Consider the following 144,179-nt stretch of genomic DNA (forward strand, 5'->3'; position numbering starts at 1 on the left):
CTGAATTGTGTTTTTATAATTCAAAAAGTAAGAATAATACAGAGAATATCCCAGATTTTCACAGAATCAGGACGACTCTGGAGCCATTTAAAAATGCTGGGTGGGACACGATTCCAGGATTCCTGCTCCCATTCCTGGAGGCAGCAATCTTTGCCAGTACATGATGAGGGTATGGGGAGTGAGCCTGAACTCCTGACTTCATCAGCTCCATTGTCAGATAGGCATCTTATAGCTCCCCGTAAATTTAGTGGAGTTGGGCCACCTTCTCCATAGTTGATGATTCATGGCCCCTCAGAGGCATTGTAAATCATAGTTTTACATGGCAAACATCAGTGTGACACTAAAGTAGCACCTAAAATTTCTATAGCAGTCAACACATAGAGACATCTTAGAATGTTCTACACGGCTAAAGTAGGGGCGAAAGAGAGATTGCAGAGAAAGATGTTAAGCATTGTTACTATGTATCTAAGCTTAATTTCAAGCCCAAATTGTTTTTAATTGTTCCTGGATTCAGAACCTTTTGAAAGATTAATTTAAAGGTTTTACCAGTGTCACCCCTGCCCCCCTAGCCATTCCCCATGGCCCCTTATATTCTTCATGCCAGCTCAATGCCAACTCATGCCCCTTCACCCTTTGTGACTATATACATAACCAATAAGCCATATAATAACAATGGCAAATATGGAACTGCTGAGAGAAAGAAATACCAATTTAGAAATGTTCCTATAACCCTATAAAATGTCAATCATACAGACCATTAAAGTTTCAATATCAGAGACTTGCAACACTTCACACCCCTTCATCAATCCCAAATAAACTGAGACACTAACAAAAGAGATCACAGAAAAATTTTATTGTGACTTCTTAAAGGTGTCAATCAAACAAAGTCAACAATTCAATTGTCAGAAAGAATCTCTTGCTAAGCCAATGCTTTTTTTCGTCTGTGCTTACAATCAAGTTTCATTATGAAGGGGAACAATGTGCTTACCTTTCAAAAGGTTCCTAAATCCATATTATGGTTCTGGATGACCGACTGAAAACATTAGTTTTATTCTCTCTCCACAGATGCTGTCAGACTGGCTGAGATTTTCCAGCATTTTCTGATTTGGTTTTCTCAAAGCATCCTAATCTCGATGTCTTCTTCACAACCAGGCATGGGAATTCTCTAACAATCGCTATCCGTGCAATGGAGCCAGCCTGGTCAAGCGTGCATGGTGTGGGCTTGATATCCACACGTTCATCCCACTGCAGTGAAAATTGGAAGTGCCTGGAATAGGAATCCTGGAATTGGGCCTGCTCACCATTTTTAAATAGTTCTAGAATCATTCTGACTCCACAAAGATTCAGGTCCACAGATCCTACAGATCTAGAACACACCACATCAGTAAATTTAACACACCACATGCTTTTCCTGCAAAGGAATAGATTATTAAACTAACATGAGGTAGAAGTAGAATAACCCTGTATGGATACTGAGAGACAAGTGAACTCCTAAAATGTCAGTTGAATAGTAATGGCTAAGAAATAATCTAAGAAATATCTTAGACAATGTGTTCCGTTGTTTGTTTAGATTTTTTTAACATTTGTAACTAAGTGAGGAAGAACGCAGTGTGAGGAAACAATATAAAGCATTCCTGATTAAAGAACTTATTTTAATACAGTTATATGGCTTGGTCTATATTAAGTCATCCTTCACTCTCTTTTCATTAATTCAATAATCAAATGAAGCCATACTGAACTGTTGTCTTATTGAACACATCTAAAGCCAAGTAATACAGTGAAATTGTTTAAAAAAATGATATTGTGCATAAGCAACATACTAACATAGGATCCCTACAGTGTAGATGGACCTGACTCTCCTGAAGGGAACCCAACTAATGCCTATCCCCCCACTCTTTCCACGTAACCCATGGCCAATCCACCTAACCGGAACATCTTTGGACTGTGGGAGGAAACTGGAGCACCCAGAGGAAACCCATGTAGACATGAGGAGAATGTGCAAACTCCACACAGACAGTCACCCAAAGCCGCATAATATAGTTTATACATTTACTGATGTTGCACAAAAAAAGTTTACATGGTCTATATGTTGGTGAAGTACAAAAGATTAAAGTCAAGATTAAGACAATCATTGCTGACTGGTGATGTTTGATTGACAGTGAGAAGACCCTGCAAACTTTGCTATCACAGAGGCCATTTTACATATTGCAACAAAACTGAGTTTTCAGAGCTCTTGAATCAAGAACAATTTCCACTGCATGGTGACGGATATTTTACCGACACCATGGTGTTTGTCCTTACCTGGGTTCTGCATACCACGAGTCACATGGCAAGACAGGTGAGAAACATTTGCTCTCTACATCTTTACCCTTAGATTTACTTTTCATTATTTATATACTTAGATTAATTTTAAGGTTCAGTGTTTCCTTAGAATTAATCTCAATTGTTCCTCATGCAAATTTAAATGAGTGAAAGTCTTTTTAAATCAAATAATAGGAAAAATGTTTTTCTGACAATGAGAGATAAATATTTGTAATAATCTATCTGATAAAATAGTACTAGTTTATAGTTAAAAAGGGTGCAGATTGCTTTAAGAGCTGATCATATGATTTGATGGTGATGTAATTAAGGTGATTGCAGAGGCTGCTGTTTCACTCTCAGGCTGGAATCTTATCAACGTTCACACCAACGGGATTTTTCCCATCCCGCTGCAGTGAACGGAGATTTGGCTGGCCGCCAAATTCTCTGACCTCGCTGCAGCGGGAGAACAGCATGAACGGCCGGTAGGACCACGTCCTCAGTTTTGTATTATCTGCAGTTCAGAGAACAGCTCTTCAATAAACCTTGCTGCTGTTAATTTTCACACGTGCAAATTAAGGCCGAAAACCTCCTGTCTCACCTGCTGCAGGAGTCGTAGCGGGCGAGACAGAAAATTTGGCGGATCATTTAAAGGGAGCTCGGGTGGTAACTTTCGGTTTTGGGGCATGCGTGGCTGGAGAATCCTGCCCTAAGCCTTTTCTTTCTGTGTAAAATGCACAACCCCTAACATAGCTAGGATATTACAAGTACAACAAAAACATGAGAGTTATTCAGAAGAGGGTATAATAAGGATGAGTTTCAGTCAGCCTGATGTTCATTCTTAGATTTATTGCAATATTTTTATTTAAAGAATGGATTTATGAGAATGCAACTTTACAGTATAAACTGTGAAAGTTAGCATGTTGTCACTTTGTTCTCTAAAGAGTTCCTCCTGTGATGAATTGAACTGGCAGCTGGGTTTTAGGGCAGAAATATTTGTTTTCTTTACTTTAACAAGATCTGGCACTTAGTTCAGATCAGGACACTAGAAAATTGAACAAGTATATTAAGATTTAAAAGGAAAGTTTACACAAAATGGAAAAGCAAAATCATTATCAGGTTGGTACTAAATCTGTTGTTCGTTTTTAAAAGAAAGTAGTTGTTTGATGACATAAAGGATTCTGACACTTGAAAATACTCCTTCGTATAATAACAGCTGAAAAACACAATCCTGAACCTGATGATGCAGCAATGACTTTCAGTGAATATTTGAGCACATAAAGAATAATAAAGAGAGCTGCAGTTTGAATATCACGTCTGATGCGCGATATAACTCACGAGGCTAGAGGTACTCGAGGAAATAAAGGTTTTTATTGACTACCACAATAGAGCTACCATATATAATACACGATCCCAGACTAAAGGGTCCCAGGCAGAGCAGTGACCTTTATACCTCTCCCAGGAGGCGGAGCCCGACTGGGATGTACCATAAGAACTATATTACAGGTAGAACAGCCCAACCCTAACCCCAATAGTAACATGTAGAACAGCCCAACCCTAACCCCAACAGTAACATATATACAGACTCATAGTACTGGCCAGACCCTGGCTCAGCACTACCTGGTGGGAACCAACGATGGTTCACCACATTCACCCCTCCTTTGAAAACAAAGGCCGGCGGGGTACAAAAACACAGAACAATTGTTCATCAGTCTATAAGTTCAGACGGTCTGGGGGACCGCACCGTCGTTGTGACCTCCTCAACACCGGCGATGACACCGGTGTAGGCACTCGCGGTGGCGTTCTCCCCAAGGCGGTGTCCAACGGTTCCTCCAATGTCTCACGGGCCGGTAGACCCCGAGGTGGTGACAATCCACTGAACTCGGGCACGCCTTGAAGTGGCGACCATCTCCTGGACTCAGGCAAGCTGTACACGGGAGTAAAAGGGTTAAGTGATGGTCCCGATGCTGCCCGCGCCATGTCAGGAGGGGAAGCAATAGTTGGGGGGTCTCTAACAGGAGGTATGGGAGCGACAGGGGTTTCCAAGCCCCCTGCTGGCGCCAGGTCTCGAATCGAGACCGTGTCCTCTCGCCCATCAGGGTATGCCACATAGGCATACTTAGGGTTGGCATGGAGGAGATGGACCTGTTCAACCAAAGGGTCGGTCTTGCGGGTCCTAACATGTCGCTGCAGGAGGACAGGTCCTGAGTACGTCAACCAAGACGGTAATGAGGTCCCAGAGGAAGACTTCCGAGAGAATGAAAACAGTCTCTCATGGGGAGTAGCGTTGGTTGCCGTACACAGGAGTGAGCGTATGGAGTGGAGCGCATCAGGGAGCACCTCTTGCCAATGGGAGACTGGAAGGCTTTTTGACTTCAACGCCAGTAAGACAGCCTTCCAGACTGTAGCATTCTCACATTCAACCTGTCCGTTACCCCTAGGGTTGTAGCTCATGGTTCTACTAGAGGCAATCCCGTATGAGAGCAGGTATTGCCTCAAATCATCGCTCATGAACGACGAGCCCCTATCGCTGTGGATGTAACAGGGGTAACCGAACAGGGTGAAAAGATCACGAAATGCCTTGATAACTGTGGCAGCGGTCATATCAGAACAGGAAATGATAAAAGGGAATCGTGAGTACTCATCAACCACATTGAGGAAGTACACATTCCGATCTGTCGAGGGAAGGGGGCCCTTAAAATCCACACTCAGTCTTTCGAAGGGACGAGTGGCCTTAACGAGTTGTGCCCTGTCAGGTCGGTAAAAGTGCGGTTTGCATTCCGCGCATACCCGGCAGCTTCTGGTTATGGACCTGACATCCTCCACCGAGTAGGGTAGATTCCGAACTTTTATGAAGTTGTAGAGCCGAGTGACCCCCTGATGGCAGAGGTCATTGTGGAGAGCCTGCAATCGATTCTCCTGCATACTGGCGCATGTTCCACGCGACAGGGCATCCGAGGGCTCGTTGAGTTTCCCTGGACGATACATGATGTCGTAATTATAGGTGGAGAGTTCGATTCTCCACCGCAAGATCTTATCGTTCTTGATCTTGCCCCGTAACGTGTTATTGAACATGAACGCCACGGACCGCTGGTCCGTGAGCAGGGAGAACCGTTTTCCCGCCAAGTAATGGCGCCAATGCCGGACAGCCTCCACAATGGCCTGGGCCTCCTTTTCCACCGCCGAATGTCGAATTTCGGGGCCTTGGTGGGTGCGAGAGAAAAAGGCGACGGGCCTGCCCGCCTGGTTAAATGTGGCGGCCAGGGTGAAATCAGATGCATCACTCTCCACCTGGAAGGGGATGGACCCATCGATAGCGTGCATCTTGGCTTTCGCGATGTCGGCTTTTAGTTTATCAAAGGCCAAATGAGCCTCTGGTGCTGGGGGAAAAGAGGTAGACTTGATGAGCGGACGGGCTTTGTCCGCGTAATTGGGAACCCACTGTGCGTAGTAAGAGAAGAAGCCTAAGCATCTTCTCAGTGCTTTTACGCTAGGGGGCAGGGGAAGTTCGAGGAGGGGACGCATACGGTCTGGATCAGGGCCAATGACCCCGTTTTCCACCACGTATCCGAGGATAGCTAGGTGGCGCGTGCGAAATACACACTTCTCCCTGTTGTAGGTCAGATTCAGGCGAGATGCAGTGCGTAGGAATCTAAGAAGGTTGGTATCGTGGTCCTGCTGGTCATGGCCGCAGATGGTGACGTTATCCAGGTACGGGAAGGTAGCCCGCAGTCCGTTATGGTCCACCATTCGGTCCATAGCACGCTGGAAGACCGAGACCCCAATCGTGACACCAAAAGGAACCCTTAGAAAATGGTACAAGCGACCATCCACCTCAAAAGCCGTGTATTGTCGGTCCTCTGGGCGAATGGGGAGCTGGTGGTAGGCAGGCTTTAGGTCGATGGTGGAGAACACCCGGTACTGTGCAATCTGGTTGACCATGTCAGATATGCACGGGAGGGGATACGCATCCAGCTGTGTGTATCTGTTAATGGTCTGACTATAGTCTATGACCATCCGGGGTTTGTTCCCACTCTTGACCACCACGACCTGCGCTCTCCAAGGACTAGCGCTAGGTTGTATGATCCCTTCCTTGAGGAGCCGCTGAACCTCAGATTGAATGAAGGTCCGATCCGCAGCGCTGTAACGCCTACTCTTAGTCGTGATGGGCTTGCAGCCTGGCACGAGATTCTGGAATAAGGAGGGTGTGGTAATCTTAAGCATCGAGAGGCTACAGGTGGAGTGCGTTGGGCAATTTAGAGGCTGCGAGTCTCCCACTGAAAGCGGAGGGAGTGGCCCACCGTACTGTAGGGTTACACTCTTCAAGTGGACCATGGAATTTAGTCCTAGGAGTATTGGCGCGCAAAGGTGCGGTAACACCAGGAGCTTGAAGCTCTCATAAACCGTGCCCTGCACTGTCAGATTTACCACGCAACTCCCTAGCACGGTGACAGACCGGGACCTTGACGCCATCGAGATTGTCTGCTTGACAGGCTGAATCTGGAGGCCACACCGCTTCACGGTGTCTGGGTGAATGAAGCTCTCCGTGCTCCCGCTGTCAAACAGACAATAAATCGTGCGTTTGTTTACCTGTATGTCCATCATGGACTTGTCGAGTCTGTGAGGCTTTGCCTAGTCCAGGAAGATCGACGCCACCGTTGGTTCGTGGGCGCCACTGCAGGCAGCTGAGATGGATGATGACGACCCCTGCTGGTCATTCGCGGTCGGTGCCGACCAAAATGGCTGCTCCCATAGGTCGCACGTGGGCGATGGCGCCAAAACCAGCGGCCCCTGGTGGTCACGCGTCTCTTGCGACTCCATCATCTGGAATGGCGACGTCCTGGCCTCGCACATGGAAGAAGCCCTTGACGATGCCGACAACGAGGAAACCGGCTCCGGGGAGTCACACGCCGCACTGCTGTTCCTGGATGAAGGTTTGGATCAGCATACCTTCGAATAATGCTCCTTCTTGCCGCAGGTGGAACACAACACCGCTTTAGCGGGACATCGCTGCCGAGGGTGTTTCACTCCCCCACAGAAGTAACACCGCGGGCCGCCTGGAGCTGCTGCCGTCGTCAGGCCCGAGGGTGGGAACGCAATCATGCAGCTTTTCGGTCCCGCTGGATGAAGTGGGGTCTGTGACTGCCCCTGCCACGCTGTCTCCACGTGGTCGTCGGGGTACATCGCCAGACTTTTGGAGGCCGTTTCTAGCGCATCCGCTAGTTCTATGGACTTAGTGAGATCGAGATTACCTTGCTCCAACAGCCGAAGGCGGATATAAGACGAGCCGATTCCCGCCACAAACGCATCTCGAGCGAGGTCGTTCATGTTCTGGTCTGCCGACACTGCTTTGCAGTTACAGCCCCTGGCTAGCTGTAGGAGCTCGCACGCGTACTGTTCCGTCGTTTCGCCGGGCTGCCGCCATCGAGTGGCTAAAAGATATCGAGCATGCATCTCGTTCGGCGGTTTAATGTAGCGCTTCTTAAGAAGCTCGAGGGCCCCTTTGTAGTCGGTGGCCCCACGGATCGCCAAATATACAGCGTCGCTTACCCTTGCGTGGAGGACCCGGAGTCTGTCGGCGTCGGTGGTGACCGCTGCGGAGGCTTCGAGGTAATCCTGAAAACATTTCAACCAGTGGTCGAAGGTGTTCGAGGCGCCCGCCGCACGTGGATCCAGCGTAAGCCGTTCGGGTTTAAGCATTTGCTCCATGCTCTCTGTGTCGTTTTCTTTTTTACTCCACAGACAGCAGCACCACGTCAAATGGGCACCTTTATATCTGAATCAAGACAGGGAGCATTGATGGACAACTTCAACACATTGAGCATCAGCAACCAAATCTGCCATAGCAGCAAGCAACAACTACTTGCTTTCATATCATAGAATCACAGAAACCCTACAGTACAGAAAGAGGCCATTCGGCCCATCGAGTCTGCACCGACCATAATCCCACCCAGACCCTACCCCCATATCCCTACATATTTACCCCCTAATCCCTCTAATCTACACATCCCAGGACACTAAGGGCAATCTTTAGCATGGCCAATCAACCTAACCCGCACATCTTTGGACTGAGGGAGGAAACCGGAGCACCCGGAGGAAACCCACGCAGACACCAGGAGAATGTGCAAACTCCACACAGACAGTGACCCAAGCCGGGAATCGAACCCAGGTCCCTGGAGCTGTGAAGCAGCAGTGCTAACCACTGTGCTACCGTGCCTTTCAGATAAGACTCATCCACAGGTACATCACAGATGAGTAAAAGGAAATCAGTGCCAAGCTGGAAGGTGTAAATTAGGAGGAATGACCAAAAGCCTTAACAAATAAGTAGATCTTGGAAAGATTCTTAAAAACGGAAAGAAGGTGAAGTTGTTAGGTAAGGATTTCCAAGATGTAGAAGCAAGGTGGTCGAATGCCCTGCCACTGTTAATGGAACAAAGGAAAAGTGGAATACACAGATGTCAGAGGAACAAAGGGTTCAGGAAATGGTATAGGGCTTGAGAGAAATGCAGTGTAATGATGTTGGAAGTCCATGCAGGATATTCCAAGTGGAGGATAAACCAATTTCTGCTTTCAAGTCTTTATACACCAACGATGATGTGGAGATGCCGGCATTGGACTGGGGTGGGCACAGTAAGAAGTCTCACAACACCAGGTGAAACTCCAACAGGTTTATTTGGAATCATAAGCTTTCAGAGTGCTGCTCTTTCATCAGGTGAGTGAATTTTGAAAAGGTTGAGAGCAACTCAGACTTCTCTGCTCAAGAGAGAAAAGTGTTATTTGCAGATAACACCCAGAATTTCAATCATTTACTTGTTGTCATACCAGGGTTGTTCTTTAATTATATCTATGACCAGTAGTTGAACTCCTCCTGGACCATACAGTGGCATGTCTGTCATTAGTAGCCAGAGGTCTTTTAGCCATGGTTCCTGGTCCAACAGCACCTTTATACTGACTCCTGTGCCTAACTTGAATCCATGAGGTGGGCATTTGCAGACATGTTAGCATTCCAAAATGTGAATCTGGGATCCTTAATTCCTCCCAAAAAGCATGGCTGGACTTCTTCTTGGTGTGGCTCATCTATCTGATTGACTCATTTAGGATTCTCTGCAAGTCTCCAAGTGTTAGACTTACACACCTTTTCAAAGGGCACCAGGCAGTTGAAAGCACTGCACAGTGAGTATTGGACACTGTCTGCTCTTGTGAGTACACTGGGATCAACTTAATGTGAGGTAGGTCCATTCAAAAGTCCAAAGGGAAGAAACTGTTCTTGAGTCAGTTGGTACGTGACCTCAGACTTTTGACGTAGATGGGAGGCTGCTTTGCGTGATGGATTGAGCTACATTCACAACCTTTTGTGGTATTTTAATACCACAACACTGATATGGTCCAATATCATCTTATGTTTTGCTTGGATTTTGCTTTCTTTGCCTGTGAGTCTCTTTGCATTTGTGTTGCTTTATGAGCTGGACTGTTGGGATTGCTCTGTACCATAGTTAAATTTTGCCCTGCAAAATGGATTAGTTTTGCCGGCGGACCTACAATTGTCTAACAATTTGGATGGCTTTTCCCAAAGTCAGTTTTTGTTTGGATTCCACTGCATCTGAAAGAGTATGATTGGCACTCCCGCTACTATCAAGTCTCTTATGAGCTCTCACTTAAGGCTGCCATAATCACAGTCACCAGCCAATCTATATTACTCATTTTTGACAGAGTCGATAGGTTCCCCAGGGTTCTTGAATCTCTTGTTAAACTTTGCTTGCTCCAAAATGTTACTATTTTTTAGGTTAAAGTAGGTGCCAAAGGACTTCATGACCTTTTGAAAGTTATCAGAAGATTGATTTATTCCTTGTCTGGCAATTATTTGGTCAGCAGTTGAACCGAATGGATATAATAGTGTATTCACTTATCTGGTCTCTGTTTCCTTATTTAAGCCTGATTCTATCATATATCTTAAAAAATCTTCTTCTCCATAATGTCCAATTTCGTACCTGGTCTGGCTGTTCTATCTGCCTTCATTGGTTGGGTGATGTTGATTTCCCATCCAAGGCTGTTTTCAGCACAGGTGAGTACAGTTTTATTTTTGTTTAAGTGATGCTGCAGTAATCATTTCTTTTCTTCCTGCGCTTGTCAGGATTTAGCAGGCTTCTGTCATGGATATCTAGTTTTTTTAAGCTTCATGAATTGTTTCGGTCAGCTAGCTGCTTTCCTAAGCTTGGAGAATTGAATTGGAGCTGATTTTTTTTCGCTCTGAATTCTCTCTATTTTGTTTCCATTTGTGCATTGCCGCCATACGTTATGGTGCTGACTCTGGATCCAGGCTGCAGCATTCTTCAAGCTGCGCTCATTCCAAAAATCGGGGCATTATGCTGAATTTCAAAGTTTGTTCCAGCCTTTATTTTTATTTCCTTCACCTGCTGCCACCATGTTGTAACATTGTGTGTTGTTTCATGAAGATAGATAGATAGATAGATAGATAGATAGATAGATAGATAGATAGATAGATAGATAGATAGATAGATAGATAGATAGATAGATAGATAGATAGATAGATAGATACCCTACAGTGCAGAAAGAGGCCCTTCGGCCCATCGAGTCTGCACCGACCACAATCCCACCCAGACCTTATCCCCATATCCCTACATATTTTACCCACTAATCCCTCTAACCTACACATCTCAGGACTCTAAGGGGCAATTTTAGCATGGCCAATCAACCTAACCCGCACATCTTTGGACTGTGGGAGGAAACCGGAGCACCCGGAGGAAACCCACGCAGATGCGAGGAGAATGTGCAAACTCCACACAGACAGTGACCCAAGCTGGGAATCGAACCCAGGTCCCTGGAGCTGTGAAGCAGCAGTGCTAACCACTGTGCTACCGTGCCTGTCAGTGTCTAAATCCTTGTATTGCTGAGCAATAACCCCTTGCACAGACTCTCCGTTCCCCACACCTCTCACGTACACTCTAACTACCCCCCATCTGTCACACACACTCTCTAAATACTCTCTTCCTCACAATCCTCGCACACATTCTCACTTCCCCACACCTCTCACACACACTCTTGAGTTGATTTGATTTATTATTGTCACATGTACTAGCATGCAGTGAAAAGTATTGTTTCTTGTGCGCTACACAGATGAAGCATACCGTTCATAGAGAAGGAAACAAGACAGTGCAGAACGTAGTGTTACAATCATAGTTAGGGTGTAGAGAAAGATCAACTTAATGTGAGGTAGGTCCATTCAAAAGTCCGAAGGGAAGAAGCTGTTCTTGAGTCAGTTGGTACGTGACCTCAGCCCTTTGACAGAAGAAGGTGGAAGAGAGGATATCCGGGGTACATGAGGTCCGAAAAAAATGGGGTCCGTAATTATGCTGGCTGCTTTGCCAAGGCAGTGGGAAGTGTAGACAGAGTCAATGGATGGGAGGCTGGTTTGCGTGATGGATTGAGCTACATTCACAACCTTTTGTAGTTTCTCGTGGTCTTGGGCAGAACAGGAGACATACCAAGCTGTGATACAACCAGAAAGAATGCTTTCTATGGTGCATCTGTAAAAGTTGATGAGAGTCGTAGCTGACATGCCAAATTTCCTTAGTCTTCTGAGAAAGTAGAGGCATTCGTGGACTTTCTTAACTATAGTGTTGGCGTGGAGGGACGAGTACAGGTTGTTTGTGAGCTGGACACCTAAAAATTTAAAGCTCTCAACCTTTTCTACTTCATCCCCATTGATGTAGACAGGGGCATGTTCTCCACTATGCTTCCTGAAGTCGATGACAATCTCCTTCATTTTGTTGACATTGAGGGAGAGATTATTGTCACCGCACCAGTTCATTCTAACTACCCCATCACTCACACACACTTTCTCTTCACCCCCACTCCTCATAAACACTCTCTCTTTCTCCCACCCCTCGCACACACTATCTCAATCCCCTTATGCTTTGCACGCACTCTTTTCTTCCTACCCCTCGCACACAGTTTCTCTTACTTCACCCCTCATACTCACTCTCTCTAGCCCCCACTGCAACAGTACACCTTATCTAACTGCCCCCCCCACTCTTCACACACACTTTTCCATCATCCACCTCCACCTCACACTTGCTCTCTTTCCCTTCCCATCACCAGTGGTGTCATGGGAAATTTTGAGGTGCAGAAGCTCTAAGAAAATGTGTTGGTCATATAATTTCTCAATCTTCTATTACGTTGTTTTCCTATGCAGTCATCACTTGAGTCCCAAATGTAAGTAAAATTATGCGTCTTAAGTGAAACATATTAGTGTCAGTTGCCATTAAATTTCAAACCATGTATCATTGAATGGTTAGTCTATAGCATAGCTAGAAATTCATTAAACAACAGTTTGATGATGTAATTCAAGCCTATTAAAATATGAATTACAGAACTTGAATTAGATAATATGGCAGAACATGCTCAAGGGCTGAATGGCCTTCTCTTGATCCTATGATTCGACCTAGATATCAGTGAATGGAGCTTGGCACATGTGTGTAATCATTCATGCATCAAGCTCTTTCTAGATCAGCTCTCAAATAACTATTAGTCAGCTAAATTTATGGCTCCCTCTCCCATTTTCTACAGCATTGCTTTTCAACATGTTGAGTAAGGAACAAATTCTTGCCTACACTCTCAACCATGTTTACCCGGTTGTTTATTGATTAAAGTAATACTCTAATTTCTGACTAATTATCATTATTTCATCATATGCATAGCTAATTTTAGGTATCATAGAATCATAGAATCCCTAAATGCTGAAGGAGGCCATTCAGCCCATAGAATCTGCACCGACTCTCTGACAGAGTGTCTTACCCTCCGTGGTCACTTTCTGCCACAAAATATTCCGAAACAATGACATGACTTCATCCCATGATTCAATGATATTGTTGACAGCTTTGAGGATGTTATAGCCATGCCAAAATCCCCTGACTGATGGTGCATTCTCAACATTGATGCTTTGATGAGTTGAGAGAAGGCACGGCTTAAGCAGTACACTTTGCATGTTAATGTTACTTCCTGATCCACAGGCTGTAACAATGAAGTCATGTCAGGTGGCCGGAAAATCATCTTCACACTTTCAGGCATGTCACCGAAGCTGATAGGATGATCTGGGCATTTTCCTAAGAGGAACAATAACTTGAAGGTGATATTTTCTCTGGTGCAATAAAGGGTGGCACAGTGGCACAATGCTTAGCACTGCTGCCTCACAGCGCCAGGGAGCCAGGTTCAATGTCGGCCTCGGGTCACTGTTTGTGTGGAGTTTGTACATTCTCCCTATGTCTGCATGGGTTTCCTCTGGATTCTCCGGTTTTCTCCCACAGTCCAAATATGTGGGGTTAGGTTGATTGGCCATGCTGAGTTGATCCTAGTGTCAGGGGATTAGCAGGGTAAATATGTGGGGTTATGGAAATAGGGCCTGGGTGGGATTGGGGCCGGTGCAGACTTGATGGACTAAACGGCCTCCTTCAGCACTGTAGGGATTCTATAATTCCCTTAAAAGGTGAAGGGGGAAAAGTTTGTGCGGAACCGTTAGAAATGGCGGAGGTGCTTAATGAATACTTTACCTCGGTATTCACGGTTGAAAGGGATCTGGGTGGTTGTACTGCTGGTTTGCGGTGGACAGAAAGGATCGAGCATGTGGACATAAAGAAAGAGGATGTGTTGGAACTATTGAATGGCATCAAGGTTGGTAAGTCGCCGGGACCGGATGGGATGTACCCCAGGTTACTGTGGGAGGTGAGGGAGGAGATTGCGGAGCCTTTGGCGATGATCTTTGCATCGTCGATGGAGACAGGAGAGGTTCCGGAGGATTGGAGGATTGCAGATGTGGTCCCTATATTCAAGAAAGGGAACAGGGACAGCCCGGGAAATTACCGACCGGTGAGTCTAACCTCAGTGGTTGGTAAGTTGATGGAGAGGATCCTGAGAGACAGGATTTATGATCATCTAGAGAAGTTTAGTATGATCAAAAGTAGTCAGCACGGCTTTGTCAAGGGCAGGTCGTGCCTTACGAGCCTGGTTGAGTTCTTTGAAAATGTGACCAAACACATTGACGAAGGAAGAGCGGTGGATGTGGTCTATATGGACTTCAGCAAGGCGTTCGATAAGGTCCCCCATGCAAGACTTCTTGAGAAAGTGAGAGGGCATGGGATCCAAGGGGCTGTTGCCTTGTGGATCCAGAACTGGCTTGCCTGCAGAAGGCAGAGAGTGGCTGTGGAGGGGTCTTTCTCTGCATGGAGGTCAGTGACCAGTGGAGTGCCCCAGGGATCTGTTCTGGGACAGCGCTGCTGCCTCACAGTGCCAGTGACCTGGGTTCAAATCCGGCCTTGGGTGACTGTCTGTTTGGGGTTGGCGCATTTTCACAATGTCTGCGTAGGTTTCCTCCCAAACTCTAAAGATGTGCGGTTAGGTGGATTGGCCATGGTAAATGCACAGGGTTATGGAGCTAGGAGTAGGGGAGGGGCTGGGTAGGATGCTCTTTCGGAGAGTCGGAACAGACTTGATGGGCCAGATGGCCTCTTTATACACTGCAGGGATTCTATAGTTCAATGTTTCCAAAAAGGTCTCATCAATGTTAAAACTTTCAGTGAATAGCCAACTCTTTCAGTGATGCTCTTCAAATATGCAGAAAATTTATCAGCTGCTTCTAGTTGCTTTGCTGAGCATTTTAATGTTGTGCAGGTAGGAATAATTCTTGAAACACTTGAATCATCCATGACTAGTATTAAAACGTTGAAACTTTCCGACTGAGAACTCTCACCTTACTCATTCTGTAAGCCTTCCCTCAGGCTTCTGGTTTTTGCTTGGATAATCATCAAACTAAAAGGCACCTGGGGCTGTTTTGGTCTTTGATTCAGACTGCCAAAAGGCATTTTCACATTCTCCATGATGCTGTTTCTACTCCAACTCACCCTACCAACGCTTAAAGGTGTAACACTCTCTTCACTGTGTTTGATATTGTCAGCGTTCCCACGGATCGTTCTCACTGTCATGGCAGGTAGCCCAAGTGCTGTATCGAAAGCACGTTCTCCAGCCTCAATATTCTTTGAAACTCCAATTTCACTGCGAGGTTGATAGTTTTTCTTGCTTTCTCAGCAGCAACAGACTCATTACCACCTGCTGGGTGTTTCAGACTCATGATTAAAAGTGATTCCAAGGGATTGCAGCACTAAATCGAAACAAAGGACTTGAAAATGGCTCCTCAACTTCAGCAAATGGCTTTCTGACTAACTCTAAAATGGCCTCTCTGCCTCACCTGGGGCATAGATCAGCTAGATAGTCAATATCTTTTCCCAAAGGTAGGGGAGTCTAAAACTAGAGGGCATAGGTTTAAAGTGAGAGGGGAGAGATACAAAAGTCTCCAGAGGGGTAATTATTTCACACAGAGGGTGGTGAGTGTCTGGAACAAGCTGCCAGAGGTAGTAGTAGAGGCAGGTACAATTTTGTCTTTTAAAAAGCATTTAGACAGTTACATGGGTAAAATGGGTATAGAGGGATATGGGCCAAATATGGGCAATTGGGACTAGCTTAGGGGTTTAAAAAAAAGGGCGGCATGGACAAGTTGGGCCGAAGGGCCTGTTTCCATGCTGTAAACCTCTATGACTCTATGGCCTGCCTTAAACTAAAATAAGGGCCAGTCTTGAGCCTCCAACATTAATCAGAGAATTGCAGAGTCTTCTGAAGGTTAAGTACTGCACAGTGCACCACAGCCTGCATTTTTCACCCAGTCAGGCCCTGAGACAAGGAAAGAAATTTTACCTCTGAACAGTAGAAAATGCCCCTCTTTTCATTTAAAATGGCCTTTCTGCCTCACGCAATGTGAAACTCCGCAGCAGGCACATCTGGGCTCCAAAATTAGGATACAAGAACTATTTTTCTTCACAGATCAGCAGCTCAGGCTTCAAACTCCACCCCCCCCCCCTCCCCCACCAAAAAAGAATATACGAACAGAATGTTGCTTCAGAGTTTTTTCAACAATTGTAGTTCCTTCAAGTGTGGACAAATTGTGCTTGCATCAGAATGACACCAATTGGGTCACGGGACCTGAGATCAGATCAACGCAAAACAATGTAATGAGATGCAACGATGTTGGGCAATGACAACGTGCAGAGAAAGCATGCAACTCCGACACCAAAGTGACATAAAAACAAAACTAATGAAGCAGATCAGTAAAACAGGCTCGGAAGACCCCTCAAGTACACAATCATGTGGACTAGGAGCAGAAGTAGGCCTTTCGGCCTGATGAGCCTGCTCTACCATTCAATAGGATCATGGCTGATCTGATTGTGGCCTCAACTCCACGTTCCATTGACCCCCGATAATCTTTGACTCCCTTGTTGTTCAAGAGCGTACCTACCTCTGCCTTAAAAATATTTAATGATCTTGTCCCCACTGCTCTCTGGGAAAATAGTTCCAAAGATCACAAAACTCTAAGAGAAAATAAATTGTTTCATCTCCTTCTTAAATTGAAGAGCCCTTATTTTTAAAAATGTGTCACTAAATGTATCTCTCATAAAAAGGGGAACATTCTTTCAGCATCCACCCTGTCAAGTTCTCTCAGGATCTTACATGTTGCAATCAGACCACCTCCCATTCCTCTAAACTGCCTTGTATACAGGCTCAGCCTGTCCAACCCTTCCTCATAAGACAGCCCCCAGATGGAACCTGCCAGGGGCACACAAGTAAATAGAGCCCCTGAGAGGAGAGGAACATGCCTGGGCATTAGCCTGACACCACTGCCTGGCACAGTGCCACTGGGTGGCCCTTCTGGGGAGCTCCATTGTGGTGGGGGGGGGGGTGTTCCCCTTACACATGGGGCGTTCCCCTTCTGCATGTGCGAGGGTGGTCTCCGCGTATGTGTGGGGATAGAGGAGTGGGGGGCGTGGGGTGGGAGAGTTCTCGCTTTTTTACCAGAGGTCAGGGCACCCTATTTTGGGATTTCTGGTGTTGCTGGGTTTTTTCTGGCCCCGCCCTGCTGGCATGACAGCATGGGACATGCCTGCAAATTTTCCTCTGCACTGGGTGATACACAATGTGGCGAGGAAAGCCAGCTGCACACTGGTTTTCTCACCTCTGTCAGCACTCTGTGCAAAAAACTGAAAATTCTGCTCCAGAATTGGAAGAGATTCCAATCCCTGGAATGGAACCAATGGCAGGGAAGGAATTGAAAATGTCAACATCAAGGGCAATCATCTCCTTACCAAATGCATGGAACATGGGCTTATCACCACAAATACCCTGTTTCACCAAGTGAACAGACATAAGACATTATAGCAACACTAAGGACTGGGATCTAATCGATTACATCATTGTCCATGCCCAGAATTCCAAAGGTGTCCGCACCACCAGAGCAATGACAGAAGCTGATGACAGATCCACTGATCAACGGCTTATTTGTTCAATCATGTCTATCAGACTGGCTTCCAAATGCCAGGTGTAACAGAAGAGATATCCATGAAAGATCAATATTGAAGCTCTGAAGGATCCAATCAAAAGAGATTGATTCCAAAAATGCCTTCGGGAAAAACTTTCAAACTTCAGTCAGTAACAGAAGAAAAGTATCCACAGTGATTGGGGTGTCCTTAAGTCCAATATCATCAATGCCTGGAAAGAGACACTTGGATTTTCTGTCAGGAAAAATCAGGATTAGTTTGATGAAAATAATTCGGTTTACTTAATTAATTAAAAAACTTAATTAAAAAACCTACTTAAAACTGTTTGATCGCAAGCGCAAGACTTTCTGCACCTGGCAAAATGACCCACACTCAAAGTGAAAGAAACTGACTCACCAACAAGCAAAGGTTGAGGTACAAAGGCTTACCCATGACATGAAGAACATATGGTGGGCAGACAAGGCAAAGGAAATTCAATATCTTGCTGACATGAATGACATTTGTGACATCTTCACTGCCACAAAGGCCATTTATGGCCCAATAATTCAAGCACCAGCTCCTCTGAGACCTGGTCCTCAAAGGGCAAAAGACTGGGGAGATCCAATCAAGTAAAGGGAAGCTGTCAAAGTTAGTTGCCAGGAGCATTTTCAATCATGAATCAATTGTTCGCTAGAGTGTTTTCAACACTTGGTTAATGAGGATCTCGGAACATGGAAGAAATGCACCATTCTCATTAATTCCCTGGAGACCATTACCTTGGACCGAAAAATATGGTGTCTATGGGAAGGTTCCCACCATTTTGAGAGCCAATGATGACAAAATGAAGAGGAAAAGTGAAAGTGCCATATAGAACACATCGTGACCTGAACTGATAATACTTGACAATACATCATACATGACAAGATAGAACCAATGTGCCATAAAATCTCCAGATCTTAAATCAGCCTCATTAGCCATCTTCATGTTCATGGAAGACAATCATCCTTGCTTGCAAGGAATTGCCAATTATAATAATAAAAACAACAATGCATCACGATGAAGTGTATCCTCAACTGTCTCCACAAGGCTGTGGGATGGTCATGGTGTCATGAGCAATTGTAATCTGTGACAGATAAATTGATAAAGTCAATGTGAAGTAGGATTATCCCTCTTGTTGGTTCTCTCACTACAATCAGGATTTTCCAGTTCCACCTGCAGCAGGGCTGGAAATTCCCACCGTGGTCAACAGACCTTTGGCTGGTCCATCAACTTTTCCATCCCACCCGTTATGATTCCTGCCATGGGCTGAACTGGAAAATCCCAGCCCACCCGATGTGCAGGTTAGGTGGATTAGTCATGATAAATTGCCCTTAGTGTCCCAAGATGGGTAGGTTAGGGGGATTAGTGGGGTAAATGTGTGGTGTTATGGGAATAGGGTGGGGAGCCTGGTTAAGATGCTCTCCTAGAGAGTCAGTGCAGATTCCATGGGTCGAATGGCCACCCTCTGTACTGTAAGGATTCTATGGGATTCTATGAACAGAGTAGGTCAGAGACTAGGCATCCTGCAGCAAGTAACTCACTTCCTGACTCCTCAAAGCCTATCCACCACCTACAAGGCACAAATCAGGGGTGAGATTGAACACTCTCCACTTGCCTGGATGAGTGCACCTCCAACAACACTCAAGAAGCTAGACACCATCCAGGACAAAGCAGCCCACTTGATTGCCACCGCTTCCACAAATATTCACTCTCTCCACCTTCGACTAACAATAGCAGCAATGTGCACTATCCACAAGATTCACTGCAGAAACTCACCAAGATTCTTTAGAGAGCACCTTCCAAACCTATCACTATATAGAAGGACAAAGATAGCAAACACATGGGAACATCACCATCTGAATGTTTGCCTCCAAGTCACTCACCATCCTAACTTGGAAATATATTGCTGTTCCTTAACTGGAACTCCCTCCCTCCCTAAGGACGGTGGGTGTACCTACACCTCAGCGACCGCAGCGATTCAAGAAGGCAGGTCACCACCATCTACTCAAGAGTGATGGGCAATAAATGTTGGCCTAGCCAGTAATGTTTGCATCCCGTGAATGCTTTTTAAAAAATCAGTAGGAATTTTCTTTGTCTATGTTTGACCTGATGCCATAACACTTCAAGGGGTGAAGATTCAATTTTGATTTGATTTGATTTATTATTGTCACATGAGTTAGTACACAGTGAAATGTACTGTTCTTTGTGCACTATTTAAACAAAGCACACCATATAGAGGGAAGGAAAGGAGAGAGTGCAGAATGTACCTCAATCATAGCTAGAGTTTAGAGAAAGATCAGCTTAATACGAGGTAGGCCCATTAAAAAGTGTAATGGCAGTAGGGAAGAAGCTGTTCTTGAGTCGGTTGGTGCATGACCTCAGACCTTTGTATCTTTTATTGATGGAAGAGGGTGGAAGAGAGTATGTCAAAGGGTGCGTGGGGTCCTTGATTATGCTGGTTGCTTTTCCGAGGCAGCGGGAAGTGTAGACGGAGTCAATGGATGGGAGGCTGGTTTGTGTGATGAACTGAGCTTCGTTCATGATTCTTTATAGTTTTTTGTGGTCTTGAACAGACCAGGAGCGACACCAAGCTGATACATCAGGAAAGGATGCTTTCTATAGTGCATCTGTAAAAGTTGGTGAGAGTTATAGCGAACATGCCAAATTTCCTTAGCCTCCTGAGAAAGTAGAGACTTTGGTGGGCTATCGCAACTATAGTGTCGGCGTGGAGGGACCAGGACAGGTTGTTGATGATCTGGACACCTAGAAACGTGAAGCTCTTGACATTTCCACTTTGTCCCGTAGGAGGACTCCTAGAGCAACTACCTCCCAAATGTACGCCACTGTGAAATGATCTCCAGTGGACCTTTCTTGCTGGTGAGACAGGACATACTCAGAGATGGTGATGGTGGTGTTTGGGTCATGGTCTGCGAAGTTAATTAACTGAGTATGATTCTGTCAGGCGTTTCCTTGACTATTTAGTGGGACAGCTCTCCCATTTTTCTGGCACACACCCCAAGATGTTATTAGGAGGATTTTGCAGGGTTTACAGGGCTGGGTGTGCTTTTTCAGTGATTTGGTCGATGCCAGGTCATCTGTCCAATTTCTCTCCTTTTTGACTTTCCTGCAGCAGCTTGACACAACTGAATGGCTTGGCTGGCCATTTCACAGAGCATTCAAAAGTCAAACACATCAATGAATCTGGGGGTCACATGTGGGCCAGACCAGTTAAAGACAGCAGATTTTTTACCGTGAAGGACATTAGTGAACCAGTTGGGTGGGGATGGTACAGTGTGGAACCCGTTTCTTCAAAGAACTAGCCTGGGCTGCTACTCCAGTGTGACATTATAACTAAGGCACTCCCGCCCCCCATTCCACAGCCACGCCCTCCTGTCCCACCACCCCATCCCCCTCTCCGCCACTCCACACTCCCAACTAAGTATTCCTTCCTACTTAAATCTTTTTTAGATACCAATGGTGGTGAAATTGATTTTAGACGATAGCACAAAATGAGTGACAATGAATTGGCAGCACATTTTACACTTTGCCTTATTTTCTGTTCCATGAAACCAGGATAATTTGTACTTGTAAAATGTTTGTGAAGTAATTTTTATTTTGAGATTTGACATTTGAATGAGGAGCTGGGAGGAATCCAAGAAAATATGTGTTACTATTAGTCATGATTGTAGAGTTTATTCCCAAGCTCTTTGACTGAACAATTGACACATCACGTTGCTCATGCTTTAACTAATAGTGCGAGTCAGGTGGCACATCCAAAGTTAAAAAAACTGAAAGTGAAATGTTTTACGCTTTTTAGGTAATCAGAAATCATGTAAGCTTGATTACATATATCAATAACAGTTCTTAAAGGAATTTACTTGATTTGGCTGATATTGAAATTCAATTAATCTTTAAGCTGTGCTTTCCAGTGTCCCTGACATGCATTTTTCCATTCAGGGTACATTACAATAATGAGTAGAATAATTCAGAGTTTAAGGGGAAAAAAAAATCTCTCGTAGTTTAATTGTTACATGGGGTGATTAATTTTCAGTAGATGATTCCACCATCCTGTCAAGTTAATTATCTTGTGGTAGCTGGGTTCACGACTAGACATTAAAACATTTTTCTTTGCATGTGTCATGGCAAATGGGTTTCTCTGGATCATTATGTTAGTATAACTCTACAGCATTCTAATCTTCTCAACATGAGCACTAGCAGTGTTGGAAAGAGGGTGGCAAAAAGGTAGGGAGAGTGCTGTGACATTGTAGATGATGAGAATGGTGCAGCAGGGCAAACTGAGGTCACTTCTCTCATGGCTTATAGAATGTACCTCAAAATGGTTCTTTTAGTTTTTAATTGGAATGTCTTTTGACTATTTATCCTTTACAGGACTTTTATTCATTCTTCACTGCACTTTCTTCAGTAATCAAAAATGTAAACTGAGACTTCAGTATTATAGAAGGGTTCCATTTGAGTTCCAGAGATGTGCAATGGTATAAGATGACTCTGAGTGTATAACGTAATTTACTTACTCAGCCTGAGTCAAGTTTATTTGTATTCCTTGCACCTTGCCTTGCCATGATTCTTTAGCATCATAATCAAATTGTACATTTTAACTCCTTTGAACTTTTTAGAATTAGGTTTAGTCCTCTGTTATTTCAACCATTTTTTCACACCATAGAAGCCCACGGTGGAACAGTGGTTAGCACTGCTGCCCCAAAGTGCCAGGGACCCAGGTTCGATTCCAGTTTTGGGTCACTGTGCGGAGCCTGCAGGTTCTCCCCATGTCTGCCTGGGTTTCCTTTGGGTGCTCTGGTTTCTTCCCACAGACCGAAAGACGTGCTGATTAGGTGCATTGGCCATGTTAAATTCTCCCACAGTGTATCCGAACAGGCACCAGGGTGTGGCGAAAAGGGGATTTTCACAGTAACTTCATTGCTGTGTTAATGTAAGCCTACTTGTGGCACTAATAAATAAGCTTTAAAAACATAGTTGTATAATTACTGGGGATTCAGTTTGTTTTTTCAATTGTTCTAAAATTTTCCAAATCAATCACATTGACTTTGTTCTTTCATGGGAAAATAATACGAATTGTGCTCAGTGAAAACCCCTTTTACAACTTTCTACAAATGTTTACGTTCACCCATTATTAACATAAAGGCTAAGAAAAATTCAGATTTTTTTCAGAGTTATGAGTGACATTAGAGGTGCGAGGTGATGTCCGAAGTGTGCACATACACTTCTGGTGCATTTTGCGCTGGGCACTATGTTGATAAGGGCGTCAGTATACATGCAGTGGTCAACCTGCTGAAGCTAAAATCCTCCTTTAACCTTGTACAACTGGACATGCGTTCAAGAGCAGGAAGGAATCCCTCATTTCCCCACGCAAGAACTATTTAAAAGGATCAACAACTACTTTAATAAAATCAGGGAATTCTAGAATTGTCACGACACAAAACGGAGACCATTTGATCCATCATGTTGGTTCTCTCCAAGATCAACTCAATGAAGTCTTACATTTCTGCATCTTTTCCCATAACCCTGCAAATTTTTCTTTTCAGATAATTTCTCTGTTCCCTTTTGAAAGGCTCAGTTGAATTTGCCTCCCACCATGCCTTCATTGCTGCATAAAAAGTTCTTCCTCATGTCACCTTCACTTATTTTGTTGTTCACCTTAACCCTGCAATTCCTTGTTCTCAACATTTCTCCCTATCTACTCTGTCAATATAATTTGTTGCCGAATAATTTATCCAGTCTATTACTACAAAGAACAAAGAACAATACAGCACAGGAACAGGCCCTTCGGCCCTCCAAGCCCGCGCCGCTCCCTGGTCCAAACTAGACCATTCTTTTGTATCCCTCCATTCCCACTCCGTTCATATGGCTGTCTAGATAAGTCTTAAACGTTCCCAGTGTGTGCGCCTCCACCACCTTGCCCGGCAGCGCATTCCAGGCCCTCACCACCCTCTGTGTAAAATACGTCCTTCTGATAGCCGTGTTAAACCTCCCCCCCCTCACCTTGAATCTATGACCCCTCGTGAACGTCACCACCGAACTGGGAAAAAGCTTCCCACCGTTCACCCTATCTATGCCTTTCATAATTTTATACACCTCTATTAGGTCACCCCTCATCCTCCGTCTTTCCAGTGAGAACAACCTCAGTTTACCCAATCTCTCCTCATAACTAAGCCCCTCCATACCAGGCAACATCCTGGTAAACCTCCTCTGCACTCTCTCCAAAGCCTCCATGTTCTTCTGGTAGTGTGGTGACCAGAACTGGGCGCAGTATTCCAAATGCGGCCGAACCAACGTTCCATACAACCGCAACATCAGACCCCAACTTTTATACTCTATGCTCCTTCCTATAAAGGCAAGCATGCCATATGTCTTATTCACTACCTTCTCCACCTGTGACGTCACCTTCAAGGATCTGTGGACTTGTACATCCAGGTCCCTCTGCGTATCTACACCCTTTATGGTTCTGCCATTTATCGTATAGCTCCCCCGTACGTTAGTTCTACCAAAATGCATCACTTCGCATTTATCTGGATTGAACTCCATCTGCCATTTCTTTGCCCAAATTTCCAGCCTATCTATATCCTTCTGTAGCCTCTGACAATGTTCCTCACTATCTGCAAGTCCAGCCATTTTCGTGTCGTCCGCAAACTTACTGATCACCCCAGTTACACCCTCTTCCAGATCGTTTATATAAATCACAAACAGCAGAGGTCCCAATACAGAGCCCTGCGGAACACCACTAGTCACAGGCATCCAGCCAGAAAAACACCCTTCCACTACCACCCTCTGTCTTCTGTGACCAAGATGTGGAGATGCCGGCGTTGGACTGGGGTAAACACAGTAAGAAGTTTAACAACACCAGGTTAAAGTCCAACAGGTTTATTTGGTAGCAAAAGCCACACAAGCTTTCGAGGCTCTGAGCCCCTTCTTCAGGTGAGTGGGAATTCTGTTCACAAACTGACTATCATTTGTGAACAGAATTCCCACTCACCTGAAGAAGGGGCTCAGAGCCTCGAAAGCTTGTGTGGCTTTTGCTACCAAATAAACCTGTTGGACTTTAACCTGGTGTTGTTAAACTTCTTTCTGTGACCAAGCCAGTTCTCCATCCATCTAGCCACCTCCCCCTTTATCCCATGAGATCCAACCTTTTGCACCAACCTACCATGAGGGACTTTGTCAAACGCTTTACTAAAGTCCATATAGACGACATACACGGCCCTTCCCTCGTCAACCATTCTAGTCACTTCTTCAAAAAACTCCACCAGGTTAGTGAGGCATGACCTCCCTCTCACAAAACCATGCTGACTATCATTAATGAGTTTATTCCTTTCAAAATGCGCATACATCCTATCTCTAAGAATCCTCTCCAACAACTTCCCGACCACGGACGTCAAGCTCACCGGCCTATAATTTCCCGGGTTATCCTTCCTACCCTTCTTAAATAACGGGACCACATTAGCTATCCTCCAATCCTCCGGGACCTCACCTGTGTCCAGTGACAAGACAAAGATTTGTGTCAGAGGCCCAGCGATTTCATCTCTCGTCTCCCTGAGCAGCCTGGGATAGATTCCATCAGGCCCTGGGGATTTGTCAGTCTTTTATTTGTCAGTGAAAAGGAAGAGGGAAGCTTATGTAGGGATGAGGAAACAAGGTTCAGATGGCTCGATTGAGGGTTACAAGTTAGCAAGGAATGAGCTGAAAAAGGGGCTTAGGAGAGCTAGGGGGGGACATGAGAAGTCCTTGGCAGGTCGGATCAAGGAAAACACCAAGGCTTTTTACTCTTATGTGAGGAATAAAAGAATGACCAGGGTGAGGTTAGGGCCCGTCAAGGGCAGGAGTGGGAACTTGTGTATGGAGTCAGTAGAGATAGGCGAGGTGATGAATGAATACTTTTCTTCAGTGTTCACCAAGGAGAGGGGCTATGTTTTTGAGGAGGAGAAGGTGTTACAGGCTAATAGGCTGGAGGAAATAGATGTTCAGAGGGAGGATGTCCTGGCAGTTTTGAATAAACTGAAGGTCGATAAGTCCCCTGGGCCTGATGAAATATATCCTAGGATTCTTTGGGAGGCAAGGGATGAGATTGCAGAGCCTTTGGCTTTGATCTTTGGGTCCTCGCTGTCCACGGGGATGGTGCCAGAGGACTGGAGAATGGCGAATGTTGTTCCTCTGTTTAAGGAAGGGAATAGAAATGACCCTGGTAATTATTGACCGGTTAGTCTTACTTCGGTGGTTGGTAAATTGATGGAAAAGGTCCTTAGGGATGGGATTTACGACCATTTAGAAAGATGCGGATTAATGCGGGATAGTCAGCACGGATTCGTGAAGGGCAAGTCGTGCCTCACAAATTTGATTGAATTTTTTGAGGAGGTAACTAAGTGTGTTGATGAAGGTAGGGCAGTTGATGTCATATACATAGATTTTAGTAAGGCGTTTGATAAGGTCCCCCATGGTCGGCTTATGATGAAAGTGAGGAGGTGTGGGATAGAGGGAAAGTTGGCCGATTGGATAGGTAACTGGCTATCTGATCGAAGACAGAGGGTGGTGGTGGATGGAAAATTTTCGGATTGGAGGCAGGTTGCTAACGGAGTGCCACAGGGATCAGTGCTTGGTCCTCTGCTCTTTGTGATTTTTATTAATGACTTAGAGGAGGGGGCTGAAGGGTGGATCAGTAAATTTGCTGATGACACCAAGATTGGTGGAGTAGTGGATGAGGTGGAGGGCTGTTGTAGGCTGCAAAGAGACATAGATAGGATGCAAAGCTGGGCTGAAAAATGGCAAATGGAGTTTAACCCTGATAAATGTGAGGTGATTCATTTTGGTAGGACTAATTTAAATGTGGATTACAGGGTCAAAGGTAGGGTTCTGAAGACTGTGGAGGAACAGAGAGATCTTGGGGTCCATATCCACAGATCTCTAAAGGTTGCCACTCAAGTGGATAGAGCTGTGAAGAAGGCCTATAGCGTGTTAGCTTGTATTAACAGGGGGTTGGAGTTTAAGAGCCGTGGGGTTATGCTGCAACTGTACAGGATCTTGGTGAGACCACATTTGGAATATTGTGTGCAGTTCTGGTCACCTCACTATAAGAAGGATGTGGAAGTGCTGGAAAGAGTGCAGAGGAGATTTACCAGGATGCTGCCTGGTTTGGAGGGTAGGTCTTATGAAGAAAGGTTGAGGGAGCTGGGGCTGTTCTCTCTGGAGCAGAGGAGGCTGAGGGGAGACTTAATAGAGGTTTATAAAATGATGAAGGGGATAGATAGAGTGAACGTTCAAAGACTATTTCCTCGGGTGGATGGAGCTATTACAAGGGGGCATAACTATAGGGTTCGTGGTGGGAGATATAGGAAGGATATCAGAGGTAGGTTCTTTACGCAGAGAGTGGTTGGGATGTGGAATGGACTGCCTGCAGTGATAGTGGAGTCAGACACTTTTGGAACATTTAAGCGGTTATTGGATAGGCACATGGAGCACATCAGGATGATAGGGAGTGAGATAGCTTGATCTTTGTTTCAGATAAAGCTCGGCACAACATTGTGGGCCGAAGGGCCTGTTCTGTGCTGTATTGTTTTATGTTCTATGTTTATATTCCCTAAAAAACCTAACACTTCCTCCCTTGTAATGGAGATTTTCTCTAACGGGTCAACACTCCCTTCCGAGACACTCGCAGCCAACACATCCCTCTCCTTTGTGAATACCGACGCAAAGTATTCATTTAGGCTCCCCCTTACTTCTTTGGGCTCTAAGCATAATTCCCCACTTTTGTCCATGAGAGGTCCAATTTTTTCCCTGACAACCCTTTTGTTCCTAACGTATGAATAAAATGCCTTGGGATTCTCCTTAATCCTGTCTGCCAAGGACATTTCGTAACCCCTTTTGGCCCTTCTAATTCCTCGTTTGAGTTCTTTCCTACTTTCTTTGTATTCCTCCAGAGCTCCCTCCGTTTTTAGCTGCCTGGACCTAACGTACCCCACTCTTTTCTTTTGGACCAATCCCTCAATTTCCCTGGTTATCCACGGTTCTCGAATCCTACCCTTCCTATCCTTTTTTACAGGCACATGCCTATCCTGCAGCCCTAACAACGGTTCCTTAAAAGACTCCCACATGCCAGATGTGGATTTACCCTCAAACAGCCTCTCCCAATCAGCTGCCAATTTCTGCCTAATCCCACTAAAGTTAGCCTTCCCCCAATCCAACTCCTTACCCTTGGGACACCACTCATCCTTTTCCATCACTATCCTAAAGCTAACAGAATTGTCGTCACTATTTGCCACATGTTCCCCTACCGAAACTTTGAAGACCTGACCGGGCTCATTCCCCAGTACTCGGTCCAGTATAGCCCCCTCTCTAGTCGGGCTATCTACATATTGTTCCAAAGAACTTTCCTTTACCCATTTTACAAATGCCTCCCCGTTTAGAGTCCCAGCCCTACGCGATTTCCAGTCTATACCAGGGAAATTGAAGTCTCCCACTACAACAACCCTATTTTTCCTGCACCTATCCATTATCTCCTGACATATCCGTTCTTCTACTTCCCTTGGGCTGTTGGGGGGCCTGTAGTATACCCCCAACATAGTGACTGCGCCCTTCCTGTTTCTGAGCTCCACCCACAGTGACTCGTTACACGACCCCTCTGAATTGTCCTCCCTCTGCACCGCTGTAATATGCTCTTTAACTAAGACTGCTACTCCCCCACCTCTTTGGCTCCTCCTCTGTCTCGCCTAAAACACTTGGACCCCGGAATATTCAGTTGCCAGTGTGGTGAACCATCGTTGGTTCCCACTAGGTAGTACTGAGCCAGGGTCTGGCCAGTACTACGAGTATGTATATATGTTGCTGTTGGGGTTAGGGTTGGGTTGTTCTACTTGTTGCTGTTGGGGTTAGGGTTGGGCTGTTACACTTGTATTATAGTTATTATGCTACATCCCAGTCGGGCTCCGCCTCCTGGGAGAGGTATAAAGGTCACTGCTCTGTCTGGGACCCCTCAGTCTGGGATTGTGTACTATACATGGTAGCTTCGTTGTAATAGGAAATAAAAGCCTTTATTTCCTTGAGCATCTCAAGCCTCGTGTGTGATAACGCGCATCAAATTTATTTACTATTAATTAAACTCTCGTCGTTAAAAAAAGAAAACGATACAGAGAGTATGGAGCAAATGTTAAAACCCGAACGTCTTACACTGGATCCACGTGCGGCGGGCGCCTCTAACATCTTCGACCACTGGTTGAAATGTTTTGAGGACTACCTGGCAGCCTCCGCAGCGGTCACCACAGACGACGACAGACTCCGGGTCCTCCACGCGAGGGTAAGCGACACCGTATATCTCACGATCCGTGCGGCCACCGACTACACAAGGGCCCTCGAGCTTCTTAAGAAGCGTTACATTAAACCGCCAAACAAGATGCATACTCGATACCTCTTAGCCACTCGACGACGTCAGCCCGGCGAAACGACGGAAGAGTACGCGAACAAGCTCCTACAGCTAGCCAGGGGCTGTAACTGCAAAGCAGTGTCGGCAGACCAGAACATGAACGACCTCGCTCGAGATGCGTTTGTGGCGGGAATCGGATCATCTTATATCCGACTCAGACTGTTGGAGCAAGGTAATGTTGACCTCACTAAGTCGATAGAACTAGTGGATACGTTGGAGACGGCCTCCAAAAGCTTAGTATTGTATCCCGAAGACCACGTGGAGACAACGTGGCAGGAGCAGTCGCTGATCTCTCCTCGTCCCTCGGGTTCGAAAAGCTGCGTGATGGCGTGCCCACACTCGGGCCTGACGACGGCAGCAGCTCCGGGTGGCCCGTGGTGTTACTTCTGTGGGGGAGTGAAGCACACTCGGCAGCGATGTCCCGCTAAAGCTGTGTTGTGCTCCGCCTGCGGTAAGAAGGGGCACTATTCGAAGGTATGCCGATCCAAACTTACTTCCAGGAACAGCAGTGCGGCCTGCGACTCCCCGGAGCCCGGTTCTTCGTCGTCGGCATCGTCGAGGGTTTCGTCCACGTGCGAGGCCAGGACGCCGCCATTACAGTCGACGGAGTCGCAAGAGATGCGCGACCACCAGGGGTCGCTGATTTTGGCGCCATCACCCACGTGCGACCTATGGGAGCAGCCATGTTGGTCGGCACCAACCGCGAACGACCAGCAGGGGTCATCCTCATCTATCTCAGCTGCCTGCAGTGGCGCTCACGAACCAACGATGGCGTCGATCATCCTGGACCAGGCCAAGCCTCACAGACTCGACAAGTCTATGATGGACATTCAGGTAAACAAACACTTGATTTATTGTCTGTTTGACAGCGGGAGCACTGAGAGTTTTATTCACCCAGACGCTGTGAAGCGGTGTGGCCTCCAGATCCAACCTGTCAAACAGACAATTTCGATGGCATCAAGGTCCCGGTCTGTCACCGTGCTAGGGAGTTGCGTGGTAAATTTAACGGTGCAGGGCACGGTTTACGAGCACTTCAAGCTCCTGGTGTTACCGCACCTTTGCGCGCCAATACTCCTCGGACTAAATTTCATGGTCCACTTGAAGAGTGTAACCCTACAGTACGGTGGGCCACTCCCTCCACTTTCAGTGGGAGAACAGCAGCTTCCAAATTGCCCAACGCGCCCCGCCTGTAGCCTTTCGACGCTGAAGATTACCACACCCTCCCTGTTCCAGAATCTTGTGCCAGGCTGCAAGCCCATCACGACTAAGAGTAGGCGTTACAGCGCTGAGGATCGGATCTTCATTCGATCTGAAGTTCAGCGGCTCCTCAAGGAAGGGATCATACAATCTAGTGCTAGTCCATGGAGAGCGCAGGTCGTGGTGGTCAAGAGTGGGAACAAACCCCGGATGGTCATTGACTAGAGTCAGACCATTAATAGATACACGCAGCTGGATGCGTATCCCCTCCCGCGCATATCTGACATGGTCAATCAGATTGCACAGTACCGGGTGTTCTCCACCATATACCTCAAGTCTGCATACCACCAACTCCCCATTCGCCCAGAGGACCGACAATACACAGCTTTTGAGGCGGATGGTCCCATGTATCACTTTCTCAGGGTTCCTTTTGGTGTCACCAATGGGGTCTCGGTTTTCCAGCGTACTATGGACCGAATGGTGGACCATAACGGACTGCGGGCTACCTTCCCGTACCTGGATAACGTCACCATCTGCGGCCATGACCAGCAGGACCACGACACAAATCTCCTTAAGTTCCTACGCACTGCATCTCGCCTGAATCTGACCTACAACAGGGAGAAGTGTGTATTTCGTCCGCGCCGTTTAGCCATCCTCGGATACGTGGTGGAAAACGGGGTCATTAGCCCTGATCCAGACCGTATGCGTCCCCTCCTTGAACTTCCCCTGCCCACTAGTGCAAAAGCACTGAGAAGATGCTTAGGCTTCTTCTCTTATTATGCACAGTGGGTTCCCAATTACGCGGACAAAGCCCGTCCGCTCATCAAGTCCACCTCTTTTCCCCTAACACCAGAGGCTCGTTTGGCCTTTGATAAACTAAAAGCCGACATCGCGAAAGCCACGATGCACGCTGTTGATGAGTCCATCCCCTTTCAGGTGGAGAGCGATGCATCTGATTTCGCCCTGGCCGCCACACTTAACCAGGCGGGCAGGCCCGTCGCCTTTTTTTCCCGCACCCTCCAAGGCCCCTAAATTCGACATTCAGCGGTGGAAAAGGAGGCCCAGGCCATTGTGGAGGCCGTCAGGCATTGGCGCCATTACTTGGCGGGAAAACGGTTTACCCTGATCACGGACCAGCGGTCCGTGGCGTTCATGTTCAATAACACGCTGCGGGGCAAGATCAAGAACGACAAGATCTTGAGGTGGAGAATCGAACTCTCCACCTATAATTACGACATCATGTATCGTCCGGGGAAACTCAACGAGCCCTCGGATGCCCTGTCGCGTCAGTATACAGGAGGACCGTTTGCAGGCTCTCCATAATGACCTATGCCATCCTGGGGTCACTCGGCTCTACCACTTCGTAAAAGCCCGCAATCTGCCCTACTCGGTGGAGGATGTCAGGTCCATAACGAGAAGCTGTCGGGTATGCGCGGAATGCAAACCGCACTTTTACCGACCTGACCGGGCACAACTAGTCAAGGCCACTCGTCCCTTCGAAAGACTGAGTGTCGACTTTAAGGGCCCCCTTCCCTCGACAGATCGGAATGTGTACTTCCTCAACATCATTGATGAGTACTCGAGATTCCCTTTTGTTATTCCCTGCTCTCTTACATCCGCTGCCACGGTTATCAAGGCATTCCGTGATCTTTTTACTCTGTTCGGGTACCCCTGCTACATTCACAGCGATAGGGGCTCGTCGTTCATGAGCGATGACTTGAGGCAATACCTGCTCTCATACGGGATTGCCTCTAGTAGAACCACGAGCTACAATCCTAGGGGTAACGGACAGGTGGAACGTGAGAATGCTACAGTCTGGAAGGCTGTCTTACTGGCGTTGAAGTCAAAAAGCCTTCCAGTCTCCCGCTGGCAAGAGGTGCTCCCTGATGCGCTCCATTCCATACGCTCACTCCTGTGTACGGCAACCAACGCTACTCCCCATGAGAGGATGTTTTCATTCCCTCGGAAGTCTTCCTCTGGGACCTCATTACCGTCTTGGTTGACGTACTCAGGACCTGTCCTCCTGCGGCGACATGTAAGGGCCCGCAAGTCCGACCCGTTGGTCGAACAGGTCCATCTCCTCCACGCCAACCCTCAGTATGCCTATGTGGCATACCCTGACGGGCGAGAGGACACGGTCTCGATTCGAGACCTGGCGCCAGCAGGGGACGTAGAAACCCCTGTCGCTCCCATACCTCCTGTTAGAGACCCCCCAACTATTGTTTCCCCTCCTGACATGGCGCAGGCAGCATCGGGACCATTACTTAACCCTTTTACTCCCGTGTACAGCTTGCCTGAGTCCAGGAGATGGTCACCACTTCAGGGCGTGTCGGAACTCAATGGATTATCATCACCTTGGGGTCAGCCGGCCCGTGAGACTGTGGAGGAACCGTTGGACATCGCCTTGGGGAGAACGCCACCGTGAGTGCCTACTCCGGTGTCATCACCGGTGTTGAGGAGGTCACAACGACGGTGCAGTCCCCCTGACCGTCTGAACTTATAGACTGATGACAAATTATGCTGGTTTTTTTGTACCCCGCCGGCCTTTGTCTTCAAAGGAGGGGGGAATGTGGTGAACCATCGTTGGTTCCCACTAGGTAGTACTGAGCCAGGGTCTGGCCAGTACTACGAGTATGTATATATGTTGCTGTTGGGGTTAGGGATGGGCTGTTACACCTGTATTATAGTTATTATGGTACATCCCAGTCAGGCTCCGCCTCCTGGGAGAGGTATAAAGGTCACTGCTGTCTGGGACCCCTCAGTCTGGGATCGTTTACTATACATGGTAGCTTTGTTGTAATCGTAAATAAAAGCCTTTATTTCCTTGAGCATCTCAAGCCTCGTGTGTGATAACGCGCATCAGCCAGTCCTGTCCCCCTTTCAACCAAGTCTCTTTCAACCGACTACAATTGTACAAATCGGTGGTGCTTTCTGGGGTTCTTTCAAGTTGTCAATATTTACAGGGAGCGGTGTGTCAAGTGCTGACTTCAGGGCTTCTGCATAAACATTTATAAACCAACTCATGAATGCAGTAGCATTATACTCCTGATAGCTAGTTGGTGAAGATCTCCGGCAAGGTCACGTTTCCCGATTCTCCACGCCCCTCGCCGGTGACATCACAAAGTTTACACTCACAAAGTGTGAGAACCTTGTTTTAATGGATTTTAATAAATTTCAATATAATGAGCCAGCCACCACATGATTCCCCGTCACTGAATATTCAAACCTTGCTGATATGATGTCACCTTGGCGAGGTTGAAAACAGCTTTTTCACCAATCACCATGTAATTCCTTTTGTAAGGGGCGATCTTACCTGCTTGTTCTGCACGTCAATTGGTGTGGTGAGCTGGTAAGATTGTGAGAGAGGTGAAAAACCAGCTTTGCGCCCGACGTCTTGCCTCTCGCGATACAGCTGGCAATGTGAAGCCTGGGAAGGGTGCGAGGCTGATTATAATATTTAAATCTCAATTTAAATATTATTAGTGAGCCTGGGTGCAATTGTCCAGGCTCACTTGCGTAGATGAAGAAAGAATGACTACAACAATGATTTAACATCAAAATTGGCAATACTGGCTTTAAAATGGCTATTCTAGCTGAGAGTTAAGCATGCCTGGATTTTTGGTCAACTTATAATTAAAATCAAATACAGGTTGTTAAGTTACTCTGAATCAGGGTTCTGGTCTGGAAACTATAACCTAAAGTTTCTTGTGTTGAATAAATAAGTGAAGTTGCTAACTTCCAGGTAGACAGAACTGGCTCAGTCATAGAACAGTAAGAAGTCTCACAACACCAGGTTAAAGTCCAACAGGTTTATTTGGTAGCAAATACCATAAGATTTCGGAGCGCTGCCCCTTCGTCAGATGGAGTGAAAATCTGTTCTCCAACAGTGCACAGAGACACAACATCAAGTTACAGAATACTAATTAGAATGCAAATCTCTACAGCCAGCCAGGTCTTAAAGGTACAGATAATGAGGGTGGAGGGAACATTAAACACAGGTTAAAGAGATGTGTATTGTCTCCAGACAGAACAGCTAGTAAGATTCTGCAAGATCAGGAGGCAAGCTGTGGGGGTTACTGATAATGTGACATAAATCCAACATCCCGGTTGAGGCCGTCCTCATGTGTGCGGAACTTGGCTATCAGTTTCTGCTCAGCGACTCTGCGCTGTCGTGTGTCGTGAAGGCCGCCTTGGAGAACGCTTACCTGAAGATCCAAGGCTGAATGCCTGTGACTGCTGAAGTGCTCCCCCACAGGAAGAGAACAGTCTTGCCTGGTGATTGTCGAGTGGTGTTCATTCATCCGTTGTCGTAGCGTCTGCATGGTTTCCCCAATGTACCATGCCTCGGGACATCCTTTCCTGCAGCGTATCAGGTAGACAACATTGGCCGAGTTGCAAGAGTATGTACCGTGTACCTGGTAGATGGTGTTCTCACGTGAGATGATGGCATCCATGTCGATGATCCGGCATGTCTTGCAGAGGTTGCTGTGGCAGGGTTGTGTGGTGTCATGGTCACTGTTCTCCTGAAGGCTGGGTAGTTTGCTGCGGACAATGGTCTGTTTGAGGTTGCGTGGTTGTTTGAAGGCAAGAAGTGGGGGTGTGGGGATGGCCTTGGCGAGATGTTCGTCTTCATCAATGACATGTTGAAGGCTCCGGAGGAGATGCCGTAGCTTCTCCGCTCCGGGGAAGTACTGGACAACGAAGGATGAAGGATGAGGAGGATCGCAACAGACACCTCCAGACGCTGAAAGATGCCCTCATAAGACCAGGATATGGCGCTCGACTCATCGATCAACAGTTCCGACGCGCCACAGCGAAAAACCGCACCGACCTCCTCAGAAGACAAACACGGGACATGGTGGACAGAGTACCCTTCGTTGTCCAGTACTTCCCCGGAGCAGAGAAGCTACGGCATCTCCTCCGGAGCCTTCAACGTGTCATTGATGAAGACGAACATCTCGCCAAGGCCATTCCCACACCCCCACTTCTTGCCTTCAAACAACCACGCAACCTCAAACAGACCATTGTCCGCAGCAAACTACCCAGCCTTCAGGAGAACAGTGACCATGACACCACACAACCCTGCCACAGCAACCTCTGCAAGACGTGCCAGATCATCGACACGGATGCCATCATCTCACGTGGGAACACCATCTACCAGGTACACGGTACATACTCTTGCAACTCGGCCAACGTTGTCTACCTGATACGCTGCAGGAAAGGATGTCCCGAGGCATGGTACATTGGGGAAACCATGCAGACGCTACGACAACGGATGAATGAACACCGCTCGACAATCACCAGGCAAGACTGTTCTCTTCCTGTGGGGGAGCACTTCAGCAGTCACGGGCATTCAGCCTTGGATCTTCAGGTAAGCGTTCTCCAAGGCGGCCTTCACGACACACGACAGCGCAGAGTCGCTGAGCAGAAACTGATAGCCAAGTTCCGCACACATGAGGACGGCCTAAACCGGGATGTTGGATTTATGTCACATTATCAGTAACCCCCACAGCTTGCCTCCTGCTCTTGCAGAATCTTACCAACTGTTCTGTCTGGAGACAATACACATCTCTTTAACCTGTGTTTAATGTTCCCTCCACCCTCATTATCTGTACCTTTAAGACCTGGCTGGCTGTAGAGATTTGCATTCTAATTAGTATTCTGTAACTTGATGTTGTGTCTCTGTGCACTGTTGGAGAACAGATTTTCACTCCATCTGACGAAGGGGCAGCGCTCCGAAAGCCTATGTTATTTGCTACCAAATAAACCTGTTGGACTTTAACCTGGTGTTGTGAGACTTCTTACTGTGCTTACCCCAGTCCAACGCCGGTATCTCCACATCATGTCAGTCATAGAAGACAGAGGGTAGCAATGGAAGGCTGTGTTTCTGAATGGAGGGCTGTGACAAGTGGTGTTCCTCAGGGATCAGTGCTGGGACCTTTGCTGTTTGTAATATATAGAAATGATTTGGAGGAAAATGTGACTGGTTTGATTAGTAAGTTTGCGGACGACACAAAGGTTGGTGGATTTGCGGAAAGCAATTAGGACCATCAGAGGATACAGCAAAATATAGATCGGTTAGAGGCTTGGGCGGAGAAATGGCAGATGGAGTTTAATCCGGACAAATGTGAGGTAATGCATTTTGAAAGGTCTAATACAAATAGGAAATATACAGTAAATGGCAGAACCCCTAAGAGTATTGATAGGCAGAGGGATCTGGGAGTACAGGAACATAGGTCACTGAACGTGGCAATGCAGGTGGAGAAGGTGGTCAAGAAGGCATACGGCATGCTTGCCTTCATCGGCCGGGGCATTGAGTTTAAAAATTGGCAAGTCATGTTGCAGACCTTTGGAACTTTAGTTGGGCCGCACTTGGAATATAGTGTTCAACTCAGGTTGCCACACTACTAGAAAGATGTGGAGGCTTTGGAGAGGGTACAGAAAATATTTACCAGGATGTTGCCTGGTATGGAGGGCATTAGCTATGAGGAGAGGTTGGAGAAACTTGGTTTGTTCTCACTGGTACGACGGAGGTTGAGGGGTGACCTGATAGAAGTCTACAAGATTATGAGGGGCATGGACACAGTGGATAATCTGAAGTTTTTTACCAGGGTGGAAGAGTCAATTACTACGGGGCAAGGTTTAAGGTCCGAGGGGCAAGGTTTAAAGGAGATGTACGAGGCAAGTTTTTTACACAGAGAGTAGTGGGTGCCTGGAACTCGCTGGAAGCAGGTACAATAGTGAGTTTTAAGGGGCGTCTTGACAAATACATGAATAGGATAGGAATAGAGGGATATGGTCCCTGGAAGGGTAGGGGGTTTTAGTTTAGTTGGGCAGCATAGTCGTTGCAGGCTTGGAGGGCCAAAGGGCCTGTTCCTGTGCTGTAATTTTCTTTCTTCTTTGTTCTTTGACACAGTGGCATTGAAGTTTATTACCGTTATGTGAAAGACATGTCATCTGAAGTAAGCATAAAGCTCAAGTAATTTCATTAGGTGTTTGAGCCATGTGGTTGATTTCTGGTTACGCAATCGGCTGGATGACAGAGAATCTTCTGGAAGCAAGTGAAGAATTTGTAGACAAAAGACATTGCAGTCTTTTGTTTGCCAACGACAACTCTATAGAGATTAACCATCATAAGAAGCATACACTGAAGGACTTTTCCTCAGAGAAAACTATGAAGATAGATTCTAATTGGAAAGAATTTGTCCAATTCTTCCCTAAACCTGGTAGTATCTATGTTCAGTTAAAAAGTTAAAGTTAATATTCAGTTAAAAGTTGATGTTCAGTTAAGAGTTATAGTTCAATAAAAGTGTTAATGGGTTGCAACTATTTAAGTTTGAGTTGGTCCCTGAAGTGATAAATAAGAAAAGAAATTGCTGGATTAATTAAGAGTCAACTCCTGTTCTTGTTCATCTCAGTAAACTGGAATGTTTGGAAGGTGTTTAGATTAATAGCTGAATAATAATTGCCTTAATGTCTTCACCAGTGGAGGTCCTCATCAGCAAGAATCACATTTGGCCCTCCACCAATGGAGACTAGACATGCTGGTCTCGCTGGTGGGACCAGAGGCCATTGAGGCCCCCTGGGTAGTTGGGGAAGGGGGGCAGTTTCCTTGGGTAGTGCCAACCTGGCACTACCAGCCTGGGACCCTGGTAATACCAGCCTGGCACTGCCCACTGGCCACTGGGCAGGGCCTAGGGCTGGAGCCTAAGGGGAGTAGTGGGGCCTGAAGTGGGTGGGGCCTAGGGGGAAGCAGGGGGCTGTGCAATCTGCAATTGCAGATTGGCTGGGGGAAATCGGTTTGGCCATTGGCGGGGTGGGGGTATCGGGGCAATGATTGGCCAGGGAGGCCAGCAATCAGCCAGGGAGTTTAGTGATCGGGGATGGGCGCTATCCAGGAGGATGTTGGGGTGTGGTGGGCGGGTGATTTCCAGGGGAATGGGGGAGGGTGTGACAGATCTCAATGTTCTGTACACACTTGTACAGAGAACACTGAGAGATCAAGATACATGTGCAATAGCACCCCTCGCATTCACCAGCCGGATTCCTGATGAGACTGCGTCCTCTCCTCCTATTGGCATGAATCACATCTTACCTCTTTTTTTGCACGAAGTGCCTATGATTGTGTCTGAGAGCTAGCCCAAAAAATGGGTGCAATTCTCTTCCATTTTCGCGCTCGTTTGGCACTAAGAATCTTTTTGGTAAGATCACCCCTATAGACTTTTAGTTGCGGTATCCATGTTTAGATTTTCACATATGCCTCTAAAACCCTCATTCGCCAATTCACATCTATTATCAGTCAGAAACCACTCCATGACGTTATTGCGCAATCACTTGTTTGTCCTTGCCATGTATATTTGCATTAAACTAAATGTGCTTGCTGTATCAAAATATGTAGAATCAAATTGGGGGCTAGGTACAGGGGAAATGTTAGGGGGACGTTTTTCACACAGAGGGTGGTGGCCGAGTGGAATCGGCTGCCGTCAGTGGTGGTGGAGGCAAACTCAATAGGGTCTTTTAAGAGACTCCTGGATGAGTACATGGGACTTAATAGGATGGAGGGTTATAGATAGGCCTAAAAGGTAGGGATATGTTCGGCACAACTTGTGGGGCCGAAGGGCCTGTTTTGTGCTGTAGTTTTTCTATGGTTCTATGTTGCTAAATAAATATTTCTTTGTCTCTTTCCTTTAGATCAGTGGGTGGTTAACATCTGGAATGTGCTGCCTAAGAAAGTGGTGGAGGTAGGTTCAATTGAAGCAATCAAGAGGGAATTGAAGTGGTATTTGTAAAGGAAAAATGTGCAGAGTTACAGGGAGAAGGCAGGCATCAGAAAGCACTCGGTAAATTGTCCCTTAGAGAACCAACAGACACATAATGGGCTAAATGGCATCTTTCTGTTCTGTAACCATTTTCTGGTTCTTTGACTCATGGCAACCACCTTGTTAAGTTCACATATCAATGGAATGCGTACAATAAATGGAGTTTAACCCTGTTAAATGTGAGGTGATTCATTTTGGTAGGACAAATTTAAATGTGGATTACAGGGTCAAAGGTAGGGTTCTGAAGACTGTGGAGGAACAGAGAGATCTTGGGGTCCATATCCACAGATCTCTAAAGGTTGCCACTCAAGTGGATAGAGCTGTGAAGAAGGCCTATAGTGTGTTAGCTTTTATTAACAGGGGGTTGGAGTTTAAGAGCCGTGGGGTTATGCTGCAACTGTACAGGACCTTGGTGAGACCACATTTGGAATATTGTGTGCAGTTCTGGTCACCTCACTATAAGAAGGATGTGGAAGCGCTGGAAAGAGTGCAGAGGAGATTTACCAGGATGCTGCCTGGTTTGGAGGGTAGGTCATATGAGGAAAGGTTGAGGGAGCTAGGGCTGTTCTCTCTGGAGCGGAGGAGGCTGAGGGGAGACTTAATAGAGGTGTATAAAATGATGAAGGGGATAGATAGAGTGAACGTTCAAAGACTATTTCCTCGGGTGGATGGAGCTATTACAAGGGGGCATAACTATAGGGTTCGTGGTGGGAGATACAGGACGGATATCAGAGGTAGGTTCTTTACGCAGAGAGTGGTTGGGGTGTGGAATGGACTGCCTGCAGTGATAGTGGAGTCAGACACTTTAGAAACAATTAAGCGGTTATTGGATAGGCACATGGAGCACACCAGGATGATAGGGAGTGGGATAGCTTGATCTTGGTTTCAGATAAAGCTCGGCACAACATCGTGGGCCGAAGGGCCTGTTCTGTGCTGTACTGTTCTATGTTCTATGTTCTATAATAAGATGTGTTGAACCAGTCTGCTACTTCTGACAGATTCTGCACTTTGCACTGAGCTCTTCTATGAGCTTTTATTCTCTTCATTGATCACACATGAATCTTTTACCAGGGTTGTTTAATCTTTGACAAGTTGGATGACCAGATTGTCTGTGCAACTCAGAAGGCAATTTGCGTTTTTTCTCTCTGATTCTCTTCACCAACTGGATTTTGAGTCTGCACTCTCTGTCTCCGGGAATGGTGGCACAGGGCTCAAAATCCGGGGAGCACGATTCGTGCGGCGAGTTTCCGAGTTCCGATTTTCCCAGCCCCTGGCTGGTGGAGTGGTCTGAAACATGCTGTGGGACTGCAGAAAGCTGATTTTAATACATTAGCATGTCATTGTGAGCAGTCTTTCTGGATATCGAGCCTGCACAGAGTTTTCAGCCGGCATGATGTCATGCCAATGCCATTTACAACAGGGGAATCTGGCGCCTTCACCTCCGAGGGGGGATTTCGGAGGTGAGCGCTCAGGCAGCCAGCACCCTCCACGGTGTGCACAGCTCAGGGAGCACTGGAGAGGACTCGGGGACATGGATAGCTTCAATTCAAGGCCAGGGGTGGGGTTCTCAGAATCGCCATTTCGGGAAGAAGGGTCGGGAGGTGTCACTTGCAAGTGTTCTATATGCTTCATGTCAGGATACCCCTTGCTTTAAAGGGGTTGTGAAGGCTGGTATGCAGAAAGCGCTTCCTGTGTCCTCCGTTCTGGATTCCTGTCCATATCGCAGCTGAGGGAGTGCCCTTCCTGAGTGGGGACTGGCATGAGGGTGGGAGGGACATAGCACTGCCATTTTCACACTCCACACGGATGAGGCGCCAAGTGAGCAGGATGGTTCCCCAAACTTGGTGACGAACAGACAGGGTGGAGGCTCTGTTGGTGAACAAAGTGAAATTTAATAACCTACAATCATAACAGAATGGTGATATTACTACAATAGTGACTAGATTCACCTGTGCCCACTAAATGTCTTTGGTTTCTTAATCTTTGTGACCCTTCCACTATGTCCAGGTGTCTCTCCAGGATCCACGACTGACATTGAGGTGACTTCCACGCACTTTTGCCTGAGATAACTTTGGTATGCATCCCCTGGAGGGCCGGGTTCCTGAGGGTCCAGGCCTGCTATCGGACAGCATGAATGTTGGACTGCCGCCCTCCTTGCTGTCAGGGGCTGGAGGCGTGTCGCTCTCAAGGAGGGTGGTCTCAGATGGGTCAGATACACCCAGGTTCCCTGGCTATACTCCTGCAGATCATCTTCCCTTTAGGTTCCCAGGGGCCCTCATGCTCATCCATGGGATGGAGGGGCAGCTGGAGTGAGATCCAGAAGCCCCACTATCCTCTGGTGCAGACATTCGTGGATTTCCACCAGTGCCTGCACCATGCAGTCAAAGCCCTGCACCATGATGTGGACATCCCCTGCCATGGAGTGCATGTCCTGAGCCAAGGATTTCACGACAGATGTCAAATTCACAGTGTTGGCCTCGTTGTGCTGCAGTGATGGCACCATCTCCTCGGATAGAAGGCGATGGGACTCCTCCAATCAACCTTACACTCCGGGGAGGGATGCTGTCATCGCTTCCTGATATTCGCAACTCTGCCTTTGCAGCTCCAGCAGCTGTGGGATGACCGGGCCCAGGTGCCCATCATTGGCAAGGGGTTCAGCAGAGTCCTGGGCTCTGGCATCCCTCAGAGTGTCACTTCCCTGAGACGTCCCTGCCTTTGTCTGCTGTGGACCATCAGCTGTGAGGTGCTCACCAGTGAGCGACCCAGAAGCCTGCCTACTTATTTGACCCAGGCATGCACTTCCTCCTCCCAAGCTCAAGGGCCCACTCCTCGTAGCATGTGAGGGTTCACAACTCAGGCATGACTCCAGTTGGTTGCACCCGCTGACGCCTGTAGTGCTCCAGTTTGTCCTGCAATGACACAGATAGGTAAGTGGGATTGTGAACATTTAAAATGGCGATGAGGTGTGGCAGACACAGGGCTTGGGTGGGAGCTGGAGTGTGAGGGGCATGGCACCTACTGGGAAATTTGGTGATTGGGAGAGAGAGACTGACAGAGGCTGAGGTGGCTGAGTCAGAGAAGGGGTGGGGGATGTGAGGGGTGTGTGAGGGGGTCCAGTGGGAGATGGGGAGTGGTTCAATTACCCTGGCTGAGCGAAGGAGATCATTTATCTTCTTCCAACATTTCTGCTCAGTCCACTTCTGCAGTGCACTTGCACTCACCAGGGCTGCCACCTCATCCCAGATGGGGATGGTCACCCAGCTGGATGGCTGTCTCCTGCTGTGTTGGTACAGACTAGTGAGGGTTCCCTCTGTGAAGCGCAGTGCGGGCAGCACGGTAGCACAGTGGTTAGCACTGCTGCTTCACAGCTCCAGGGACCAGGGTTCGAATTCCGGCTCGGGTCACTGTCTGTGTGGAGTTTGCACATTCTCCTCGTGTCTGCGTGGGTTTCCTCCGGGTGCTCCGGTTTCCTCCCACAGTCCAAAGATGTGCGGGTTAGGTTGATTGGCCATGCTAAAAATTGCCCTTAGTGTCCTGAGATGTGTAGATTAGAGGGATTAGTGGGTAAATATGTAGGGATATGGGGGTAGGGTCTGGGTGGGATTGTGGTCGGTGCAGACTCGATGGGCCGAATGGCCTCTTTCTGTACTGTAGGGTTTCTATGATTCTATGATTCTTGGCTGCCATCCTCTGCAGTAGCAAATGCTGGGGAACCATTTATACTGAGCTCCCCAATGCTTGCAGCAGCTAAGTTGTTGCAGTGCGGGCAAATCATAAGGAACACGCCACTGGAGTGGCATGAAACATGTGGGAATAGAAATTAATATTAATGAGCCATAAGATTCGGCCTCAAAACACACCAGCGCCTTCGGCGTGAAACACAATTTTTTGCGCTGCACCCAACACTCTGCCATTTTATGGTAAGATTTCACTCTCTGATTCGGAACATTAGGTACTGTCTGGGGGATGGAGTCATAGAGTCATAGAGGTTTACAGCATGGAAACAGGCCCTTCGGCCCAACTTGTCCATGCCACCCATTTTTTAAAAACCCCTAAGATAATCCCAATTGCCCGCATTTGGCCCATATCCCTCTATACCCATCTTACCCATGTAACTGTCTAAACGCTTTTTAAAAGACAAAATTGTACCCGCCTCTACTACTGCCCCTGACAGTTGGTTCCAGACACTCACCACCCTCTGCGTGAAAAAGCTGCCCCTCTGGACCCTTTTGTATCTTTCCCTTCTCGCCTTAAACCTATGCCCTCTAGTCTTAGACTCCCGTACCTTTGGGAAAAGATATTAACTATCTAGCTGATCAATCCCCCTCATTATTTAATAGACTTCTATAAGACCATCCCTAAGCTTCCTATGCTCCAGAGAAAAAAAATCCCAGTCTATCCAGCCTCTCCTTATAACTCAAACCTGATAGCATCCTAGTAACTCTTTTCTGCACTCTTTCTAGTTTAATAATATCCTTTCTATAATAGGGTGACCAGAACTGTACACAGTATTCCAAGTGTGGCCTTACCAATGTCTTGTACAACTTCAACAAGACATCCCAACTCCTGTATTCAATGTTCTGACCAATGAAACTAAGCATGCTGAATGCCTTCTTCACCACTCTGTCCACCTGTGACTCCACTTTCAAGGAGCTATGAACCTGTACCCCGAGATCTCTTTGTTCTGTAACTCTCCCCAATGCCATACCATTAACTGAGTAAGTCCTGGCTTGGTTTGATCGACCAAAACGCATCACCTCGCATTTATCTAAATTAAATTCCATCTGCCATTTGTCAGCCCACTGGCCCAATTGATCAAGATCCCATTACAATCCTAGATAACCTTCTTCACTGTCCACTATGCTGCCAATCTTGGTATCATCTGCAAACTTACTAACCATGTCTCCTAAATTCTCATCCAAATCATTAATATAAATGACAAATAACAATGGACCCAGCACTGATCCCTGAGGCACACCGCTGTTCACAGGCCTCCAGCTTGAAAAACAACCCTCTAGAACCACCCTATGTCTTCCGTCATCAAGCTAATTTTGTATCCATTTAGCTACCTCATCCTGGATCCCCTGAGATTTAACTTTATGCAACAACCTACCATGTGGTACCTTGTCAAAGGCCTTGCTAAAGATGTATGCCCTGATTGAGTAAACTGCAGGGCCACTAACTTTCCAAATGATCATGTTCCACATCCAAGTTAATTTGTGCCCTTTTCCTGGAAGGCTTATTCAGAAAGAATATATCACTGTTGGTAAAGTGGCTTACTTCAGTTGTTTTACTTGGAATCACCACTTTTTAATGGACTCAATGTGCCGTCACCAAACCTAAAGCAACTTTCATACTTCTTAACCTTGCCTCAATCCTCACTGCAAATGAATCCAGGTAACATTCAAAACAATCTGTTTCATATACCCCCGAAATGCAAGCATTATATAACACAGCACTGTTGACTAAGTCCATGACTAACACCCTCATCACCACACTGAAGTGCCTTGTGGCTGTTATAATTTCTTCTGATCATTATTATTTTCTTAAGCCTCAGAGTCTCTATGTCATGTGTGACTTCAAAGACCCTGCTTACTGACTTTGGGCAGTTCAAAGCATGATGATACTTTGAGTCAGGCCTCTTAAATGTACCCCAGGCATTCCTGGGCTCATTTGCCTATCATTACTGTTCTAATCCTTCCTTCTGCTGTCCTATCCAAATCTACGAACAATGTTATCATCTTCCTTCTTTCAGTCTGTATCTCTTCCATTGTACTGACATCTGCAGCCAGTATCTGGGTCATTAGGAACTGCAATTTGGGGCAGCACTGTGGCACACTGGTTAGCACGGCTGCCTTGCAGCGCCAGGGACCCGGGTTCGATTCTGACCTTAGGTAACTGACTCTGTGGAGTTTGCACGTTCTAGCTGTGTCTGCATGGGTTTCCTCCGGGTGCTCCAGTTTCTTCCCACAGTCTAAAGATGTGCAGGTTAGGTGGAATGGCCATGCTAAAATGCGCAGGGTTATGGTGATAGGGCTTCGGGGAGGGCCTGGATGAGATGCTCTTTCAGGGAGTCGGTGGGCTAAACAACATTTTTCAGCACTGTAGGGATTGTATTAAACGCTGCATTTATTGTGACACCACACAATGTCCCATATGTCCCACCAAGACTGTCTGAAATGATTGCTTCTCTAGGACTTGTTCTAAAGCGGTGGGTGCTTTATCCATTAAGAAGAATCTTTCTGAGAGTTGAACCCCAGTTAGATCCAGAAGCCTACCCATATGTGACACCTCAGCACAATTCAGAAATTTCAATGCTAGCCTAGCATTTAACCAAGAGTATTTCTTCAATCTTTTCAATAGTCTGTTAAAGTCCATGACATATCCTTCCATGGGATCAAAATTTCAAAACCTATCAAAGTCTGACCATGCCTCATAGGCATTCAATGGATCATCTTTCCAGCAAATTTCATCAATGAACCATAATAGAAAATCAAAACTTCCATCAGTATCCAAATGACGCGCATCTAGTTCACAAAGTACTTTGCTTCTGATTGTACGTTTGTCAGGAAGTAACAATGTCAATTGTTTCCTCTTCAGTGTTCACTTATTCACTTCATTCTTGCACTGGTTATTCGGTTCAGACTTTGAACACATCTGAGGGTGATCATATGCTAACAATTTACACTTGCTTTCTGTCATTTTCTACAATGGCCACTAGATTGCAATTTTCTGTTTGATTCATTTTTTGTTCTCTTCCTTGTTTCCAACCTTCACTTTGAGGCAACCATTCTCAGCGTTCATGTTGTACTCCTGATAGCCAGTGAAAGAAGGAACCAGAGCCAGTCGTTACTTTGAATATTCATTCCCAGAATTAAGCATTGTCCTCACTGAATGTTGTTAATTGGTTCCTAGAAAATGCAATATTATCCAAAATGGCTTTATGTGAAATATAGATGCGATGTTATACACAGTGGTTATGTTTTTCAGGTTAGATTTTTGGAATATACATTTTCTTACCAACATGGTGGCTGTGGCACAGTGGTTAGCACTGCTGTCTCACAGCTCTAGGTACCTGGGTTTGATTCCCGGCTTGAGTCACTGTCTGTGTGGAGTCTGCACGTTCTCCCCGTGTTTGCGGGGTTTCCTTCAGGTGCTCTGGTTTCCTCCTACAGTCCAAAGATGCACGTGTTAGGTGCATTGGCCATACTAAATTGCCCCTTCGTGTCCCGGGCTGCGTAGGTTAGAGGGATCAGTGGGGTACATATGTGGGGCTACGGGGATAGGGCCTGGGTGGGATTGTTGTCGGACTAGACTAGATGGGCTGAATGGCCTTCTTCTGTACTGTAGGGATTCTATGATTGTGTGTACATTAGCTTTTATTAACAGGGGGTTGGAGTTTAAGAGCCGTGCTGCAACTGTACAGGACCTTGGTGAGACCACATTTGGAATATTGTGTGCAGTTCTGGTCACCTCACTATAAGAAGGATGTGGAAGCACTGGAAAGAGTGCAAAGGAGATTTACCAGGATGCTGCCTGGTTTGGAGGGTAGGTCTTATGAGGAAAGGTTGAGGGAGCTAGGGCTGTTCTCTCTGGAGCGGAGGAGGCTGAGGGGAGACTTAATAGAGGTTTATAAAATGATGAAGGGGATAGATAGAGTGAACGTTCAAAGACTATTTCCTTGGGTGGATGGAGCTATTACAAGGGGGCATAACTATAGGGTTCATGGTGGGAGATATAGGAAGGATATCAGAGGTAGGTTCTTTACGCAGAGAGTGGTTGGGGTGTGGAATGGACTGCCTGCAGTGATAGTGGAGTCAGACACTTTAGGAACATTTAAGTGGTTATTGGATAGGCACATGGAGCACACCAGGATGATAGGGAGTGGGATAGCTTGATCTTGGTTTCAGATAAAGCTCGGCACAACATCGTGGGCCGAAGGGCCTGTTCTGTGCTATACTGTTCTATCTATGTTCTATTAACATTATTAAGTTACAATGACGTAAAAAAAACAATAACAAATATATCCTTCTGCAAAAAAAGCTGAAAAAACATAGGACAGAATTTTCCCATCCCGTCCACCATGGAAATCGTAGCGGGCAGGACACGGACCATGCAAAGGTCCGTTGACTTCAGCAGGAATTTCCAGCCTTGGCGTGAGCACAACCGGAAAATCCCACCCATAAAATTTGGGTGCTCACCAATTAATGAAGCCTTCTCTCGCTTAGGGGAATGGATGAGCGATGATGAGGGTGGGTTTTAAAGGAGGTTAAGAGGATTTTTTGGAGGTTTAACCAATTTTTTTAACAATTATTTATGGGATACTTTGCAGCATCTTTTGAATGGTAATTTGCACTGGAGCCTTTAACTGATTTTTCCAAAATCTTTTTTTAAAATTTGTTCATTTGAGGTGGGCATCACTGGTTGGGTCAGCATTTATTGCACATCCCTTAAGGCATTGATTACATCCACATTGCTGTGGCTCTGGAGTCATGTGGAGGCCAGACCAGGTAAGGATGGCTGATTTCCTTCCCTGAAGGACATTAATGAGCCAGATTGGTTTTTACAACAATCAACAATGGCTTCATGGTCATTAGTAGACTTGTAATTCCAGATATTTATTGAATTCAAGTTTCGCCATCTGCCATGCTGGGATTCGAGCCCGGGTCCCCAGAGCATCACCTTGGGTCTCTGGATTACTAGTCCAGTGACAATACCACAACACCACTGCCTCCCCTGGATGGGCCACATGGTCTCCTCAATTGGTGATTGATGTTAACACGAAACGGCATTGTGAAAAACAATGTTAAGTGAGGATTTTCTATATATACCTCCTGAAGCCCTTCTGTGAACGGTGGACGCAGCTGGGATGCTTCACCACTTCCCAAAATTATACTTTGGTCTAGTTAGTTAAGTTTCCTTTGACATTTCGTTTTAGTTACGGTGCCCCACCAGAGGCTCCTAGTTCTTGTGTTCTTGTACTCCTTCAGTTGCAATACACCTCCGAGTCAACATGCAGCATCCACAATGCAAAATGCATGCAGTCATGGCACCTTACACCATGGTGAAGCCAGCAATCCTTGCAAAGTGATGTGCTTGTGCCATTTGCTTCTCTTTGCTCTTCTTTTCTCCATAGACCTCCCTGCAGCAGTTGACTGCAATATTAATGCTTCTATTCACTCTTAAACTACACTCTCTGTCAGGGTCTTCTGCATTTAAAATGGCCACTGCCTCTTGACTTCACCAAGTGATTTTGAGCTAAATGCCTTAGTTAGTTGTTCTTCTTGCTCGTCGTCCGCAGCCTCGTTTACAGCACATTCCACCCATCTCTACTGGACAGGACAGTGAGTGTTTAACCGGTGATTTTTAAAGGGACCACCAGAGACCACTACAGGACAGTGCAACCTGGGCCCAGCACAAAAATAAATCTGGGCTTCTTCCAACCTGTCTGAGGCTCCGAACCACTGCCCAAGATTGCCAGTTCCTTAGCTCACTTGAGACCCAGCTCTCTCAGGCTTAAATTTGGAATTACACAGGAATGTCCAGGTGTACAGCAATGTTAATGTGAAGCAGGAGCAATGCAATGCATGGTTTAATTGGTGATTGATGTTAACGCGAAACGGCATTGTGAAAAACAATGTTAAGTGAGGATTTTCTATATATACCTCCTGAAGACCTTCCGTGAATGGTGGACGCAGCTGGGATGCTTCACCGCTTCCCGAAATTATACTTTGGTCCAGTTAGTTAAGTTTCCTTTGACATTTTGTTTTAGTTATGGTGCCCCACCAGAGGCTTTCACCTCTTTTTTTTGTGTTTAATTTATTGATTTTTGTTTTATTAAAAAACAGTATATACTTCCCAGTTCCATTCTACCCCAGTACCAGTAAATGTCTCTTTATATGTGCTCAAGTAGTCATCCAATCAATGTCCTCCACCTGTATATACTTTACCTCAATTGTAACAATTGCCATTAATAGACATTCTCCATGGAATACAGCGTGACCAGGAGCAAACGTTATAGCAAACAGCTGAAACTACAAGAAGGGGTAGCGGAGGAGAAGAGGGAGTTTTTGCAGGAGGCCATTTCTGCTCAGGGTATTCTGGGAGCAATTCTCTTCCCTGATCCTCAGTGTCTTCTCTCCACGAAAGACATCCTCACTGAAATCGGCTGCAGCGTGAGACACAGCTGCAACCTCAGAGCAGACAAGGACAGCAGTACTAGTGGCGGTGAAGATGATAAAGCTCCTTTTAGGCTGCAGCTTAAGATATTTGCAACATCAGAGAGCTTGCCATCCACAGTAGCATAAGGGATGCTCCTTACTCGAGGAGGTTTGATTATATTTCATTCTCTTTTGCCAGAGAGAAGCAGATGGAGCAAACACATGACTTTGCAAGGATTGCAGTCTTCCCTGTGGTGCGAGGTGCTATTGCTTGCACATCCATTGCTTTGTAGATGCTACATGTTAACTCTGAGATATACTGCACCTGAAAGAACATAAGAACACAAGAAGTAAGAGCAAACAGAGACCATATGGTCCATCAGACCTCGTCTGCCTTTCAGTATGATCATGTTGATATTGGACTTCAGCTCTGTTTTCCCACCCGCTCCCCACTCCCCTTGATTTCCTGAGAGGCCAAAAGTCCCAGCCTTAAATGTATTCAGTGGTGGAGCATCCACAAGCCACTAGCTTGGAGAATTCCAAAGATTCACAATTCACAACATCACACCAAAGGGGTTTGGCTTCCTTAGCATCCAACTGGTGTGTGACCAAAAGTAGAGAATCATTCATTGCAGGCATGGTATCCTGACAACTGTCATTATGCCTTCAGCCTGCAGCAGTCCACTGAGTTATCTGCACATTGGAGCCACAATGCAAACCAAACACAATCAATTGAATGTCAATGGTTATCCTTTAGCACATTAGTGGATGCTGCTTGGACTGAAAAAGGGAAGAAAAAGAAGAAGACTCTTTGATTCTCAGAAAGGGGTAAGTCTGGCATTTTGGGCAGGCTAGAGAAGGTGGTGATGGGTGGAGCTGAAGAGGTTAATGCAGCAGGTAGGCAGGAAGAAAGGGAGCATTCTATCTTTGTGAACCTTGTTCCCAATCCATAAAGCACAACCCTAGAGATAGCAATCCCTTTCCTTCCTGCCTTTCAATTTGAATTAAAACGTGGGCTGCCTCTGACTGCCAAATATTTTATGGTGAAGGCAGCAGATTATTGAGGTGAATTGACTGCCAAATTCAGCACCTGACTCCCCCACTCCCCCCTCCCCCACCTGCCCCCGGAAGATCTGGAAAATGGAGTATGATGTGTGAAAATGTGAAATCATTCAGTTTAGCAGGAAGAATAAAAAAGAAGCATATAGCAAATGGTGAGAGATTGCAGAGCTCCGAGATGCAGAGGGATCTGGGTGTCCTAGTGCATGAATCCCAAAATGCTAATATGCAACTACAGCAAGTAATTAGGAAAACTAACATAATGTTATCATTTATTGCAAGGGGAATTGAATACAAAAGTAGTGAGCTCATGCTTCTGTTGTAGAGGACACAAGTGAGACCACACTTGGAATACTGTGTACAGTATTGGTCACCTTATTTAAGGAAAAATGTGAATCTAGTGGAAGCAGCTCAGAGAAGGTTTATGAGACTAATACTAGGAATGGGTGGATTGTCTTATGAGGAAAGGTTAGACAGGCTGGAGTTCAGAAGAGTAAGAAACGACTTGATTGAAACATATGGGATCCTGAGGGGTCTTGACAAGTAGGTGTGAAAAGGATGTTTGTTGGAGAATCTAGAATCAGGGGTCACTGTTTATAAATAAGGGGTCACCCATTTAAAGCAGGGATGAGGTGAAATATTTTCACGCTGATGTTCTGATTCTTTCTCTTTTCCACAAAAGGCAGTAAAAGCAGAATTTTTGAATTTTTTAAGGCAAAGGTGGGTAGAATCTTGGGAAGCGGGGGTGGGGGGGCGGTTGATTATCGGGAGTAGGTGGAGTGTAGATTTGAGGTTACTATCTGATCAACCATGGTCTTTTTAAATGGTGGAGCAGGCTCAAGGGGTTGAATGGATTACTCCTGCTCCTTGTTTGTAGGCCCATATGTACCTGGCACTACAACAACACTGACATCCATGCACCACTTAATTCACCTGTGTAATAGGCAGGACTCCTTTTTGGCTTTATGGGAGCACTGAGGGGAGCTGTGGTATAAAGGGACAATTGTTGGGATATACTAATGTATGACATTTAATGATGATGTATCACTGATACCAGTTAGTCATGTGATAGACTTTTGAGAGTCTTTGAATGACTTTTGGAACATCATGCTCAAGAATAACATGCCTACGCTGTAGCCTGTTTAGATGAAATACTAATAAACAAGTGTTAAGCAGATACCAGAACCAGAGAATCTCTACAGTGCAGAAGGTGGCCATGTGGTCCATCGAGTCTGCATTGACTCTTCAAAGAGAACCCCGTGCGTTTACCTTGGCTAATCCACCTAACCTACTCATCCTTGGACAATAAGGGGCAATTTCACATGGCCAATCCACCTAGCCTGCACATCTTTGGAGTGTAGGAGGAAACCCAAGCACCTGAAGGAAACCCACACAGACATGGTAAGAACATGCAAATTCCACACAGTCACCCAAGGCCAGAATTGAACCTGGTCCCTGGTGCTGTGAGGCAGCAGTGCTAACCACTGTGACACTGTGCCATCACGTGTGACTTCAGTTTGTCCAGTAACTAAATACTACAACTAGGGTCAACAGGAAAGAAGAACTATCTCAAAACATAAGGTGGAATTCTTCCAAAAAAGTTCTATGTGTTGAATTCATGTGAAAACTGCAGTAATTCATGCTGGTTTTCTCAGTGGGATTTCAGAGATGAATCTCTCACACACTGTGAATTGCAGAGACCACCAGTATGAATATCATTAAATTTCAGGGGGCGGGGCCTCGTCCGCTGGAAGGATGAAATCAGTGTACTTAGTGGGCCACTAGGTCTGTCAGTGCCGAGATCGGCGCATGCACAGTGATCCCGCACTGATGGCCTCCCGATTGCTGGGCAGTTCAATCACCGGCCAGCCCTGCGACCCCTGCAACGTCGGCTCTCCGCACCCCACCCCCGCCACGGCCCAATCATGGGCCCCCTGACCATTCCTGAGCCCAGCCCTGAACCCCCCCCAATCCCGGCCCGCTGTGATCTCCAACCACTCCCCTGCTGACAGTAACCACCCCCCCCCCCCCCCCCCGCAGTCCCGACCACCCCCCTCAGCAGGCTGACCATCCCCACTAGCTGACACCCCCAATTCACCCTGATCACTGGCCTCCCTCCCTCCCCCACTGATCTCAACTGCAAAGTGGCAGCGGGACCTCCCACCGATCACCCCCTAGGTCCCGCCCCCATAAGGCCCCGATCCTAGTCCCTGCCCCCCCATAGACCCCACCCCCTTGGCAGTGCCCCACACCTGACGAGCAGTGCCAAGGTGCCCTCTGAGCATAGGCACGTTGCCCATTGGGCAGTGCCGGGGGCACAGGCTGGCACTGCCAGGGTGTCAATGCCCAGGAGGCACCACTCCCCCCAGCTATCCGACCACCTGGGAGGCCCCAATTGACCTCCTTCACTCCAGTGGGATTGGGCCGCTAGCTCCCTGAAAGTGAGGAGCTAGTGTAATCGCCGCTGGAGTGAAATACTCTGGAGGGGTGGGAGAAGCTTGCGGGCCTGGAGACTTGAGTCCCAGACTTGCTAATCACATTCAAATAATATTGAAATGACCATGTAAATGGCCTGTGTGTATCCCTGCCAATTTCCGGCATGGAGCAGACACCGTAAGAAATCTGGCGCTGGGAGATGCAAGTGGAGCGCGAATGCTCACACAAACCCCACGAATCGGTTGCTGCAGGATTCTCCCGGCCCACTGCGGTAAAAAATAAGCGCAGCAGGGTGGGAGAATCGCGGCCATGGTGTCCTTTCCAGTTTTATGTTCTGGAAGGCAGACAATTAAGAACCTGCCTCTGGGAATGCACTCCAATCAGGGACAACGGGCAGCTGGAGGAAATGGGAGGCCAATTCAGCACATTGCATTGCCACAGCAGCTGGGCAGCCTTTGCTGTGCCTGCAGTGAGAGTGCCACTGAGGAAAATGCTGCATGAATTGGAGGGACACACCAGAGGTGTGATCAGTCTGATGGAAGTGGCTACCACGACATCATCCCCAACAGTACTGGAGGTATCAGTTGCACCCAGTCCCTCACATAAAGCCATGTTTCTGTCAATAGAGAACATCAGCCTTGCCATTTTCATTTTCAGCATTATCATTTCAAAAGTTTTGAACTTTCATGCCCCTCTGACCTCCTGCCGTGCAGTCTCCTCCTCTGAGTTGCTGACATGCAGACACTGGGAGAATTGCAATGTCGTAGAAAATTGCAGTTAATTGCCTAATTATCCACTTCAATTAGTGTCAGCCATGGCTCAGTTGGCAGTATTCTTGCCTCTAGATTTCCAGGTTTTGGGCTCAAGTCACACTCTATGGTTTGAGTACAAAAATCCATGCTGGCTTTCTAATGCAGTACTGAGAGAGTGCAGCACTGTCAGAGATGCTGTCTTTTGGATGAGAGTATTTATTAGTGTCAGAAGTAGGCTTATAGTAACACTGCAAATTAGTGTGATAATTCCCTGGATGGCACACTCCGGTACATGTTTGGGTACACTGAGAGACAATTGAGGGACTCTGAGGTGCATGGCCAATGCACCTAACCAGCATGTTTTTCGGACTGTGGGAGGAAACCGGAGCACCCGGGAGAAACCCACACAGACATGGGGAGATAAAGGCAAAATAGACAGCTCTGACGAACGGTCATCCAGACTCGCAACCCTGGCTCTATTGTCACTCCACAGATGCTGTCAGATCTGCTGAGATTTTCCAGCATTTTCTGTTTTTGTTTCAGACACAGGGAAACTCACGCAGACCTAGAGAGAATGTGTAGACTCCGCACAGACAATGATCCAAGCTGGGAATCGAAACATGGGTCCCTGGCATGGTGAGGCATCAGTGCCAGCGACTGTGCCACTGTGCTGCCCCCAATTATCCCAAATGTCCTTCCCACTCAATCAACAACAACTTCTCAGTGCCAATTCAGGATAGGCAATTAATGATAGTTTAGCCAGTAATATCCTCATCTCTTGAAAGAATATTTTAAAAATCATAAAGTCAAATTATCTCACCCTCACAACACTGTTTGTAGGAACTTGGCTGCTGCATTTCCTGCATGTTCACAGTGCCTACACTTCAAAAGTACTTCATTAACTATAAGCACTTTGAGATATCTGGTGGTCATGAAAACCATTAGTTAATTGCAGGGGTCTCTTTTCTTTCAATGAACACCTCATCATTGCTGGGTGCAAAAGCTGACTTTGGGCTCTGCCGACCCATGGAAATAACGACCGAAGGAGGGAACATGTTGGCAAAACGATCCGGCTCATTTTCTTTAATATTGCTCACCTGTGCCTCACCTCCAACCAATTCCAAACGTACCTCCCTGAGCCTGGGAAAAAAATCCCTGTAAGAAGTCTCAGAACACCAGGTTAAAGTCCAATAAGTTTATTTGGTAGCACAAGCTTTCGGAGTGTCGTTCCTTCTTCAGGTGAGTGAGGAGTTGTGTTCACAAACAGGGCATATATAGACACAAACTCAATTTACAAGATAATGGTTGGAATGTGAGTCTTTACAGGTAATCAAGTCTTAAAGGTACAGACAATGTGAGTGGAGAGAGCACAGGTTAAAGAGATGTGTATTGTCTCCAGCCAGGACAGTTAGTGAGATTTTGCAAGCCCAGGCAAGTTGTGGGGATTACAGATAGTGTGACATGAACCCAAGATCCCGGTTGAGGCCGTCCTCATGTGTGCGGAACTTGGCTATCAGTTTCTGCTCAGCAATTCTGCGTTGTCGTGTGTTGTGAAGGCCGCCTTGGAGAATGCTTACCCGAAGATCAGAGGCTGAATGCCCATGACTGCTGAAGTGTTCCCCAACAGGAAGCGAACACTCCTGCCTGGTGATTGTCGAGCGGTGTCCATTCATCCGCTGTCGTAGCATCTGCATGGTCTCCCCAATGCCTTCACCTTCAACAACCAGTTCTTCATCCAGACACACGGAACAGCAATGGGGACCAAATTCGCACCTCAATATGCAACATCTTCATGCACAGGTTCGAACAAGATCTCTTCACCGCACAGGACCTTCAACCGATGCTATACACTAGATACATTGATGACATTTTCTTTCTTTGGACCCATGGCTAATAATCACTGGAACAACTATATGATGGCATCAACAAGTTCCATCCCACCATCAGACTCACCATGGACTACTCTCCGGAGTCAGTTGCATTCTTGGACACACGCATCTCCATCAAGGACGGTCACCTCAGCACTTCACTGCATCGCAAGCTCACGGATAACCTCACGATGCTCCATTTCTCCAGTTTCCACCCTAAACACGTTAAAGAAGCCATCCCCTATGGACAATCCCTCCGTATACACAGGATCTGCTTAGATGAGGAGGATCGCAACAGACATCTCCAGACACTGAAAGACGCCCTCATAAGAACAGGATATGGTGCTCGACTCATCAATCAACAGTTCCGATGTGCCACAGTGAAAAACTGCACTGACCTCCTCAGAAGATGAAGACGGAACACGGTGGACAGAGTGCCCTTTGTCGTTCAGTATTCCCCCGGAGTGGAGAAGCTACGACATCTTCTCCGGAGCCTCCAACATGTCATCGATGAAGACAAACATCCAACCAAAGCCATCCCCACACCACCACTTCTTGCCTTCAAACAACCACACAACCTCAAACAGACCATTATCCACAGCAAACTACCCAGCCTTCAGGAGAACAGTGACCACGACACCACACAACCCTGCAACAACAACCTCTGCAAGACGTGCCGGATCATCGACATGGATGCCATCATCTCACATGAGAACACCATCTACCAGGTACATGGTACTTATTCTTGCAACTCGGCCAACGTTGTCTACCTGATACGCTGCAGGAAAGGATGTCCCGAAGCATGGTACATTGGGGAGACCATGCAGACAATTCGACAATGGATGAATGGACACCGCTCGACAATCACCAGGCAGGAGTGTTCTCTTCCTGTCGAGGAACACTTCAGCAGTCATGGGCATTCAGCCTCTGATCTTCTGGTAAGAGTTCTCCAAGGCGGCCTTCACAACACACGACAACGCAGAATTGCTGAGCAGAAACTGATAGCCAAGTTCCGCACACATGAGGACGGCTTTAACCAGGATCTTGGGTTCATGTCACACTATTTGTAACCCCCACGACTTGCCTGGGCTTGCAAAATCTCATTAACTGTCCTGGCTGGAGACAATATACATCTCTTTAACCTGTGCTTAACCCTCTCTCCATTCACATTGTTTGTACCTTTAAGACTTGATTACCTGTAAAGACTCACATTCCAACCATTATCTTGTAAATTGAGTTTGTGTCTTTATATGCCCTGTTTGTAAACACAACTCCTCACTCACCTGAAGAAGGAGTGACGCTCCCAAAGCTTGTGCTACCAAATAAACCTATTGGACTTTAACCTGGTGTTCTGAGACTTCTTACTATGCTTACCCCAGTCCAATGCCGGCATCTCCACATCAAAAAATCCCTCGCAGTGTTACAAATTCCTGAACTACTCTCGAGGAACCTTGCTGTTCTTGGCAGAGCAGGTATCAAAGGTTGCCTGTTGTACAACTTCACCCATCATAAGGGCACATAGGACTTGCCACCATCCATACAATCAGCAGCTGATGAGCAAAAGAAGGATGAGGAGAAGGGTGAGCAAGCGGAAATGGAAGGGAGGGAGGTTTCACAACTGTGATTTAGGGGTCAATATTATGAGTTTCTAGAGAAATACATCAACTAAATTAATGTAACAATGGACACAAATAATTTATACTCTGCATCATTGTAACAATATTACGTTCAATAATCTTCTGAATATCATATATATTTAATATTGAAAATAATCGGGTTATTTTTAATCGAACCCACAATGTTGGAAACACACATTTTGAACATGTGGTGTACAAGCCAAGCTGCTGATGTGATCACATCATTTTCCCACTTGATGGATTAGATTAAAAATTAGCCCCCATTATATGTCTGTTAAAATACATTAGCTTTCTTTCTAGACACAAGGTTTGTTTGATTCTAATCAGAAGCCTGTGTAACACTGGCAGAAGTTCAGACAAACAGACAAGCTTTTTATTGGTTTTTTTCCTCACTTTAAACAGACTTGCTTGTAGGTGTGAACAGCATGACATTGCTATCAGTCTGGGAATTTTCTTAAAATATTGTCACAGGTTCTGTTGACTGTTGGCAAGTTGGTGATGTTCCACCGAGATTGAAATACATTTGATTTATTGAAGCCATCTGTGAATTAGGTGATGACATGTGTTGTGCAGTGCTTTTGCAGTAGTTTGCAAGAAGGTCTTCACTCACTAAATTGCCTTCTGGTAGTAACACAAAGGAATAGATACTGCATTGACTTACAGATTTATAACTTCCTTTCAAGTGAAACTTCCAGCAGTCACAAATTATCACCTGGCAAATCACTTTATAGTAAGACAGATGCCCTTTTATTTCCCATAATGGGTAGTTTCAAACAATGGGGTTTGGGTCTGTCATGGACATGTTCATAGAGTAGAATCCCTACAGTGCAGAAAGAGGCCATTCGGCCCATCGAGTCTGCACCGATCGCAATCCCACCCAGGCTCTATTCCCCCACATATTTACCATGCGAATCCCCTGACACTAGGGTCAATTTAATATAGCCAATCAACCTAATCACACATCGTTGGACTGTGGGAGGAAAGCGGAGCACCCAGAAGAAACCTACGCAGACATGGGGAGAATGTGCAAACTCCACACAGGCAGTGACCCAAGGCCGGAATTGAACCCAGGTGCCTGGCGCTGTGAGGCAGCAGTGCTGACCACTGTGCCACTGTGTCAATGTTGTGAACATCAAGCTTATAAATTACAAAATACATGCTAATTTTGGGTTGGGTGGGGGGAAAGAGTGCTGTGATGCACTTGCAATCGCAAGGCCACTTATTCTTCATCATTCCAGAATTTGAATTATATTAACTATTTATTCAGCTGCCTGTGGGAATGTTTTCATGTGGAATGCAGCTGGTTGAAAATTTAAGGCAGGTGCCAGTGCACATTTGGACAGCTGCAATTGTACCTGCAGGACAAAAGGAAGGTCTTGGAACTGCCAAATTTCTGTATCACAGTGGGTTATTGCACATCCACAGAGAAACTGCTCTTGACATCAATCTGCTCTGAAAATACCAAATGGAAACTTTTCCTCTTTGCTACCCTCCCCAGAAAAGCGTATGCAACAAGAGTGGCAGGAAATAACTGGCATGTCAATGGCAGGGACACACAGAGGACTTCACTGCCAACAATGCCATGAAGAAAATACACTGGAGGAAAGCTATCAAGACTGCATGCTATATTTAGCAACTGCCTGAGGATTGCTCGTAAAAAAATATGTTTCTTCAAAACTTGTTACTCCTTTACATCCAATGTATTCATGTTGCCTTGCAGCCCTTTGAAAGCTACCATGCATGACAATACAGTGAGAGAGTACAAATGCAAGCTGCAATTTATAATTGAACTGTTAAGAGAGGCTTAAAGCATCATATCTTTCCAACAACGTCTAACTGCATAATGCATGTCCTTTTCTGGTACATAGAATGAACTACAGGATGGTAGTCTTGTATTTTGAAACTGGCAATGCATGACTACTTTTCGCCCTTGTCGGAGAAGGTGGCTTACGACAGAAGTGAACAGATTGAAACTGGAGGTGGGAATAGAAACTTCGAGCGCCTAACCATCTTAGAAGAGGTCATGTTCAAATGATTGACTCTGACAACAGAGGGTGTGAAAAGCTCAGTTCATACGTGAGAAGAAATAAGTAGTGGTTGGCACAAGGTCGATTCAGTTTGGAAATAGCTAAACAGGGAGTGGCTCTGTAACATGTCAGATTGCCATGCATGCTGACCTGGAGACATTATGAGGATATGTCACAGAATCATTGCATCCCCACAGTGCAGAAAGAGGCCATTCACAGCCCATCGAGTCTGCACCGACCACAATCCCACCCAGGCCCTATTCCTGTAACTGCACATATTTACCCTGCTAATCCCCTAACACTAGGATCAATTTCGTATGGCCAATCAACCTAACCCGCACATCTTTGGACTGTGGGAGGAAACCAGAGCATCCAGAGAAAACCCATGCAAACACAGGGAGAATGTGCAAACTCAACACAGACAGTGACCCAATGCCGGAATTGAACCTGGGTTCCTGGTGCCGTGAGGCAGCAGTGCTAACCACTGTGCCACTGTGCTGCCCCCCTCACAGATGCATGACTAGCATATTAGCAACTGTTTCATTCTCATGGTGTATTCTATGGCATTACAAAATCTTGCACAACTGACAGTGGAGCCATTAAGCATTGCTTACTACCTATAGTGCTGGTGTCACCTCAGTGCAGGTGACATGTGTTATCAGATGCTGAGACCTACTATGTGCCGATTATTTAAATTTACTTCGTGCAACGATGCCCGATGTATCAGGGATCTAACTGGGTATTTTTCTCTATGATTTTGTAGGGAGGGGTCGCCTACCACAATATCCAAGGAGCTTAGAAGTGAAAGCACCTCACAGAACCTCACCCTCAGAAGAATCATTGCCACTGAACAGTGCAGAAGAAAAGCAGATGTCTCAACCAAAGTAGAAAACAACTCTCTGCGACTCTGTACATATTGTGCATATTCAGTATGCAGAAATCACATACTGACTTCATGCTGTCATTTGTTCCTTGTCACTTTTCATTGGACACAATTCAAATACATTGGATAAGTACTTGAAAAGGACTATAAAAGCATAGAATATTTATAGCAGAGAAGGAAGCTATTTGGCCCATCGTGTCTGTGACTGATTCTCTGCAAGCGCCTGGTCCTATTTCCTTTAAGTCACTCTTTAAAACCTATCTCTTTGACTAAGTACCAGTCACCTGTCATAATGGGTGAGATTCTCTGGCCTCCCCATGGCATGTTTCTCAGCAGTGAGAGGTAGCCAGCCGTTATGCGCTGGCGGGATCGTCTTGTCCCGCTGCTGTCAGTGGGATTTCCCATTGAATCCACCTCATGCTGCTGGGAAACCTATGGCGGAGGTATGCAGAGGTATGCCATGGGAGTGACCAGAACATCCTGCCAGCAAGAACAGCCGAAAGACCTCGCCCAAGACATTCCTATGTAGCTCAAGTCATGTTTCGCTTTGGGATGCTGTACCAGATTAAAGGTGCAAAATAAAAGCAAGTTATTGTTAGCAAACTTAAAACTGATGCTTGAACTGTTCAATATTTAAACAATGTTTCTGAAAGTAACAACAAAATATGGATTATGACGCATAAACAAATGAATAAGACAGTCCCCTCTCCATGGTTCAGTAAATTTTTCAATTCAGAAACTGAAGACAGCTGCTACCGGCATGTGGAAGTGGTACAATTTATAGTAATTCTTAACAAATCAAATTTGATGAGCTTCCACTTTGCTGGTCAGAAACACTGCTTACTTGGCTGCATATTCTGAATCAGTGACATTCACATTCAGTAAAGCAGATTACAATCTGTGCTCTTTCTCTCAGTTCTATCAGCTAGCTGCATTTGCTGGTTATTTTCTGTTACTTCTTTTTAATAATGTCCCCACATTAACTTGCATCCTGCATGGTTGCATGCTTTTCCTATCATGTACAGAGCACCAATCATTTATTGCTAACTGGTTTCAAAGTAGAAAGTCATGGAAACATATTTACCCCATGAATCAGTCCTTACGTAAAAAACAACCTTAATTTGCTGTCCAAAGATATGCGGGTTAGGTTAATTAACCCTATTCAGGGGGATTAGCAGGGTAAATATGTGGGGTTACAGGAATATGACCGGGGTGAGATTGTGGTCGGTGCAGACTTGATGGGACAAATGGCCTCCTTCTGCACTGTAGGGACTCTATGATTCTATGGTGAATTGGATTTGTTTCGCCATTGCATTTGCTGCAATTTCTAGACACTCGTGGGGAAGTTGATGGTGAGCGTTGCATTATGTGAGGTTTAGAGCGAAGTGGGAGAAATTGTCTAGAGGCAATTTACAACTGGTGGCATTGCTCCTCCTCACCACAACTTAATAATGTGCACTCACCGTTATTTTTACAGGTCAAAGTGTTGAAGGAGCATAATCAAACCAGCAACAACAGTCTGCAAACACCCTTTAATTTTGTTACAGCAAACCGACTGTGTGAACATAAGGAGGAAGGGAAGAGTAAGCAAATCCAGTTGGAGATTGGCAGCAGTAACAGTGCAACAAGCTGACTGCCCTTGTTTTGGGCTGTGATGCTTATGAAGTACACTTCCTAGTTATACTGTGCACCTAAGGAACAATCTATAGATTCATAATTCATTAATGACCTGAAGAAGTTTCAACAAACCAAAAAAAATCTGATCTTTTTTAACTTTCGTCTACTTCTTTGGGGAGAGGGCCACCACAGACCTATAAAAGTTAAGGCCTCTTGGTGCTCATGTCTTTCTATTGACATTGCACATTATTTTATCTGTTTTCAATCAATTTAGCGAGGACAGAAAGCCATTCATTGTTTTCATAGTTTGTTGTTTTCCTTTTTCTTTTGGAATCGAAAACTGAATACAGAAAATGAAATATCACACCAGTGTCAGCATGGCAATTGCACATTCCGTTCATTTGTATGGAGATTGATGGATTCCATAATCGAATTCATTGTAGAAAAAGCTACAGTCATACATAAGCAGTTAGGAGACAGATGTTGACCCCAAAATAGTGCAGTTGTGCTGGATGGCTCCCAATTTAAGTCTGGCAGCAAATGTAGCCATGACCAGGGTGCGCCAACTCCTAGTCTAATGCCAATATTGCTGAAAGCAAAATTCTGCACATACTGGAAATCTAAATTGAAAACAGAAAATTTTGGAAATACTCAGCAGGTCTGGCAACACAGGTCTGGTGAAACAGTTAAAGTGGCATGTTAACTCTGTTTTTCTCCCCCCACTCCTCTCCCTTCAGGAGCTTCCTCCCCCCCCCCCCCCCAAGGACCCCCTTCAGGAGCCCCTTGAGACCCCCCCTTCAGGGGGTGTAATAACCCGCTCATGTCCCCCCTTTGGCATTGCCAACTTGGAACCTGGCAGTGCCAACCTAGCTATGCCAACCTGGCAGTGCCAACCTGACAGCCAGATTAGCATGCCAAGATGCCCGGACAGTTCCAGGGCACTACACAGCCATTTCCTCGAGCACACAGGTCTTCAATGGACTCTGAGCCACCTGGTATGTCCATCACAGTTGGTCTCCATTTGTGGAGACCTATAGTGACTTGTGCCGAGTGTCTGCTGCACCCAAGGGTCAGAGAATTGCAGGAGCCGGGAGAACACTCAAGACATAGGTAGGAAATGGAATAGGGATGTAAGGCAGAAATTCAGGGAGTTAGGGTGGAAGCTTAGGGCTAGAACAAACAAAGTTCTTATCTCTGGTTTGTTACCCATGCCACGGGATAGTGAGGAGAGGAATAGGGAGAGAGAGCAGTTGAACATGTGGTTACAGGGATGGTGCAGGAGGGAGGGTTTCAGATACCTGGACAATTGGGGCTCTTTCTGGGGTAGGTGGGACCTCTACAAACAGGATGGTCTGCACCTGAACCAGAGGAGTACCAATATCTTGGGGGGGAAATTTGCTAATGCTCTTCGGGAGGGTTTAAACCAATTCAGCAGGGGGGTGGGTACCTGAATTGTAGCTCCGGTGTACAGGAGGTTGAGAGTAGTGAGGTCATGGATGAGGTTTCAGGGTCGCAGGAGTGTACTGGCAGGCAGGAATGTGGTTTGAAGTGTGTATACTTCAACGCCAGGAGCATCCGGAATAAGGCGGGTGAGCTTGCAGCATGGGTTGGTACCTGGGATTTCGATGCTGTGGCCATCTCGGAGACATGGATAGAGCAGGGACAGGAATAGTTGTTGCAGGTTCCAGGGTTTAGATGTTTCAGTAAGTGCAGGGAAGGTGGTAAAAGATGGGGAGGTGTGGCATTGTTCGTCAAGGACAGTATCACGGTGGCAGAAAGGACATTTGATGAGGACTCGTCCACTGAGGCAGTTTGGACTGAGGTTAGAAACAGGAAAGGAGAGGTCATCCTGTTGGGAGTTTTTTACAGACCTCCGAAAAGTTCCAGAGATGTAGAGGAAAAGATTGCAAAGCTGATTCTGGATAGGAGTGAAAGTAACAGGGTAGTTGTTATGGGGGACTTTAACTTTACAGATATTGACTGGAAAAGCTATTGTTCGAGTACTTTAGAGGGGTCAGTTTTTGTCCAATGTGTGCAGGAAGGCTTCCTGACACAGTATGTAGATAGACCAACAAGAGGCGAGGCCACATTGGATTTGGTACTGGGTAATGAACCAGGCCAGGTGTTAGATTTGGAGGTAGGTGAGCACTTTGGTGACAGTGACCACAATTCGATTACGTTTACCTTAGCAATGGAAAGGGATAGGTATATACCAAAGGGCAAGAGTTATAGCTGGGGGAAAGGAAATTATGATGCGATTAGGCGAGATTTAGGTGGCATAGGTTGAGGAAGGAAACTGCAGGGGATGGGCACAATTGTAATGTGGAGCTTGTTCAAGGAACAGCTACTACACGTCCTTGATAAATATCTACCTGTCAGGCAGGGAGGAAGCAGTCGTCTGAGGCAACCGTGGTTTACTAAGGAGGTTGAATCTCTTGTGAAGAGGAAGAAGGAGACTTATGTTAAGATGAGACGTGAAGGCTCAGTTAGGGCACTTGAGAGTTACAAGTTAGCCAGGAAGGACCTAAAGAAACAGTTAAGAAGAGCCAGGAGGGGACATGAGAAGTCTTTGGCAGGTAGGATCAAGGAAAACCCTAAAGCTTTCTATAGGAATGTCAGGAGTAAAAGAGTGACTAGGGTAAGATTAGGGCCAGTCAAGGACAGTAGTGGGAATTTGTGCGTGGAGTCTGAAGAGATAGGAGAGGCACTAAATGAATATTTTTCGTCAGTATTCACACAGGAGAGGGACAGTGTTGTCGAGGGGAGTATTGAGAGGCAGGCTGTTGGACTGGACAGGACTGAGGTTCATAAGGAGGAGGTGTTAGCAATTCTGGAAAGGGTAAAAATAGATAAGTCCCCTGGGCCAGATGGGATTTATCCCAGGATTCACTAGGAGGCTAGAGAGGAGATTGCAGAGCCTTTGGCTTTGAACTTTGTGTCGTCATTGTCTACAGGAACAGTGCCAGAAGACTGGAGGATAGCAAATGTTGTCCCCTTGTTCAAGAAGGGGAGTAGCGACAACCCTGGTAATTATAGACCGGTGAGCCTTACTTCTGTTGTGGGCAAAGTTTTGGAAAGGATTATAAGAGATAGGATTTATAATCACCAAGAAAGGAATAATTTGATTAGGGATAGTCAGCACGGTTTTGTGAAGGGTAGGTCGTGCCTCACAAACCTTATTGAGTTCTTTGAGAAGGTGACCAAAGAGGTGGATGAGGGTAAAGCGGTTGATGTGGTGTATATGGATTTCAGCAAAGCGTTTGATAAGGTTCCCATGGTAAGCTTGGAACAGAAACTGTCAGAGAAAGGAACTAATGAAAAGTGGAACTTTTTCAAGGAACAAATACTGGATGTCCTTGATAGGTATGTCCCTGTCAGGCAGGGAGGAAATGGCCGAGTGAGGGATCCATGGTTCACGAAAGAGGTGGAATGTCTTGTCAAAAGGAAGAGGGAAGCTAATGTAGGGATGAGGAAACAAGGTTCAGATGGCTCGATTGAGGGTTACAAGTTAGCAAGGAATGAGCTTAAAAAGGGGCTTAGGAGAGCTAGGAGGGGACACGAGAAGTCCTTGGTGGGTCGGATCAAGGAAAACAACAAGGCTTTTTACTCTTATGTGAGGAATAAAAGAATGACCAGGGTGAGGTTAGGGCCGGTCAAGGACAGTAGTGGGAACTTGTGTATGGAGTCAGTAAAGATCGGCGAGGTGATGAATGAATACTTTTCTTCAGTGTTCACCAAGGAGAGGGGCCATGTTTTTGAGGAAGAGAAGGTGTTACAGGCTAATAGGCTGGAGGAAATAGATGTTCGGAGGAAGGACGTCCTGGCAGTTTTGAATAAACTGAAGGTCGATAAGTCCCCTGGGTCTGATGAAATGTATCCTAGGATTCTTTGGGAGGCAAGGGATGAGATTGCAGAGCCTTTGGCTTTGATCTTTGGGTCCTCACTGTCCACGGGGATGGTGCCAGAGGACTGGAGAGTGGCGAATGTTGTTCCTCTGTTTAAGAAAGGGAATAGAAATGACCCTGGTAATTATAGACCGGTTAGTCTTACTTCGGTGGTTGGTAAATTGATGGAAAACGTCCTTAGAGATGAGATTTACGACCATTTAGAAAGATGCGGATTAATCCGGGATAGTCAGCACGGATTCGTGAAGGGCAAGTCGTGCCTCACAAATTTGATAGAATTTTTTGAGGAGGTAACTAATTGTGTTGATGAAGGTAGGGCAGTTGATGTCATATACATGGATTTTAGTAAGGCGTTTGATCTGGTCCCCCATGGTCGGCTTATGATGAAAGTGAGGAGGTGTGGGATAGAGGGAAAGTTGGCCAATTGGATAGGTAACTGGCTGTCCGATCGAAGACAGAGGGTGGTGGTCGATGGAAAATTTTCAGATTGGAGGCAGGTTGCTAGCGGAGTGCCGCAGGGATCAGTGCTTGGTCCTCTGCTCTTTGTGATTTTTATTAATGACTTAGAGGAGGAGGCTGAAGGGTGGATCAGTAAATTTGCTGATGACACCAAGATTGGTGGAGTAGTGGATGAGGTGGAGGGCTGTTGTAGGCTGCAAAGAGACATAGATAGGATGCAAAGCTGGGCTGAAAAATGGCAAATGGAGTTTAACCCTGATAAATGTGAGGTGGTTCATTTTGGTAGGACTAATTTAAATGTGGATTACAGGGTCAAAGGTAGGGTTCTGAAGACTGTGGAGGAAAAGAGAGATCTTGGGGTCCATATCCACAGATCTCTAAAGGTTGCCACTCAAGTGGATAGAGCTGTGAAGAAGGCCTATAGTGTGTTAGCTTGTATTAACAGGGGGTTGGAGTTTAAGAGCCGTGGGGTTATGCTGCAACTGTACAGGACCTTGGTGCGACCACATTTGGAATATTGTGTGCAGTTCTGGTCACCTCACTATAAGAAGGATGTGGAAGCGCTGGAAAGAGTGCAGAGGAGATTTACCAGGATGCTGCCTGGTTTGGAGGGTAGATCTTATGAGGAACGGTTGAGGGAGCTAGGGCTGTTCTCTCTGGAGCGGAGGAGGCTGAGGGGAGACTTAATAGAGGTTTATAAAATGATGAAGGGGATAGATAGAGTGAACGTTCAAAGACTATTTCCTCGGGTGGATGGAGCTATTACAAGGGGGCATAACTATAGGGTTTGTGGTGGGAGATATAGGAAGGATATCAGAGGTTGGTTCTTTACGCAGAGAGTGGTTAGGGTTTGGAATGGACTGCCTGCAGTGATAGTGGAGTCAGACACTTTTGGAACATTTAAGCGGTTATTGGATAGGCACATGGAGCGCACCAGGATGATAGGGAGTGGGATAGCTTGATCTTGGTTTCAGATAAAGCTCGGCACAACATCGTGGGCCGAAGGGCCTGTTCTGTGCTGTACTGTTCTATGTTCTATGTTCTAAAATACGGACACATGGGATTGAGGGTGATTTAGTGGTTTGGATCAGGAATTGGCAAGCTGTAAGAAAACAGAGGGTGGTGGTTGATGGGAAATATTCATCCTGGAGTTCAGTTACTAGTGGTGTACCGCAAGGATCTGTTTTGGGGCCACTGCTGTTTGTTATTTTTATTAATGACCTGGATGAGGGCGTAGAAGGATGGATTAGTAAATTTGCGGATGACACTAAAATCGGTGGAGTTGTAGACAGTGCGGAGGGAAGTGGCAGGTTACAGAGGGACATAGATAAGCTGCAGAGCTGGGATGAGAAGTGGCAAATGGAGTTTAATGCGGAAAAGTGTGAGGTGATTCACTTTGGAAGGAGTAACAGGAATACAGAGTACTGGGCTAATGGTAAGATACTTGGTAGTGTGGATGAACAGAGGGATCTGGGTGTCCATGTGCATAGATCCCTGAAAGTTGGCACCCAGGTTGATAGGGTTCTTAAGAAGGCATACGGTGTGTTAGCTTTTATTGATAGAGGGATTGCGTTTCGGAGCCAGGAGGCCATGCTGCAACTGTACAAAACTCTGGTGCGGCCGCACTTGGAGTATTGCGTACAGTTCTGGTCGCCGCATTATAGGAAAGATGTGGAAGTGTTGGAGAGGGTGCAGAGGAGATTTGCCAGGATGTTGCCTGGTATGGTGGGAAAATCGTATGAGGAAAGGCTGAGGGACGTGAGGTTGTTTTCGTTAGAGCGACGAAGGTTAAGAGGTGACTTAATAGAGGCATACAGGATGATCAGAGGATTAGATTGTGTTGATAGTGAGCGCCTTTTTCCTCAGATGGTTATGGCTAACACGAGGGGACATAGCTTTAAATTGAGGGGTGAGAGATATAGGACAGATGTTAGAGGTAGGTTCTTTATTCAGAGAGTAGTAAGGGCGTGAAATGCCCTGCCTGAAGCAGTAGTGGACTCGTCCACATTAAGAGCATTCAAATGGTTATTGGATAAACATATGGGTGATATTGGAATGGTGTAGATTAGAGGGGCTTTAGATTGGTTTCACTGGTCGGCGCAACATCGAGGGCCGAAGGGCCTGTACTGCACTGTAATGTTCTTTGTTCTATGTTCTAACCCATCTCCAAGTCAACCCTGTATATTTATATTAATTTTTAAGTATGCCAATCGGGTTCATGTCCTTTCTGGGCATGAACCAGATTACATCAGGGCGCTGTGGCTCAAACTGCACTATGGCCCCTCCCTTCAGAAGACGTGTATCTGCGGCCCTAAAGTGATTTGCACATGAGCAGGATTTGTTTTGATTTGATTTGTTATTATCACATGTATTGGTATACAGTGAAAAGTATAGTTTCTTGTGTGCTATATAAAGCATACTGTCCATAGAGTACAGAGGGGAGGAGGAAAGGAGAGGATGCAGAATGTAGTGTTAAAGTCATAGCTAGGGTGTGGAGAAAGATCAACTTAATATAAGGTAGGTCCATTCAGAATTCTGATGGCAGCAGGGAAGATGCTGTTCCTGAGTCGGTTGGTACGTGACTTCAGACTTTTGCATCTTTTTTCTGAAAGAAGAAAGTGAAGAGAGTATGTCCAGGGTGCATGGGGTCCTTGATTATGCCGGCTGCTTTTCCAAGGCAGTGGGAAGTGTAGACGGAGTTGATGAGAGGTTGATTGGCGTGATGGACTGGGCTACGTTCACAACCCTTTGTAGTGTCTTGTGCTCTTGGTCGGTGTAGGAGCCATACCAAACTGTAATACATCTATGGTGCATCTGTATAAATTGGTGGACATGCTGAATTTTCTTCGCCTGCTGAGAAAGTAAAGGCGTTGGTGGGCTTTCTTAATTATAGTGTCGAAGTGGAGGGACCAGGACAGGTTGTTGGTGATCTGGATGCTTCGAAATTTGAAGCTCTCGACCATTTCCACTTTATCATTGAGACACTTTGTCTCAATATAGATCTTATACCGAATGGAATTCAAAAATCACAGGGGTTAATTGCCTGTAATGATCTTGGCAAAGTTTCACAGGCTGAAAAGATTGTACCATCTTTTATTCAAGGACATGGAAACAAAATGAATTCTAATCATCATGAGGAAGGAGCGACTGGCAATGAAACCACTTCTGTGTCATTTGATAGGAAGGACTTTAGGAATTGCCAAAAGAAGGATTTTAAATATTAACAGTTACATGTATTTGATTGATACAAAGCAATCATCATGATGTGGCAAAGATGGACTGTTTATGAACTATATGACAGCATGGGGAAAAATATTGTGTGTACTGAATGTAGTAAGTTTGTTGTTAAAATGCTAAAAGTTGTTGTATGTTGGATATTGTTGTGAAACTCATCACTATAGTGGTGACTTAGGATTCTTTCGGGGAAGTTGTTAGAATGAGGAGATTTATAATATTATTACATCTTGGGATTGTCACTTCAAATTTAGGGTAAATGAAGGTGGCCTGTTCTGACAGTAGGCTTGATCTGATTGTTAGAAATCAAAGGAAGACTGAGATTGTTTTGCTGAGGAGAATGTGCAAGGTACATATGCTTTGAGACAAAGAGGGAGTGATTCTCCCAACCCGCTGCACTACTCTTGCAGTGCAGCATGCTGGGAGGCTCAAGCGAAGGTTGTTTAGCAGGCTCCCCACACTGGGTGCCATGGCCTCCACAAGTCTCTGGTGCCGTCAGCTCGCACAGAGCTGTATAAATTATGCAGACACTGATTTCAACGTAAACTTACATCTCATTAGCGGGCCCAGGACTGAAATCTCCGGGCCCGTTAGAGTCTCCCCACCACCAGCCGCACCGCCCCCCCCCCCCCCCCCCCCCCCCCACCCACCTCCCCCACCCCTCCCCTGGCCAGGGGTGTTTCATTCCAGCGGGGTTTACAATAGCTCCCCACTAGCGGGGAGCTGGCGGCCTGAATCCGCTGGAGTGAAGAGGATCGGGGGTGAGGGGGGTGCCCCTCGGCATTGCCAGCTTGGCAGTACCAGTCTAGCCCCCTGGCATTGCACTAGGGGCAAAGTGGCAATGCCCAGGGGGCACCTTGACACTGTCCACCAGGCATTGGGCAGTAGCAAGGGGGATGGGGCCTAATGGGAGCAGGGCCTCTTGGAGGAGATCAGTGGAGGTGGGGGGTCCTGCTGCCACTCTGCACTGAGATCAATGACAGAGGGAGGGAGGTCAGCGATGGTGGTGGAGGGGTGGGTCGGTACTGCGGGATGGGGGCAGGTCGGGACTGCAGGGGAGGGTTGGGTTAGCCCGGACACATCCGGGAGGCCAGTGATTGGGCCATGGGGGTATCAGTGGGGCAGCGAAGGGGGTTGCTATGCTGGCCAGTGATCTCAGCTATGACAGATTGGTGCATGCGCAGTGACCCACTCAGCGCTATGCTGCCAACCTCTCCAGCAGGAATAGGCCTCACCTCCAGATTTTTCACAAGATTCACGGTGGTGCACTCTGTACTGCACAGAGTGTGGGAGATTCATTGAGAAAATCCAACTGAAAAAAACAGCAGGATTTACTCCAGATTTTATACGACTTTGACACTTAGGGCCTGATTTTACCAAAACTTCGCAATAAAGTTGGGCATCGGGCCGATACCACGATCTGCACCCGATTCCGAGCAGATCGCGGCTTTACCGACACCCGATTCGAGCGGGGTCCGACGCGTGCCCGAATCAGGCGGCCCGATGATTTAAATGTATTTGCATGCATTTAAATCAACTTAATGAACCGCGCGCCCAACTCTACCGCCAAATCCCACTTTACCGTCTTCTGGCCCGATCTGGATCCAAGCTGTTACTGAGCTGCAAAATAAAAGTCTGAAGTCGCCGCTGCAGCCTCCGAAGAGCGGGGTCAGACACTGCAACGGCTCTCTGACCCAGGTCATCCTCTGGTCGGGGCGGGAAGGGGGTGGGAGGAGGACAGGGGGTGTGACCGAGCACCCACTCTCATCCCCTGGGGGGGAGGTGGTACACTACCAGCCACAGATTACTCTTCACTGCAGGTGCGAGAGAGCGGGAGAGATGGCTGCGGCTGGTAGTGTACCAGTGATGGTGCCAGGAGGGATCAGCCGCAGACAGGCAGCGGAACCCCCCCCGACCAGAGGATGATATGTCACACCCCCTCTCCTTCACCCCCCCGCCCACCCGCCCCTCCCCCCACAGGGGATGCTCGGTCACACCCCCTCTCCTCCCCCACCAGGGGATGATACGTCACACCCCCTCTCCTCCCCCCGAGGGGATGATACGTCACACCCCCTCTCCTTCCCCCTCCCCCGGGATGATCGGTCACACCCCCTACCCTCCCACCCAGCCACCCCACACCCCCCTCCAACCAGAGGATGATACGTCACACCCCCTCTCCTTCCCCTCCCCCCCGCTCCCCCCCCAGGGGATGCTCGGTCACACCTCCTCTCCTCCCCCCCAGGGGATGATACGTTACACTCCCTCTCCAACCCCCCCCCCCCCCCCCCACCCCGAGGGGATGATCGGTCACCCCCCTCCCCTCCCACCCGCCCCCGACCAGAGGATGACCGTCAGAGAGCCGCTCTCTACGCTTTCTGCTTTTTTTTCGCGTCAGATTTTTTTCTAACTGCGCATGCGCAGTTCAGAGCTCCGATCGGTCCGCCAGCGCTGAGCCCCGCACACAGCGCGGATCGGGCCGGAGCCGGGAAAACGCGTATGGGTGCGCTGCAAAGAGGATTCCAGGCACGGATCTATTTGACGCCCAGATCCGGCACTTAGACTCAAAATGGTAAAATTCCTCCCTTAGAATTTTTTTGGGAGAATCCCACCCAAAGACTTGGGTCTCTGGGTTTGCACTGAGTAGACTTTGAGTTTCCAAAAGCCCCATAAAAGTGTAATAGATATTTGGCTGTAAAGCATTGTAAACTGTCCATTTACTTCCACGATGAAAGGGAATTGGGATGAAAGATAGTTCATTAGCACCTCTACCCAGGTGCAGGGTTATGTTTCACATTGCCAAGGGTAAGAGGGCAGAGGAAGTGATCAAGTTAATATGTTTTATCATTTTCTTGCATTTATTACTTAATAGACTGACTGTCTTTAACTCAAGAAACCATAGTTAAATTGGCTTCTTAACATAGATATAGGGACTGGGAAAATGTAACTGCAAGGAAAGATCCTTTTTTGGTTAATCTTGTTGCGATCAACAGAAGGGGTTGGCTAAAGAAAGGGAACCAGTCCGTTCCTCCTCATCCAGGGCATAACCATTTTGGAGGCATCCCAGCCAGAGATGTGTGGTGGACCTCAGTTGTGCCTTTGTCCTATATGGACCACCGTTGTGTGTGTTTGTCATACCTGGACACATCCCCTCCCGGTTTGGTTCCTCCCCTCGGCACCTAGTATAAAGGTGGCTGTCTCCTCCCCCTTGTTCAGTCCAGGTCGGTTATTTGTTGGGATGTGTTCCTGATTCTGTTGTGAATAAAAGCCTACACGGGGGGCGGCACGGTAGCACAGTGGTTAGCACTGCTGCTTCACAGCTCCAGGGTCCCGGGTTCGATTCCCGGCTCGGGTCACTGTCAGTGTGGAGTTTGCACATTCTCCTCGTGTCTGCATGGGTTTCCTCCGGGTGCTCCGGTTTCCTCCCACAGTCCAAAGATGTGCGGGTTAGGTTGATTGGCCAGGTTAAAAATTGCCCCTTAGAGTTCTGAGATGCGTAGGTTAGAGGGATTAGCGGGTAAATATGTGGGGGTAGGGCCTGGGTGGGATTGTGGTCGGTGCAGACTCGATGGGCCGAATGGCCTCTTTCTGCACTGTAGGGTTTCTATGATTTCTATGACTTGTATTGGCACACCGGTAGTCTTTCGCCTTATTGATAGCGCATCAAGATGTTAACAAATTGGAGTGCTCGTTGGAATCTTAACAAATTATGGGCTCGTGCTGAGATAGTTCCCTCCGAGGGGATGAAGGGTAATAAACTGAGGGATCTCATTATGAAGCGCTTCGAAAGGTTAATCATGGCACGAATCAATTCCAGCCTCCCGGACTACCTGGATCCACTGCAGTTTGCCTACTGCCGCAACAGGTTTTCAGCAGACGCCATTTCCCTGGCCCTGCACTCAACCCTGGAACACCTAGATAACAACGGCACCTATGTCAGACTCCTATTTATTGACTATAGCTCAACACTATTATTCCCACGAAACTCATCTCCAAACTCCGTGGCCTGGGTCTCGGCACCTCCCTCTGCGACTGGATCCTGAACTTCCTAACTCACAAACCACAATCAGTAAGCTTAGGCAACAACACCTCCTCCACGATAATCCTCAACACCGGTGCCCCACAAGGCTGTGTTCTCAGCCCCCTACTATACTCCTTATACACCTGTGACTGTGTGGCCAAATTCCCCTCCAATTCGATTTTCAGGTTTGCTGACGACACCACCATAGTGGGTCGGATCTCACGCAATGATGAGACAGAGTACAGGAATGAGATAGAGAATCTGGTGAACTGGTGCGGCGACAATAATCTCTCCCTCAATGTCAACAAAACGAAGGAGATTGTCATCAACTTCAGGGAGCGTAAAGGAGAACATGCCCCTGTCTCCATCAATGGGGACGAAGTAGAAAGGGTCAAGAGCTTCAAGTTTTTAGGTGTCCAGATCACCAACAACCTGTCCTGGTCCCCCTATGCCAACACTACAGTTAAGAAAGCTCACCAACGCCTCTACTTTCTCAGGAGACTAAGGAAATTTGGCATGTCAGCTCCGACTCTCACCAACTTTTACAGATGCACCATAAAAAGCATTCTTTTTGGTTGCATCACTGCTTGCTGTGGCTCCTGCTCTGCCCAAGACCGCAAGAAACTACAAAAGGTCGTGAATGTAGCCCAATCCATCACGCATACCAGCCTCCCATCCATTGACTCTGTCTACACTTCCCGCTGCTTCGGCAAAGCAGCCAGCATAATTTAAGGACCTGACGCACCCAGGACATTCTCTCTTCCACCTTCTTCCTTTGGGAAAAAGATACAAAAGTCTGAGGTCATGTACCAACCGACTTAAGAACAGCTTCTTCCCTGCTGCTGTCAGACTTTCCAATGGACTTACCTTGCATTAAGTTGATCTTTCTCTACACCCTAACTATGACTGTAACGCTACATTCTGAACCCTCTCATTTCCTTCTCTATGAATGGTATGTTTTGTCTGTATAACGCGCAAGAAACAATACTTTTCACTGTACGTTAGTACATGTGACAATAATAAATCAAATCAAAAATCAAAGATCTCGTCTGGGTTGACAAATTTGGGGAACCTCACCTGGGGACCGATCAGAACACTGTGGACTGTTTACCCAAAGAAATCTAATTCCATGGAGGTGCAATAGGTCACATGTATACAAGGGGAATGTCACTTTATGTAGTGAAAGGATAAGTTGCTTCTGAAAACAAAATGGTGTTTGGTCAAGGTGTCAGTGCTTTTAGTAATTTGTTGCAGAACAAGTTTTAAACCATGCGATCTTGATGTGTCAATCTTTCAGCTACGATCTGCAAGTTTGAATTTTTTGAAGTTATAACAGTGCTTCTCAAATATTTTCATAGTTTACTCATTAGTAACATTTTCTACCTAACATCAGAAACAAATACAAACTTATTGCAGACAAGTTCATTTTTAAACATTATAACTAGGATGATTTGATTGTGTTTCCTTCCTTTTCTGATACATGGCAGCAGTTTGATCATCTTCTGTTTCAGAAGCCAACCTGGCTGTTCCACTTTGAACCTCCCTTCAGACTTTCCATATGTCAGTTTGAAATCTGACCCTAAAAGTGTGCACATATTGCCAGTGTGGATACTATCAGTGTCTTCTTGCTCAAGAGAAAAATGTAGCCCCCAGCTATTGTGTCTAAAAATATTGTTTTTTTCCCCACAAGAGAAGAACAAACAATCACCAATGCATTTTTAGTTTAGTGGTGGATTATTAGACACTGTAATACCATGCCAATTACTTAGTATTGTCTTTAATTTTTGCAAGTGATTGACATTCGCTCCATTTCAGAAAACATCTGGAAATTGGCAAAAATTTACGCTCAGTATACATTATCTGCAATCAGGATGTGGAATTTCAATCTTTTTCACAACACCCAAAATAGTGACTGTCTTAACTGATGCATTGTCAACAAAGATCATTCATCTGGCAGCATTGATGGAAGTGAGTCACTGAATTAAGTAGAGATTTGCACTTCCCCAGGTTGGTTGGGGACACCAATTGTGAATCATTCAGAAATCCATCAAACTTTTCAAATGTAGACCATGTGGTATGCATATGGATTTTATTAAAATTTAATGATGCATACACTGGAAATATTTTGCCACCCGCACTTTTTATTTAAAAATGTATGCTTACTTATGTTTATTTATAGAAAAAGTCCCTTGTTTACAACAAAAATGGCACAATGCACAAAGTAACATTGCCCGATTTTAAAGGAGAAATTCACCATTTATTTTGTCATTGGATGGTGGCAAATATTGTTGGGAGTAGCAGCATTTCTCTGTTTCTTATCAACAGCATTGCCAAATGTTCCAGCTCAGTTTTACAGCAGGTCAGATTTAGTGTTTCCATTCTCGCTGCTGGGAAATATTTGATGGGCGGAACTTTCAACTTTGTTTGGAGGTTAAACAGATGGATCTGAAGTTGAAAGTTCCAGCTACTCTGCTTAGCACTTCTCATAGAATCAAAAAGGTGGATATAAAGAAAATAGTTCAGTTCTACAGATTTTTTTGAATATGGGATGTGGGCATCGCTGGCTGGGCCAGCACTTATTGCCCATCCCTGAGGGCGTTTATGAATCAACCACATTGCTGTGAGTCTGGAGTCACATGTAGGCCAGATCAGGTAAGGACATTAGTGAACCAGATGGGGTTATTTTTACGACAATCGACAATGGTTTCATGGTCACCATGGGACATTTAATTCTAGATTTTTATTGAATTCAGATTTCATGATGGAATCCAAACTCTGGTCCCCAGAGTATTACCCTGGACCTCTGTAATACCAGTCTCATGACAATACCACTACATCACCATATCTCCTTGAAATGTGATAGAACGATGTTCCCTTCCTATGCCTTAAACAGGGAAAGATCTCATCCCAAATAGTCCCTCTATTTATCAGTTTTACATTTCCATTTTCTGTACCATTCATCACTAACCTCCCTGAATGTGTTGAATAAAACCTTCTGCACTCATGTTACGCACCAAGAGCTGGAAAGATGTCACTGTTTAAAAAAAATACAACTTTGTATTTAAAATCATGTCATTATTTTCAAATCATGCCAACCATAATCATACCCAATTGATATTCTGATCAAATAGAGCAGCTGATATTCCCTCTGTTCAGAGAAAGAATGCTTAAAGCATGTTTTAGAATTATTAATGGATATGAACACAAAATTGACATAGCAAGAGGCATTCCGATGTGTTGAGAATGAGCAAAGTAAATTTACAAGCATTGCTGAAACAAATAGCAATCAATCCACAATGCCCCTACAAAAACTGTTTATTTTCCCACTCTTCTCAGAAGGATAATAAACCATTCTGAGGTGGAAAGTGCGGAAGACCTGTGAATAGAAGGTCAACAACATAACAAAGGTAGTTTCAGCTAAAAGGTTCTGCATTGTTGCGATGATTGGAGAGCGATGGGACAATATTCTTAATTTGTGACAGACGTGAGGCAATCACAAGGGAAAGCCACATGAAGGGTACACTGCGAGAACTGCACAGCTCAGAATTAATGTAGTACTCTATCTTGCAGTCATTCATTTTTCATTTCCCAAATGCTTAAAAATAATGAGGATTATAAACAGCTCTTCATTGGTTGTAAATTTGCCTGAAAGAAAATAATAAAGGGGATTTTATTCCGCCTGGGGTGAGAGGGGTGGTGATTGGAACAGTCAGTCAGTAACAAAAATGAGGGGCTTTAAATGTGGTGTCACTACTGTTCAAATGTTCATCTCAGGGTGTTGGCGAGCAGAGTCCTTACAGGGTTTTGAGTTCACCCTCAACATTTCAATTATTTCTGTTCTCGGACAATATCCTTTACAATGCATAGAAGGGAGGGCCAGCTCGACCTCCAAGGGATGTCCCACAGAGTTGCAAGTGCAACACAGACACTAACATGGACATCAAAAAAACAGTGAACCCAAACACATAGGGTGCGACCTTATCAGCTGTTCATGCCACCCTTCCGCTGCAGCAAAGTCGGACAATTTGGCACCCAGCCAAATCTCCGTTTGCTGCAGAGTGATGGGAAAATCCTGAATGTTATGGCGTGAACGGCCGTAACACTCAGGCCTTAATTGTTTCTTCCACAGTAAAGGAAATATTCCTTACTCCCCTGTAAGCATTAATGAGAACCAACTACTGGGGTAAACCAGTATATTTAGCTCTCTAACTAAGCTGGTCTCAACAAATACTGATGGTGCATCCCTAAATAAATAAAGTGAAATCAATGTAATGTGAAATACTTACAAATGCAATTTAATTTTGAAAAACACCTGTGCCAGCTTTGTGTTCTCAAGTCTCACATTAATGGTGATGCGATTGCGCAGGAAAGTTGTGGTCTTGAGGCACATTCTCCCTGTTTGACCAGGATTGGTTTTTATGGCTCATCCATGGATATAACATTGTCAGCTGAGGGCAGGTTTCACCGATGAATAGTTTCCCCATCGCTCAATCAAATGTGTTTTGTATGCATGCCGCTGGCACTTAGAATTTGAATTATAACCACATGGGAAACAACAAAAAGAGAGAAAGAAAAAGTGGTGCATAATGTTAGCATTGACATGATATTTACAAAATCCTAGTCTTTGCAGCGGGTATGGAAGAACCTGGCAATGAGGTTACCTACCTACCTGTAATGGCTGATCCAGTGCTATTTTTTGCTGAAGTGTAATTAATGGACTACCTGTTAATGCAAGGTTTTAGTTGTTGCATTAGTACAAGGCTAAATAGAAGACATTTGAGCAGATCCATTGACCAAGGCAATATCTGTTAAAGTGCATGCCTGTGATGCATTAAAAATTCCTGGGCTTTCTTCGGTGTTCCAGCTTGGTTCCTGCGACTATATTCTCAGTTAACCTTTATATTATTAGTTGATCCCTTACTGTGAACATCACTTCATATTTATAATTCAGGTGCAAGCCTCCAGAAAATGTTTATTGTGCAATTCCCCTCCATTAGTGTTGGGTGCTGTATTAGTTGTTCTTTTATCGGACAATGTATTTATTGGAGAATGCATTTTTGTGAGGTTTTATGGTAACTAGGGAAACCAATGGAAGTGATTTATAGGGATAAGCCTGGATTTTCATAAGTGAGATGGGTAGGGGATGTTGGGAAAATTTCCAGCTTACCCCACCCACCTTGAGAGGAAGTGCCTGCAAAGGCACATTCTTCACTGCTGGATGGGTGCGAGCTGGTGTCAGGCCAACTGACCGGTACAGAAGTGCGGACACAGTCATAGGGGTTGCCGGTTGTGGAAGCAGGCTGCTTAAAAGGCTTTGGTGTTATGGGACTTTGTCACCACAGCTCATCAAAAGCTGGAAGAGAGAAAAAGTATTTTCTTGTTATTTCCTGTGCATGGTGTTGCAGACGATTTAAAATACCTGGGCAGGGGTTTATGAACCTGGAGATAATATTAAAGAAGAATATCAAGGGGTACAGAATACTCGGATGACTAGCACTAGAGATAGCTAGCATTCGACTAGGAAGTAAGTTAAAAGGTGGGGTCAGAATAAAGGAGAAGGGAATAAAATCTAAACCGGGTTAGGGTGCATGTATGTGAATGCCCTAAGTATGGGAAACAAGATTGGTGAGTTACAGATGCAGATTGACATGTACAAGTACAATGATGTGGCTATAACAGAGACCCTGTCAAAAGAAGGGCAGGAACGGCTTAGATAGGATGGACGTAGGGAAGTTGTTTCCATTAGCAGGGGAGACTAGGACGCGGGGGCACAGCCTTAGAATAAAAGGGAGTCACTTTAGAACAGAGATGAGGAGAAATTTCTTCAGCCAGAGGGTGGTAGGTCTGTGGAATTCATTGCCACAGAGGGCTGTGGAGGCCGAGACGTTGAGCGTCTTCAAGACAGAAATTGATAAATTCTTGATTTCTTGAGGAATTAAGGGCTATGGGAGAGAGCGGGTAAATGGAGTTGAAATCAACCATGATTGAATGGTGGAGTGGACTCGATGGGCCGAATGGCCTTACTTCTGCTCCTATGTCTTATGGTCTTATGTTAAATGTCCCTGGATATGAAGTGTTCTGGAAAAATAGGAAAGAAAGAAAAGGGACTGGGTGATGCTATTGAAATAGGAGAGTACTGAAGTGCTGGAGAAAGAGGATGTCCTAGAGGGATCAAGGACAGAGTCTATTTGGCTAGAGCTCAGGAACAATAAAGGTGCTTGATTACATAACTCTGTCTAGTTTGTAGGCCACCAACTAGTGGCAAGGATGAAGAGGAACAAATCTGTAAATAAATTACAAAGAGATACAAAATTTATAAAGTTCTTACAATAGGGGAGTATAATTGTCCAAGTAATGGCTGGGATTTTCCCCAAAATCGGTAAATTTTGGGCAGATAAAGAGGTGGTGAAGCCACCAATGGCAATAATGGCTTTCTCCACTGTATAGTGTAGCACTTTGATAAAGAAAGTTCAAGTCACCGGTCCCACCATGAATGGGGCAGCCCCTAATTCGCCCACCCACCATCAATCTAGACACTCGATCCAGGGACCATTTCAATGGCCGTCCCAATGCTCAGTAAGCAAACCAGTTCACCCAGGTGCTTCTTGGCACTCCCAGTGGAACCCCGGCACCCCAGGTACTATCCTGGCATCAAGTATGCACTACTCAGGCACTACCTGGGCAGCATCCACTCCTTTCAGAGTGTTGCACTCACCTGAACTCCCTGACAGGTTTGCTCACCAGGTGCATACCTTCAGAAACCAGTTGTGCTTCACGCCATTCTGCCATCATGCCGCTGTGGATGGATTTTTTGACATGGGATGATGATTCTGTCATATTGGCGTGATAATTGCATGTACATTTATTCTAATGATATTCCCACAGTTCAACTGACAAGAGGAGTGGGGGTGGGGATTGGAGACAAGCATGTCATGCTTTCATGTGACATAAAATGTGACTTTGCACTTCCCATGATATTTTTCTCTCCTGTTGCCGAACCTGCCCAATGCAAACCAGTGCAGAAAATTGTGATGAAATAAAGAAGACATTTTGCTGCCTGTGGCTGTAGGAACATTTATTTATTCAGGTGGTTGCGTAGGTCCAATACCTCCACATGGGACCTTGATATACTATGTTAAATAATACAATCGAGATAAACTCAGCTGTCAAGGGGTAAAATTTGTAGGTTAGGAGGAAGGCTGGTAGGTTAAGTTACATTTCAGATAGAGTGCCTGCAATTAGTCAGAGTCAGTGTGTTGGAGATTGAAATTCAAGTGAGCATTTACTCTTATTGCTGCTGTATCGACTCCATTCATTTGAACACAGCAGGGGCCATTGACAAGTTATGTTGACGGATTCCACTTGGAGTAGGTAGTCATTTTGACTAAAAGCTATCAAAGGAACCAGGCTTTTAATAGTTAGACAATTACGAAACTTAGATACAGTCAGACAACAAAGAGCTGTGAGAAGGATGACATTCGAAAGAGCAGAGTTAGCTTTAACAAAAACGTGAAAGCTCTGTAAAATGCAGAGAGAAGCACATGCAACATTTTTATTTCACTACACGAAGGACAAGTTTTATTGATGAAAATGAACAATTTCAATCGTAGTTCCTGCTGTGTATGTTTACCGGATGAGAAATAATCCAGGTTAATGATTCATATCATCTCAAATATCTCACCAAATGTTCACTTTGTCCACATTCATGAAAAAATGAAGAAATAGGTGAAAAAAAAATCCAGTCCAGATCATGAGTGGATACTGTTTTCCTCGGTTATGCTAAAGCAAGTATGGCAGGGATTCTGCAACCTCATCCGTTCTCTGGCAGTGGTGGTGGGGAGTGTGACATCAGAGAATTTCAGCCTATATATATAAATATATAATTTTTTATCCCTTAGTGAATCAAGGGATATAGGGAGCAGGCAGGAAAGTGCAGTTGAAGGCTAAATTAGCCATGATCACATGGAATAGCGAACCAGGCTTGGTGGGCCATATAGAACATAGAACATTACAGCGCAGTACAGGCCCTTCAGCCCTCGATGTTGCGCTGACCAGTGAAACCAATTTAAAGCCCATCTAACCTACACTATTCCAATATCATCCATATGTTTATCCAATAACCATTTGAATGCTCTTAATGTTGACGAGTCTACTACTGCTGCAGGCAGGGCATTCCATGCCCTTACTACTCTCTGAGTAAAGAACCTACCTCTAACATTTGTCCTATATCTATCACCCCTCAATTTAAAGCTATGTCCCCTTGTGCTAGCCATCACCATCTGAGGAAAAAGGCTCTCACTATCCACCCTATCTAATCCTCTGATCATCTTGTATGCCTCTATTAAGTCACCTCTTAACCTTCTTCTCTCTAACGAAAACGACCTCAAGCCCCTCAGCCTTTCCTCATATGATTTTCCCACCATACCAGGCAACATCCTGGTAAATCTCCTCTGCACCCTCTCCAACACTTCCACATCCTTCCTATAATGCGGCGACCAGAACTGTACGCAATACTCCAAGTGCGGCCGCACCAGAGTTTTATACAGTTGCAACATGACCTCCTGGCTCCGAAACTCATTTCCTCTATCAATAAAAGCTAACACCCCGTATGCCTTCTTAAGAACCCTATCAACCTGGGTGCCAACTTTCAGGGATCTATGCACATGGACACCCAGATCCCTCTGTTCATCCACACTACCAAGTATCTTACCATTAGCCCAGTACTCTGTATTCCTGTTATTCCTTCCAAAGTGAATCACTTCGCACTTTTCCGCATTAAACTCCATTTGCCACCTCTCAGCCCAGCTCTGCAGCTTATCTATGTCCCTCTGTAACTTGCCACTTCCCTCTGCACTGTCTACAATTCCACCGACTTTAGTGTCATCCGCAAATTTACTAACCCATCCTTCTATGCCCTCATCCAGGTCATTAATAAAAATGAAAACAGCAGTGGCCCTAAAACAGATCCTTGCGGTACACCACTAGTAACTGAACTCCAGGATGAATATTTCCCATCAACCACCACCCTCTGTTTTCTTACAGCGAGCCTATTCCTGATCCAAACCACTAAATCACCCTCAATCCCATGTGTCCGTATTTTCTGCAAAAGTTTACCATGGGGAACCTTATCAAATGCTTTGCTGAAATCCATATACACCACATCAACCGCTTTACCCTCATCCACCTCTTTGGTCACCTTCTCAAAGAACTCAATAAGGTTTGTGAGGCACGACCTACCCTTCACAAAACCATGCTGACTATCCCTAATCAAATTATTCCTTTCCAGGTGATTATAAATCCTATCTCTTATAATCCTTTCCAAAACTTTGCCCACAACCGAAGTAAGGCTCACCGGTCTATAATTACCAGGGTTGTCCCTACTCCCCTTTTTGAACAAGGGGACAACATTTGCTATCCTCCAGTCTTCTGGCACTGTTCCAGTAGACAATGACTACCCAAAGATCAAAGCCAAAGGCTCTGCAACCTCCTCTCTAGCCTCCCAGAGAATCCTAGGATAAACCCCATCCAGCCCAGGGGACTTATCTATTTTTACCCTTTCCAGAATTGCTAGCACCTCCTCCTTATGAACCTCAATCCCATCCAGTCCAACAGCCTGCATCTCAGTACTCCCCTCGACACTGTCCCTCTCCAGTGTGAATACTGATGAAAAATATTCATTTAGTGCCTCTCCTATCTCTTCAGACTCCACGCACAACTTCCCACTCCTGTCCTTGACTGGCCCTAATCTTACCACAGTCATTCTTTTACTCCTGACATACCTATAGAAAGCTTTAGGGTTTTCCTTGATCCTACCTGCCAAAGACTTCTCATGTCCTATGGTCTCATGGTCTATTCTTGCTCTGCGTTCTTGTATTCTTATGCTATTAGTTATTGTTATAGGACAGTGTGAGTCAAAACTCATAACAGTAAGAGAGTCAGGCCGCTTAAGAGAGTTGTTGACGCCACTTGAACCCAGGAAGCAATGACAGAGCCAAACATGTAACAATGATCATCATTGAAACAGCACAGGAGGAGGCCATTTGGTCCATAATGCCTATGACTGTGCCAGCTTTCTGGTGGAGTTTTTACGCCCATCACGATCTTTCCCCATGATCCGACAAGTATTTATCCAATTCACTTCTGAATTTTACTCTTGAATTTTGCTTCTACTATTCTTCCAGATCACAACAATGCATTAAAAAATTGTTTCCTCATGTGACTTCTCGTTCTATTTCTGATCACCTATAATGTGTGTTTTCTGGTTACTGACCTTGTAGAACCATAGAACCATGTAAAATTACAGCTCAGAAACAGGCCTTTTGGCCCTTCTTGTCTGTGCCGAACCATTTTTTGCCTAGTCCCACTGACCTGCACTTGGACCATATCCCTCCACACCCCTCTCATCCATGAACCCGTCCAAGTTTTTCTTAAATGTTAAAAGTGACCCCGCATTTACCACTTTATCCGTCACACTCCCACCACTCTCTGCGTGAAGAAGCCCCCCCTAATATTCCCTTTAAACTTTTCTCCTTTCACCCTTAACCCATACCCTCTGGTTTTTTTCTCCCCTAGCCTCAGCGGAAAAAGCCTGCTTGCATTCACTCTATCTATACCCATCAAAATCTTATACACCTCTATCAAATCTCCCCTCAATCTTCTACGCTCCAGGGAATAAAGTCCCAACCTATTCAATCTCTCTCTGTAACTCAGCTTCTCAAGTCCCGGCAACATCCTTGTGAACCTTCTCTGCACTCTTTCAATCTTATTTACATCCTTCCTGTAACTAGGTGACCAAAACTGTACACAATACTCCAAATTTGGCCTCACCAATGCCTTAGATAACCTTACCATAACACTCCAACTTTTATACTCGATACTCCGATTTATAAAGGCCAATGTACCAAAGGCACTCTTTACGACCCTATCCACCTGTGATGTCACTTTTAGGGAATTCTGTACCTGTATTCCCAGATCCCTCTGTTCAACTGCACTCTTCAGAGTCCTACCATTTACCCTGTACGTTCTTCTTTGGTTTGTCCTTCCAAAGTGCAATATCTCACACTTGTCTGCATTAAGTTCCATTTGCCATTTTTCAGCCCATTTTTCTAGTTGGTCCAAATCCCTCTGCAAGCTTTGAAAACCTTCCTCACTGTCCACCACACCTCCTATCTTTGTATCATCAGCAAACTTGCTGATCCAATTTACCACATTATCATCCAGATCATTGATATAGATGACAAACAACAATGGACCCAACACCGATCCCTGTGGCACACCACTAGTCACAGGCCTCCACTCAGAGAAGCAATCCTCCACAACCACTCTCTGGCTTCTTCCATTGAGCCAGTGTCTTATCCAATTTACTACCTCCCCATGTATACCTAGCGACTGAACCTTCCTAACTAACCTCCCATGAGGGACCTTGTCAAAGGCCTTGCTGAAATCCAAGTAGACAACATCCACCGGCCTCCCTTCATCCACTTTCCTGGTAACCTCCTCGAAAAACTCTAATAGATTGGTCAAACATGACCTACCACGCACAAAGCCATGTTGACTCTCCCTAATAAGCCCCTGTCTATCCAAATATTTGTAGATCCTATCCCTTATCACACCTTCCAATAACTTGCCCACCACCGACGTCAAACTTACTGGCCTATAATTTCCCGGATTTCTTTTGGAACCTTTTTTAAACAACGGAACAACATGAGCCACCCTCCAATCATCCGGCACCTCCTCCATGAATACTGACATTTTAAATATGTCTGCCAGGGCCCCTGCAAGTTCAACACTAGCTTCCCTCAAGGTCCGTGGGAATACCCTGTCCGGTCCTGGGGATTTATCCACTCTGATTTGCCTCAAGACAGCGAGCACCTCCTCCCCTTTAATCTGTAACGGTTCCATGACCTCCCTTCCAGTTTGCCCTATTTCCGTAGACTCCATGCACGTTTCCTCAGTAAATACGGATGCAAAAAAACCATTTAGTATCTCCCCCATCTCTTTTGGTTCCATACACAGTCTACCACTCTGATCTTCAAGAGGACCAATTTTATCCCTCACTATCTTTTTGCTCCTAACATACCTATAGAAGCTCTTTGGATTTTCCTTCACTCTGTCTGCCAAAGCAACCTCATGTCTTCTTTTAGCCTTCCTGATTTCCCTCTTAAGTAGCTTCTTGCACTTTTTATACTTCTCGAGCATCTGATCTGTTCCTTGCTGCCTGTACATTTCATACCTGTAAATTTTTGCCACTAGAGATAGTTGCTATTTATTTAATCCATCACAACTCAAGATAGAACATAGAACATAGAACAGTACAGCACAGAACAGGCCCTTCGGCCCACCATGTTGTGCCGAGCTTTATCTGAAACCAAGATCAAGCTATCCCACTCCCTATCATCCTGGTGTGCTCCATGTGCCTATCCAATAACCGCTTAAATGTTCCAAAAGTGTCTGACTCCACTATCACTGCAGGCAGTCCATTCCACACCCTAACCACTCTCTGCGTAAAGAACCAACCTCTGATATCCTTCCTATATCTCCCACCACAAACCCTATAGTTATGCCCCCTTGTAATAGCTCCATCCACCCGAGGAAATAGTCTTTGAACGTTCACTCTATCTATCCCCTTCATCATTTTATAAACCTCTATTAAGTCTCCCCTCAGCCTCCTCCGCTCCAGAGAGAACAGCCCTAGCTCCCTCAACCTTTCCTCATAAGACCTACCCTCCAAACCAGGCAGCATCCTGGTAAATCTCCTCTGCACTCTTTCCAGCGCTTCCACATCCTTCTTATAGTGAGGTGACCAGAACTGCACACAATATTCCAAATGTGGTCGCACCAAGGTCCTGTACAGTTGCAGCATAACCCCGCGGCTCTTAAACTCCAACCCCCTGTTAATAAAAGCTAACACACTATAGGCTTTCTTCACAGCTCTATCCACTTGAGTGGCAACCTTTAGAGATCTGTGGACATGAACCCCAAGATCTCTCTGTTCCTCCACAGTCTTCAGAACCCTACTTTGACCCTGTAATCCACATTTAAATTAGTCCTACCAAAATGAATCACCTCACATTTATCAGGGTTAAACTCCATTTGCCATTTTTCAGCCCAGCTTTGCATCCTATCTATGTCTCTTTGCAGCCTACAACAGCCCTCCACCTCATCCACTACTCCACCAATCTTGGTGTCATCAGCAAATTTACTGATCCACCCTTAAGCCCCCTCCTCTAAGTCATTAATAAAAATCACAAAGAGCAGAGGACTAAGCACTGATCCCTGCGGCACTTCGCTAGCAACCTGCCTCCAATCCGAAAATTTTCCATCCACTACCACCCTCTGTCTTCGAACGGACAGCCAGTTACCTATCCAATCGGCCAACTTCCCCTCTATCCCACACCTCCTCACTTTCATCATAAGCCGACCATGGGGGACCTTATCAAACGCCTTACTAAAATCCATGTATATGACATCAATTGCCCTACCTTCATCAACACACTTAGTTACCTCCTCAAAAAATTCTATCAAATTTGTGAGGCACGACTTGCCCTTCACGAATCCGTGCTGACTATCCCGGATTAATCCGCATCTTTCTAAATGGTCGTAAATCCCATCTCTAAGGACCTTTTCCATCAATTTACCAACCACCGAAGTAAGACTAACCGGTCTATAATTACCAGGGTCATTTCTATTCCCTTTCTTAAACAGAGGAACAACATTCGCCATCCTCCAGTCTTCTGGCACCATCCCCGTGGACAGCGAGGACCCAAAGATCAAAACCAAAGGCTCTGCAATCTCATCCCTTGCCTCCCAAAGAATCCTAGGATACATTTCATCAGGCCCAGGGGACTTATCGACCTTCAGTTTATTCAAAACTGCCAGGACATCCTCCCTCCGAACATCTATTTCCTCCAGCCTATTAGCCTGCAACTCCTTCTCTTCCTCAAAAACATGGCCCCCCTCCTTGGTGAACACTGAAGAAAGGTATTCATTCATCACCTCGCCTATCTCTACTGACTCCATACACAAGTTCCCACTACTGTCCTTGACGGGCCCTAACCTCACCCTGGTCATTCTTTTATTCCTCACATAAGAGTAAAAAGCCTTGGGGTTTTCCTTGATCCAACCCGCCAAGGACTTCTCATGTCCCCTCCTAGCTCTCCTAAGCCCCTTTTTAAGCCCATTCCTTGCTAACTTGTAACCCTCAATCGAGCCATCTGAACCTTGTTTCCTCATCCCTACATAAGCTTCCCTCTTCCTTTTCACAAGACATTCCACCTCTTTCGTGAACCATGGTTCCCTCACACGGCCATTTCCTCCCTGCCTGACAGGGGCATACCTATCAAGGACATCCAGTATTTGTTCCTTGAAAAAGTTCCACTTTTCATTCGTTCCTTTCTCTGACAGTTTCTGTTCCCAACTTATGCCCCCGAATTCTTGCCTAATCGCATCATAATTACCTCTCCCCCAATTGTAAACCTTGCCCTGCCGTACGGCCCTATCCCTCTCCATTGCAATAACAAAAGACACCGAATTGTGGTCACTATCTCCAAAGTGCTCTCCCACAACCAAATCTAACACTTGGCCTGGTTCATTTCCCAGTACCAAATCCAATGTGGCCTCACCTCTTGTCGGCCTATCCACATATTTTGTCAGGAAACCCTCCTGCACACACTGCACAAAAAGTGCCCCATCCGAACTATTTGACCTACAAAGGCTCCAATCGATATTTGGAAAGTTAAAGTCTCCCATGACAACTACCCTGTGACCCCCACACATATCCATAATCTGTTTAGCAATTTCTTCCTCCACATCTCTATTACTATTTGGGGGCCTATAGTAAACTCCTAACAACGTGACCGCTCCTTTCCTATTTCTAACCTCAGTGTGCAGATCCCCCTTGAAGTGCCTTTCCGCAGCCGTTAAACTATCCTTGATTAACAATGCCACTCCTCCACCTCTTTTACCAGCTTCCCTACACTTAGTGAAACATCTATACCCCGGAACGTCCAACTACCATTCCTATCCTTGTTCTACCCACGTCTCCGTAATGGCCACAACATCGTAGTCCCAAGTACCAATCCACGCCCCAAGTTCATCATCCTTGTTCCGGATGCTCCTTGCATTGAAGCAGACACACTTCAACCCACCTTCCTGTCTACCGGTACCCACCCTTGACCCTGATACCTTCCCCAATACCTCACCACCCTCACTGACTTCTGGACTACAACTCCTTTTCCCACTCCCCTGACAAATTAGTTTAAACCCCCCTGAAGAGCCGTAACAAATTTCCCTCCTAGGATATTGGTGCCCCTCTGGTTCAGGTGCATCCCGTCCTGTTTGTACAGGTCCCACCTTCCCCAGAATGTGTTCCAATTATCCACGTATCTGAAACCCTCCCTCCTACACCATCCCTGCAACCACATGTTTAACTGCACTCTCTCCCTGTTCCTCAACTCGCTATCACGTGGCACCGGCAACGTACCAGAGATGACCACATGTTTTGTCTTGGCTCTCAGCTTCCAGCCCAGCTCCAGAAATTCCTGCTTTTAATCCCCGTCCCTTCGCTTACCTATGTCATTGGTACCAATGTGTACCACGACTTGTGACTGTTACCCCTCCCCCTTCAGAATCCGGAAAACACGGTCTGAGACGTCACAGACCTTGGCATCCGGTAGGCAACATACCATCCGTGAGTCTCTTTTGCTGCCACAGAACCTCCTATCTATCCCTCTAACTAACGAGTCCCCAATAACTATTGCCCTCCCGCTCTGCCCCTTACCCTCCCGAGCCACAGAGATGGGCACAGTGCTGGAGATCCTCTCACTGCAGCTCACCACTGGTATGTCATCCCCCTCAACCGTATCCAAAGCGGAATACTTGTTGCTAAGGGGAACGACCACCGGGGATCCCTGCACGGACTGCTTCCTCCCAGCCCCTCTCACCGTCACTCATCTGTTTTCATTCCTCGGAGTAACTGTATCCCTAAAGTTTCTGTCTATGGCCACCTCTGCGTCCCTAATGATCCTAAGTTCATCCAAGATTTTGAACATCTTTATCAAATCTAGTCTTAATTTTCTCTACTCCAATGTCTCAACATCACTGAAGTTCCTCAGCTTTGATACCATGCGAGCAAAGCTGTTATATACCCACTCTAATGCTGTTTTGTCCCAAGAATGGATCACCATGCTCCATCTGAGGCCTAACTTGAATTTCTTGCAGGTAGAAAACTTAAGATAACTTTGTAGCTTTTGTATTAAATGCTTCTATTAATACAGCCAAGGATCCCACATACTTATTGATGCACTATCAATCAAGCAAAGACTAGTTTGTATGCTCGAACAAATAGGCTTTTATTCGCAAAAGACTTGGAGCACACCCATGCCGATGAACTGGTCCAGGGACTGAGGCAGGGGGGTGGGGAGCAGTCACCTTTATACCTGGACCAGGGGGGGAGGAGTCTCAGGCAGGGCCAGGCATGTCACACAACCACACAGGCAATAAGCTAACAGTGGTTTACCACATTCACCCCCTGCTTTTAAAAAAGAGTCCGGCAGGGGGGACGTGGGTGGAACGATATTTACAGAATTACAAATTTACAAATTTAGTCTCTCTGGGGGCTTGATCTGCCGCAGCGACCGCCGTAGTGCCGGTTGTGGTGTCGATTCCGGTGGCCATGGTGTTGGTTCAGGCGCCAGGCCGTAGTCGCTCGAGTCGTCTGTAGTCCTTTCCAATTGTCGGGTGCGCGTGGCGGCTCCTGGGGCTCGGGCGTGCTGTATACAGGGGTTGGGGGTGTGGGGTTGTGGGTCGTCGTGGTCCCTGGGGCACCTGCAGGTGCCAGGTCTCGAATGGAGAGCGTGCCTTCCCGCCCGTCGGGGTACGCCACATAGGCGTATTGGGGCTTGGCGTGGAGGAGCTGGACCCTTTCGACCAGGGGGTCCGACTTATGGGTCCTCACGTGCTTCCGGAGCAGGACAGGGCCTGGGGACTTCAGCCACGACGGTAATGAGGTACCTGAGGAGGACTTTCTGGGGAAAACAAACATTCTTTCGTGAGGGGTAGCATTGGTAGCTGTGCAAAGGAGTGATCTAATCGAGTGTAGCGCATCAGGGAGGACCTCATGCCAGTGGGTGACTGGAAGACCTTTAGACCTCAGAGCGAGTAAAACGGCCTTCCAGACTGTCGCGTTCTCCCTCTCTACCTGTCCGTTCCCCTGGGGTTGTAGCTGGAGGTCCTACTCGAGGCTGTGCCTTTGGAGAGCAGGTACTGTCGCAGCTGATCACTCATAAAGGAGGATCCCCGGTCGCTATGGATATAGCTAGGGAAACCGAACAGGGTGAAGAGGCTGTGCAGGACCCTGACGACCGTGGCTGAGGTCATATCCGGGCAGGGAATAGCGAAGGGGAAACGTGAATATTCGTCAATGACGTTGAGGAAGTATATGTTGCAGTCAGAAGAGGGGACGGGGCCTTTGAAGTCGACGCTTAGGCGTTCGAAAGGGCGGGTGGCCTTTATGAGGTGTGCTCTGTCTGGCCGATAGAAGTGCGGCTTGCACTCTGCGCAGACCTGGCAGTGTCTGGTTATAGACCTGACTTCCTCAATGGAGTAGGGCAGGTCACGGGCTTTAATGAAGTGAAAAAACCTGGTGACCCCCGGGTGGCAGAGGTCGTTGTGGAGAGTCTGCAATTGGTCTATTTGTGCGCTGGCACATATGTCCCCGGGACAGGGCGTCTGGGGGCTCATTGAGCTTCCCGGGCCGGTATAAGATGTCGTAATTGTAGGTGGAAAGCTCTATTCTCCACTTTAATATTTTATCATTTTTGATCTTGCCCCGCTGCGTGTTATTAAACATGAATGCAACTGACCATTGGTCCGTGAGTACGGTGAATCGTTTACCAGCTAAGTAGTGGCGCCAGTGCCGTACAGCTTCCACTATGGCTTGTGCCTCCTTTTCGACAGAGGAGTGTCAAATTTCAGGGCCTTGGAGGGTTCGTGAGAAGAAGGCCACGGGTCTGCCCGCCTGGTTAAGGGTGGCGGCTAGGGCGTAGTCAGACGCATCGCTCTCCACCTGGAACGGGATGGATTCGTCTACAGCGTGCATCGTGGCTTTTGCGATGTCTGCTTTGATGTGGTCGAAGGCCAGGCGGGCCTCTGCCGTCAGGGGAAAAGAGGTGGATTTGATGAGCGGACGGACTTTATTCGCATAATTGGGGACCCACTGGACGTAATACGAGAAGAAACCCAGGCATCTGCTCAGTGCTTTGAGGCTGGTGGGGAGGGAGAGTTCCAGGAGGGGATGCATGCGGTCGGGATCGGGACCGATGACCCCATTTTCCACAACACAACCAAGGATGGCGAGGCAGCATGTGCGGAATACGCACTTCTCCTTATTATAGGTCAGATTTAGGAGTGTGGCGGTGTGGAGGAATTTGTGGAGGTTGGCATCGTGGTCCTGCTGATCATGGCTGCAGATGGTGACGTTATCCAGGTACGGGAAGGTGGCCCGCAGCCCGTTCTGGTCTACCATTCGGTCCATCTCACGCTGGAAAACCGAGACCCCGTTGGTGATGACAAAGGGGACCCTAAGGAAGTAATAGAGGCAGCCATCCGCCTCGAAGGCAGTATATTGGCGGTCCTCCGGGCGGATAGGGAGCTGGTGGTATGCAGATTTTAAGTTGATGGTGGAGAACACCCGATATTGCGCAATCTGATTAACCATGTCAGATATGCGGGGAAGGGGGTACGCGTCCAGCTGTGTGTATCGGTTAATGGTCTGACTGTAGCCAATGACCATGCGATGTTTCTGCCCAGTCTTAACAACTACCACTTGGGCTCTACAGGGGCTGGTACTGGCCTCGATGATCCCCTCCCCTAGGAGCCGTTGCACTTCGGACCTGATAAAAGCCCTGTCTCCAGCACAGTACCGTCTGCTCTTGGTGGCGATGGGCTTGCAGTTGGGGGTGAGATTTTCAAACAGTGAGGGAGGGGTGACTTTAAGGGTCGAGAGGCTGCAGGTGGTGCGCGGTGGGCGATCTAAGAACTGGTGATTGCAAACAGAGAGCAGGGGGAAAGGCCCATTATATTCCATGGTGACGTTCTTAAGGTGACACAGGAAATCTAGCCCCAGGAGTATGGCAGCGCAGTTGTGGCAGCACAAGGAGCCTGAAATTTTTGTACACTGTGCCCTGTACAGTCAGGGTCGCCACGCAATACCCGAGGACATCCACCGAGTGGGACTTTGAAGCCATGGAGATCGTTTGCTTCACTGGCAGTACTGAAAGGGCGTAGCGACTCACTGTGTTTGGGTGAATAAAGCTCTCTGTACTCCCACAATCAAATAAACAGTTTGTAATGCGACCGTTTACCTCGATGTCCATCATGGACCTGGCGAGTTGGTGAGGTCTGGATTGGTCCAGCGTAACCGAAGCCACCATTGGATTTTGTGACGCGGCTGACGGCATCCAAGATGGCGGCCTGCATGGCTCATACGCGGCTGAAGGCGTCCAGGATGGCGGCCCGCACGGCTCACACGCGGCTGAAGGCGTCCAAGATGGCGGCCCGCACGGCTCACACGCGGCTCCCAGCGCCCAAGATGGCGGCCCCCGCGGGTCGCACACGGCGCTACTGGGCTTGGAGGTCGATTTCGCCCTGCATACCTTCATGTAGTGGCCCTTCTTTCCACACCGGGAGCAGATCGCATCCTTCGCCGGGCAGCGTTGTCAGAGGTGCTTCCCCAGGCCGCAGAAGTAGCACTTCGGGCCTCTGGAGACTGCCACAGCGGTCAGGTCATTGGTGGGGCGTGGCGTGGCGTAGGCCTGTGGCCCTCCCGTGTACTGAGGTGGCGACGACTGCGGCGTCCACGATGCGCTCCCGTGGTCGGGGGTGTAGGCATCGAGATTACGGAAGGCCACCTCTAACGAGTCGGCAAGCGCCACAGTCTTTTGTAGGTCCAGCCCACCCTGTTCCAGCAGTCGCTGTCGGATATAGTTTGACCTGATACCCATGACATAGGCATCTCTGATTAAGTCCACAGTGTTTTGGGCAGCTGTTACGGCCTTGCAGTTGCAGGCCCTGCCAAGTGCTCGCAACGCACTCAGGAATTGATCGCCCGATTCTCCTGGCTGTTGTCTGTGAGTAGCCAGAAGATGTCTGGCGTAGATTTCATTAGACTGTTTGTTGTACTGGCCTTTTAAAAGTTCGATCGCATCCTTGTAAGTTTCAGCGTCTCTAATCATCGAGAATACTTGATCGCTTACCCGGGCGTGGAGCATGTGTAGCTTGTTGGTTTCGGTCCGGATGACGGAGGCGGAGGCGGTGAGGAAAGTTTTGAAACATCGCAGCCAGTGATCGAAGCTGTTAGAGGCTCCGAGGGCTTGAGGATCCAATTCTAATCTATCGGGTTTTAGTATCTGCTCCATCCCAAAACTTTTGCAAATAAAATTGATGCATTATCAATCAAGCAAAGACTAGTTTGTATGCTAGAACAAATAGGCTTTTATTCGCAAAAGACTTGGAGCACACCCATGCCGATGAACTGGTCCAGGGACTGAGGCAGGAGAGTGGAGAGCAGTCACCTTTATACCTGCACCAGGTGGGGAGGAATCTCAGGCAGGGCCGGCAGGGGCATGTCCAGGCATGTCACACACACACACAGGCAATAAGCTAACAGTGGTTTAACCACATTTATTTTTAACAATCTTCTGAATTTAACCAACCACCTTCAAAGATTCATGCACCTATATTCCCAAGTTTCTCAGTTCATGAAACTCTGTTAAAATTGTTTAGTTCACATTGCCTTTCCTCTTTCTCCCTGCCAAAATGTATAATTCACAATTCTATGAGTGAAATTTTATCTGTGAAGATCTCCCTATTTGAACTGTCTCTCAATGCCCTCATGTGGGTCTGTTGTTATTCTCCTCATTGCTCACTGCAGTTCTGAGTATCTGTTATCTGTAAACTTTAAAATTATGCTTTGGGTGCCCAAGTCCAGATCACTAATGTATGTCAAAGAAAGCAGGGGTCTTCATATCGACCCCTGGATAATACCATTCTATAAAACGACTGTTCACAGCCATTCTCTGTTTTCTATGTCTTAGCCAACTTTTATCCATGCTGCCTCTGTCCCTTTATTCGCATGCACTTTCATTTTACTAACCAAGCTATTATGTAGTACATTATCAAATGCCTTCTGAAAATCCACATGCATAATAGTTACTGCAGAGATTGATGCTCAATTGAATTATTTAGTCTGCATTTATCATAGCCCACTTCTTTGTTTTATTTCAATTGCTAGGACTGCATAGCAGCGCTGGTGGCAGTGTTATGGAAGCCCGGAAGACATAAAATGGTGTGGACCACACTGTCAGTCACTCTGGTGTGCCTTGCAGGGTGCTCCATGTTGGGCAGGGTGGTGGTGTGGATGTGGCACATGTGCCCCTGAGGTTTGATGTGAGCTCTGATAGTTACATCAATCAGCTGTTCTAGTAGATTTGCTGTATGTTGCTGGAACCTTGGCTGTACAGGTCCATTGAATGCCTCTGCTAAGCTGAACGTGCATTCAGCTGCACATGGAAGCCCAAAGCCACAAACCCTCACCCCTGCCCCCACTCCACCCCATTTTCCACTAGTTCTGTACTTAGGGGCAGGGATCTGGTTATTGCAAAATTGGTGTAAGTACTGTGATTTGTTGATAGAAGCCTGTTGGTGAGCTAGTGCTTCCACTTATTGAGGGCAGGAGATTTGTTCATTTGTAGTCTGTTGGAGGCATGGGAGCTGTTGTTGCAACAAAGGAAGAGAATGACTCCTCATAGAAGATCCTATCCACCTTGAGTTTTCTGAAAATACTTCCCATACCTACATCTGAGCCAGGAGCAATGCCTGAGGTGACTCAGGTTAGAAGCTGGCTATAGAACAGTGCCACCTCCTTCAACACAATCTGGAGTTTCATATCGTGATGAGGACAGTGCTATCAGTCACTGCAAAAGGTTAAAGTGGCGTTCAACTTCCATGCAATTGGATATTTTCATGTGGGGGAAAGCAATATGTGCAATATTTCTCAGTAAGCCAACCACTGATACACCTGGGTGGTGACCCATAATCTATATCCCTTTGCTGGAAGTCTGCAAAGGGATATAGATAGTCTAAGTGAGTGGGCGAGGGTCTGGCAGATGGAGTACAATGTTGGTAAATGTGAGGTCATCCATTTTGGTAGAAATAACAGCAAAATGGACTATTAATTAAATGGTAAAAAATTGCAGCATGCTGCTGTGCAGAGGGATCTGGGTGTCCTTGTGCAGAAATTGCAAGGAGTTGGTTTGCAGGTGCAGCAGGTAATTAAGAAGGCAAATGGAATTTTGTCCTTCATTGCTCGAGGGATGGAGTTTAAAAACAGTGAGGTTATGTTGCAGCTGTAAAAGGTGCTGGTGAGGCCACACCTGGAGTACTGTGCACAGTTTTGGTCTCCTTCCTTGAGAAAGGATATACTGGCACTGGATGGGTTGCAGAAGAGATTCACTAGGTTGATTCCGGAGTTCAGAGGGTTGGCTTATGAGGAGAGACTGAGTAGACTGGGGCTATACTCATTGGAATTCAGAAGAATGAGGAGAGATCTTATAGAAACATATAAGATTATGAAGGGAATAGATAAGATAGAAGCAGGGAAGTTGTTTCCACTGGCGGGTGAAACTAGGGGACATAGCCTCAAAATAAGGGGAAGCAGATTTAGGACTGAGTTGAGGAGGAACTTCTTCACACAAAGGTTTGTGAATCTGTGGAATTCCCTGCCCAGTGAAGCAGTTGAGGCTACCTCATTGAATGTTTTTAAGGCAAGGATAGATACATTTTTGAACAGTGAAGGAATTAAGGGTATGGTGAGCGGGCGGGTCAGTGGAGCTGAGTCCACAAAAAAATCAGCCATGTTTTTATTGAATGGTGGAGCAGGCTCGAGGGGCCAGATGGCCTATTCCTGCTCCTAGTTCTTATGTTTTTATGTTCTTATGTGACGAAAATCCTATCTGCGAAGGGGTATGATTATATTGAGTTCTCTCTGAGGAGGAAGAAAACAATGAGCAAGCACCTGGAATTTCCAGAATAACGGGAGTCCCAATGGTGCAGGGAGCTGTTGACTGCACAAAGGTGGCTCTGCAGATCTCAGTGCCATCAGGGAGAGGTACAGGAAATGCAAGAGCTACCATTCCATTAGTGGAGAGTTGGAGTTGGAGTGTGACCACATAATGTACATCATATAGGTGAATAGCTGCTCCCTTGGCAGCAGCTACAATGTCTTCATTCTGAGGGCGGCACGGTGGCACAGTGGTTAGCACTGCTGCTTCACAGCTCCAGGGACCTGGGTTCGATTCCCGGCTTGGGTCACTGTCTGTGTGGAGTTTGCACATTCTCCTCATGTCTGCGTGGGTTTCCTCCGGGTGCTCCGGTTTCTTCCCACAGTCCAAAGATGTGGGGGTTAGGTTGATTGGCCATTCTAAAAATTGCCCCTTAGTGTCCTGAGATGTGTAGGTTAGAGGGATTAGCGGGTAAAATATGTAGGGATATGGGGGAAGAGCCTGGGTGGGACTGTGGTCGGTGCAGACTCGATGGGCCGAATGGCCTCTTTCTGCACTGTTGTGTTTCTGCGTGTTTTTGTCTTCCTCAGCCATTTTGTTCATAATAAGCTCCACATACAGCAGAGTGTTAATGACCAAATAAAAGTTGATTTCCATCACCAGAGAAGTTGTTTGACAGAAATTAAGAATTATCACGCAAACCCTAACTTTCTCCAGCGTGCTTAGTAGATATCTATCACCTCAATGTCCTACCATTCCATATGTTTCAAGCGTGAATCTCTCAGCAAAACACTAGTTTCGCAAAACACCTAGAGGAACAGGGCAACTCAAATAGCAGCCTCCAGATTTCCAAGTTTCATTGCACCTGCACAGACACTGGAAGTTACTGTCCAATTTTCACTTTAATAATGGTAAGCACTGATAGCCTCATCATCGATTCTAACTCAAAATCTGCACCATCATCTACTCCATTTCTTTTCCCCCTCCCAATACTTTAATTCCCACAGAATACACAGAGAACAAAGGAAACTCAACAGGGAAGCCAATTATAAAACTAACAGACAAAGCAGCTTTTCACTGTAAATCCCACCTCAAGTTTCTGAAATCTCTTCTGTTTTATAAATCTTCCTGTCAGCAACCATCGTGCACATGCATACTCCTATACCTGGAGGCAGATTTTCTATCTTAATGTGTACTTATGTCTCAAAATCTGGGCAGCAATTGTACAGGTGCAAGCCTTAAAGGCTTTTAATGGAATAGCTCTCTATTCAAGGCAGGCAACTTACAAACATGGTAATGCACTTGTTTTTCTTTCAGCAGCTATGTGATATCAAATGTTGAAAACAAAACATTGCAGAGTTGTGATTATAACCAGTTGGTGCTTTTAACAAACACTGACAGGTAAATCACTGATTCTATACTTCCAATGGGGAGCTGTGATTAAAAAGACCAGGGGATCATACTCCATCCTGACTTATATCACCATTTCTTCACTATTGAATAGATAGATAGAATAGATAGAAACCCTACAGTGCAGAAGGAGGCCATTCAGCCCATCGAGTCTGCACCGACCACAATCCCACCCAGGCCCTACCCCCACATATTTACCCGCTAATCCCTCTAACCTATGCATCTCAGGACTCCAAGGGGCAATTTTTAACCTGGCCAATCAACCTAACCTGCACATCTTTGGACTGTGGGAGGAAACCGGAGCAAACCCACGCAGACACGAGGAGAATGTGCAAACTCCACACAGACAGTGACCCGAGCTGGGAATCGAACCCGGGACCCTGGAGCTGTGAAGCAGCAGTGCTAACCATTGTGCTACCGTGCCGCCCCATTGCTGTGTCACAAACCTGGAACTCCTCCCTAACAGCTCTGTGGGTGAAATTAAACCACATGGACTACATCAATTCAAACTGGCAATTCACTGCCACCTGCGCAAAGGAAACTAGATATGGACAATGAATGCTGGCATTGCCAGCAATGCTCACAGACCATGAAACAAACATACTGGCCAGAATCTTATGACCCTGCCTGCCACGGAATCGTAGCAGGCGAGGGGCAGACCATGCAAAGGCCCATTGACATCAGGCGGTATTTTCCGGTTTTGGGGCGAGCACAGCCAGAAAATCCCGCCCACCATATCGCATGACATCAACTTAAAACCAAATATAGGCATAGATTCTTGGACTCGTCAGGCCGCTTAGTGCCTCTGGTTGTTATTCTTGGGAAAACTGGTATCTTGAAGTTGCAGTTGGCACTCGAACTGGGCCACCGGTTCTGTGGAGAGGCCGTCAGCATCAACTCGATGTCTGAAAGGACTCTGGTTGCTGTTCCCTCCTATGATCTGTGTGAACTGTAGCAGTGGCTCTGGGTTCAAATTGGATGTCAATTTATTAATTATCTTCATATCTTTTGCACAGTTGACCACTTTCAGGTTGTGCAGTGTTTAAGCTGTTGGATTTATGTTGTGCATCATTTAGCCTGTGATTTCTTTTTGCATCAATGACCAATGCCATCTCAGCTGAGTAGACCTCAAACCAATCCTGTTGCAAGTTCCACATTTACTAAATGATGCTTCTGCTGCTTCATCAATGATTGAGCTCAATGACTTCCAAGCTTTATCAATACCAGCATCGGCACTTCCCAGTAAACCTTCGGCGGACAGCAATGATTCTAGTGACAGTGGCATTTGGCATCATTACATGTGCAAGGATTGTTGAAGCATTTTAGATGATCATGTTTCGAACTGCAAAATTTTCTGGGATTCACCGTCACTCTGCTGCTGATGAGAGAGTGGTCGGTGTCACAATCTACCCTGTGGTAGGATGGGCATGGAGAATGCTGGGCAGATCATGTCTTCTTGTGATGAGCAAATTCAATCGGTGCCAATGACAGACCTTAGGGTGACACCATGATTCTTTGTGACAATATTTGCAATGTAAGAAGTTGTTAGTGACATAAGGTTCATTCAGGGCACTAAGGTCAAGAGAGCGATACCCGTTATTGTTGATCTTGCCCATCCTATGATGACCAAGGCACGTTGGAAATGAAATACTCTTTGCTCTAACAAATGTAGGGAAGTCACCCAGGGTAAATAGCCTTTTGCCTTTTGGAATGAGCCTCAGAATGTCACCTAGGGCATCATAGAAATGCTCCTTGTTTGAGATGCTGGCATGCAGAGTTGCTACGTAGACACACTGCCCTTCTGTCAGATGACAGTTATAGAGAGATGAAGCGCTACTAGAATTTCCACTCACTGTCAGCCGCTTACTCATTGCAAAACGTACACTATTCTTATGTTGGTTTTCAGCACCCTTGCAAGCCAGTAGAAGGTGTAATTAGCCTCACGAATAATTTTACCCACACAGGTACCCAGAAGACAACCCTGGTGAGACGACCGAAAGACTAGACCAGCCCTACATGAGAGGGGAAGCCCAAATTGTTGATGACAGGCCATTAAACATCAGCCAACCCTCAAAGACTGAGGAACAGCTTGTCCCAGCCTCATTGAATGGGTATTGGCAGTCTTTTCCAACAAACAGTTCAAATGTAATGACAGGGCGTGAATAGGCTGTAGCAAATCCTCAGAAACGTGTGTTAGAAGTAGAAGGCGAGTGTAGATTTGAGACTGTTTACTTAGAATTTTAAGATTGTTAGAGCAAAGAGTATTTCATTTCCAACGTGCCTTGGTCATCATAGGATGGGCAAGATCAAGAATAATGGGTATCGCTCTCTTGACCTTAGTGCCCTGAATGAACCCTACGTCACCAACAACTTCTTACAGTGCAAATATTGTCACAAAGTATCATGGTGTCACCCTAAGGTCTGCCATTGGCACCGATGCTCTGCTGGAATGTCAGTGCAGACTCGACAGGCCAAATGGCCTCTTTCTCCCTCGTGGAGATTCAGTAGCAAGTGAACTTGCTGTTGAAAGTGAAAGAAACAATGTAGGTTGGAATTCTCCGAGCTCGCCCACGGCTGGGACTCTCCTGTCCCACTTTAGTGAATGGGCGGCACGGTGGCACAGTGGTTAGCACTGCTGCCACACAGCACCAGGGACCTGGGTTTAATTCCAGCCTTGGGCGATCGTCTGTGTGTACCTTGCACGTTTTCCCTGTGTCTGCGTGGGTTTCCTCCGGGTGCTCCGGTTTCCTCCCACATTCGTGTTGACGAATTGTGTTTTCCTTTAGAGTGGTAAGGTCGACAACAATCTTGTGCATTTCATTCAGTCAGGGCCATCTATGGTACATTTGCTGTGCCATACGGAGTGTTGTTCATGTCAGAGCACGCGGTCCTCACATTCCAACTTTCAAGTCAAAAATTTCACCACAGGTCACAAAATCCAGGCCACTGTATGCGTTAATTATCAACAACAGGTATGTGGGTAAAAAGCTGGAATAAAGAGTTACACATGAGTGGTTACCATTAGCAAAATATGTGTTTGAAGATATTCTTTTAACTAAAATCGGGATTATCATAGTATCATAGAATGCCTGTAGTGCAGAAAGAGGCCATTTGGCCTGTCGAGTCTGCACTGACATTCCAGCAGAGCATCTTACCTAGGCCCAACCTCCCCCCCACAACCTCCCTGCCCACACCACGCCTTATCCCAGTAACCCAATATATTTACCCCGCTAATCCCCCTAACCTATATATCTTGGGACACTAAGGTTCAATTTAGCATGGCCAATCCACCTAACAACTTTGGACTGTGGGAGGAAACCGGAGCACCCGGAGGAAACCCACGCAGACACAGGGAAAACGTGCAAGGTACACACAGACGATCACCCAAGGCTGGAATTAAACCCAGGTCCCTGGTGCTGTGTGGCAGCAGTGCTAACCACTGTGCCACCGTGCCGCCCATTCACTAAAGTGGGACAGGAGAGTCCCAGCCGTGGGCGAGCTCGGAGAATTCCAACCTACATTGTTTCTTTCACTTTCAACAGCAAGTTCACTTGCTGCTGAATCTCCACGAGGGCTCTCTGATTTCTCATTGTAATTTCAGCTGAAGAACAGCAGACAGCATAGAGCCTGCTGTTAATCTGGCGTTTCTGCTGATCTTTCGCCAATGTCACAGGAGGAACCCATGCACAAATTCCACCTGATTATATCTTGCGAATAAACAATGTTGTAAAGTGAAATGTGGGTAAATGTACCTTGACTAACTTGGACCAGTTTGCAGTAACCCTTTTTAACTCAATGCGTTACACAATGAGATAAACAAAGGAGACAAGAATCAGATGAAGGTCCAACACAACTTTATTTATCAAGGAAAAACAATATTCAGTCTTTTCATAGGACTTTTCAGAAAACAATCTTAAATTTCTAAGTAAACAGTCTCAAATCTACACTAGCTTTCTACTTCTAACACACGTTTCTGAGGATTTGCTACAGCCTATTCACGCCCTGTCATTACATTTGAACTGTTTGTCGGAAAAGACTGCCAATACCCATTCAATGAGGCTGGGACAAGCTGTTCCTCAGTCTTTGAGGGTTGGCTGATGTTTAATGGCCTGTCATCAACAATTTGGGCTTCCCCTCTCATGTAGGGCTGGTCTAGTCTTTCGGTCGTCTCACCAGGGTTGTCTTCTGGGTCTGGTCAGTCTGATGATGCTCGCCACGAGGTACAAGGAGCTGGAGATACTATGCTGCTTGACTGCCAGGTGAAGGTGCTCTCCAGAGATGCCGCTGAAGGAAGTGCAAAAGGCAGAGCGAGAGAGAGAGAGAGCTAAGGTTCCAGGTTGCTTTCTTCATGCCCCTTTCCAATATTCTGGGGTCTGTGTCCAATCCTTATCACATTATGCCTCTGGCCTCCTACTGAGTTGGATGCCACCAGTCTGCACAGCATTCTTCTAACAAAACAGGCTCACGGGCGATGTAAACAACAGTTCGTTCTGAAAAAAATGTGGTCGTTAGTACCTGGCCAGGTAGTCCCAGACCTGTCCAGTTTCAATGGGAAGTTGATTGTCCAAAGCCTGGCTGCATGAATACTGTCTGATCCAGATCTGCAACTTGTAAATTGCAGAGTCCGGTTAGGTTTAAACTTGGTTTCCATATTTCAAGTTTTTATCCATGCTCCTGAAAAGACATCAAATTTCTGTAACAATCCTGGAGGTCATGGGTCCCCTGAACACAACAAGTAATATGATTTCTCCATTCACAATGGGCATGCGTTGGGTACACTTACCTTCCAGCTCCAAACCCTTACTTTAAGAAGTGGTGCAGAAATGGAGAGACTACAATCAATCCATGCACTTTGGCTGTTTTGTACAGTAAACATTAGAATTGCCTTTTGAATACACAACAGCTTGTCCTCTGATGGCATAGTTCCTGTTGTGTTAAATTTTAGCTGGGCTTTCCTGGCACACAGAGGTCATTCAGTGGGGTAAGGATCAATTTAATTGTAATTTTCTGACCAGTCTCACAGTGAGAAGTCTCACAACACCAGTTTAAAGTCCAACAGGTTTATTTGGAATCACGAGCTTTCGGAGTGCTGCTCCTTCATCAGATTCAACATGAAGGAGCAGCTCTCCAAAAGCTTGTGATTCCAAATAAACCTGTTGGACTTTAACCTGGTGTTGTGAGACTTCTTACTGTGCCCACCCAGTCCAACGCCAGCATCTCCACGTCAGTCTTACAGTGGCTAAATGCTGCAATCTGTATTTGAAGATGAATTAGTTTTGATGTTAGTGACAGTGTATTAAATAAACAGAAGTTGCAAACTGATACTTTTTAGTTGGGTTCTCATCTCTATCTCCCACTGTCCATAAACTTCTAATGAACAAAACTGGTATTGGTGTTTCAGGTTTGCCAGCCTCTTTCCAGCATCATTTATTTGTACTAGAAACTGATAAGCAGTTAGATCACCAGAAATGTTACGGACATTCACCTCTTTCTTTTCAAATAAACAATGTGTATTCTGATTGACTGGACTAAATATTGTTGGCATAATAGTGTCTCGATGTCAGATATCTGATGGGAAATCCCGTCTCAACCATTTGGGAAATCCCTGGTTGCATTTTTCAGTCCTTAATCAATTAACTGCCTAGCATTGAAACAGTGGAAAACATGGAGATTTATACCGGTGCTTTGGAATTTCTGCTGATCTTTCACCAATACCATCGGGGGACATTGAGGAACCTCTGCAGAAATTCCACCCAATTAAAGCTTGCTTATATTTGCCCACCCCCAATTACTGCCAGCCAATCAAAGGGCTGGCAGCACTTTAGACTCAGCAACCCCACCAAGAGTATTGGTCACTGCTGGGACTGCAGCTGTCAAAAAAACAGACATTCCCTACAAGCTAAATGGGGTCTGGTGACATCGTAGCCAATCAAGCAGGCCCCGGCATGGGTGGAGAATGGGCATTGCTGAGGACAATGGGTTGCTGCGAGGAGGGCCCCCCTGTGAACTTTGGAATGCCCAATCAGGAAGGGTCCCCTCACCCTCCAGCCCAGAAGAGGCCAGCAAATTTTACTGAGTGATCTCCTCTCCTCAAGAAGAGGTGGTTAAGTGGCCCTTAGTGGCCCTTAGTGGCCCTTAGTGGCCACTCAATCCTCCACATTTCCTGCCACTGATAATCCTCCACTGACATTTCCTGCTCCCCGCCGCCCCCCCCCCCCGCCCCGCCCCGCCCCCCCGCCACACTCCCTGCCCAGCAGCCTATTTCTAGACGATTGGTAAAATTCAGCCCACTGTATGTGTTACCTTGGTGCAACACTAGTTGCAACTGTTTAATGCATTTTTGCTGTTTGTTTTAATCATAGGGTGCTGTGATTTGCCGTGATCTGCTGAAAACATCACATTAGATCTGGATAGTCAGAGGCTTTTTCCTGGGGTAGAAGTGTCAATTACAAGGGGGCACAGGTTCAAGGTGAGAGGGGGAAGTTTAAGGGAGATGTGCGGGGAAGTTTTTCACGCAGAGAGTGGTGGGTGCCTGGAACGCGCTGTCAGAGGAGGTGGAACTTTAGCAACATTTAAGAGGCATCTGGATGGGTACATGGATAGGGAGGGAATAGAGGGATACGGACCGAGTAAGGGCAGGAGGTTTTTTTATTAGTTTAGTTAGGACATCATGGTCGGCACAGGATTGGAGAGCCGAAGGGCCTGTTCCTGTGCTGTACTTTTCTTTGTTCTTTGTTCTATAGGGAAGATAACGGGATAGATTCTTGTCTTCATCACCTGAGTGGACCAGCTGCCATCTCAGAACGCACTTAACTTTCATTCCACTGAATACTGCCCAGACTTTAAACATGAAAGTGTGCCATTTGGTATGTGTCCCAGTTATGCCTCCTGTAAGAATATAGGCTTATGAGGGTGTTTAGAGGCATTACACACTGCAAGATTGAAATGAACCTTTAGCATTTTCCAACAGTGCTCTTCTGCAAAACAGATTGATTTTGGACTGTTGGATTTTTGGCTGATGCAGGATAACACATGATCACCAGTGTCCCTGTTATTGCAAAGACAAAGAGGGCGATTCTCGTCCAAAATATTTGAAGTGTCAAATTCACATAAAAACTGGAGTAAATACTGCTGTTGTTTTCAGTGGGATTTTCAAAATGAATCTCCCACACTCTGTGCCCTGCATAGTGCAATCGGCAATTCTATGAATCAGTTGAAAATCAGAGGGCAGGGCCTATTCCCGCTGGGGGGGGGGGGGCGGCGGGGAGATGCTAGCGGGTCTGGAGATTTCCGTCCCATGCCTGCTTATGATACTTAAAATATATGGCAATGAAGATTTTCATAATTTATGCAGCTCTGTGCTGGAAATCCGGCTGTCAGAGACTTGTGGAGGCCGTGACGCCCAGTGGGGCAACCACGGAACGGCCTCCGCTAGTGTCTCCCTGTCCGCTGCACTACAAAAGCAACACAGCGGGATGGGAAAATCACCTCCAAAATGTTATTGCTGGACGGAGGAAGGAACAGTGTGAAATTCAAAGCTGCAGCATCCAATCACTTACAGCTCTTTATTAATTGTGGGAATTCACTGAGAGTGTTCGTAATTGTTGAGTTTTAGATTTTTCCATAGATTCTATTTTAATACTAAATTTGTGAATTACGTCTGCCACTGAAAGTCTCCTATTTATCAGCCTGCTTGTCTGTGAACCTAACGGGCAGATGTCAGTGAAACTTCGGCATAAGTAGGGTAAGAGAGTATCGATTAGTTTCTGGTGAAGACACAGAGACGGATCTGATTCTGGAATAATTTGAAAATAATTGCTAACATTGGGAGATAGTAAAACTGACTTTTTTCAGTATCTTGTGGGTTGCTTTATTTAGAATGCTGTCAATTGTTTTAGAATTGTGTGAATTTTCTTGAGCGTTGTGATGTAATTTGGCACAACACTCAAATGTGGAGAATTTCAGGGGAATTTCACAGTAACTTCATTGCAGTGTTAATGTAAGCCTTATTTGTGACTAATAAATAAACTTTACTTTATTTACTTTATGTGAGCAATGCTTTCAGAACAATTTCTTCTGATATTCATTCATGGCATTTGGGCATCACTAGCTGGGCCAGCATTTATTGCCCCTCCCTAATTGCCCTTGAGAAGATGGTGGTGAGCTGCCTTCTTGGACTGCTGCAGTCCATGTGGTGTTAACCACCCACAGTGCTGTCAGGGAGGGAGTTCCAAGATTTTGACCCACAATGTTGATGGAGTGGTGATATATTTCCAATTCAGGATGGTGAGTGGCTTGGAGGGCAACTTTCAGTCAGTAGTATTCCCATGTGTAAAGATGAATATACAGCAGCTAGGGGATAGGGACATGGCCAGGCAGTGGCCTGGCAATGCACCAGGCACTGCCCCCTGGCACAGGTTGGCACTGCCCCTGGCACAGGTTGGCACTGCCCAGTTGGCACCAATGTCCATGCTAGCCTGGCAGTGCCAATGTGAGCTGAAGGGCAGTGCCAGGGGCGCTCCCCAGTGGGAGCCTCATGGTAGCCCTAAGGGCAGACTCACTTATATGTGGTCATGACCAGGAACTAACGTGGGAGCTGGGGATGCCGGTGATGGCTGTGTGGGTGAGGGATCGAGGGGGCGGGGGGGGGGGGGGGGGGGGCAGTGTGGTTGGGAAGCAATCCGACGTTCGGGGAGAAGGGAGGGGTGGCACTTACTGTTAGAAGGTGGGAGCATGAGAGAGGTGCCAGCTCTGCCTCTATGTCTGTTTGTGTCTGTCAAGTGGGGAATGCCAGCTCCAATCTGGGGAGGGTGGGGAGGTGAATGCCAGATCCTATTGGAGGGAGGGGGAGGGACAGGTGGGGGAGGGGGGTTGAGACCTCCGTGATGGGCTCAAAGGGGGAGGTTTATTCATGTTTTGATTGGAGTGCCCTTTAAACATGCCAGCAGGTTTATGCCCAACTCCCTGCATAACCGTGTGAAACATGTCCAGCTGATTTTTATTTTGACAGAGTGTTGTAAGACCTGGAGAGAAACACACTAGCCTACTCACCAGAACCAACATTCTGTCAAATTCTGGTAAGTACACACTCCCGCCCCCGGCCAACCGCCACCCCCCCCCCCCCCCCCCCACCCCCCCTCCAAACCACCATGTACAGTGGTACAGAGAAAAAGCAGGAGACTGCAACCAAGTCAAGATGCTATTTGGAGAGCTGGTGCAGACAAAATGGGCCAAATGGCCTCCTAATGCACCATAATAATTCTGTGATTCTATAACACTTTAGATTTTTCTCTCCATTAGAATTAGGGAAAAGAAATGTTGAACTTGGTTTTATTTACAAATGGAACTCTTTTTGCTTCCAAGGTCCACAAGCCATTTCATTAACTGTAAAAACAGAACACAAAAGAGAAAATGCATATGATAAGGCTAAAATCAGATAGGTGGGTCATTTGGCTGGTGTGTGTTTGTTTGTTTATGTTAGGGGGGTGGGGAATAGGGAGAGGGGTTGGTGGGGGGAGATGGGGTGGTACAGCAAACCTTATGCCTGGACTCAGAACTTATATGAGTGGATTGATTCTTCTATAATTATGTTTGATGTGGTATGAGTTAATCTCAATGCAAAAAAGCCAAGGAGGACACCAGGCAGTTATACAAGAGTATGTGCATATTCCTACACACCAGATGACACCTTGTTCTTTCAAAACTTTCCCTCTCCAAGACTACAGCAATCTTGCTTTAAACTTAGAATTAGTGCCAGCTGTGTTTAGAATAACACTCCACTTCTCTCCACTAGGACAGTCACATCCAAGATTGATGTTCACTGAGACACTGACTGTCATGCATGCCATTACATTCACAATGTCTTTCTGGCATCCGTCATCGCAAGATTTTGTGAAACCTGCCAAAAGTACGGAATTATGTTTTCCAGCTTGGAAATGTCAGTTTGAGCTGAAACTGGAACAAGAGAAATCTTTAGCGAGATAGACCAGCATATTTTCCCCATCATCCTCTGATTTAATTATTTTCCAGTGAAAGGCATTAATGATTATTGCCAAAACAGTATTATGATTCACTTTTAGTAACTCAATTGTATTTTGCATCGAACATAAAGTAAAAACTGTAGGGGAACTAAAAGAGGGTCAAAGAAGGTTAATGGGAAATCAACTAGATTAACAGTGGTAACTAAACAGATCTTATTGATGATGCTTTTTGAAATGAGATTCTGCACAACAAAGGACAAAACAGTAAAACCTTAAAGCCCAGACATTAAACACAAATATATTTAATTTGAATTTTTTCTTTGTTTGATACATAAAAGTTCCATCTAACAAAAATTTTAGTTTTATTCAGTGAATATTCAACCAACTCATTTAAATTGCAGGACAAAAATAACTCAAGTAGTTTGAATAACAGACAAGCAACCCCCTTTCTATATGCTAGAGGCAGTTTAATATTTAAAGGCGCGATGGCAGTCCCAGGCCTAAAATATTTTTTGCTGTCATGACTATGCATTGAACATAATAAGTGGAACATAAGGATCCATTTGGCACTGGAGATATGCCATCTGCCATTTTGTACAGTATGTGTACAGTACTGCACTCCTTATTTAAGGAAGGATGTAAATGAATTGGAAACAGATCATGGAAGATTCACTGAATTAATACTTCAAATGGGCGGCTTGTCTTATGCAGAAGTGTTAGACAGGCTGGGCTTGTATCAACTGGAGTTTAGAAGAGTAAGGAACAACTTGATTGAAACATGTAAGATCCTGAGAGGACCATGACAGGCTGGATGTGGAAAGGATGTCTCCTCTTGTGCGACAATCTAGAAGTAGGGGTCACAGTTTAAAATTGAGGGTCGCCTGTTTAAGACAGAGATGAGGAGATTTTTTTCTCTCGGAGGCGCATGAACCTTTTGAACTCTCTTCCTCAAAAGGTAGTGGAAGCAGAGTGAGTATTTTTAAGACTGAGATAAACAGATTTTTGATAAGTGAAACGTGTTTGCAGGTGGGAGTGCGGAACTGAGATGACTATCAGATCAGCTATGATCCTATTAAATGGCAAAGCTGAGAGGATGAGTGGCCTACGCTTGTATGTTTGTATGTTCATACGACTGCTCTGTAGGCATCCAGAAAGTGTGTACAATCCTGATGAAAATATTTACTCATGTTCTGTAGGATAGCTGTGTGGTATTGGTCAGCCTCAGCACCTGAATCGTCACATAATAACATTACCATATGTTAAACCACACAGCAACTGGTAATGCTTACAGGAAAGACCCTAACTAACAGTACTTAAGGGACTCAGCTGTTGCATGTAGGTCATTTGTTGGTTTGTTCTTCTGGGGGTTGATATTTTCTGCCTGTTTTCAGACCGATATAATGCAATTCTGACTTGTAAGAAGAGGTTTTTGCTGGTGCTCCACTGCTTTTTCCTGGCTTCAAAACAGTTTCACTCCATCCATGGGTGGTCTGGTAGGGCAGCCCTTGGGGTAGCAGATGAATGGGAGCAGCAAAGAAGACAGGAAAGACCAAAAGATCTCCTGGGAGAGGAGGGCACTTGATAAGAGGTCATTCACATGACGAGTCTTCATGGAATATTTTTTAATTCTTCCTGAACTTCACTGACAGGCAATGCCTTGGGCAACTCTATTTCACGAAGAGGTTATCACTAAGTTACGTCACCTGCTGCAGCCACAGTTTGAGACTTTAACTAGATGATGGACAGCATTACCTGTGGCTTTTGAGATTACCGTTGCCTTTAACAATATGCAACAGACTCCTCCATGGCTGGTTAGCTCAGTTGGTTACAGCATGATACTGGCAACACCAAGGTCATGGGTTTGATCCCCGTACTGGGCAGATGCAGTTACCTGTGCTTCTATAAACCTGGCTATCGGTGTGCTCAGCACCAATCCGTGGCTGCAGCAGATGGTATCAGCAAAATGTTGCCAAATTGCTTTGCATTGATACAGTAAGGAGGTCACTTGTGGATAGTGCAAAGCATTAGCTTTGGACTTCACCTGCAATGCAGGGTTCTCCAAGGTACAAAATACCGTAGACACAACCCAAATTAATCTTCTTGCTCTGCCTCACCATCTTAACATCCTTCTGAATAGAAAATAATTCCACTCGCTCAACTTCCACCTTGTTTAACACCACAGGGAATACATAAATTAGATCTGTACCCAGTTTCCTGGCAACGTTCATGATTAATTTATCCTGCATGATTCCTCGGCACCATTTACCAAGGTTATCAGCTGGCTGCCTAGTGTCAATGATTATCACCTTCAGTCTTGGCTCAGGACTTTTGTCTGAATCCCTGGGCACAATTGCAAAGCTTGCATGTTGCACCCTCCACATAGCTGTGCCACTGGGAGACACCAGCCCTTGCTTGGACCTTGGTGGTAAGAAGCTCAGAAGGAGGAGTTGAACCGGGAGCAGAAGAGGGAGATGCTGCACAAAGGGAGTGAAGAGCTGGAGCAGTATGATCAGCAGTAGTCTGAGCTCCCAAAGAGCAGTTCATCAAAGAACGTTTCATGAGAACCATCTATAGTATCCCGAATAATACAACAGTTCCACGATCCTTATCTGCAACTTCCTCAATGCCATCATCCAAATGTTTTCCTTCAGTCCAGCTTTATGTGCCTTGCCTTCCCTTCATTTGAAATATAAATACCAAATCCAGAACAAAAACAAATTGATCAGACAACTGAATTCTGTCTGGATCAGAACAGAAACAATTAAGAATCACTCTTTATCTTCTCTGCTTGTTTACCAATCCTACTGGTCTCAGAAAGTGTTTGGTCCATGTTGGAAAGATTGGTTGCCATGCTCTTTGTGAAGATTTGTCATGGGGGAACTAGGCTGGGCTGTGCTCTGGGGCATTCTACCCAAGCTTGCTGGCAGGCAGTTCCTGATATATTCCGCTCTGAATTCTTTGGTTACTGGGCTCTTGAAATCAGCATCTGAAGAAGCCAGAGACTGACACCACATGTACATTTTTTGATGGCACCACATGTACATTTTTTGATTTGATTTGATTTGACTTATTATTGTCACGTATTGATATACAGTGAAAAGTATTGTTTCTTCTGCATTATATAGACAAAGCATACTGTTCATAGAGAAGGAAAGGAGAGGATGCAGAATGTAGTGTTACAGTCATAGCTGGGGTGTAGAGAAAAATCAACTTAATATGAGGTAGGTCCGTTCAAAAGTCTGATGGCAGCAGGGAAGAAGCTGTTCTTGAGTCGATTGATATGTGACCTCAGACTTTTGTATCTTTTTCTCGACGGAAAAGGTGGTAGAGAGAATGTCCAGTGTCCAGTATGGATGGGAGGCAGGTTTGCGTGATGGACTGGGCTTTGTTCACAACCTTTGTAGTTTCTTGCGGTCTTGGTCAAAGCAGGAGCCACAGCAAACTGTGATACATCCAGAGAAGATGCCTTCTATGGTGCATCTGTAAAAGTTGGAGATAGTGGACATGCCAAATTTCCTTAGCTTCCTGAGAAAGGAGAGGCATTGGTGGGCTTTCTTAACTAAAGCATCGGTGTGGAGGGATCAGGACAGGTTGTTGGTGATCTGGACACTGAGAAACCTGAAGCTCGCAACCATTTCCACTTGATCCCTGTTGATGTGGACAGGGGCATGGCCTCCATTACGCTTCCTGAAGTTGATGACTATCTCCTTCATTTTATTGACATTGAGGGAGAGACTATTGTCATCGCACCAATTCACCAGACTCTCTATCTCTTTCCTGTACTCTGTGTAATCATTGTTTGAGATCTGACCCACTACAGTGGTGTCATCAGAAAACTAAATTTGAGGGCAGGTCTTCAAATGAGGAATCATGGGGCACAAATGTGCAGGAGCTAAGGCAAGGGATAAATCAACATTAGTGCCAGCTTAGCTGCAGAGAAGTGAGCTCTGAGTTCTGAGCTGAGAGACAGGAACTATGGCACCCCATTAAATCCAGCCCATAAAATCACAGAATGGCTATGGCATTAAAGGAGGCCATTCTGTCCATTGTGTCTGTGCTAGTTAAAGAGGAGACCAACGGAAGGATCTTAGCTCCTAGAATATGGCTGCATTGCTGATAAATGTTCAATGACCTCATCAGAGTTCCCAAGGAATAATATTGCCATTTTACTTTCTACTGAAGACTCCAGACTCTCCTGCCTTACAACTGAATTGTAGCATCGGCATGGAGGGACCAGGACAGGTTGTTGTTGATCTGGACACCTAGAAACCTGAAGCTCTCGACCATTTCCACTTCATCCCTGTTGATGTAGACGGGGGCATGTCCTCCACTACGCTTCCTGAAATCGATGACTATCTCCTTTGTTTTACTGACATTGGCGGCATGGTGGCACAGTGGTTAGCACTGCTGCCTCACAGTGCCAGGGACCGGGGTTCAATTCCTGGCTTGGGTCCCTGTTTGTGCAAAGTCTGCACATTCTCCCCGTATCTGTGTGGGTTTCCTCCAGGTGCTCCGGTTTCCTCCCACAGTCTGAAAGATGCGCTGGTTAGGTGCATTGGTCATGTTAAATTCTCCCTCAGTGTACCCGAACAGATGCCGGAGTGTGGTCACTGGAGGATTTTCACAGTAACTTCATTGCGAGCCTACTTGTGATACTAATAAATAAAACTTAAATTTAAACTGAATGTCACTCCTTCTCCCCCTACTCACACACCAGCAATACCAGCACTCAACACTTGCAAAACCCACTTCCCACACCTCTCACCTCTCACGCAACAAACCAACTATTCTAAAATGAAAGGCACATTATTCGAATCCCACCAATAGTTTTTGACGAGCACACTCTTCTTTCCCTTGCAGGAGAAAACTGCACACAACTTCAACGGAAGGATTGTCACCAGAGTCTGGCAAACTGCAAATATTTTTTTACCAATTTCTCATCCCATCTTTGGTCTCCCATCACAGTAAATGTTATTTCTTGCCTGCTTCTTTCATTTCAGATACTGAAAATGTGGTGATATTGCCACCACTCCAAGTTGACAGGCTCTGGCAAGGGAGGTGGGAGGGATAAGAGGTGGGGGCCAGATTCAAGAGGTTTAATGTGCATTCTACTTCCAAACTTCTGGCAGGGGAGTGTATAATCCAGCTTCATCATTCTATTCTATTATCTCTGGCAGCAAACGTATTTCTCCTGTAGACAATATGACCTCCATCCTGCTGTCCACCACGTCAAACAAGGCATCTGACATGGCATCAGAGAATGTCTCCCAGCCACCTAAGTGAATCTGGACAGCAGTTCTACTTTCTGAAACCAGAGTACACTGCTCCTTTATGAAGTGTTGGAAGACATAAAGTGGCAAAATTCCACCCCCACCATACCAGGTGCATGCTTCTGAAATATATCAATGTGATCCCAGTGTGAACTTAAGGTGCTGCATTGGACCACATGAACAGGATATGTACAGCATCTGCGTCTCCTGCAAGCCTATTTTTGGGCTCACAGTTAAACTTGCAGGTCCCAATGACAGTTGAAAGAAATGGTCTTGTGCCTTAAATGTTCTCTTTCCAAATGAGAGCAATATTGCTGACCTTTAAGTTCCATTTTACATGGCAACCAAGTGTTGCATCCTAATGGCTTAATTTGGTAGGAATTTAAGTGTCTGGATTCTGTGTGATAGCAAGTATTAGGGATAGGAAATAGGTGTGAGGTCTGATAGAGCACACATAATCAAGGTTGAAAGATTGCTATTAAAAGATCCGCTTTAAATGAAATGATCTATGATTTTTCTTTATTTTTGTACAAATATTTCATTTCAAAACTCTTGGGATTGTCTACAATTTCTGCAAAATGATGAAATATTTACAGAAAATGCAGTAGTTTGCTGCACAATGGTTAGTAGGGAGATATTTAGGAGTAAAAGCTTTGAAAAAGAATGGTAAAGCATGGAACTGCCCGTTCGTGAATTCCTGATTTTATGACCATTCCAACTCAGTTCCCACCTCCTACAATGGAGATTTTTATCCTTCTGTGTTCTCAGAAACCAGCTATGGGACCTCTGTCTTTACTGCAGCTCCTTTGAGGTGCATTCTATCATTACAGACAGATACCAGAATAAACACTGATAATCTTTAATATTTGATGAGCAAACTATCCTTGATATGTTAGTTTAGTTTGGTTTAGACAAAACCGAACCAAGGCCATTAAATCTAGCAGTACAGCTCTTCTTCCCCCTCCTCGTTTACCACTCTTTCAAAGCCCTTACTCCGAGATATCTTTCTCCTAACCAGTGTGCAGAAACTATTGCATTTTCTGTAAATATTTATCCTGTTGCAGAAATTGTGGACGATCCCAGCAGTTTTAAAATTAAATATTTACACAAAAATAGAGAAACATCATAAATCATTTCATTCAAAAGTACAGCTGCTCTTTTAATAGCAATCATTTAACCTTGATTTTTATTCTGAATCCAGACATATATTTGAGGTATTATGTATTATTACTGAAAAAGAGTTATGCTATCAAATCTTGCGCTCATCAGGATAGCTAAAGAAATGCTAACAGTAAAGGTAACAACAATTTATACTGCATGAGAAGAGAGTTGTGAATAGTTTGCAAGTGAACACTGATTGGTGAAGGCATTGCCATGGAGAATGCAGCAGGGAACAGTTAACTGCCAAACTTTTGTTCAAAATTCAAACCAGGTGCATTGACTCTGATTGGTCAAGACATTACCATGGAGAAAGAACAAGGGAATGTCAATCCCACCAACCTTTTGTTTAGTTGAGAAACGCAAAATGTGTGGACGTGCTCCTTCTGTCCGCAAAGGACAGGGCCCTGTGTGTGAATATATGAGACTTCCAGCACAAATAAATGAGCCATACTGCAAACATAGGATCATAGAAATAGGATCATAGAAACCTTACGGTGCAGAAGTAGGCCATTTGGCCCAGCGAGCCTGCACCGACAACAATCCCACCCAGGCCCTATCCCTGTAATTCCACGTATTTAACCCTCGAATCCCCCGACACTAAGAGTGGGATTTTCCAGCCATACTCGCCCCAAGACTGGAAAATCCTGCCCGAGGTCAATGGACCTTTGAATGGTTTGCCCCCGCCTGCTATAATTCTCGTGGCAGATGGGATGGGAAAATTCCACTTGAAGGAGCAATTAAGCAGGGCCAATCAATCCAACCCGCGAATCTTTGGAGTGTGGAAGGAAACCGGAGCACCCGGAGGAAACCCATGCAGACACAGGGAGAACGTGCAAACTCCACACAGACAGTCAGCCAGGGCTGGAATCGAACCCGGGTCCCTAGTGCTGGGGGTAGCAGTGCTAACCACTGTGCCACCATTCCACCAATAAATGTTTTGCTTTGTAATATAAAAATGTGGGATCTATGATGTTAAAGCACATGGCTTTGTTTTATTTGAATATGTTCTCTTGAAAGAAAGTGGGGTGAACATGTCACACTTCCACAGCAGTTTGAGCACCACAGCATCTTGCCTTGTTCAATGCCAGAATCCTGGTGGGAAAGGAATATCAAATTCCTCCCAGTGCCATAATGGGATTTGAACCTATATCCCCCAAGAATGGCCATGACATTATCACTGAGCTGTCTTCCCCCCTTAAATGAAAAAAAAATCCTAAAAAAACCCTGACTGACAATCTTGCTCAAATCAATTAGATGTTGTCTTCATGATGTTGTATATTTAGTGGGTGTCAGAACTGAAAACCTCTCCAAGGTGAAGGTTCATTTACTGTCGTTGGGTTAAAATCCTGGAACTCCCTGCCTAACAACACGATGGATGCACCTACACCAGATGGACTGCAGTGGTTCAAGAAGGCAGCTCAAGGACAAGGGAATGGCAATAAAAATGTTTGTCTAGCCAATGATTCCCATATCCTATGAAGGAATTTAAAAAGCCCGTTTAACATTTACATTCCTGTGCAAAATCAAGGCTATCTAATGAAACAATTGTTCCTTTATGAAACTTTTTCTGTAGTTCAGACAAACATTTCCCAAAGAATGTTTTTCCTTTCTGTCCATTTGTTTTATATGCAGTTTGGATAACATAATTTCCACCCTTATGTTACTGCAATTTGCATCTCTCACTTTTCCTAGCTTGACTTATTTATTTTTCTTAAATGAGTTAATCCATCTGTTGATAAAGCAATACTGTATGAACTCATTAAGTTTTCCTTTACGTACGTCCTCAATGATAATCACTGAGTTCTTTAGACTTCCCTTTTCTATGTTTTCTCAGTTAAAAATGTGACAGAATAGTTAGGTTAAGACTAAAGAAAATAGAGTCGTCAAAGATATAAATGAGAAACTTGGAAATTGAGGGGAACTGCAAAATTTATTTAGTATTGTTTGGTTTAATCTTCTGTGACCCGAGGCTTGATTTCAAAGCTCATTTGTTTTAATTTTTCACCAGTAATACTCATTCAAGTCATTAATAATCATCACATTTGGCTGAAATACTACTTCGAGCATATGCTTGTCTTCAATTTTTTAGTGTTGGTATCAAACTTCCTGTTATTTGATCATTCAATTCTTTTGTCACAATTTGAAACGATTTCTTTACCAGCCAAGAAATGGCAGCTTTAATTTTGATGATTTCATTATCTAATAGCTATAACTGTCCCAATATCAGATGATAGATTAAATTTTGGTATTTCATCAAAATATCCGGTCGTAAATGGTGGTGGGCAGTTAAACAAGCAACGTTTAGAGTAGGAGCCACAAAAATCTCAATGTTTGGGGGAGCCCAGATTATCAGTGCAAAATACAGGGTTGAAGAAGTTTCAACCATCTTTAGCTCGAAGTGCCAGGTGGATGATCCATCTGGGCCTATTCCTGATCTCCCAACATTACAGCTACGTGGCAAAAAGCATTTGCATCACACAACGCCAGGCAATGATCATCTGCAACAAGAGAGAATCTAATGGTCTCCCCTTTACATTCAATGGCATTAGCATTATTGAGTCTATCACTATCAATATCCTGGGAATTACCATTGATCAGAGACTGAATTCGATCAGCCATATAAATACTGTGGCTACAAGAACAGGTCAGTGGCTGGGAATTATGCAGAGATTAACTGACCTCCTGACTCCCCAGAGTCTGTCTACCATCTACAAGTTAGAAATGTGATGGAATACTCTCCACTTGCCTGAATTAGTGCAGTTCCAATAACACTGATGCAGCTTGACACCATCCAGAACAAAGCAACTTGCTTGATTGGTATCCCATCTGTAAAGGTTTTTTTCATGGGCTAAGTATTGAGCTCAACCTTAGCTCAACCTTAGCACGGTAGCACAGTGGTTAGCACTGCTGCTTCACAGCTCCAGGGTCCCGGGTTCGATTCCCGGCTCGGGTCACTGTCTGTGTGGAGTTTGCACATTCTCCTCGTGTCTGCGTGGGTTTCCTCCGGGTGCTCCGGTTTCCTCCCACAGTCCAAAGATGTGCGGGTTAGGTTGATTGGCCAGGTTAAAAATTGCCCCTTAGAGTCCTGGGATGTGTAGGTTAGAGGGATTAGCGGGTAAATATGTGGGGGTAGGGCCTGGGTGGGATTGTGGTCGGTGCAGACTCGATGGGCCGAATGGCCTCCTTCTGCACTGTAGGGTTTCTATGATTTCTATGATTTCTAATACAAAGACTCATGACCACAGTCTCCTGGTGAAAGATGTTCTTTATTGACCAACGCATGCTGGGAGAGAAGGAGCTGGGCAGTCCAACACTTCTCTGAAGTTACATCATGATGGCAATGCAATTATACATCTTCCAAAAGACAGTTTACCTGCCCTCTGGCTCATCATGAGCCAATCACCATTAGTACAGGTCAATCATCATTGGTAAATGTCATATACCTTGACCAATTACAGATATTCTCTGACAGCATGGGAACAATAAGTTCCAGTGGTTTCTGCCTGACTTTCCCATGGCCACCTACTGCCAGTTCTACACTCTCTTATCTAGTTGAAGACTCTGCCTATTCATTGAGCTGTTTGGAACCACTAACTTCTCCTTGCTCAACAAAAGTCTCTCACTGAGCTGTCTGGTAACCATGCTGATAAGAGTTATGCTTCTATGGGTGTATTGTTATTAGGAATGTGGTTCACTTTATTGGCCTTTTTCCCATGATGCCTTTGAACTCTGTGCCATTAGCCAAGCTATATGCCTCTTCAATAATACACATTGAAAAATACACATTTAAATCCTCTAACTGTGGTACATGTGTTTCTATGCAGGTGGTATCTCTGTAAAATATATAAGACAGTCTGTGATTCTTACCGAAGTTAATCCATTCTGTTTTAATAGTCTTTGTTAGTGTCTTAATCCCAGAGTATTTCAAATTCCTCTAACACCATCCCTCCACTACCAACAAAAGTGGCAGTTGTATGTAGTATCTACAAGATTCACTGCAGCAACTCAGCAAGACTCCTTCAGCAGCCCCTTCCATACCCATGACTTCTGTCATCTAGTGTGACAAGGCAGTAGATGTACGAGAACACCACCACCTGGAAGATCACCTACCAAAGGTTATCTTGACTTGGGAATTTTTTTGACATTCTTTCACTGTTGCTGGGTCAACATAAAGGAACTCCTGTCCTGACAGCACTGTGGGAGTACGTACAGAACATAGAGTGCCATAGTTGAAGAAGGCGGCTGATCACCAGCCTCTCAAAGGAAATAGGGAGTGACAATAAATGTACAATGGGAAGCATCCCTGCCTCTGAGCCAGAGGTTCTCAGTTCAATTTCCACTCCAGGGCTTGCTAGGCAAATTTGTAACGTGGTCAAACAAGTTGAACACCAACCTGTAAATCCTTCCATCGTATGACAGGTGGTAAGAGCAGGTGAGGTTCCTGCTCAACCATGTGATGGAAATAAAATTGGAGCTTCTACCATTTGTCAGATGATGATAATTCTATTAATTTTACTGTACCATTTATGGAGTTTAGTCCTTAAACACTTTTTGAATGATTCCGTTTGAATTTCTGCTATTTGGGAGAAAAGGAAGGCGGTTGCTTGTGAGAAATTATATTTAATAGATTTATAACTTCAGTGTTGCCTTTGGGTCCGAATTCAAGATGCTGTCTGCTTTCAAGGAATTGTTAGAAGGGTTGAGTTCAACACTTTGGGCAGATTCTCTGACTTGCCTGCAGCTGGAATTCTCCAGTCCCACTGGAGTGAATGGAGATTTGGCTGAACACCAAATGGCAGTGGTGCTGGGGTGTGAACAGCCAGAGAATTCCAGCCTTTACAAAGAACAAAGAAAGAACAAAGAAAATTACAGCACAGGAACAGGCCCTTCGGCCCTCCAAGCCTGCACCGACCATGCTGCCCAACTGAACTAAAACCCCCTGCCCTTCCGGGGACCATATCCCTCCATTCCCATCCTATTCATGTATTTGTCAAGACGCCCCTTAAAAGTCGTATCTGCTTCCACTACCTCCCCCGGCAGCGAATTCCAGGCACCCACCACCCTCTGCATAAAAAACTTGCTTCGTACATCTCCTTTAAATCTTGCCCCTCGCACCTTAAACCTATGCCCCCTAGTAATTGACTCTTCCACCCTGGGAAAAAGCTTCTGACTATCCACTCTGTCCATTCCCCTCATAATCTTGTAGACTTCTATCAGGTCACCCCTCAACCTCTGTCGTTCCAGTGAGAACAAACTAAGTTTCTCTAACATCTCCTCACAGCTAATGCCCTCCAAACCAGGCAACATCCTGGTAAATCTTTTCTGTACCCTCTCCAAAGCCTCCGCATCCTTCTGGTAGTGTGGCGACCAGAATTGAACACTATATTCCAAGTGTGGCCTAACTAAGGTTCTATATAGTTGCAATATGACTTACCAATTTTTAAACTCAATTCCCCGGCCAATGAAAGCAAGTATAAGAACATAAGAACTAGGAGCAGGAGTAGACCATTTGGCTCCTCGAACCTGCTCCACCATTCAATAAGATCATGGCTGATCTTTTTGTGGACTCAGCTCCACTTACCCGCCCGCTCACCATAACCCTTAATTTCTTTACTGTTCAAAAATGTATCTATCCTTGCCTTAAAAACATTCAATGAGGTAGCCTCAACTGCTTCACTGGGCAGGGAATTCCACAGATTCACAACGTTTTGTGTGAAGAAGTTCCTCCTCAACTCAATCCTAAATCTGCTTCCCCTTATTTTGAGGCCATGCCCCCTAGTTCTAGTTTCACCCGCCAATGGAAACAACTTCCCTGCTTCTATCTTATCTATTCCCTTCATAATCTTATATGTTTCTATAAGATCTCTCCTCATTCTTCTGAATTCCAATGAGTATAGCCCCAGTCTACTCAGTCTCTTGTCATAAGCCAACCTTCTCAACTCCAGAATCAAACTAGTGAATCTCCTCTGCACCCCCTCAATGCCAGTATATCCTTTCTCAAGTAGGGAGACCAAAACTGTACACAGTACTCCAGGTGTAGCCTCACCAGCACCTTATACAGCTGCAACATAATCTCGCTGTTTTTAAATTCCATCCCTCTAACAATGAAGGACAAAATTCCATTTGCCTTCTTAATGACCTGCTGCACCTGCAAACCAACTCCTTGTGATTCTTGCACAAGGACACCTAAATCCCTCTGCACAGCAGCATGCTGCAATTTTTTACCATTTAAATATGTTGTATGCCTTCTTGACTACCTTCTCCACCTGCATTGTCACTTTCAGTGACCTGTGTACCAATACATCCATTTTCCCTGCCTGTCAATACTTTTAAAGGTTCTGCCATTTACTGTATATTTCCTATCTGTATTAGACCTTCCAAAATGCATTACCTCACATTTGTCTGGATTAAACGCCATCTGCCATCTCTCCGCCCAAGTCTCCAACCGATCTATATCCTGCTGTATCCTCTGACGGTCCTCATGGTGCCACAACATCATTAACATCCACCTAGTCAGGTAGGTGAGGCCTTGGTTTAACGTTCCATCTGAAAGATAGCACTTCCAACAGTGCAGGACATCCCCACTAGCATCAGTCTTGAATTTTGTGCTCAAGTCCGAGAGTGGAACTTAAACTCGGAAATTTGTAACTCACTGGGAGACAGTGGTGTTGTGGTAATGTCACTCATGTCATAATCCTGAAGGACATTGGTTTAAATCCCATCATGGCAACTGGTGGAATTTAAATTCACTTAATAAAATCTGGAACTGAAAGCTAGTCTCAGTAATGCTGACTATGATTGTTGTGAAAACAAATGCCCTTTAGGGAAGGAAATCTACCATCCTTACTCTGTCTGGTCTACATGTGACTTCAGACCCACAGCACTGTGGGTCCGAAGTCACTGCCCTCTGAAATGACTGAACAAGTCATTCAGTTTGAGGGCCATTAGGAATGGACAGCCAATGCTGGCCTTTCCATTTATGCCCACATCTCATGAAATAATACATTAAAAAAGAAGGCAACGGTGCTACAAACTATGTCATTGCTAACACAAAATTTAATACACCTTCTTCACTACTGTCATTACAGTTTTGAATGGACCTACTTTATATTAAGTTGATCTTTCTCTACACTCTAGCTATGATAGTAACACAATATTCTGCATCCTCCCCTTTCCTTCTCCTCTATGTGCTCTATGAACAGTATGTTTTGTGTATATAGCGCGTCAAGGAAGAATACTTTTCACTGTATACCAATACATATGACAATAATAAATAAAATCAACTAAATTTCTTCCTAACCTTCTCTGTTCTGAAGAAAACAATGCTAAGTCTATCCAATCTTTCTGCTGTCCTAGCAAGATCCTCACAAATCGCATCTGTACCCTCTCTGGTGTGAAGATACCCCACTTGTAAAATCGTGACCAGAACTGTCCAAAGTACATCTACCTTGGCCTCGCTAATGTTTTCTGCACATTCTTGCTTTTATATTTTATGTCTTGGCCAATAGTAACCTGAATCTTCTTAACCACCTTATCGACCTGTCCTGCTACCTTCCATCTTTAGAGATGTAGTCCAAGGTTCCTGTGCACATCTGAGTTATTAATCGCTTGCATTTTTATTCTTTTCCCTTGTCATGTTTGCTCTCTCCAATATCGTGCTTTATTCTCACCCGTAGTTAGGAACTAACTCACCGAAATGGCAGGTCTCCCTGAAATATTGCTTCAATCATTTTTATGACAAAAGAGGGAGGCATTTTTACAGCTTCGCTGAGTGAGATTGAAGAATGCTTTGTGGAGAAAGGAAACTATCTTGACAGTTCTTACTCGTTGAATTCAAAATGTAATTGAAAACCCAGAGACGAAGTAAAATATTGACAACTCTGATAGTGATAAGGGTGTGAGACTCTGGTCTCTGATGATTGAGCCAACATCCTCCCCAGCAACCATACTCATTGGTTTTTCGCAGCAGTCGCCAGGGAGTAATGGGGAGTAGGAGCCCTGAACTAATTTTACAGTCGACCCAAAGAAACCAAGACAAATTCTAATGTCTTCACTGGCATTCTTAATAAGCCAACTAACTAAGCATAGATGATCGATCACACCTTTCTGATCTAGTCCCTGATCACTAATTCACAAAGTCAATTTGTTCACTGATTCATCAGTAAGCATATATGAAAGGGGCAGAACGTGAAGGCAAAATTGCACACCAGAACAATTTTAAACAGATTACACATAAATCAGAAAAGGCAGGGACTTGTTTAACTGGAGTAGTTTCCTCTTTGTTCAGGAATAATATAAGACATTTCACAGCAAAATCGTTGAGTTGGGTTGGTTTAAAAAACTACCGGTACGTTTTGAACCCTCGTACAGTTTCGCATCAGGATTCTAGTCTGTGGACATCTTTGGCCTCAGACCTGCTGCTTTGATCTACTTAACAGAAAAAATTTGATCTCTGTCGTGGAGAGCTTGATGCTATACGTGATTTACATGCTGCTCAGTTTTTATAACCCAGCAATCCATTGAGTCAGCATCACAATCTGTAGCCTTGTCCTATTAACTAGTCTTATAATGTTAGAGGAAATGGTGCTTATCATTGCAAAAACGATGTCTGGCAGATAACACTGATCTGGAATGCATTTTGTAGGTCTGGTCTCTGATAACTCTGATCCTCTCTGGCTAATTAATAATGTTACAATACAGCTCAATAATATTTAATGTTTTGTAATTTCTATGCACACTGGGAATGTGTTTTACAAATTGCCATGATTTTATATGCTGGTTCACAGTTTCAGACATGGTTCGAACAAAGAAAAACATAAGTTCAGCCTCAGATTGAAGGGTAAATGTAGCTAATATTAGTCATGTTGTCATTTTCAAATATTTTTCTGATGTACAGTATGAAAACATGAATTGGAAAATAGCCATGTAGTAAAAAGGCAGGTGTTACATCTTCTGTGCTTCCAGGGAAGATGCTGTGGGAAGAAAAGTGGGTGTCGGGGGCGATTGAGGGGTGAAACAGGGTCTTGCAGAGGGAATGATCTATTCAGAATACTAAAAGGGGAGGGGAGGATGTGTTTGGTGGGTGCATCATGCTGGAGGTGGAAGAAATAGTGCAGGATAATCTATTGAATGTGGAGATGGGTGGAGTGAAAGATTAGGACACATTCAATCATAGTTCTGGCAGGAGAGTGAACAGAAGGGCAATGGAACATATATTGTATATATTTATGACTGTGACCTTTCTCCTCCATCTAACCCCTTCTTTAATATCCCAAACATTTTTGTCTCAATGCAAAAACATGCCTGCACCACACCTCTTCATCTATCTCTTGTTCTTAAGATTGCTATGTTTTTGTTGCAATCTCTTCCAGCTACAGTATAATATCAGATTTGGCCACTTACTTGTTGCTCCTGAAGTGAGACTTTCACGTTCTGTCAAAAACTGTGAGTGTTAGCATAAAGTACTCCACAACTTCTCAGTATGAATCAACGTTCAAACAAGTTGAGCTGGTTTCATTTTTCCTCTCTCTCAGTTCTGATGAAGAATCAAATAGACTCTAAACATTATCTCTGTTCTCTCTCGCTGCAGATGCCGCCAGACCTAATGAGTTTTTCTTGCATTGTCTGTTTGTTTAAGATTCCAGCATCCACTGTACTTTACTTATTGTAGCAACGACATACTCTCTTGACAATGAAGACACCTGGCACTTTAACCATGTGAAATGGTTAAATCAACAATGGTTCTCACAGATCAAAAATGGGCATCCAAGAGGCAATGTGGTCCATCGGCAGCAGCAGCAGCAGAATTGTATTCCACCATAATCTGTATCTTCATGGCCCAGCATACCCCTCACTCTGCCAAAACCGTCAAACCAAGGGATCAATTCTGGTTCAATTACAAGTGTAGGAAAACATGTCAGGAGCAGTGCCAGGTGAATCTGCGAATGATGTGCCAACCTGCTGAAGGTGTAACTTTACAACATGCATGCTGAATAGAAGAAACAGCATTCTGTAGGCAGAGCTAAGCGATTCAACAAACAATGGAACTGCTCAAATCTCTGCAGTCCTGCCTCATTCAGTCATGGCTGATAATCAATAATTAAACAATTAACAGGAGGAGAAGGTTCCACGAACAATCCCATTCGCAATGATGGGGGATTCCAGCACATCAGTGTAAAGTCTGAAGCTCCATTCGCAATTCCACAGATACTGAAGCAGTTCATGTCCATATGCAACGGACTTGTTGGAGACAGTGACATGGTGTTAATGTCACAGACTGAGTAACCTAAAGGCCCAGGTTAATGCTCTGGGGGCTTGGGTTCAAAACAGTCAAAAAAATTGGAATAAAAAAAAAAGTTAGTCTCAGTAATAGTGACCCTTGAAATCATAGTCGATTGTCATAAAATCCCATCCATTTTACTGATGCCTTTCAGGGAGGGAAATCTGCCATTTTTACATAGTCTGATCTACATGTGACTCCAGATCCACAATAATGTGGTTGACTCTTAACTACCCTCTGAACTGGTCTGTGTCAAACTGCTACAAAGTGTACAAAGGAAAGAAACCGGATAAATCTCCCAGCATCGACCTAGTCAACAGAAGCAACAGCAGTAAAACCAGCCCTGTTAATCCTGCGAAGACATCTTTATTAACATCTGATGCCTCGTGCCAAAATTGGGAAAGCTGCCCCACAGACCAGTCAAGCAACAGCCTGATAGGGTCATACTTGTAGAATCATGCCTTACAGACAATATCCCAGACACCAGCATCACCATCCCTGAGTATGCCCTGTCCAACCAAGAGGACAGACCCACCACAGGTGGTGATGCGACATTGATGTACAGTGAGGAGTGCCCTTTGAGTTCTTAACATTCACACTGGACCCCATGACATCTTGCGTCATCAGGTCAAATATGGGCTTTGCTCATCTCCACTGGTCTACCTGGGTGCCGAACAGCACCATGCGATAGGCAGAGCCAAACTGACAGATCAGATCAAAGCTCTGCCGTCCTGCCACATCCTTCATGAAGGGTGGTGGACAATTAAACAACTAACTGGAGGAATAGACTCCTCAAATATCCTTATCCTTAATGATGGGGGAGACCAGCAAATCAGTCCAAAAGACAAAGCTGAAGCATTTGCAACATCTCCAGCCGAGTGAATGATCCATTATATAACTTTGGCATCTACCCGGCAATAAGGAAAACTGTCCAAATATGTCCTGTCCACAAAAAATGCAAGGCAAATCCAACCTTCCATCATTAGGTCAGAAGTGGCGATGTTCGCTGATGACTGCACAATGTTTAACGCCATTCATGTTGCCTCAGATACTCAAGCAGCCCATGCTCATTTGCAGTAAGACTTCAACAACATTTGGACTTGGGTTGATAAGTGGCAAATAACACTCATGCCACACAAGTGCCAAGCAATAACCATCCCCTACAAAAAGAACTCAACCTTCTCTCCTTGACATTCATTGGCATCACCATCACTTAAATCCCCACTGTCAACATCCTGGGGGTTACCATTGACTAGAAACTGAATTGGACTAACCTTACAAATACTGTGACTTAAAGAGCAGGTCAGAGGCTGGGAATTCTGCAGTGAGTAACTCATACCCTGACCCCCCACAGGGGAATTCAAATCCAATAAAAATCAGTACAACTGGCAGCAGTAATACTGGAGTTTCATTTTAAGTTATACGAGACCAATTCAGACAAGTTTTACTGATTTTTCCTTTCCTGCCATTAAGGCAAGTCCAACAGCCTCCGAGGCTTAAACAAAAACAGAAAATGCTGGAAACTTTCAGCAGGTCTCTCAGCATCTGTGGAGAGAAAATAGAGCCAACGTTTCAAGTCTGGATAATTCTTTGTCAGAGCTTTTATCTTAATCGCCTGGGCTTAACTTGTCATATCCATGGAGAACTTGATCTAACCAGAAGTCACAACATACAGGGCACTGCTAGCTACATTGGGCATGTATGAACACTGGCTGAGATATTCTACAAATGTTCCCAGCCAAATCCAGAAAGAAACTAGTTTCATTGAAGTTAAGGGTGACTGTCACTTTCATTGCTATGAGCACAGGATGGATGGCCACCAGCTCTTCCTCATTCAGAAGTGCTTACTGTTGTGACCATTGCCATGAGTGATGCAATCTTCTAGAGCACTGATGTCCTGAGTCATCTACTTTGATGGAAGTGTTCCTTTTCAGTGTCCTATCCAGCCTCTAACCCACCTGCAGTGCTCCACTGCCTGTGTCTACTTGTGCTGCTCTCCATACTGAATTCTTCCATGATCCATCTGACCACTGAGTAAGTGGACCCCATGATTGACTGTACATGTCACTACTGTGCAGCACTCCACCCTGGTGTTCTGAATGATTCTGATGGTCCAGGTTAAACCACTCTTCATTGCCACACTCATTTTAGAGATCAGAATGTGTACTTCACCATAACAGATGTCTGACAATTCAAAAGCTCATCTCTTAACTCATGACTTCATTAATCTCTCATTGCACAGTGAGGCTTCCCACAATGCCTCAGGTGAGCTGCTGACTGCTAACGTAAGGTGAGGCCCGTGCAACAATGACAAAATCCAATGTCTCTCTTTGACAGTTGCTTAATCAGCGATTAATTGATCATTGTTCACTGCCTGTTACTGTTGGGTTACTGGACTGCCAACTTCCACCCATCTCTGCCAAGAATGCTAGGACAGTAAAAAGTCTCACAACACCAGGTTAAAGTCCAACAGGTTTATTTGGTAGCAAAAGCCACTAGCTTTCAGAGCGTTCGCTGCTCCTTCGTCAGGTGAGTGGGAGTTCTGTTCACAAACAGGGCATATAAAGACACAAACTCAATTTACAAAATAATGGTTGGAATGCGAGTCTTTACAGGTAATCAACTCTTAAAGGTACAGACAATGTGAATGGAAGGAATGTTCTCTTCCTGTTGGGGAACACTTCAGCGGTCACGGGCATTCAGCCTCTGATCTTCGGGTAAGCGTTCTCCAAGGTGGCCTTCACGACACACGACAACTCAGAGTTGCTGAGCAGAGACTGATAGCCAAGTTCCGCACACATGAGGACGACCTCAATCGGGATCTTGGGTTCATGTCACACTATCTGTAACCCCCACGACTTGCCTGGGCTTGCAAAATCTCACTAACTGTCTTGTCTGGAGACAATACACATCTCTTTAACCTGTGCTTAACGCTCTCTCCACTCACATTTAGGATGCATAGGTTGGGGAAGGAAACTGCAGGGGAAGGGCACAATTGAAATGTGGAGCTTGTTCAAGGAACAGCTACTGGGTGTCCTTGATAAGTATGTACCAGCCAGGCAGGAAGGAAGTGGTCGAGTGAGGGAACCGTGGTTTACTAAAGAAGTTGAATCTCTTGTGAAGAGGAAGAAGGAGACTTATGTAAAGATGTGACATGGAGGCTCAGGTAGGGCACTTGAGAGTTACAAGTTAGCCAGGAAGGACCTAAAGAGAGAGTTAAGAAGAGCCAGGAGGGGACATGAGAAGTCTTTGGCGGTTAGGATCAAGGAAAACCCTAAAGCTTTCTATAGGTATGTCAGGAATAAAAGAATGACTAGGGTAAGATTAGGGCCAGTCAAGGGGAAGTTGTGGGAAGTTGTGCGTGAAGTCTGAAGAGAGAGGAGAGGCACTAAATGAATATTTTTCGTCACGCAGGAAAAAGACAATGTTGTCGAGGAGAATACTGAGATACAGGCTATTAGACTAGACAGGATTGAGGTTCATAAGGAGAAGGTGTTAGCAATTCTGCAAAGTGTGAAAATAGATAAGACCTCTGGGCTGGATGGGATTTATCCCAGGATTCTCTGGGAGGCTAGAGAGGAGATTGCAGAGCCTTTGGCTTTGATCTTTATGTCGTCATTGTCTACAGGAATAGTGCCAGAAGACTGGAGGACAGCAAATGTTGTCCCCTTGTTCAAGAAGGGGAGTAGAGACAAACCTGGTAATGATAGACCAGTGAGCCTTACTTATGTTGTGGGCAAAGTTTTGGAAAGGATTATAAGAAATAGGATTTATAATCAGCTAGAAGGGAATAATTTGATTAGGGATAGTCAACACGGTTTTGTGAAGGATAGGTCGTGCCTCACAAACCTTATTGAGTTCTTTGAGAAGGTGACCAAAGAGGTGGATGAGGGTAAAGCAGTTGATGTGGTGTATATGGATTTCAGTAAAGTGTTTGATAAGGTTCCCCACGGTAAGCTATTGCAGAAGATACGGAGGCATGGGATTGAGGGTGATTTAGCGGTTTGGATCAGGAATTGGCCAGCTGTAAGAAGACAGAGGGTGGTGGTTGATGGGAAATGTTCATCCTGGAGTTCAGTTACTAGTGGTGTACCGCAAGGATCTGTTTTGGGGCCACTGCTGTTTGTCATTTTTATAAATGACCTTCATGAGGGCATAGCAGGATGGGTTAGTAAATTTGCGGATGATACTAAAGTCGGTGGAGTTGTGGACAGTGCGGAAGGTTGTTGCAGGTTACAGAGGGACATAGATAAGCTGCAGTGCTGGGCTAAGAGGTGGCAAATTGAGTTCAATGCGGAAAACTGTGAGGTGATTCACTTTGGAAGGAGGAACAGGAATTCAGAGTACTGGGCTAATGGTAAGATACTTGGTAGCGTGGATGAACAGAGAGATCTCGGTGTCCATGTACATAGATCCCTGAAAGTTGGCACCCAGGTTGTTAGGGTTGTTAAGAAAGCGTACGGTGTGTTAGCTTTTATTGGTAGAGGGATTGAGTTTTGGAGCCAGGAGGCCATGTTGCAGCTGTACAAAACTCTGGTGCGGCCCCACTTGGAGTATTGCGTACAGTTCTGGTCACCACATTATAGGAAGGATGTGGAAGCATTGGAAAGGGTGCAGAGGAGATTTACCAGGATGTTGCCTGGTATGGTGGTCTTATGAGGAAAGGCTGAGGGACTTGAGGTTGTTTTCATTAGAGACAAGAAGGTTAAGAGGTGACTTAATAGAGGCACACAAGATGATCAGAGGATTAGATAGGGTGGATAGTGAGAGCCTTTTTCCTTGGATGGTGATAGCTAGCACGAGGGGACATAGCTTTAAATTGAGTGGTGATAGATATAGGACAGATGTCAGAGGTAGGTTCTTCACTCAGAGAGTAGTAAGGGCGTGGAATGCCCTGCCTGCAGCAGTAGTGGACTCGCCAACATTAAGGGCATTTAAATGGTCATTGGATAAACATATGGATGATATTGGAATAGTGTTGGTTAGATGTGCTTTAGATTGGTTTCACTGTTCGGCGCAACATCGAGGGCTGAAGGGCCTGTACTGCGCTGTAATGTTCTATGTTCTATGTTCTAACGCCAGCATCTCCACATCAAGAATGCTAGGAGACAGGAACATGCCATGCCTTTTCCCCGTCCTTGCTCTGCTCCCACCTTCAATGCCACCTCCATGGGACCAGAAAGATTTTGCCCTTCAAGGACAAATTGCTTTCTGTTCTAAGATGTGATGCTGGTATGAAGCAGATGAGAGAGTATACAGTACTCGATAACGCACCCAGGTGAAGAGTGGAGTGGATCAAATAGTTTGCCAGCTGGCACAGTGTAGCAGTAAACTATAAGACACCTTTTTTAATATGGCATATAGCATCCAGTTTTTCCTGTGCCTCTGTGAAGCACCTTCAAATGTTTTCCCAGGTTAAAGTTGCTTTACAAACGCAAATTGTTGTTCTTATAGATTGTCCATGTATTTAAATAACAAAGCAATGTGATTATTTGTGATGATTTCTAAGGTAGGTAACTGGGTAGGAGGCTTTTTTTTAAAATAAACACACACGCACAAACTCCAGTAATGCAATCAGCAGATGACCTTAAAGCTTCAGGAAATTAAATTCTTTCAGCACTCTCCTGACTTACGGTGACCGATTTATCCAATTTCCATTTTTCCAGCTGAGCTGTATTTATATCAGGATCTTTGTAATAAACATAGCTTGAACCATCATGTAGCCTATTATTCTAAGGTCAGCTGAGTCATCTTAAGGTTGAGCAAAGGTCTGTTAGTAGGACTTCCTCTTATAACATCAATAAACATTCTGCAAATTCATTTCCTATGGTGATGTTTAATGAAAACAAAGGGCAAAAGGTTGAAGAGCTGAGTGAATGAAACTCCTGCATAGATAGTAGTTTAGCTAACCTTCTATTGACTATGAGACCTTTGTTCCCTACATATTTAAAGGCTAAATTCAGAAGGCATAATTTAAGGTTCATAATGATAGCTTTCTAATATTTTAGGTTTTAGATAAAATAATCACCAACGTCATACCATCAAAATGGAGAATATTTATCCATTAAAACATAAACATTCATTTGATACACGAAAACAAATGAGACAGAAGGACTCGCTGCTAGTGCAACTTATGCATCTTGTCTCATTCAGCCACAGTCCCACTCTAAGACCTTCATTTACGTTTATGTTTAATATAACTTCAGAATATATAATTTGGGCTTCAGAAAATATTGCAGATGCCATTTGGAAGTTTGGAGGGTAGTGCCACCCGGACAATCTGCACAAGCGATCCCCAATAGTCATTCAGCATCTTTAAATGCAGCCTGCCCTTGAAAGTGACTGCTGGTAAGTAGGAAGTGGCGACAGCTACAGTGTAGCAAAAGGAAGAAAAAGCAGCCTTTCTGTGTGAAAATAAGTAGAGGTACCTGATAGGGCAGAGTGGAAATGCATTCTTATTGCTTGGGACAATAAAGGTGGCCATCTGTGGTAGAGTCTGCAGAAGGGGGTCAAGAGCCAGGTTTTGAGGGTGTATCCCTGAGAAACCATCTCCTGGTTTGACATACTGGGTGGGATTTTATGGCCTCACTCATCCCGAAACCATAAAATCTCGCCTAAGGTCAATGGACCTTTTTGTGTTCCGACCCTCGTCCGCTCCGATTCCCGTGGCAGGCGGACCGGTTAAATTAGGGCCACTGACTACACGTTTGCTGGAACTGAATGGCATGTTCAAACCTCACACGTTTTTTGAATTACTTGGAGTTTGGGCAGCCTATAGATTGCTGTTGTTTTCTTCATAGCAGTGCCTCAGCCAATGAGAGTTGGATTGGCAACCAATCAACACCCTATTACCACTTGGAACAAAGGATAAAGGACAAAGAGCAAAGGTAAGCACAGCACAGGAACAGGCCCTTTGTCCCTCCAAGCCTGCGCCGATCATGATGCCTGCCTAAACTAAAACTGTATGAACTTATGGAGTCTGTATCCTTCCATTCCCGTCCTATTCATCTAGTTGCCCCTTAAATGCCGCTATCATACCTGCTCCCACCACCTTCCCAGGCAGCGCGTTCCAGACATTCACCACCATCTGTGTTAAAAACCTGCCTCACACAACTCCTCTAAACTTTTTCCCCATGCACCTTAAACCTATGTCCCCTGGTACTTCTCTTGCAAGCAAAGCAGCCAAGCAGTCCAGACCATCCTTGTGGCTTCTGGACCATCCAGACACAAGCAGCTCCAAATGAGACTTCTTAGACCCCACCATTGAAGAGGTGTCACATCTCTCACCCACACCAGGCACCAACACAGATATTCTCACCTTGCTGGGTTCAATAAGTTGGCAGGCTTCTGGGTCACTCACTGGTGAGCACCTCACAGCTGAATATCCACAGCAGGTGGAGAGAGGGATGTCCCAGGAAACCAACACTCAGAGGAATGCCAGAGGCCAGGAATCTGCTAGGTCCCTGGCTGGTGACCACAGAATCCCTAAAGTGCAGATGGAGGATGTTCGGCCCATCAGATGTGCACTGACTCTCTGAAGAGCATATCGCATCACCCCACACCCACCAACCCTCCTTCCTACCTCCCCCCTCCCCCCCCCCCCCCACCCCCCACCCCCTAGCCCTGTAACCCTGCACATTTACCATGGCCAATCTACCTAACCTGCACATCTTTGGACTGTACGATAAAACCAGAGCAGCTGGAGGAAAGCCACGCAGACATGGGCAGAACGTGCAGAATCCACACATCGGAATCAAGGCTGGAATCAAACCTGGGTCCCTGGCACTGTGAACATTCAGGAGGGATGGCAGCATCTCTCCTCAGACTGCAAGGCCGACTGGAAGAATTCCATTGTCTTATGTCCAAGGAGATGGTGCCATCACTCCAGTGCAATGAGCCCAATGCTGAAAGGGTGGTGTCCGTGGTGGAGACCTTGGTACAGGACATTCACTCCATGGCAGGAGATGTCCGCACCATGGTTCAGCTCATGACCTCTTTGTCTCAGGCTTCAACTACATGGTGTAGGCACTCGTGGGAATCCACAACTGTCAACGTCAAAGGATGGCAAAGCTTCAGGACCACCCTCTATCCCATGGAGGACCACCGGGCCCAACGGGAACCCGAAGGGGCCTTCCACCCAAGAGGCTCCAGAGGTATCCAGCCTATCTCAATCCTCTCTCCGTGTGAAAGGCACTGCCACACACCATGGAGGGCAACACTGCAACAGCCATGCTGCCCGAAAGCAGGCTAGGATCCATAGGATCCAGGCCCACTCTGGGGTTGCCCGCCAAAGTTATTCATCTCAGGCAACAGGGCATGGAAATCAGCAGGCCTTCCCAACCAAAGTTCTGGTTTCTGGGGAAGCACTTAGACATAATGCGAGGATAAGAAAGGGTAGCAAATTATAGGCACCTAGTTGGCACAGATGAAAGTTGACGTAAGAGTAGACGGGTTGCCACTGTATATACCACTTGCATTGCCCCCTTGTCATAACCCCCACTCAGGCCCCACCCCCTTGGCACTGCCCGTGGCGGTGTCCAGTGGACATTGCCAGGGTATCTGATGGGTACCACTGGGTGGACAAAGATCGTGCCAGTTCTCCATTAGTGGAGACAAGTAGTGATTCTCTCTATCCTTGCGCCGTGCCCGTAGGCCGGAGAAAGGAGCCTCGCAAAACTGTTTGGCACTCGGCGCGAAACCGATTCTTTAGGCCCATACACTATTCTCAGTGATTAGCGCAATCTGCGCCAGGCTCGGCGAGGTCGGAGAATTGCCCCCCCCCCAGTATGTGAAACATGAGCGGAGAGCATATGAAGGGGAGACGAGATGCCATCAGATTGCTCTGAATTTTAAAAAAAATTTCAACTTTGTTTTTATTGGTAACTGAATGATCAATATTAGAAACAACATCAGCATAACATATCTGGACTTACCTGTGAAATTCTTTTTTATGTCTTTCCATCAATGTTTTCACTCAAGAGCTGTAGCTGTCTGAAGAGCGAAAGCTCTTCTCTCGGTTGTTATTATGTCATCCGAAGAGGTTTAACAGCTCCAATTCCCAGCAAGCACCTGACAAATCCCAGCAGTCCGAGCTTGTGTGTAGTGGCGAATTTACTCAACATGCCTCAGTATTCTTTCAGATAATTTCACATAATGACTCAAAGCACATCTTTCTTCCCTGAGGCTACAAAAATAATTCTGGATTTGATTAAATCAATGACATCTAAGCAAGTTAAATCATGAGGTATAGAGGAAAGGGTTGGCAGGAAGATAATTTTAAAGTACTTATTTTTACTTGAAAGAGCAAAGCTGACAGTAGCAAGCTGAGCAGAAGAGAGTCGAACCGAGTAATGCGGAGAGATACTGGCAGAGGGATGCTTAGAGAAAGGAACAAATAAGCAAAGGAGAAATAGGAGAACATTAAAAGATGAACAGAGAAAGAGACGAACAGAGACAGGTGGACAGGATTTGAATAATAGAGAGAAAAGAAGGCGAGTGTTGGTATAATATGATATAAGACAGAGGAAGAGACATGAGAGAGACAAAGGGACATAAAGAACAGAATCTTCATACTTTGTAAGAGATTATAAAATGTTGCAGAACCTGATTTTTTGTCAATGCTGAGAATTTGAAAACAGCAATGTTCATGTAAACAGCTTTATTTATGCAGCTGTGATATTTCTTTATTGATCTGCTTGCAGCTTTTTAAAAATAATTTACTTTATTTCCCAGAAACAATTTTTTAAAAATCGCTAGGACAGGGTACCCCATCCAAAATTATTTGCAAATTATTTTATTGAAGATGTGTCACAGACAGTGCATATGCATCACACTCCAGGCATTAAAAGCAGCAATACAGAGCCCCGTTCAGTGCTTTCATTCCAGCACTTATAGTTACCAGAAGCCACTGAGTCTCTTCCTGCTGATTGGATGCCGTGGGAATTTTGGCCTTTGCTCTTGAGAGAAAACAGAATGTTAAAGTCATGCAAGTGATCTGAGCACTTGTGTCACATAAACACAGGCATCACACGATGATGAGAGGAGTTGGGGAATTGTCTCTTAAAATCAAGTGTCCTTCAAGACTGTGGGAGAGAGGGGGGGTGGAATTTTACATTTGGAGACAAAGTCCAATGGTGGGTGTGAAGGTTGGTGTGATTCCTGATGGGCTGCTGGACTTCTGAACACATGCAATCTTATGCTTTTTAGCTCATGAATTTTACATCAGTGAGGATCTCATGGCAAGGCGACAGGAAATGACCTCATAGGGGTCAAAGGTCCTATGGTGCTACATTTAAATAACACATGGACAGATGTTCACCCACTGCAGGCCTGGCGTTCTGGCGATGAGAAAAACTGTGCCACCCAAGCGAAGATAACCCTCTGCCCTCCGGTTCAGTGAAGCCTTTCTGGGGATTCTCCTCCAAGTCCACCAGGAAAGATGGGAAGTCCTCTTTTCTGAACACTAATTGTCTGCCAGCCACATAGTAGATTTCTGCACAAATTGTGTCTTATTTCATTCCCCGGAAGGTCTCAGCAGACACAACAGGCATGCATGCTTCTGAATTACTCATTCATCCACAGTGCACATACAGTCAATCTATCTGTCTTTATGCCAAGCAACATTGTAGATAAAAAAGAGAGCAAGCCATGGCTGGAGGGGGAATGCTGGAGATTCAGACCCTGTCAGGTTTTGAAGAACAAGCTGCAGACGATAGGGATAATTCCTATGCAGAAGGTGAGATCAGACTCCCCCAATATGCCTGTAAGGCTCCATCCAGTGTTCATTGATAACATGCAGGCAATGGCTGTGAGTAATCTTTCGTGTCTGAGCTTGCTGAGTCAATGACTAAATCTCTCTTTTCTTTGTTGCAGGTACCAGTAAGAAAAGGGAGAGAAATTTCTCTAAGGCTCAGCACCTGCCCCAGACAGCCTCTGAGGAAGAAGCAGAATTATCGTCAGGTGAAGAAGCTTCAACTCATTCACCTGCACCCTCCATCAGCGCAGATACACGCACCTCGGTGGATCCAGTTCCAGATTAGGCTTGGTTTTATAATCTGGTGGTCACCTCACAGATGTAGGTCCACAGTACGATGAATATCTTTTAATTCTACATCTGGGACATCAGAAAATGCACATTATCTGAAGCCTGGCCAATACACCTGCCAACTTTCAATCTCAGGCAGGCATTATTTGGGCTCTGGAGAAGATTAGTGATTAACTTGCTGCTATTGCCCTAGTGTCTATTGTCTGTGAGTCACACAAGCATTACTCGAATCTAATGTTTATATTTATTTCTCCAAAGTGTGGTTTGCAATGTTATTTACTTTATGAGAATGAGCTCATGAAAAATGTAGTTTAAAACTTTGAAGACCACTGGCTTCCTTGCCTCTCTGCAGGACGATGTAGTGTCCACATTTAAGGCTGAAAGTAAGGATCCATGTCTGTGAGGGGGTTTGAGAGTGTGTTGTCAGAGGTATGTACTCATTTGGATGAAGCTACCTCCATACCTGCAATTATCTGACACTGGACCTGGCCAGCTGCTTAGTATTGCTTCATGTGTTCCTTGTATAAAGTCACAGCACACAGTGATCTAGAATTCATTGCTGACAGTTCTCTTATTGAATCATAGATCATAGAATCATGGAATCACTTGGAGTATATAGAAAGAAATGGTCTTTGTGAGCTGGACCATATTGAGGACTCTGATGCTCTGAAAGTGATGAAATTACAAATCTCCAAAGGATTCAGCAACATCGATGAAGAGGAGATGGCTGCTGTGCCAACAATTACCAGGCCAGATTTAGCCCTAATGCAAAGGTCATCCAGATCAGAGACTTGTCAGGCTTCCAACAAATGCAGGGTCCTGAGTGTTTGCTAATCATCAAAATATTGTCTTGGTGAGGCACTGTCTTTGAGGACAATGCAAACAAACCTCACAGCTTTGTTGCATGACATAGATTTAAAGATCACTGCTTCCTGATGTGTGAAGGTGACTGGGGGTTGCAGTAGTGAGATGATGCCTCAGCATTCTGCAATGCTGAGAGCTGGCAATGGAGCAAATGGAGCTCTGGATGCTGCTCCTCGTTGAGCCATCCAAGCACAAAGCACGAGAGACTGATTGGTGTGTTCTGGCCGTCTTATTGAGCTGGTGTCTTACTGATATGAATGGCCACGGTGCAATTTGGAATTATAGCTGCTTAAAAGCTGCCATGAAGACTAACTTGGTGAGGCCAAGGGTGAAAGGACTACACCAAATGAAATCGCTTGAAGACATGTGCTAAAGGAATGTGAATAACACTCTGCAGCATGCATATTTTGCCAAGGTTAATCTTCCTTCCAAGAATGATCCCATCATTAGGCCATATAGTGAATAATGATATTTCTGTGACCATTATAAGATATTTAACTTTTCGTGAGGAGGTCAAGCTGTGAATAATGGGAGCCGGTATCCCATGCACCAATGGCTGAAGCAACATCAATTGTGAGAATTTGGCATGACCCAAATCTTCCTGAAATCTTGTAGCTATCAGGTTGTCAAGGGCACGTTGACAGTGTCATACCTGTGCAATAGCATCCTCATATGGCTTGTATAAATCCTCATCCTCCCCTCCAATGGGCTCCTCTTCTTCATCTCAGGATACAACCAGTTCCTCAAATGTCTACCTCTAGCCTCTTTGTACCTGCAGGCTTCTGGGCAAAGATTACCCTTGCACCGGTAACACTCCACTTCAATCCTAAGCCATTGATTGGTTGTTTTAAATCTCCTCACTCCATTCATGGATGCATCTGCTCCCTGTTTTAAAATTACATATTCATTTTTGGTACCACTGCTGACTATAGCTTCTTACTCTAATTGGTGAACTGTACCATTTTTGTGCACTCTGGAGTCCTTGTGCGTTCTTCTCAGTGCTATCCATCACCAGCGCTATTTCCAGCGCCTTCTTAAAATTAATCTCTTGCCTCTGCTAATATCTTCCTTTGGATTGCCTCATTATTTACCTATAGACTAATGGTCCCGCAGCATAGCATTGAGAGTGGCTCCAAAGTTGCAGTTTTCTGAGACGTGTCTTTACTTGGTAATATAGTTTCCCAGGTTCCCCAGGTGCTCTCCCAGTTGAGTTGAACTTAAATTGCTGTAATATTACCGATGGCTTCAGGTGGCAGTGTGTTTTCACCTATTCAATATCTCAATGAATGATTTGGAGTTAGGTGCACTTGGGGATGTGAGGCTGCGAATTAAATTGTAGGCCTGGGTCCCAAACGTGCTCAAAGAATTGCCTTTCTCATCCCCAACTCCTCTATTCTGTTGGCCTGGAAATAGTAGTCCGAACATTCAATGTTCAATTGTGCCCAATCCTCCACAAAAAAGCAACAAAAGGATCTATGCATCCATATAGGGACATATCAGCAAACACTCTTCTGTTTCTCAACTTGAACTGAACTTCAATGTGACTTTATACTCATAATCTTGGGGCTGCTTTTATTTCTTTTACCCTCATTGCCAATGTAACAATTTCTGTTCAGCAGGTAAATCATGACTGAAATGTTTATTTACATGTAACTGTAATACAGAGGCTTGCAGCCTCATAGCTGCCAGTCAACTTCCAAAAATCGAGCTCACCAGGGTGCTCCCCCTACCCTGCTCCCCGATTGGTTCTGCAGGTCATGTGACCCTTACCCTGCAGAAGGATCCTTAAAGGGAAATTCACCACACTGCTTATGTCATATTTTTAAAGTCTACTTTTCCAATTGGATCATTGATCATTGAACTCAAAAATGGTGCTCATAAGATTTCTGAATGTGATCAGCTTTCTAACTCCTGCTAAGTTCATCCTATCCCCTCCACAGTAACTGTCTCCTAATTCTAATCCCTCCTGTAATTATCCAGCCTCACCAAGTTACGCTTGATCCAATCATTGTCCACATTGATATTCCTGTTCTTCCCCGGTCCAATGCCTTTTGTCGATATGACCCTTCCCCTTCTTGACGCCACAGGCACACTTACTTTTTGGACCCTGCCCTTCCTTGAAACCATCCAATACCATATCCATTACACTTTGTTGCTGACCTACAGAACCCAGATGCCTCCCTTAAATGTTCCTGTGCCGCCTATGTCTACTATGACCCCAATCCCCCCCCAACCCCGGACCAAATGGCTTAGTTCACTGACCACGTCCAGCAGACTACTCTGTGCATGACTGTCACTGACCAGAGGGGCCTTCTCCTGAACAAGACTGGGACCAAGACATGCATGCCATGTAGAGCCCTCTAACATGGCTTATACAGCCCCAGGACAGTCTCTCATACATGCCCACAATAGCATGACCTCAGCATCAGGGCAGTCCCTCAACCTCCCCCCACAGTCTTTCAATTTTTACCTCAGAAAATCTTTCACTCTTCCCTCTGTCCCTTGCCACCCCTCATTCCTGCCTGTTTCATCCTCTCCTCTCATCATTTTCTATCCATAGTCCTTCCTCCATCTCACCCTTCTGCTCTGATAATGCCTCCCACCCCCAGCCTTGGCACAGCTTTTGTTTCAGGCACCCAATATATCTCAGTAACTGTGTTAAAGGTAGGCAAAAACAGCATTCTTTTATTCATTCATGGGATGTGGGCTCCACTGACGAGGTCAGCATTTATTGCCCATTCCTAATTGACCTTGAGATACTGCAGCCCAGTGGGGATGCAAATGGAATTCCCAACATTACTGAGCAGGAAATTCAACCTGCCTTTTACCCGCATTGAAAGCCGAGAGAACAAAATTCCAAACTATTTTTCCACCGGCAGCAAACCAATTTTTTTCAGTAATGCCAAATTATGTGCCTCCTATCTGCCATGATTCCCACTGTTGCCAGTAGTAGAAGATTTGGTCCTGAGAGAAACCATTGTGGCAGGCCATGTGGGAGCCTGAGGGAGATACTGAGGGAAATGTTGAGGGAGAAAGAGCATGACGAGCAAGCAGGTGACTGAAAGTTTTATCACTGGGACAACATAGTGGTTGGCAAAGGAGTCTTGATATACTTCAATCACCCTTGTGAGATCAGTGAATTGCTTCTTGTGCTGTGTAGTAAGTTGCACTGACCTCTGCTGCCACATGCCTGTGAACAACCTAATCCATTTTCCTTATGGAGCTTCCTGCCTTCGCTGCTCATCAAACAACCTCTTCTGGCCATGGTTTCAGCCAGTGTCCCCACCATGTATTTATCTGAGTATCCTGAAGTTCTTACCTACTGCTGCTCCTTGAGATATTCTTGCATCTCAATTCCTGCCATTGAAAAAACAGATGCCCTCTCACCCCAAACCCCCCTATGCACCCACCCACTCCCCCCACCTCCGCCGCCCAACTTTAACTAGCTGCAACTTATCTGCCCCTTCAAGAAGCAATGATCCTATCAGCAGCAGGATTAACTGTCAGCATGGAAAATGAGGACCCCCCAGAGGAAATACCAGCATTATCATATGAGTTGGCTATGATTCTACTTCATTGCTAACACATCAGTTGTAGGAAAGTCCAGCTGAGCATGTTAAATCCCTGTGGAGCTGCCTTGCTGGGTCACAATATGTCCCACATTTTAGCAGGAAAAAAATTGTCATTGCTCTATAGAAACTGCAATAAAGATCAGCACTGAATGAGTTAATATTAATCTGTGAGCAATATGCATCAGTGAGGTGTACAGCATACTATAGCAAGCTGCTTAATGATGTTCATTAACTGAGTTGTTGAGTTTAGACTTACTGCAGGGATCAATAGGCATTAGAATGGGCCGTAATGAGTATCTGAAGGACAAAGTAGCATTTCTGAAAAGTCAGACATGGGGTGCTTAAAGATTTGTGGTTCAAGAGAATGAACTTGTTAACGTTCAAGCCAATAAAAACAGAAGTTGCACGAGATAAACCCCATGGTTCCTGGGGACAATTCTTAAAAGCTTTTCTTTAACTTCATGTGAAATACATTAACGATTAGTATCATAAATTACAAAGGGATGATAATTTCATGTCTAACCCCTTGAGAGGCACGTTTAACTTTCTGAGATAATGAAGGGAAGTTAACCATTAATCAGCCACTGAGCGAGACACAGGAGATTTATCATCATTGTGGGTGCATTAATTTGAGATGAAGGATCTGCACTAATACATGCTGGCTGACTGAATTCTATCATGTCTAAGTGAATCAAAATGTGCTCGTGTGAAGTCAGTATTAACATTTTCCTTACAACTTGGGAACTGTGATTTGTGAGCCTGTTGACCAGGACAACAATTGAAAAAGTACATAATGCAATCAACCTGGAATAGCTGAAGCATTTTAATACCTCTTCTGATGATTTGATAGATTTATGCAATGAATAGTTGAGCCATCCAGGCGAGTTGGCTACAAATCTAATCTCTGGTCTTTCCTGAATGAACCAATCTCAGCAACAGCAATTGATTAAATAGCTACAATTGGCTATTGATCCCCTGCGTTATGGAAGGAAGAATTTGATGAAGAGGTTGAGGAGAACCTTGAGTTTTGGTGGGGGATCTGCCAATGTCACACCATAACCCCAGCAACAGATCAGCAAAATACTTGGAGAAATAGCATTAAGGGCTGAAAGCAATTTCTGTCAATCTCATATCTAACTAGCATTGGGATAGCTGCTGAGCTGGCCTGGATAAGGTGCTCTTTCGGAGAGTTGATGCGGACTTGATGGGCTGAACGGCTTCCTTCTGCACTGTAGGGATTCTGTGATACGATAGTTCTATGGTTCTATGCAGGTCAATCCAATAAATGCTATATACATAATAGCTATTATATTTTATATTGTGCAAATGCACACACTTAGAAGGCTATTCAGCCCACTTTGCTCTCTTTCAAAGAGATATCCTATTTATCCACTCCTCTGCTTTTGCCCATAGCCCCAGAATTTGTTTTCTTTTCAAACATTTATTCAATTCCCTTTGGAAAGTTTTTGATCTCTTTCATCCTGCTCCAGCTGCCAGCGAGAATGGAGAATTTGGCGCTCAGCCAAAACTCCATTCATGGCAGTGGCACTGGAGAATTCCAGCCACGGACGAGGTCAGAGGTTTCCAGCATTTATTAAATCAGATTCCACCACCCTTACCATAGAGTGTATTCCAGATCAGAACAATTAACTGTGTATTTCTTTTTCTTCATCTCGCATCTGGTTCCTTCGGCAATTATCTTAAATTCCTGGTATCTGCTTATCATGCCAATGTTTTCCTACAGCAATCAAAAAGTTCAAGTGTTTACTTCAACCAATCTCCCATTAAATCATTCAATGCTCCAACAACTCTCTGCAGAAGGAAATTCTTCTGATCTCTCGATCTCTGTTCCAGTTTAAAATTGATGACTTGTTGTCACCGATTCCCCGGTTAGAAGAAATATGGTTTCTTTATTCACCACGTCAAAATCCTTCATAATGCTATAAAACCATATTAAATCATCTCTTGGCTTTTTCCACTCCAATGGAATTAGTCCAGATAGCTCACATCTGTGAGCATAACCATGATTTCTCATTCTGAGTATTAATATTTCACAGACTTAGCATCATCTTGGTTTGCCTCTGTTGTACACTCCCGACGGCTTTACTGCCATTTTGATCATGCTGCATCCAAACTGCATATTTCAACTGTAGCCGAACAATTGCACTGTGACAAATGTATCACCACCCTTTTTATTTTTTAATTTATACCCCTATTTATAAAATCCCAAATCCTATCCTCCCTTTTTTAAGGTTTTATACTGCAGATCTCACACATTGAAGTAATGACATATTTCCATCCGTAGTCTCACAATTGCTCCGTCAACTTCAACATCTTTTCATTGAGCGTATACTCACATTCCTTATTTTTCTTCCTAACGTGCTTCCTGTTGTCACGTTTACTTCCCGAAGGAAAGAGAGAGAACAGAGAACAAAAAGCAAATAGCTTAAAGTTTATTTACTCGTGTCACAAGTAGGCTTACACTAACACTGCAATGAAGTTACTGTGAAAATCCCCTAGTCGTCACACTCCGGTGCCTGTTCGGGTACACTGAGGGAGAATTTAGCATGGTCAATGCACCAAACCAGCACGTCTTTTGGGCTATGGGTGGAAACCGGAGCACCTCGAGGAAACCCACTCAGACACGGGGAGAAGGTGCAGACTCCGCACTGACCCAAGCCGGAAATCAAACCCGGGTCCCTGGCACTGTGAGGCAGCAGTGCTAACCACTGTGCCACCATGCCTAGAAAGAAGAAAAAGAGAAACAAATTAGAATATAGACCCTGAACATAAAAAAGAACGTAAAACATGGAGAGAATGAAAAGAGCAAATGAAAGAGATCACCATCTCAAAGATGAAGGAAGCAGAGCACACATGCTGTTACTTACCACAACAGATCAAATTATTTAAGATAAAGACCAGGTTTTCACCTCCAAGTCAGATGTGCAGAGACGAAAAGAATTTCTGATTCAGCAACCTGACCTTTAAAAATGGCCACCCACAGTTGGGATTTTCATTCTGGGAGGGAAGTGGGCAGACTGAAGTGGAAGTTGGGCCCGCTGACGCTAGAACGAGTATTCAATGTGGGTTGGGTGGGAGGCCAGCCTCTGTGCTCTGGCACTTCATTTAAGTTATTTTTTAAAGATTAAATCAAAAAAAATCCCTCCAGCCCTCACCCCTCTCAGCACCCACCTACACATACCCTATACCCCATCTATGCTGACCTATGCCAACTCAAATGCCCCATATCCCCATAGTTCCTCATAATCCCTTAGCCAACACACACCACTCTACCTACCCCTATGGCCACCATACCCTCTATGTCAATCCATGCCTCCCTACCCACCCTTATTGCCCCTCATACCCCCATGTCAACACATTCCCTTCTAACCAGCCACATGAGCATTCACTCCCTCTATGAGCCTAACATCCCCATGATCCTTGAGAGCCTCTATGCTAACTTTGTACCAATTTATGCCAATCCAACCCTCACCCACAAACATTTGCCCTTACCGCTTCTACAAAGAACAAAGAACAAAGAACAATACAGCACAGGAACAGGCCCTTCGGCCCTCCAAGCCTGCACCGATCATGTGTTCCTAACTAGACCATCCATTTGTATCCCTCTATTCCCAGTCTGTTCATGTGGCTATCTAGATAAGTCTTAAATGATCCTAGCGTGTCTGCCTCAACCACCTTGCTTGGTAGTGCATTCCAGGCCCCCACCACCCTCTGTGTATTGAACCTTGCCCCCCTTACCTTGAACTTGTGACCCCTTGTGTTTGTCATTTCTGACCTGGGAAAAAGCTTCCAACTGTTCACCCTATCTATACCCTTCATAATTTTATAAACTTCTATTAGATCACCCCTCAACCTCCGTCTTTCCAAGGAGAACAACCCTAGTTTACTCAATCTCACCTCATAACTAATACCCTCCATACCAGGCAACATCCTGGTAAACCTTTTCTGTACTCTCTCCAAAGCCTCCACGTCCTTCTGGTAGTGTGGCGACCAGGACTGGACGCAGTATTCCAAATGTGGCCTAACCAACGTTCTATACAGCTGCAACATCATATGCCAACTTTTATACTCTATGCCCCGTCCAATAAAGGCAAGCATTCCATATGCCTTCTTCACCACCTTTTCCACCTGTCCTGCCACCTTTAAGGATTTGTGGACTTGCACACCCAGATCCCTCTGTGTGTCTATACTCTTGGTGGTTCTGCCATTTATTGTATAGCTCCCCCCTGCATTAGATCTACTAAAATGCATCACTTCGTATTTATCTGGATTAAATTCCATCTGCCATTTCTCCAC

This window comes from Mustelus asterias, chromosome 1 (genome assembly GCF_964213995.1).
Source record: "Mustelus asterias chromosome 1, sMusAst1.hap1.1, whole genome shotgun sequence".
NCBI classification, from domain to species: Eukaryota; Metazoa; Chordata; class Chondrichthyes; order Carcharhiniformes; family Triakidae; genus Mustelus; species Mustelus asterias.